Source organism: Siniperca chuatsi, linkage group LG11 (genome assembly GCF_020085105.1).
Source record: "Siniperca chuatsi isolate FFG_IHB_CAS linkage group LG11, ASM2008510v1, whole genome shotgun sequence".
NCBI lineage: Eukaryota > Metazoa > Chordata > Actinopteri > Centrarchiformes > Sinipercidae > Siniperca > Siniperca chuatsi.
In genome coordinates, this window is record NC_058052.1 from 1,082,674 (window position 1) to 1,226,852 (window position 144,179).

At 41.6% G+C, this 144,179-nt stretch overlaps 2 protein-coding genes across 5 annotated transcripts; one reads left to right on the plus strand and one right to left on the minus strand.

The window, feature by feature from the left end:
• Positions 1–25,846: 25,846 nt before the first annotated feature.
• slc2a15a (solute carrier family 2 member 15a) lies at positions 25,847–71,378 on the minus strand. Of its 4 annotated transcripts, XM_044214985.1 has the most exons (13): positions 71,023–71,061; positions 66,445–66,543; positions 62,480–62,570; positions 61,218–61,378; positions 57,335–57,459; positions 55,458–55,603; positions 54,385–54,517; positions 51,668–51,855; positions 35,600–35,710; positions 33,890–33,991; positions 32,637–32,712; positions 29,422–29,549; positions 25,847–27,827 (listed from the first exon to the last, which is right to left on the minus strand). In XM_044214985.1, the coding sequence occupies exons 3-13, from the start codon at positions 62,534–62,536 to the stop codon at positions 27,573–27,575; spliced, it is 1,482 nt and encodes a 493-aa protein (XP_044070920.1). In that variant the 5' UTR covers positions 62,537–62,570; positions 66,445–66,543; positions 71,023–71,061; the 3' UTR covers positions 25,847–27,572. The 4 variants fall into 4 exon arrangements, with proteins under 4 accessions (XP_044070920.1, XP_044070919.1, XP_044070921.1 ...); XM_044214984.1 differs by lacking the exon at positions 62,480–62,570 and having other exon boundaries at positions 71,023–71,378; XM_044214986.1 differs by lacking the exons at positions 66,445–66,543; positions 71,023–71,061 and adding an exon at positions 65,774–66,008.
• A 15,428-nt stretch (positions 71,379–86,806) lies between these two features.
• On the plus strand, positions 86,807–88,202 carry LOC122884535. Its single transcript, XM_044214563.1, has 2 exons — positions 86,807–87,128; positions 87,424–88,202. The coding sequence occupies exons 1-2, from the start codon at positions 86,888–86,890 to the stop codon at positions 88,107–88,109; spliced, it is 927 nt and encodes a 308-aa protein (XP_044070498.1). The 5' UTR covers positions 86,807–86,887; the 3' UTR covers positions 88,110–88,202.
• The last annotated feature ends 55,977 nt before the right edge of the window (positions 88,203–144,179 follow it).

Genomic DNA, 144,179 nt, shown 5'->3' on the forward strand with positions numbered 1-144,179 from the left:
TCTAGTCAATAACCAGTAACTAGCCATTTTAAGGGGTCACAAGCCATAAATGTTTGGAAATACTTATCCAAATTTTTCATGATCAAATGATAATGACTTGAAATGTATTTGTTTTGGGGAATGAAAGCAGCTCTAATGAAATATTTTTAATTTAGGCAGAAAACAGTGACTATGGCCGCTTCTGTCCAGTTCCAGCTTTGTTCCAGTAAATCTGTAGGAGCAAAAGAAACTGGCCCAATGTAAAGTGTTCCATAGCGATGCTGTTTTGTAGCACATACCCTTGTAACCCAAACGGGAAGTGAACTGATCCGTGTGACCTGTGAGGAAAAACTTTGAGTATCAGTGTTAATGTAGAAAGGTGCTGAGACAGAAAGTGAGAGCAGAATCCAGAGGCAGGTTAGGGTTAAGTGGAATGAGTGAGAGACTGAGAGGGAGGGAGGGATCAGGCAGCGAGCAAGAGGGGAAATAAATTGAAAAAGCAGAGTAATACGGGGCTAGCAGGAATTTCTTCGAAGAGGAAAAGAAAAAAATGGGCTGGTGGAAAAGGGAGACGCGGCATCGTGTTCAGAGCTGCGCTGTTTCTTTCGGTCCCACTCTTCAAAGGGACGCTGGCCCTGATGGCTTTACCATACGCTGCTCTGGGGGTTAGAGCCGGAGCATGGGACTGCACCGTACCTGCAGGACTGGAGCTGCAGGGAGCGGGGCTCGTGAAGGCCCGGACGGGGCTTAGAAGGCAGCTTCAGCATGGCACTCCAGGTGAACCTGCACATGTACAGCACGGACTGTGAGGACTTGAAATTCACAGCTCAGACTGGTTAACTGTCCCTGGAGGCATTGGATGCAACGGAACCCCCCTCAGCACAGTTTACACTCTGTTTTGAGTGGTAAAATAACATTTCTTCTGAATGTATTGGTTGTTATCTGTCATATAACTTTTTTTTTTCTTGACATGGCATGACAGGACATAGACCTATATGCACATGCAGCATGCATTGAATTCTTCTCACTTTTGTGTGAGGAAATATAAACTATAATTATATTAGTGCTGTTATGTGTATTTTCTATTTTTCACATGAAGATAAAACTATTTTTGTACATATTTGTGAAAACAGCATCAAGTCTCTGAGTGGGTGTTTCCCACGGCAACAGTTGAGTGACAACTGAACGCAGGACCAACATGCTGTTAAGTTTGCATTCAGCTCAGAAAGCAGAAGCTAGCTAGCCTAGCTTGCTAACGTTAGCACTGAATCCCACCAGACGGAACTTTTCCTTAATGTTATATGAAGACCTGCTGAGTACGGTGGCCGACAAGGGCAAAGGCACTGCAACTTCAGAAAACACAAGCAAATTAAGAAAACATCTTCATTCATTTGACAGCACATGTGCAGCATTTAGAAAACACGCTGCAAATACACACCACACAACCAAATACACATGCGCTGCAAATGCACACAACGACAACGGAAGTGTTTCCAGAGGACAGTAAAAAGGTTTGTGACTCATGAAGTCGGGTCCGTGTCATCCGTTCATTGTTTCTGTTTTGTACTTTCTCCACTTTGCGCATGCGCAATCTGATCTGCAGCATGCTCGCCTCGCGGGAGCTCGCAGATTCAAAGAAAAAGTTTGTAAAGCATTTTTGAAACTGAAAATTACAGTAAATTTGAAGGAATTTCAAAATATTTTGGAAAACTACTGTTAATCAGAGATAATAACCAGGTTCAACAGTGATGACAGACGGACTGTCTAATGTATTTCTGGTCTAATAATGCCTATATGATTATCATGCAGGCGACATGTCAACACTGGTGGTAGGATAGTGAAGGTTAACACTAAATCTCCTCACAAATCATTAAAATTACTGATAGAATTCCACTTTTGGCTCTGTAAGGTCTTACGAGGCACATGCCACTTTCAGCGCGTGCACAGAGTAGAGCAGGGGCAGAAGTCTGAAACCCTGTGGCCTCAAGTGACACTTAAAGGATAATGGAACATTGAATTGCCTTTCATCTCTTCTGTCAGTTGCCATAAAGATATCATCATTTGGCAATCTGACAGACAGTGGGTGGAATGGGACCACAAGCAGGAAAAAACAAAAACGTATCCTGATGAGGTACGCTGTTTTAATTTCTGGTTTTGTAATAAAACCACTGACATGTTTATCTGTTAAAGGCTAAAATGTAGTTTTACTGTAGCACAAGTAGAGAAGAGTCATGAAGTCAGTGAACTGATTCAGTACTGGATTCAGTTTCTATCCAAAGTTAGCTAACATTAGCCATAAACTACTGATACTCATGACAAACCAAGTACAGCTGTAGCAGCAAAACCAGTGCATTGAATTGAACAAGGATGTGTTTTTTTGCTTATGAATTCAACTTTTCATTTCTAGGTAGAATGTGTTATTTATTATTTCAAAACTTATGTAGTTTCACTTAAATGTTTTAATTGTAATTGAACATTAGAATTATGTGTCAGTATCCTACACAACCTTGACCTTTGACCCCTGCATAGGGGTGTGACCCACAGGAAACTGAGGTGTAACTTTGGTCTTAAATCCATCAGAAGGACCTCTCTGTCTCCTTTCTACTACAGGCATATTTTAAATCATTTTCATCTCACCTTTGATGCCCTATTCGGTCACCAGTCCGTATTTAGGCAGCACTAGAGCCACAGTGGAATGCTCTGTGGTGGGACTGGGATGCCTGATGGGTGTGGGAGGTTCGCGGGGCAGTACGGCTACAGTTTAGTGGGGAAAGACAAGGCTGTCAATCGGATGCATTATCTCCACTCAGCCCTGTTGGCGGGCCTATCACCTCTGGGTGGCGACAGAGAAGGTCGCTCATATCTGAGAAAGGCTGATAACCCCGAGGACCCACAGAGCAGAGACCCTTACTGTCCAGCTAGACAGACTGACAGCACATTCACTCCTCCATACACACCTTCTCATCTTTCTCTTCTTTTCAATTTAGGAATGCTCAAACTAAATGGAAGTCTATGCCAAACTATATGGTTTTAAAAGGTTCATACAGATATTTCAGATTTTGAATGTGCGACCTCTTTCATGCTGAAACTCCAAGCACTCTGTGCTTTGCACACAATTATGTTAAGGTGGTGTAATCAATGCCAGACACAAGGTCGATATTGGACAATTCTGCAAAACTGTGGATTATGTTCAATGACATTTTTTTTTTTTACATCCAGTGGTATTGCTTTTAAAAATTTCTTTCCACAATATCTGTACATGGCAACTAGAGTATGATTACAGTTAGAGTTAGGCAACTAAAACACTTGGTTTAGAAGTCGGACATGCTACACACCCATCCACTACCTTGACTTCCACACCTAACACAGTCTCCCTGAAAAAATGAATAATGTCAGTCTGAATACAGCCTTACTGTGGTCATACCTGTCATTTCACAGATGGATATGCTTCTTTGCTGTCTCATCCAGAGCCTATTGAGACAATGTAACCTAAGGTGTGGTCAAATTACAACACATTCCATAGACCTTTGGAGCATCTCTACAGTCCTGTCCTTATAGTGAGATTACCAGTTTTGAGCATTGGCATAAAACTGCTGTGAACGACAGCATCACGAGTGGATTACTAGCTAACAATATGCAATGTGTAAACTAGACAGCTTTGGAGTTGGTGGAAGGCATATTTTTCTCTTTTGAAAGAGTTAGACTTGCAGTTTGCCCTTGCCTCCAGTTTTTTTCGGTCCACCACTTTGGTCCAGACTGAGCTATCTCGATAACAATTCTTGTACAGACATTCATGGTGCCAAGAGAGCAAATCGTAATGACATTGGTGATGCCCTGAGTTTTCCTCTAGCACCACCAGCAGGTCAAAGTTTTAACTCATCCTGTGAAATATCTCAACATCTACTTGATGGATTAGCACAACATTTGGTACAGACATTTAGGGTTCCCAGAGGATGTATCCAAATCAATTTGACTTTTCCTCTAGGTCCACGATGAGGGCCACAATGAGAACCTTGTATCAGCAATAAGTGGATGATGATGATGACGATGATGATTTATTCATGTATCTATTTTCCAGGCATTTCATTTCTTTTTTGGAATGATTATTCTGAAATGGCATGACACTTAAATTAAATTTTATTAATTCATTCCTACCTAATGTTAGCTTTGTCATTATGAGCATGTTAGCATGGCGACGTTAGCATTTAGCTCAGAGCACCACTGTGCTAAAGTCGGTAAGCGTATTGTGTCATTTCCCGTCACCGGTGTTTGTGTTTTACTAGTAGCGTATTTCTGCTGCTCTAGCTCATCACAGTTCATTTTGTTCAGTTGTTCATTATTGTGATTGTCTGCTATAAACGTACACTGGTTCTGCTCAAGCACTCATAGCTCTCTCCTTTTAACGACTTTCTCGCTAATCCCACAGTTTACACGCTATTCATTTTTGCTAGCTACCATTCTTTAGCTTAGCAGCTAGTGATGGCTTCTCTCTCTCTCTCTCCCTCTCCTGCTTTCTCTTGTTTGATGTGTCAAATGTTTAGCTATTCCTCTGCCTCCTTTAGTGATAATGGTACATGTAATAAATGTAGTTTTTTTGTAGCATTGGAGGCGAGGCTTAGTGAATTGGAAACGTGCTAACTCAATCATTAGCTGCTGTAGTTAGCCAGCCCCCAGTAGCCGGTGTGGACCGACCAGAGGTATCTCCTGTTAGCCGTCTCCCGGCAGCTCCCAAGCAGCCAGGAAACCAGGGAGGCTGGGTGACTGTCTGAAGGAAGCATAGCCCTAAGCAGAAGCCCACGGTTCACCACCAACCTGTTCACGTTTCTAACAAGTTCTCCATACTCAGTGACACACCCGCTGAGAAACCAACTCTGATTATTGGCAGCTCCATTTTGAGAAACGTGAAGTTAGCTACACCAGCGACCAGAGTCAAATTTATTCCTGGGGCCAGAGCGGGTGACATTGAATCCTATTTATAACTGCTGGCTAAGGATAAACGTAAATACAGTAAGATCGTTATTCACATCGGCGGTAACGACTCCCGATTACGCCAATTGGAGGTCACTAAAGTTAATGTTGAGTCGGTGTGTACATATGCAAAGACAATGTCGGACTCCATAGTTTTCTCTGGGCCCCTCTCAAACCTGACCAGTAATGATATGTTTAGCCGCATGTCTTTCATTCCGCCGCTGGCTGTCGAGGTGGTGTCCATCAAATGATGTGGGCTTTGTAGATAATTGGCTGACTTTTTGGGGAAGACCTGGTCTGATTAGGAGCGACGGCATTCATCCCACTTTGGATGGAGCAGCTCTCATATCTAGAAATCTGACCTAAACCATGACAACCCAGAGTTGAGACCAGGAGGCAGAGTTGAAGTCCTACACGCTTCTCTGCGCTTCCAGAGCAGTTACCCACCCAAAACTCCTTAGTGACGGTGTCTGCCCCCCGACCACTTAAATTAATAAAATCTAAAGTTAACAGAAGAAGAGTTATACATAAAAACCTAAACAAAAATGCTGAAACAACAACAACAAAATAGGAGAATGAAATGTGGACTCTTAAACATCAGATCTCCGAGGAGGTGGAGTTGCAGCCATCTTCGACTCAAGCCTATTATTCAACCCTAAACCTAAACTAAATTCTAACTCATTCAAAAGCCTTGTTCTTAGTCTGTCACACCCGACCTGGAAAACACGACAGCCAATTCTATTTGTTATAGTGTACTGCGCACCTGGTCCTTATTCTGAATTTTTATCTGAATTCTCCGAGTTTTTATCAAGTTTAGTCCTTAAAACAGATAAAGTAATTATTGTAGGTGATTTTAATATTCATGTGAACGTTGAAAATACTAGCCTTAGTACTGCGTTTATCTCAATGTTAGATTCGATTGGCTTTTGAGTGTAGCCACTCACTGTTTTAACCACACCCTCAACCTTGTACTGGTATATGGCATTAAAAGTGAGTCTTTCCACAGAATCCTTCTTTATTGGACCATTATTTAATAACTTTTGAATTGCTATTGCTGGAATACATGCCATTAGGCAAAAAGTCTTACTCTAGATGTCTATCTGATATTGCTGTAGCTAAATTTAAGGAAGCACTTCCATCTGCATACACTGAATTAACAGTGTTATGTCTCAATATAACAGAGGACTCAAATCGCAGCCCCTCCCAAATTGACCATCTTGTTGACAGTGCTGCAGGCTCACTGAGAATGACACTCGATTCTATCGCTCTAAAAAAGAAGATCATAAAACAAAGAAGGTTAGCTCCATGGTATAACCCCTAAACCCGCAAATTAAAGAAAACATCACGAAAACTTGCAAGGAAATGGCGTTCCAACAACCTGGAAGAATTTCGTTTAGTCTGGCAAGATAGTCTAAAAAATTATAGGAAGGTCCTCCATAATGCCAGAGCAGCTTACTACTCATCATTAATAGAGGAAAACCCCAGGTTTCATTTCAACACTGTAGCCCAGCTGACAGAGAATCACAGCTCTACTGAGCCATGTATTCCTATAGCCCTCAGTAGTAACAACTTCATGTGCATCGTAGCACAGAGACAGCACTGGTGAAAATAACAAATTACCTTTTAATTGCATCAGATAATCGACTTGTCTCTGTACTTGTCTTGTTAGATCTTAGTGCTGCGTTCGACACCATTGACCATCACGTCCTATTACAGAGACTGGAACATGTAATTGGCATTACAGGAACCTCACTAAGCTGGTTTAAATTTTATCTATCAGATTGATCTCAGTTTGTACATGTTAACGGTGAGTCCTCAGTGCACGCCAAAGTTAGTCACAGAGTTCCACAAGGTTCTGTGCTTGGGCCGATTATATTCACCTTCCTTGCAATATTATTAGGAAATGGGTTTGGGAGGCAGACACCATCTCCACATTTAAGAGTAGGCTAAAGACCTTCCTCTTTGTTGAAGCTTATAATTAGGGCTGGCTTGGGTGAGTCCTGAACCATCCCTTAGTTATGCTGCTATAGGCCTAGACTGCCGGGAGACTTCCCATGATGCACCTCTTTCCTCTCTCCTCCTCTCCCTCTCCATCTGTTGGCATTTTTATCCCATTACTGCATGTTACTAACTCAACATCTTCTCTCTCCCGTAGTTCTGTGCTTTCTTGTTTCTCTCCTCTCTCCTTCTGTCACTTTCAGCAGGTATTTCTGCCTCCGGAGCTGCAGAGACTGGATCTGTGGTTGTGGGCCACCTGCTGCCCCCGTGTTCGTGCTCGACAACTGCTACTACAGTTGTTGTTATTGGCTCTGTTACTAATACTGACATTATTTTTACTATAGTTGACATTCCTATTATTACTAATTTATTAATATTAACACTACAATTGCTATTCTACTATTTAAAAAAATATTCTAGGTGTATTTGCATTCTGCCTCCCTCTCCCTCTCCCCCCTCTCCCCAACCCCCTAACCCCTCTCTCCCTCTCTCTCTCTCTCTGTCTCTCTCTCTCTCTGTCAAAACCTAACACGGCAGCGGCCTCTTAAAGGAAGTTTTTGCTCATGGTGGGATTTGTTGGGTCTCTGTAAATAATATTATAAAGAGTTCGGTCTAGACCAGCTCTATAGGAAAAGTGCAATGAGATAACTTCTGTTATGAATTGGCGCTATATAAATAAAATTGAATTGAATTATAATTAAACAGTGGGCTAACAAGAGATTTGGAATGTAAGTTAAAATGATGATAGTTGAACAAGTGGGACTGAGTCTGTCTTCACCCAGCCTATTAGTTCTAATTTGGAAAGTGAGCTCTCTTCACCTTCCCAGAACATGTTGTAGGAACCACTGCATGTGTTTGTGCTTATCAGCAGACTGAAATAGCTACCAGAGTTAACATGAAGCTCATTTTGACACCTGGCCTGTCTGACCTCAGAGCTAGTGCACTGAGAGACTGGTGTGCTGAATGTTTTGGGAAAATTGATTATTTTATTGAACATATTAGCCAGCCCGTGATATGACTGAGCTAACCCCCTGATCTAAAATCATCTGGAAAACATGGCAAACATTTCATTTGTTGCACATTTTAATCACAAATTAAGCAATGTTCAACAGAGTTCCCCTCACCATGATTGGTCCCCTTGCTTGTATACAATACAGCTTGTATTGTAGGTTTATCCAAATATTCAAAGGAAAATTTGGGCGCCAGACCGGAGAATAATCAGAATCCTAAAAGATGGTGGTTAGCTACATCCCAGCAGGTCAAAGAGATAGATAGTCATAGAGATCCTTTATCCACTCTTATTCCTCTTCCTGTTCTCCTCCATGCTGCTTTTGTTAGTTTCTTCCCCCAGCTCACAGGTGGGTCTGATTTATCTCCTCACCTTCCCCACCTTCCTTTACTGTCAAGGTTGAAAATGGCTATTCTGCAATTTTTCTTTCTGCTACAAGCTGACAGCTCTAATACAGTTACAAAACTATTCGTTTTAATGGATAGCTTTAGTGTCCCATGATGGTCTAAATGCTATCTTTGTACTCTGATGAAGACGAAAGAAGATGAAAGATGAAGAAAATTTGTGGAAAAAACACTTTTTAAAGATAATGAGTATTAACACAAAACAGCTACAGCTTTAATACAAGAAATGGTATATTAACACTTAAAACTCCCATCTTCACAGTTATAAAAACATAAAGCCTGACTGGATATCCAGTGTATACACATTCTTTGTCTGTAAGTGTAAAATAAGCATTACAGTATTGATGTCCATTGGTACATTTGTTCGTTGAAGCCGCAAATAAGCAATATCCCTCAATCTGTTATGTTCAGTATCAACAGATAAGATTTCTTAAATTGGTATCATCCCCTTTGAGAAAACTGTGAGACAGACTGAAGCAGAGGTAATGGGTTGGTTAGGGGTTGGTAAACTAAATGTTTTGGCTGTTCTCTCAGTCTGTATGTATTTGTGTGTGTGTGTGTGTGTGTGTGTGTGTGTGTGTGTGTGTGTGTGTGTGTGTTGGGGAGGGAGCAGGCTGTACCAGTTGATACATCTGATGTGAGACGAGCTGGCTCTCTGACAGGAGCTGTCACTGGAATAGCAGGGGGGTCCTTATCAATCAACCCCCCCAGCCGCCAATCAAATCCCCTCACCGTGGCAACCAGGGCCCTGTTATCTACACAGCTGTCAGCTCTCTCTCTCTCGCTCTCTCTCTCTCTCTCTCTCTCCCTGAGTTTGGACCTGAAAGGGACGAAACAACCAACATGGAGAATGAAATAACAAATATGATTCAGGGTAGGATCATACTAATGTAGGTAGAAAAGCTTCAGAAAGAAAATGTAGAACATGATGGAAAACCTCCCTCTGGGCCGTGGTGAGAAACATTTCACATATATCATTTCACCACATATCAAATCTGATGAGAGACTCCTGAGACACAAGCATGAAGAATGACTAATGAGGGATGAATGAAGCTGTGTATTAATGTGTACTAAATGAGAATTCCAGCAAAATTTCTCCAGTTTTGTACCTAAATAGCTAATCGATCAAACTTCATCAAATCATAGCTGATAGACACTAACTATACCAGAGCTGATGCCAACATTAGTATATTCAAATCCTGTGTATAAACACTACAAAATAAAAAAATTACTTTACAACTGAGCAAACTCCATTCGCTGATGTCGACCATGAGATGTTATCGAAAAAATCTAGTAAGCAGACCTCGAGTTAAAATGTTCCTGTGAAGGTTGACGCTGTCACTGATACAGCATGATACAGCAGTGCGAGTAAAGGCAGACATACAGCACGCTAAAAATGGAAGTGACCAAAATGACGTGGTTACCACACTGCACAAGCACATAGGCCAAAATAGTCAATACATCCAGCATCACCTGCTGTTGGTCAGCAGCATCACAGGACATGTTATAATTTTATGTGTGTCCTTTGGATTGTGTATTATGGTTTCTGTCCTTTTTGAAGTTGTTTGTGTTTCCTCTGATGAATCAGTTCAAGACTAGATGCACTGAAGTTATCAGGAGATTTCCACATAGTCACCCTCATGATTTGCAGGCTTCAACATTAATCAAACACAACTTAGAGCCAGAAAAATAAAAATAAATTTTTATATGAACGTGGAAGGTTCATGCTACACAAATTCTGTTTCACATGTTGTATTCAAAAAATGTGTCACCTGAAACTTGCCAGCATGAGCTGCAGTTTGAAGTGTGGCAGTGGGTGCATTTCCATCCACCTGTTTTTATGCACATTTTCAATTTGTGCATAAAAGAACCTGTGTGAGTGGTAACAAAAAAGTAGAAACATCACAAAAATGTTTTTACGCTTGACTGAGGTGGAAACATTGGTGTATCAATAAAAGCAATATGCAACAAAGTGCAATGGAAAGAGACATGAAGCATGTGACTTTAACGAACTGAAGCTTCTGCTCCACTGAAGAGACAAAAAGCGGCAAACAAAAACATCCGATCTGTGTCAGCAATGAGGAGACTGTAACCTTCCACACATTATTACATGAAACAAACATGCATGCATAAATCAGCTTGCCAGTATGTAAAGTTATTGGGTTTTTATTGGCCTTGACAATAAAATGTTCAACTATCAACAGCTTCATATGACAAAACCTACAGTGAATTCCACCTAACAAGCTGATAGCCCACCTTAAAGTCTCATCATTTACTGCATGCTGGGCCAGATGCTTTTCCACACTGCCAAGAATAAATCTGGATGAATTGACAAAGAATTGATATTAAAGGATATTATGGTCCAAAATATCATCTGCAACATGAATCCACAAACATCAGGATCAAACCTTGACTGTATCTGTTTAACCAACAAATGAATGATGGAGAGAAAGACAAAAAGGTAGAGCAATATGGTCCCCTGTTTCTCTTTCCTCTTTTCTCTCATTCTTTTCTGTCATCAACACACACACACCCATACACACACTGACGTACACTGACACACTGCACTACAGTCACAGAGGGAGAAAGGCAACCTGCGGGCTTTGTTTAAAAGTAGCAGAATGAATATGTAAAGAAGAGCTCATAAATAGAGAGCTGAAAGACACCCAGCTGAGGCTGCTCTGGGCCGGCCTCCAGCCACACACACACACACACACACACACACACACTGGTCCTTTCAGGCAAAGACAAGCAGCACTCAATCAAAGGTCTGTAAGGGAAATAGTTGTTAACAGATCAATCACCTGTAGGATGAGACCAACAGAAGAACAATCCATCTATTGCTGTAGCTGTATGCTAATGAGAGGAGTCACTGCATCACTGCTAATGCACACTTCAGCTGCTGCTGCTCGGATATTTTTGTGAGAAAAGTGGGCAGGGCTTTTGGAATGATCATAACTGGAAAACGGTCACTAAGCTGATAAACATACATGTTTATTAAAAATCTGATCTTAATTGATTCTACCTTTCTTTACTATATCTGATTTATAGTATTACAATTCTTTAAAAGAGCACTCCGACATTTTAGGAAACACAATGGGCCTCATGCAAGAACCTCATGCAAATTGTACAGAGTTGTTCTTAAGTGGCACGTATGAGTGATTCAATTTGTGGCATTCAGCATTTTCTCATACTTACTTTTTTCTTAGGTATGAACAAAATTCACAAGTGGTCCAGACCTGTTGTACAAGTCATGCACAGATAGTCTGCCTTCCTTCACAGGAGGAAAAACACAAATTTGACCTGAAATCATAATGCCTTAATGTAAATGAATATGGAGTTTAAGTATGATACCAGAATTAACAAAAAAAATATATAACTAAGACAAACTTACTGCAAAATTAATATTCTGTTCACCATATCATCATCATAATAGCTTTCCAATTTACGGTGTTATTCACTGCTGGACATTTCTGCCTGTCAGCCAGGGACCACCGCTCATTGACGTTTCGCTCCTTTAACCCCAGTACATCTCCTGGTTGCTGAGCAGTGGCAAGGACGTCTCCCTACCAGTCCCTGCAGCTGCCCTACTTATTTGATGGACCCCAATTCCTGTCCTTCCTCCTCAGCCATAGCTAAAAGATGCCCTTCTCTGCTTCCTCAGCGAAGTCTTTAGTCGCGAAGTAGCTGGGGTGCTGATGTGCTGATGAAGCCCAAACAGCCTGCTTCCACTGGTTACATGATGGTGGCCCAGCCTGCCTCCCTGCACTTAGCTGCCACCCTTTCAACCCCTTGTTCATGGGTGGCCTGCACTCCCTCCTTCCAAGAGATTTTGAGCTTGATGAAAGCAGCAGACCACTATGTCTGGCTGGAGTGATGTGGTGGTGATCTCTGGAGGGAAATGCAGCTGTGTACTGAGGTCAACCCTCATGTTCCAATCCTTACCTGCCAAAGGAGTCTTGATGAGCCTTGCGAACAGGTGTCTCTGCTGCTCTCTCCAGGCCTAATGACCTGGATGAGGTGATTATCAGCTGTGGGATGATTGTTGGGGGTATCGCAGAGATGGCAGCCCTCTTCATTGCCGAACCACTGATGGAGGTTTCAGTGGCAGAGCAGGGTGTCACAGGTTGCCTTGAGAAGAAAGTTGGTGTGGAACAGATGCATAGGCATTGTTGAGGTCTAGCCACACAACGTGTAGGTCGCCTTTTTCTCGCGTGGCTCCCTGGATCTGCTCCCATATCATTGGTGAGTGTTCCATGCATCCTGGGAAGCCTGGTACTCTGCTTTCTGGCAGCTGATGTCAATGTAGCCATTTTCCATGAGGTAAGTTGTCATTCTCTCAGCTATGACTGAGAAGAAGATCTTTTCCTAAATGTTTAGCAGCGCAATGCTCCTGAACTGGCTGATATCATGAGAGTTCAGTTCTTTGGGGATGAAGACCGCCACAGATCTTTGCCTCTTTTCCTGCGCTTGCGAATGTGCTCTTCCTTTGCATGTAGGCCAACTTTTGTCTCACCTCTTCCCAAAGGGCTTTTAGGCTTGCACCAGCGATTCGATCTCCTTCCCATTTCTCTAGACTCTTTATACAGGATGTCCCCAAATAGGTTAATACTCTTATGCACTTGGTCACGTAAGGAGTGCTCAAGAAGTGTGCTGAGATCCATGTCTAGCATTTGCCAAACCTCTACCTTGTTTGCTTTGGGCCACTTGATATTATTTCTCCTTCCTGGTTCCCTCCTTTCCATTTGATGGCTTGGCTTCATGTCTGGGGGGCTGTTGGGTCCACTTTCTTCATGCTCACATACATGAGTGTCCTATGTGTCCAACAGCAAACCTTGCTCACCAGATGTTGCTCTCCCCTGGTGGATTCATATCCCCCTGAATGTGGTCACAATCCCCCATCCACACCTGCACTTCCGAAAGGTCCTTGTTTTGTTGTCTGTAGTCATTGCTGTTGTTTCCATGTAGTTCGTCCAGTCAGGCCCATCATTCATCCCACCTCTCTGAGGGCCTTTGGGTTGCATCCTCTTGTCTGTAGTTAGTGGTGGTTGTCTCCTGGCTGGGAGACTGGTGGCTTGGGTAACTAGCTGCCAACTAGCTGCCAGCTGCCTCAGGGTCTTTGTCACTGTCCAGTATCATCCTGTGTTGCATTCAACAGAGTAACATCACCTACTGTAGGCTATGATATCATCCCCTCTAATAGCCTTAGACACACATTTTTTAGCATCGAACTTCATGTTAAAGTTCAGAATCAGAAATACTTTATTGATCCCCGAGGGGAAACTCTTTTGCTACAGCAGCTCACTGTCACGTCAGTGCAGTACTTACCACTTAGTACAAGTACTAAGCCATAATTTTTTCAACTTTAAACAACAAGGGGTGCCCTGGTAGCCCCATGTACCGAGGCTGAGTCCTGTAAGCGGTTTGAATCCAGCCCGCAGCCCTTTGCTGCATGTCATCCCCTCTCTCTCTCCCCCTTTCCTGTCTATCTTCAGCTGCACTATAAATAAAGGCAAAAAATAATATAAAAATACTTTAAACAACAACGTTCTGTTCCTGTGTGACTTCTGTAATTCTACTGAGCATCCTTTGTGCAGTGTGTCACCTTAGTGGAATTGTGAATGGGTGCAAGAGTGTCTGTGAGTGTTAATGCCAGACAGTCAAAGAGAGAGAGAATGAAATAGCAGAAAGTGTGTGTGGATGAGAGTGAGAGGGAGGAGAGACACAGAGCATAGCACACATAGCTGAAATATCTGTTGACTTGTTTGTGTAGAGTCAGAAACGCTGCATAGATGTATGTATGTGTGTGTGGTCATGTGTTTGTGTTGAGGTACGGCCACTCTGTGCTGTTTGTCTCCAGTCTATGGAGCCCTGCCAGCCTCTGTGGATCTTCCTTCTTCTCTCTCCGGATTGATTCTGTTCCTCCATCCCTCCATCAACATTGGTTCTATGTATTTGAATTGCAACCATTGTGCATCAGAAAAAATTGAGGAAAATTAAACATTGTCTTTTCATATTTTTCCTTGATGTATCTATCAGAATTTTCATATTGGACAATAAAAATATCAACACTGACTACGAGTATTGGACTGTACATGAACACAGGATACTGTTGAAGGCACTTAATATGCCTACACCCATGACCTCCACACCCTAACATCACACTGCTCTGTATGAACATCATATCTGACTATATTGACAGTAAACAGTGCAATTGATGATATATCACTAAAATAGAATAGTTGCATGTGGAAAAGCTCATAGGAGACTGGACTGGCTGCTGACTCTCAGCTGTAGTTAGCATTGGCTGTCACTGGTTTCACAAAGAAAAAAAAAGTGTACTCCGGTGATTTACAACTGCACTTCCATAAAGTCGGGGCTTCACAAGAGACAGATTTGAAAAAGAATGGTCAAAACATACACAGTATAAATTCACACCACTTGGTTTTCAGTAATAATCTTTATGATTATTTGGGAGTAAAAAGAAACATATCACAGATTATGTTGGATTTGGAAACTATTGTAACAATAGAAACATGAAAAAATACAGCAACAAGCAAAGCACCGCTTACAGAATATTTTTCTCTCCTTTATCTTTCCATTCATACTCAGTCCTGCTCTCATTCCCTTCCTACCCGTCCTCCCAGCTCCCACCAGTTATTATTGTGGCCTGCTAGCCACTGTCGACACTGTAATCATCATAGCTGTGGTGGCCCGCTCATTACACAAGGGCTGTGCTGTGATTTGGACAAATTGTGATGAGATGTCTTTGCTTCTCCAAGGGTGAAAAACACTGGTTGGGACACATGGAGCTGGATCAGGAAAAAAGAACGTGGACTAGAAGTGGACAGGAAATATTCTCTGTCAGTGAAAGATGGAGAATGTGATGTCTTTTTAAACCTAAGTTCTTGTTGTTGTTGTAGAGAAGACATAAGTCATGCAAATGTGGTGGGCCATACAGGCCTTACTGAAGAGTCTGACAGAACACTGCAGTTTTGAGTATATTCATGCTGCCATTTAATGTGAGCTTCTCAAACATGTTTTAAAAGGTGCATCTGTGTGTCCTGCCACCTCTATCGCGGATTAGACAGGCATTTCTTGAAGCTAAACAACTAATCCTCTGCAAAAAATCACAATTTTAACATGCAAGTTAGCTAGCTGTAACTTGATCTGTGAAGAATAAGGTCTGGTCAATAATTATGTAGGACTACAATTATGGTCTTTGATGTTCAGTAGGCTAGCAAACTAGCTAACCAGGACAAATAGGGTCACTGGTTTGAATTTTATAGGTCAGCTAGGCTAACTGGCGTGTTAATTGCTGGCAGTTACAGCTAAATAAAATCCCATATGAAGTCTAATACAGTTTATTCAGCTAATTAAAAAGAAGCTATGATGTTTGTTTCACTTGTTAACGAACTGCCACAAATATAGTATATGTAGTGGAAAAGAGCTATCAGACTAATGCGAGAACGTTCCCAAGTGAGAATAACGAGAGGTTTTTCTACTTGACACTTTAATACAAGCACTAATAATCTTCAAATATTAACTATCTCCTTTTGCACACTTACCATTTCACTGTGCTCCAGCTAATTTTAGACAGGAAAATTGCTGATTATTCTGCTTACAATGAAACCAAAGGTGCTAAGATTTGAAGGAGCATAGTTTCTCCCTGCATTAGCATGAAAAAGAAACCATAGGTGTATTGATGAAATATCTGCATGTCTGCACTCAACAGCACTATGTTTTGTTTATTACTGAGAAGACGTGAGTGAGACTTAATTTCAGTCGTGAATACACAAGACGTCTGCAGGTGCATACTGACTCAACCAGTCTGTGGGCCGATCCTGCACTGTTCATGGATTAGGATGTTGGTACAGAAATCAGTTTGGAAAGACATTCTTCTCTTCTCTCTGCCATACTTGTACTGTATGTTTTGTCACTTGGCTGTACCTTTTGTCTTTAATTTACTTTACTTTACTGACTTTCTTTTGTATCTTCAGTGAGAACTTTGCTATGCTGTTATCATTTGCTTCACAAACTAATTAGCCAACATTGGCACTGGTAAAGATTTCCCAGATATGTTGTGGCCTTCAAAGAATATTACACCCTAGTCATCCCGACAAGGGGGTCTAAAGCTATTTCCAGGTCTGATGTCCTTAGCACTGTTTGCCACTTATTTGCATTCTGAAAGCTTGGCCTGGCGTTTGCTTTCCACAGCTGACGGTAGAGAGTGTTCAGTAAAAGGTTTAAGACAGACTCCAGGGCTAAAATTTGACCTAGGTCAGCCTCACAGATCAGAGCTGTATCTTCCGGGCCAGGTCTAGAATGTGGCCGCTGCTGAAATCACAGGTTACAGATGGTCAGTTTGTCCTGGGCTCTGTGTGGACTGAGCTCCACCCAGCAAGGTTGGACACACCTCTGACCACAGCTCCTCTGGCCAAGCACAGTCAAACCTAGGCGTTATCACCTTGGCTGTGCTCCCCTACAGACCAAATGTTACTGTGAAACATTAATTAATGCTCAAGAGTTCATATTTGACTACTGTAAACCTGCAATCTTCTTTGGAAACTTGTTATATTAACGTTTTCTATTGAACCGAATAGATACTCTAATGATTATTTGACAGGCAGTGTGTTTAAGGAGTTAAGATGTTATGAAGTGCTGCAGAAAACTGATTTGGTGCATCCACTTCCCCTCAACTTGATTGGACTACAGCTATTTCAGTTAGTGGTTTCCAATTTCCCAGTATGACTTGTATCCTGGCTCAAAACACAACACGTCTTTGTAGCTCTGATACAGTCTAGCCTAGTATTTGAACCCTTTGTGATTTTAACAACAAATAATTGGCTGTTCAAAAAAACTACAGTTCCCATGAAGTTTTGCCAATGTGGCAGTGCATGTATTACATGTCATGGTAACGCTTTCTTCCTTATCCATGATATTCACCCACACTATCTTCTCTTCCCAACGTTTCAGCTTTAATTGCTACTGCCAAAAAACGCTGTTCGAACCTCCCTGTCCATCCTCATAGCTCAGCACTTGACTTGTCTCAGTCTGTCTGGCTGCTGACCCTTAACCTTCAACGGTTTTGGGCTTTTGGGAAATTGTGTCCATTAATAGCCGCTAAACCAGAAATATTAAACAAAATTTTATATTATTTATATAATATTAGAGGTTTTCTTAGTCTTAACAAAAGTTTCAGTTTCACTTGGACTCTCTATAGGAAGAAGCTCTTCGATTGTGAGAGCTAGACTGTCAAATTATGTTTTAGCTGCGATGTAAATGTCCTGATGTGTTCTGATGTCGTCATCATGCAGCCAGTTGTCCAAAGAATTCAAAGTGGTCCCAGAACTGCTACTACATGAGCAGTAGCTGATTTTAAAGGTATTTTGTCGAATTCATTTTTCATTCAGAGTGAGACATTAAACACACACGTTAATCCTAACTACTCAGAAACCCAAGCCATCTAATCAACAAAGCATAGTTAAAACCTAGTCCATTCTGGACAATTAGCTTAAACATGCACTTCTAGTAACCTAAGCACTATTAACATCCAATCAGACTGCTATTCAGCTCTCCAAAACCCAAAGAGCTGATTGTATTTTTACGCCCTGGCTCAAGTCACAGCTACGCCTATCACAGTAGCATCTGGAGAAGCTGCTATTGTTGTGTTTTGTGTATTAGTGACCATAAAGAGCCTGTATAGGGCCCAATAGACCCACTGTGGGATCCCAGGGACCAAACACAGGGGCCACAACTGGGCAACAGTTGTATTGTTATTCGTAGAGGCAGACACTCTCCCTTTTGAGCGCTGTTGGGGGATCCACCATTACAGGTAGTTGTGAACTGTTGCTACTTGTTGAGATGAGGGCCTGGTACACAAAGACCTGCTGCAGGGTACAATGACTTCAAATAAGTTTCAAGGTAAACTGCCGCTGCACAATAGAAGGGTTTGGGCCAGTCAAGTCACAGACACTGAGGGCCACCTTGCGTATTGAGCCGTGTATTGGTGATTTGTTGTTTTCTGGGTTTTGAGAGTCGTAAATGAACAGAGCAATAACATGTCTGTGCCACGTTTGCCAGTCAAAGGACGGTGAATGGAGGATGGCCCGGGTGATGTTATTGTGACCCTGAAGAGCAATAATGTTGTGATCAAACAGGAGGAAGCTGCACGAGAGCCCGGCCCAGTCTGGACGGGCTCACAGTTTGAGTGAACTTTAAAGATGAGCTGTTATTACCACAAGTCCTACTTCCACCTGCTGATGTGTTCTAGTCCTGTATCACGAGGCAACAAGCAGCTTTGAATGCATCACTAGTGTCCTCTAGTGGCAGTTTCTGTGATGTGCAGACCAGGAAAAATCAACTTAAAAAACTCCTGTCACTGTTAATCAATATCATTATATCACTATATCTATACATATAGAATAGCATGTATATCTATACAGTATATTGCAAGGTTTGTGTTTGTGAGTACATGTGAGTGAGCATGTAAAAATTTAAGTTTAAGTGTCATTAAATAAAAAGTCTGGCATTATTCGATGTATGTTATACATATATGTATATATATATGACCCAAACCAACAATATGAATCTTAAAAGCACAAATATGTATTTTCATTTTTAAAAAGGCTCACAACTTTCACAAACAGCCGGTCTCTGCAGCTTTTAGCAAATGCTACTCAAACAGCGAGAAAACGACACAGCAAGTAATGTAACTAGCGTTAGCTAGGTTGTGGGTTAGCAAACTGTTGCTACAGTTGCTGCTGCTAAGCTAACAGCCAGAGAGGACGAGACGTCTCCCAGAGCCAGCACAGCAGCTTTATTTACAACTGAGCAGATTCTGGCCACAAATAATTGTATCATAATTTGAATGTTTTCATTATCTGTGTTTTCCATATTTTCATTTTCCGACTGTGCTTATGGCCTATTTCACCTGCTTTACCCACGGGGATGAATAAAGTGTCTTCAAATCGTTTCATCCTTTGTGTAATGTGGTGATATCAAATGAATGTACAATACAAATACTGATGTACAGGTTTGCAATTTGGTCATATTTATCCTCTCATCTGTCATTCAGAAACAACACTTGTGGTGACAAAACTTGTTAAAGTGATTATATAGGAAATCACTTTTCATTGCTAATTTAAATCTGGAACTGTCATCATGTTAACAATGTGCTACACCACATTTGCTGTTATATGAAGTCCTCCATGCTGCAGCAAAATGCCCCAAAATGTCCTCGAATGCACATCAGTTGAGTTAGGACACTAGTAAATGGTTAATCATTAACCTTTGACCCTGACAATAGCCTTACATTTGCACTTACACCACACACACACTGCTCCACATCAAAGCCAACAGGTGGAAAAAACGCCCTAACACATACACAATAAGGAATGAAAGGCTGCAATCAACATGTGACTGCCTTTAATGATGTGGGAGAATAAACATGCAAGTAGTGGAGCGGTCAGCAGAAACCAGCACAGCTCTGGAAACAGCTCAGATGCTTATTGGTCGGCCACGTTAGCATACAAGAATCTGTGGCCATGTCTGTAGCCCTGGGGCAGGGCAGTGATGATTAACATTTAAAACAGGCACAGGATCAACCCCACTACCCCCACCCTCTGCCCCACCTCTGCAAGACTGATATATACTGGGATATCAGCCAGTCCACCTCTGATATGATGACATGATAATGGTCAGATCCTTCACCAGTGGCGTCATGATAGAAGATGTGGAAGTCTTTTTACAGAATGTTTTATTCCATGACTGCTCAGTGATGTGTTTATTAGTTGCTTTTTGGTTTGGTACATTTAACCACTTCAATTCTGCCTTACTCACTGTTGTCTCCATCAATACAAATGCATGTTATGCAGCCAGGCACTGTTCACACCCACATACCTTTATTAATTACAGTGGACATCCACAAGTTTCCAAAGATACAAAACATGGCAGTTGGATTTTTAGGGAAATGCAACTATACCATAAAAACGTGTTGTCAGGGATTTGAATATTTCCCTTAATGTCATATAATATCACTAAAGATTATAAAGGTGATCCTGTAAGTGTGGAACTGGTTTTTGTTCTTTGTTGTTGAGAGAACTCAAAAACATTTTTCACATGTGGCCCTAGTCCTCTTCCGTACCCTGCACTCTTAACACAGGGCTATTTTCAGTCTGAATCCCTGCATCCTGGTGGTAGGATGTCTGTGGAAGATTTATGAAATATCTATAATAAAAAATGTTCTCATTTAATATCAGACACATCCTAATTCTTTCCCTCATTATCATTGTTATTAGATTACAAGCTGTGTGTTTCTAACATTCATTCCTCAAGACACGGGCAGATTGGACTTGTCTACACCGGCCTCCGAGTGAAAGCAGCTGCAGTCCTTCATGTTACTGAGTTCATCCATAGTACTGCTGTCACTAAAGCCACTTTCAGACATGGAACACGTAACATTGCTCGCTTCATGTATCTCTGAAAGTGATGGCTTTTTGTCATATTACACTGGTGACTTTTACAGTAATGTTCCTTATGGCTGGATTCAGACATGGCAGCATATTTATGGAAAGAACCACATGCTCACGCAATATTTGGTACCTGGAGAGAGAGAGAGAGAGAGAGAGAGAGAGAGAGAGAGAGAGAGAGAGAGAGAGACCTCCCTGAATAGTTTATCAGTCAACGTCTCAGGTTGAGCAAAACTCTCCTCCCTGAGCTCTTCCAGTCTCCAGATCCAGCACCAGCTGCCTGCTTGGTTCATATTCCACACGTATTCAACAGGCTAAATGACACGAATATTGCCTTTTACATGTACTTACATGTACAGGTGGAGTCACAAATGTGCAGCAGGGGATTCCAGTATACTCAGGGAGGGGGTCCCTGAGACGGGTCAGCTCATCAGGTCCAGCACTCAAAAAATGTTAAGAAGCATTTATCTAAGGCTACGTCTACATTAAGCCATCTAGAAAATGTTTTTCAAAGTTTTCTCGTGAAAACGACTTGCGTCCACATTAGTGTTTGCATGTTGTTTTTGTTGAGACGTCTGCCCACAGTAAAACACCGGAAGAACATGAACTGGCTAAGTCTCTTCTTCTTCGCCCTCTTTTCAGTTGGCAAACAGCAAAACTGCATCGCAGCCAACATCTGGTCAGGGGAGGACAGACAGCGGCTGATGAAATCATTATCTTTGGTCGTGTCTGACAAAATCAACATAAATCCAGGTTAATGACAGCAGCTCTGCTGTGTATTCAGCTACATTGGCATTTAAAATGAACAATCACAGAGAAAGTTAGAGGCGACTAAATGTTGTCTCAACTTTACTGCCACACAGCCCCGACCCTCCCTGAGCAGCTTACGCCATCGTTTTTGAAAAGCTCCGTTTCCCCTGTGCACACTGAAGATTTACACACTCTGCAAAGCTCTGGTTTGGGGGGAGAAAATGCTGTTTTAGTCTGGATGGAGGGGTTAAACTGAGAGAAAAAGACAAATGTAACCGTTCTTAATGTGGACGCTCCCTCAGTCACAGGTTTCCATTTTGGCACGTGACCCTTTATATACATCCATGCCCACTCGTGAACCCTCACCATGAGCTGTGAGCAGTTCAACCAAAGAGTGAGGCTTACTTGTCAGCTTGCTTCATTTGATTCATTTTCAGAGGCCTGAAGAGGTAAAACTGTACAGCATTTCACAGGAAAAAAACAAACAAAACTTTGAAACAATTTGAAAAAAGTTAAACATAATTTTGTGTAGCAAAAATATTTTTCATCTTCTTTCCGATCTTGTTAATCATCTTGCAACCTCTCAGATTTATCTTACAATATATCTTACAGAGCCGGAGTGAGAGAACAGAACAGAGGGGAACACTGCACAGTGGCAGCTGCATTAAAATGATTCACATATTTAATGAAATGAGAAGGATATATTCTATATTCTTAGACGTTGACAACATTTTTTGGGCATAAAATGATCAAGCAGAAGTTGAACTGACATCTACGAGCTGAGTGCAGCTTCACTGACTGATGATGAGATGGATGAGAGGAGCCCCAGTCTGTACGTTGGTGTATTTATGTGAGGTGGAAAACGTATGCATGGCCACAGAGCTGTCTGTGTGGCAGCACGGTGCTAAAGCATAAAGAAAAGGCCGGCCCAGTCGTCAGACACTCTCTCACAAACACTTACAGCCTGTGGCAGAGAAGTGCCACATTCATCAGCTATCTGTCAGATTATTTACACCCCCCATCAACAGCTCTGAGAGACGGGGGGAGGAGAGAGAGATGGACGACAGAGAAAAAGAGACACGCAATGAGGAACTGCAAAACTTGATTGTAAGGAGAGGAGTGATTCGTATGTGAGCCAAACTATATTATTTGAGAGTTAAGGTGGAAATCTAGAAAATGGAAGAGAGGTTTCCTTGTTTCAGAGATGAAAAGCAGTCTGTGCTCACATAAAAGAAAATGCTATGCTATGATGAAGCTGTGCTAGCTGCATCACCATACATCAACTGTAATTTTTACAAACTCCATACAGGGAGCATTCAGTGCAATTACACACTGAACAATGCTTCACATTTGGATGATGCCTCTTTCCTTTGACTGAGTGAGCAGGTCACAGTTCAGACTACATCTCAGCCAGCTAAACCTGAAAAGGCATCATTTCCCATCCAGTGTGGGCCACTGTCCACAATAAGCCAACATTTTTCACATCCAAAAATAGATCTTTCAGACACGATCCAGAGTGGGTAGATGTTTCAACACCAAACTTGCTTTTTAGTACAAGGAAAACTGGGCTTTTTAAAACAACGAGGTGCACCTGCTCAGACACGATCACAGCTGTGTGGCAATAAAGTGAAGACGACAACTTTCTGTGCACTCCAACTTTATCTGTGGTCACTCATTTTAAATGTCAGTATAGCTGTTGTCATTACAGAAAACGGTTACTTAGCTTTATTTTGTCAGGCAACTTTACAATCATAAAATAATGATTTGATTGACATCTCAGTGTAGACGCACAGGAATCACTGTTCACCTGGTTAACAGGCATTGTTTATGAGCCATAATGAAATTATTTTATGCTTGTACAGTTGTCTGACAACAGAAACAGAAATAAAAGTAAATACGAACAACTGAATTGTGAGTTTTTTTGCACAAAAACACAGTCTAGGTGATCACAGAGAGCAGGACGGGACAGAAAGCACCCCTTTCTCTGTGTTCTGGCTTTCCATCTGCACTAAGTTGGTGCTTCCCAGTAAACATGGAGTTTTTTCAAAATGGTCTTAGAATAAAGTGATATGAAAACAGCTGGCTCAATCATTCTTGACACTGTCTGTATTTCTGCTTGGTAGAGGTGAACTTTCTGTCACATCCAACTCTGTCAGAAGGCTGCATAGGTATGAGAAAGGGATTTGAGTGACGGTCCTAGTGTGCATGTCCATCAATTCTATAATATATAGCTGTTGTTAGCACATAGCAATTTTCAACAGACAATCAAATCAGCTGTCTCAAGCTCCTCCTGCAGGATGTAAGGCACAGAGCACTCTCTGAGCCTCTGCAGGATGGAATGTACCTTCTCATCCCAGATGGCGGTGATGCTGCAAATCTAAACCATTCCCCCACGGGAGGGAGCAACACTACTGCAGCATCTACATCATATTCATCATGTGTGTTTGTCTTTTTAAACCTTTTCAGACATGCAGTTTTACTTAACATGTTCTACAGCGTTACATTGTTATTTGTGATATTGTTGTATCTCAGTCTGATTTGGTTTACTGTCTTTGCCCCTCCATTCTTCCTCTCTGGTTTAATTACAGCAGCTGTGAGTGGCTGTAGTGGAGCTGTTGCAGCTGGATCATCCATCTAGTTTTATTACTCATCGACACTGTCGCAACTCTATCTGTCACCAGCCTTGTTTCATGATAACAGACATTTGTCACTGTCCTGGGCCTCTCTGCTGTACTGCCATCAGCACCAGCGACAGCCACTTGGCAAGACACACACACACACACACACACACACACACACACACACACACACACACACACACACACACACACACACACAGGCTTGTATGACCAGAGGGGAACACACTGCAATAAACATCATCAGAATGCTTATTAGGGACACAGGCACTGCCATTAATTACAGTGCTGTGATATGTGAGGTGGCATATGTGTGTGTGTGTGTGTGCGTGCATGTGAGAGAGAAAGAGAGAGCGAGAGAGAGAGCGAGAGAGAGAGAGAGAGAGAGAGAGAGAGAGAGGAGGCGACATGGTGGCATAGATAGCTTTTTTTCCTTAGTTTGTTTTTGTGCGTGAGTGAAAAGATGGCCTCATTAACCAAGTGTGTCTCAGTTAGACAGGACTAGTAGGACACTTCCCTTTTTGACCACTAAGGGTCAGAAGCGATTTAGGTTTGGTGTTGGTCAGTAAGGGACAGCGTGGTGTGTGTGTGTGTGTCAGAGAAAGAGAATTTCAGAAGTGTAATTGTGTGTATTAAATAAAGCTTCATGTCAGCTGCTTTTAATCCATAGTATCAACCTGTAGACAACACTGAGGGCTCTCCAAAGGCCCTTTCCCCAAAGACATTTTGATAGTGACAGTAGGAAAAGCACAGGTGTAAATAATAAAATAACTGATTTCTGAATTCCGTTTCAAAGTCCTGCTCTTGTCCATGCCGGCTCACTGGCACGGCTTACTGGGTCACTTGAATAGAACAAAGGCGTTGTTGATGTTATTAGTAACACCTGTGCTTTTCCTACAATGACAAGTCAAAATGTCTGCTGTGATGAAGGTCTATCATGAGTCTGACTGACAGAGAGTCTATGACATATGAAAACGAGACAAAGCATGTAATGCAGTTTTGGAGGTGCTGGCAACTGCAAGATGAACACGTATTCAGAAAAAACAAACCAAGTGTTTGTGGTAGAGGCCGCACACTCAGCCCACAGAAATCTAATCAAGGATCAGGCTTCAATCAGGCTCATGAAAATGTGCAACCTTGTTAATGTTCATAAAAGATCCTTGATTAAATGGTTACAGTTGAGTGTGCAGTCTCTATGTGGTTTGTTTTTCTGACAGATGAACTATAAATATGTTACTACTAGCCTACTATTTACTATGTGTGTGTATCAGTGTATGCTGAGGTCTACATTCTGACAGGCGGAGCCATCATTTCCACACCTCCCCTTCACTAAAAACATGACTTGAGTTCAAAGTAACTGTACATTCGTCATTCGTAAACTTTGTGGACGATCAGGCTGTCGTAGATCTGACGTGAATCACGCAAAGTAAACTTAAAACCCATGGAAATGATAAAGTCCATCATTACTCCGAGTTGTGGAGTAAACATTCCGTTTTCGAAAAGATATTTCAGGATGGCAGCTGTGCACTTCATGGTTTTCTCATTACTGTTCAGTGTTAACCTGAGCTGGATATGACACGGATGTGGAGTGCTCCTGGAGAGATGGTAAACAGTCATTAAAACACACAAAGACACAGTATTACAATATCATTTCATTTATGTAGTTATCTTTCAACAATTCAAAAAGGCTTATACATATTTTCATGTATTCTAACAAACTGGATTTTGCTGTTTGTACAAAACACATTTTAGCACACTTACCCCTAACCCTAAAATGATAATATAATGAGTGTATTAAGAGCTGGTGGAGGGATTTTAGTGAAACAAGTAATATAACTTTACAATATAAAGAAGATGACAGTCAAAACATGCATAAATATTGAAATTTCACATCATAGATTATTTTTTACTGCAATATACAAGATTAAAAAATGTATCTTTAAAAGGTTAATTTCTGTCACACATGCATACTATACACATCCAATTATTTCCCACATGCTGCTGTGTCAATAACCACAAGCTCTGATCCTTTTGGTGAGTCTACCCTAAAGTCCTTACCTGAACATGTATTTATTGTTTAATGGTTTGTGTGTTACCATGCTGACATGTGGGACACTCATGTACAACTTAAGCACAGCTAGCATTCGTGCCATAATAGACACCACAACCCCCACCCCCAATAATACTAACCCATTGTTAAGTGCCTGGTGATGAAAAGCTGCTGTTCAAAATGCCTGAATGTCACGGTGTCCTTGAAGGAAAACTGCAGTTTATTGGATTTATTTGGACTTTATTTTTGTAGTTGTGACCATCTGGTCAGCTTGTTTGGGTAGCATAATTACTATCCTGCGTCGATCTCATCCACACTTGTCACCAGTGGGCCATTTTCTGTTGCAATGTCTCATGGATGTAGCAAGCTAGCTAGCTATGTAGGAAGATGGCAACCCCATTCTTAATCCCCCCTACAACGCTCTGAGTGGTCTGATGATTGTTTTACCTGTTTGATCAGTTTAGTGATGTCTTCGTGTTTCGAGATCTCGGCAATCACTTTGGTGAGTGCAATGTTATGGGTACTGATACAACCGATGGCCAGAACTACAAAAATAGTGAGAAAGTTGTAAGAAACCATAGTTTTCCTTTCCTTCGCATGGAAAGCTTGTTTCGATAGTTTATTAAAGCATCATTCTGGATTCTTACAACTCAGGTCTTATTTTTGCATTTTCTTATAGTTTGCCCATCATTCAGTTATAATAATATTGTACTCACCAAAGTAATTGCTGAGATCTGGGAACATGGTGACATTGATACAATGAAGTTGCGCAAACAAACCAACTGTATATCCAGATTTGGATGTCAAACTGGAAGTGAGAGCACCTGAAATGTTGCTGAAATAATCCCTCATATGTGCTAAACTACATAAGTACAGTAGGTCAAACATGAAGCAGTACGCTGTGATGGATTTTCTCTCCAAAAAAGTTTGTCTAACGTCTGATGGTCTGACTGCTCGTGTTTCTTGTTCTGTCAGACTTCTTTTCAGTGATGTCACCGTGTTCCCACATCTCAGCTATTACCTTGGGAAATACAATGTTATTAGTACAGATAGGAAGAACGGCCAAACCTATGAAAATAAGTTTAAATTAACTGGAATTTTCCTTTAATGGCTCAAACAGACTGAAACATGAAATTGACAAGAAGTTGCGAATACCAGAACTGTACTGTATATTCAGCAATGATTTGAACCTGAGTGTGATCCAGTGAAAAGTCCGGCTGAGGTGGTGTTTGGTTAATACATATCAAAACAGTAGAATGGAGGGAGTAATGAATGGTTTTATAGACCCTGTGAGAACCTGAAGCTCAGTTAAGGTACAGAAGAAGAGCTGTCGAACTCCAGTGAAGCATGTTCCACACCCCCGTAGCCGTTCATCTTCTTCAGCTTCAGCTGGTCCACGTGGATCAGGCCCTGGGTCTCTGGAACTGCCTCCTTTTTAGAGAACATCCGGCTGATCTCCATGAAAGTCTTGTTTTTGGTCTCTGGAATCACAATGTAGATATAGACGGCCACGGACAGACAAATGGTGGCAAACACCAAGTAGCAGTAAGACCCTGCTGACATCTGGTGGTTGGATGTGGCAGATGGATGAAGCATCATTGGAAGGATTGAGAGATGAGGATAGAAAAATGAGATTGAGACAGAGGGTCTGAGAATTGACTAACACCATGTTTGTTCTGTAGAACTCACATCAAACTGATCAATGAATTGTCAATCCAAAGAGGAAAGAGTTATTTCTGATAAAAGCAGAGGGGCCTCAAAAAGAGACCAAAGCTGAGGGAAAGGGTTGCTGTCATAGGCTAAAAGAGAGCAGACATGATGCAGCACAAGGTTAGAAACAATCAAAATCCAAGTTGTAATTATGACTGGGAAACTTTTCTGAAAGCTCGATATATCCAACTTGGAAAGTCATACTATGGAAGTGCCTGAAAATCAAGCACATAGCACGCATCACGTCAGCCAGACTCCGTTGTTCAAGGTGATTAAACTCAAATTTAACAGATGCAGTACAGTGTCATATTGTCAGTGCACTGTATCTAGCTTTTGTTTCCACTGTTCTCTACTTGCTTTGGCGACAAGTTCCTGGAACTCAATTTGCTGATTGGGATTGGTCAAGCAGATCACAAAGAGGACAATTCCAACAAACACAACAGTAACCACAATTTTACTACTGCATCTGTATCAACCAAGACAACCAATCAAAAAAAGAGGAAGGAGAGTATCTGGTGGCCTAGTGGTTAAAGGTACAATGTTTAAAATATGGCCAGAATTTTAGTTTAAAATATATAAAAACGAACTAGCATTACCAGAAGAATGTGAAGAAGTAACACTTCTAACGTCATGTATTGTGTTGCACAGATATGTACTGACGGGGGGAGGGGGACTAGGAGGGTGGGAGGAGGTAAAATGCTGTCCCCTATTTGTTTGGAACATGCGGACAGGAATTACACATTGTACCTTGAAGACACATACCATATAACTGTAATGTCCCTGGTTGGATCAAGGCCAGGGACATGTGTTGCATGTCACAACCTTCTCTCTCTCAATAAATAGGGAAGAGGGAAAACACACACCCAGTGAGATGCTGGCTTGCAGGAGGACATAAAAAAAGGGGAAAGCTGCACGGTCATAACTCTGATGCAATTATTTATTTCAACTTCAAGTATCTATCAGTAGCTATGCAGCTAATGGAACATTATAACTTTTGAATGTCTCATAGTTTTGTCTGTCTATGCTGTAAGCCAACATGTCAGAATAAGATTTGGAGCAGTTGATTCTTACAGCACACTTTCTCGTGCAGTTTTGTGACTGCAAAATCAACAGACCTTGGTGGAACTCAGCAAGTGTGAGACCGTGTTACTGTCAGCAGGCCAGATCAATTACTGGAGTCAACATATGAGACGTATGAAAGAGATTTTAAACTGGCTGTTTGTAATATCATTTGATCTGTCAAGGTGCTCTGTGACCATTCAGAGAGAGTCACGCAGGGAAGAACAAGATCAGGATTGGAACCAGACCAAGCGGGGGGTCAGTGATCAGATTCACCAGCACTGATCACATTCAATTTGTGATCGTTAAAAAGCCTAAGCACCCCTAGCGGTATTAACATTTAGGACAGAGAAATCTGGTGCAGGGCAGCACAGAGAATAGCTTTCACCTGTAAGAAGGGGAAGACGAAGCCCACAGTGAAGTTGGACAGCCAGTTGAGTGATCCTCCTACAATGTAGGCCGCTGGGCGGTGGGACTGTTTGAACAGCTCCGCTGTGATCAAGAAGGGAACCCCCGCTGGAACAGGAGCAAAGCAAAAGATATAAAAACATCCATACAAATCACACACTTCTGTTGAATGCTGTGCTGAGTTCATGCTAGCGATTTAATATTACACTTCCATTAGGTTGGGCTGCTCATGAGAGACAGATTAAAGAGAACAATGGTCAAAATCTGTTTAGCAGAGACAGAGATATCCTAACTTTTAGGGTTTTGTATGGGTGAAGCTCCAAAAACTCTTGATCCTACATTTCCCACAATGCAACTTGATAATGCCTTTCATTACGCCTACATCTTTCAAACTCAACACCTCTAGTTTGCAGGCTTTCTGTAATACATTTGTTGTCTCCAATCCCAAACTGAGATAACCCTGATGACATCACTATGATGACATCAGGGTTATTGTCTTCCAGAAACACAGAAGAATTATACTGTACCTGTTTTCACATGCTGAGTAGTGTTAACCATGACGAGTAAACTGATCTTAATGTGGAAACTTGGTGGAGTTCCCCTTTAGTCATTTATAAATATGCACAGTAATCGAATCAAAATTGTTCATATTTGTCTTAATTTATTTATATATAATAAGTCTTCTGTTCATATTCCACCCCAACAGAGCTAGTGTTTGCTGTCACATCATATCGAATTTGATAGTACTAATTGTTGTATGTAAATGAAATATTATCTAAAAAGTCACAGTGCTTATTTTTTGTAAGACTGAACATAATTTTGCCACACATGAGGCAATTTCCTGGAGCCATGCAGAGGTAGTAGAAGGGTTTTCATTATGTTAAGTTTAAGCAGTACATTTTCTTTTCACAAATTTGTTTCTAAAAAGGAAGTGCAGGTGAGTCTACAACAGTATATGTGCAAGCAACCAGCATTTCTACTGATGAGTGGCTGTGTATGGAAAATATTATTTATGTTCATGATTTGATTATTCATGTTCATTCATCATCTGTCACACCAATAAGGCATATGAAAGGCTAATTAGAGATAAACAGAATCAGCTGATCTGGTGAGGGCCAGGCCAGCATGTGGGCGGGAGAGTCATATATCAAAGAAAGCATATGACTAATATTTTATTATTATATTCTATCATTAAAACTGCATTATTTGTCTCTCTTACAAGGGCCCATATAACATGGGTTTGTCACAACATGCATAATTGCATAGAGAAAAACAAATATTTATCACTCAAAGTAAGATGCTGTGGAAAACAGTGTTAGCTAAATTATATGGGAACATACCTTACATTTTGAAATTTACAGTATGTGATTCCTATAGCTATTAACAATTGTTTATTCATTATTAATAAACAGATGTGACAAACTCTATGTAAATATGAAGATTAATAGCTTGAGATGCTCTAGGAGTTACAATACATTTTGAATCGCTCTTCAAATTAGAGACCCCTAAAGATTTTTTAAGGTATGACCTGCAGAGGGAGCCATGTAATAACACAAAGCAACCTGAACTCTGCAGACGTATCACCTGGAAAGTGGAGCAGTCAAACAGAAAGTGCAAGATAAAGTAACCTGGATTTTAAAATACTGTTGTAAGAGATAAAATCATCCCTTCTCAGTTGCAGTCAGATCAGATTGAAATGACAAACATACATATTTCCTCACTTCCCTCTAGTGGTATGCTGTGCTTCTCGTTATGGACTACTTAATTAAGGAGTAAATAATGGCAGTGCGTCTCGCTGTCCACATTCTGAGACTCGGTGGTCAGCTGGTTGCCAAACAGCCGTCAGTCTAGATCCTGCAGGACAGAAGCCAGCGACCACTCTGTCAGGGGCCTATTCACTGGATTTCGACTAGCCATTATGCGGGCGTCTAAGCTAAGTATCTGCTGCTGTGCTGCTTGTGCTTTCATTCCTTGCTAGTGGCATTGCATGTCTTGGCTCAGTACAGTTTGTGTTTGCTTGGAAATGCCAGGAAGCTAGCTATGGTTGCATTGTTGTTGGCTATTTCTCGGTTCAGCTTCACTGCTGTAGCTCTTCTTGCTGTTCAGATTCCATTTGTGATGAGCATGAATTATTGCCCTTTATGGCTGCTGCATGCTTGCAAGTGATGTTGTACTGCTGGCTGTTCAGTTTGCTGTGCTGCTGAATCTCTGTATTCATTTGTTTTGGTATTAACCGAAAAATGAAGTTCATATGTAGATGTTGAGCTAATATCTTGTGGTGTTGTCTTGCCTTGTCCAAAGTGATCATTTGTATGTATCTGTATGGGCTGAATTAGTCTTGGGCATATTTTCCCCTGGTGGTTTGAAGTTGTTTTGGGGGGTTTCTATTAGCTCATGCATGCTATTTAGGGGATCACAGAGAATTCCTTACTCAAACTTTGGTTTATGGTTGTTCATGCCATAATGTAATCTATAACTCCTGGTCATTACTAATTTGGTTAGCTTCAAGAGAGGAGGTCTGGCTAGGAGCAACATGTGATTCTGTACAAAGGTATATACTTTGGGTTTTGGACTGTTGATCGGACAGAGCAAGACATTTGGATATGTCAACTTGAGCTTTCGGAAATTGTTATGGACATTGTTTACTAGTCTGAACATTTTATGGATCAAATAATTGACTGAATTGAGAAAATAATCAACAGATTAATAATAAAAGTTAATGTGCAAAGTGTATTTGTAGTCATAGTATAACTAGAAAGTAGACAGCGTGTTCCATGCTTCTCTTCTGTTTGTAAGGTTTTCATAATGTGTTAAACCTCTCTCTCCCAGTGAATATACAGTAGCAGCGTGCACACCTGTACTTCTCGTGACTGTTTGTCTAACTTTGCAGTTATCTGGAAGCTGTAGAAATGCTGTGTCTGTTCACAGCTCCTCTGACACCATGTGATATTACGAATAACCAGAGCGAAATTATACCCTGAACAGTTTAATGCAATGGTCACTTTAATGGTGTCTTGTTATAGCATGGCAGGATATTAGTAGTGCATAACAACACAGGGGGTTCCGCTCTCAAATGAGTCTGACTGCTGCACAGCTTGAATTAGGTCTACATCATCAAAAGAGGTGAGTGTAAAATATGTTTTTTTTGTAATTTGGCTGAACCAGTCCTTTAACATACAGTATAGAGCAACTTGCCTGGACCGATACAGAAGCCAGCGATGATGCCGACCACACAGCAAACACTGATGTAGTGCATCAACGATAAGTGAGTCTGCAGGGAGGAGAAACAGTACATGAAAAGTCAGTCTGATCACATTTAGTTATTTTCCCTAATGGGAAACTTGATTCCATCCTTTTCCAACACTGCATCACACCTCAGTCTGCTGCAACATAGTCCTGCATTTAATCCATTGTTTCACAGGACAACGCAGGAATACAGAGCGTCCTGCCAAATGAAAGTGAAACAGGCACAGCTGTTCATCCCCACACTCATTCCCCTGTTGAATATCTGGGGTGTGTTCATTTGTCTTTCCATCTGCTTGTTTCCTCTCCTCCCTCACTTCTACTTGTCTCATCCAGGAAGTAACTTGGAGAAAGTGAGGAAGGGAAGGGAGGAAAGTGACTGAAAGAAGAAGAGACAAATTCAGCTGGAGCCTTTCTGAGTGGAGATTGCATGTTCTCATGTAAGCATGGGTTTCCTCCGACAGTACAAAAACATGCAGGTTAGGAGCATTATAAACTTTACATTGCCTGTATGTGTTTGTCTGTCTGTGGTGTTCAGACCGAAAACAGCACTCCGTTAACAAATGCAAAGGTCTGTGTTGATGTTGTGTTGCTGCAGGTGCCAGTGAGAAGATGAAATAAGATGCAGGAAGGCCTGTGTGTGTGTGTAAATAGATCCATACGTTTGAAAGATTACCATGCAGACAGGTACTTGTGCGCATTCACTGCTTTATATTAAGGCCAAGTGCAGAATAACATACAATGAAGAAAAAAATGTGGTATCCACACACTGGATTAAAGCCCCCCAAGCTTAATTTGACTGAAAGTGCAACATTTTTGGAATAGGAGATATGCACAATCCTGTAGCTCCTTAAACATGCTGAGCATAATGGAAGTACACTAATATACATGGGTAAGGAGAAGGAGAAGAGACCACAAAGGGTGAATTACAATGTTTTTTAAATATGATTTTAAATATTAGAATTGCTAGAAATAACCTTATGTCATTTCGTCAGATTCAGAGTTTTGTCGTGATGTCTCTTTAAACACACACAGGGAGAATAACTACATTCCCACTGTGGCTGACAAGGACAAAGGTTCAAGGGCACATTAGCAGTTGCTGAGATGAGCGCTTGCTTGCTGTCTCTTTGCCTTTCACCCACATCTCCCTGTATTGGAAAGATTTGGGTCACAAGACATTTAGGGAAACCCAGACACACACACACCTGTAAAATGAGGGCTACTGTGATTCCAGCACTGCAGATGCCCATCATGGCAAAACCCCCAATCATGAGAGGCCTCCTGCCCAGTTTCTCTATGGTGAAACACTACAGGAGGAGACACAGAGTTCATGTCAGACACTGTTAAATGAATACACCCTGCAGATGCAAGAACATATACCTCAGTAAACTTTAATGTATCTAAAGGAATAACTCAACATTTGGGAAACACTTCATACTGAGAGTGAGATAAGAAGATGGACATCAATGTCATGTCTGTGTGTTAAGTACAGGAGCTGGAGTCAGGATGTGGTTAGCCTAGCTTAGCATAAAGACTGGAAGCAGGGAGAAACGACTACTGTAGCCTGGCTCTGTCCAAAGTTCAAATATACACCTAACAACACCTCTACAGGTCACTGATTAACATGTTGTATCTTGTTTGTTTAACAAAAAGAAATGTCAAAACCACAGTTTGTGGTTTCAGGGGGAGTTACATGCTGGAACTATTTCTTGACGAACGACAATGTACCCATCCATCCAGCACTTCTGTGCAGTGTGTTTGGCTATAGCATAGGTTGCCAGATACAGTCAGTGAGCACAGGTTTTGGTTTTGGCATGACAGTACCAAACCTGGCAATCTTACTGTGACAAGCAGAAACCAGGGGTCGCCACTTTCCACAAATAAACTGGTATTTATGGAAACAGAATGTGCAGTGAGATAGTGTGCACCTCTCGTATACTTCAGACCAGTGTGATTTTCTGGTTTTCAAGAGCCAGCTGCATGTGATGAGATGTATGGAGATAAACAATAAGGTGAGAGACGAAACCTACATAAATCATTGTTTAAGTTGTTTTTTGGTTTGTTTTTGTGCAGTCTACACAGCGATCTGAAAATGCCAATCATAGGCACATTTAAAATGAATTTTGATTAATTACTTCTGTGATCAATTTATGTTTCTTTTATCCTTTATTGTGAAGTACTTTGTAAAGTCTGTTTCAATATCAGTGCTATAAACTAAATTCTTGATTACCTTTCTGACATTTAATAATAATGATTGAAATATCACTGTTGATGATGGTTTACAGATATGTGTGATGAAGTAATGGTATGGGTGCTATAAATAGCCAGAGCCATGTGTAATGCTCATATGAAATAGCATTACTTCTTTGCTGTTCTTTTCAGACACAGGTCTAATGAGTGGTGGAGCAGGCATAAGTAAATATACGAACGGGTGATTGAGGGAGTTTCTACATCCATTTATGCCTAACTGGGGTGGAAATGAGGCTCAGTTTTACAATAAGTGATATTTATAAAACACAGCCATGTGTATGGACAGCTTTAAAAGAGAGTTTTAGTGCTGAATCTAAACAGTTTTATGCATCTGGCCTCAGGAAGCTCAGCACAGTGACTGTTGTTCATCAAGAAACACATTTTGGTTGTGTATGCATTAAACAAATGAGATAAAGTGTGTTCATTAGTGAGCTTTAGGGGTGTTGGTGGTTGTACATTTGAACTTTGGACAGAGCCAGGCTAGCCGTTTCCACTTGCTTCCAGTCTTTATGCTAAGCTAGGCTAACCATGTCCTGACTCCAGCTGTGTAATACACAGACATGAGATTGATATCCATCTTCTTATCTTATTTTATCTCAAATAAATCAATTACAAAATATCTTCTGGACACAATGCCAATCCACCTCTCTAATTTGTAAGATTACCCCAATGAGTCCAGCGACGATCTCTATAATTCCTGTTCCTGCTGTGGTATACTGGATTTCTGGTGCTGGGATACCTGCATTCTCAAAGATGTCATTGGTATAGAACCAAATCTGTGGTGGAAAAATAAGCACTACTGTAAAGATCAGTGAGGTGAAATCCATTTTCTCAGTCCTGCTGATCAGAGTTCAGAGATTAGTTTGGCAGCCAAGACCTTTCTTGGTCTGCCATGTTATGATGTCATGACATGTTGAAGATCAGTAGGCTACCTCATTTTTTAACAACTGTGGTCTCTATCTTCATGAACCCAGCAGCAAGGCACAGATCGCAGTCAAGTGCGCCCTGCCTAGTGCATTGGGGGCTTTTAATTTGGTGGCCAGGCTCATCTGGTGCACCTGTGGCACACTTGGATGCAGGGTTCATTTAAATTAAAAAAACATTATTTATCTCAGAGGGGCAATTCCTGAGGCAGGCATAGTAAAAAGAAACAAACAGGGCATATTAAGACAATACATGATAGACAAATAGTGACCTTGTGGCAGAGACAGTACAGTCCACAACAGTGATAATACATGACAAACAGCAGTGACCATGTAGCAAGAGGTAGAGTCAGATGGTCAAATGTCCAGACCAGTAGGTGTGGAGGTTAGTCATAGGAGGAGGGGACCAGGAGCAGACTGGAGTTTAGCAGGCATAGCTGCAGGGCAGTGCAAACGCCTGCCAGAGGGCAGCCATTCGAAGGCCCTGTGTTGGACATGGGTGGGGTCTTGAAGGATGGAGTGGGCTTTCCGGAGTGTTTGCTGATCATGCAGTAAGATCTGTACTCTGGAGACGCTTCTTGTTTTGGATTGTGACAGAGTGGAACCAACAGATGAATGAGAAGGTTATTATGCTTTCAATGAAGGAGTTATAAAATGTAGTGAAGATATTTCTGCTTACCCCAAAGGACATTAGCTTCCTCAAGAAATACTGACGCTGTTGATGATCACCTCTGTGCTGGCTTCAAAACGCAGTTTGTCATCAATGGCAGTGCCCAGGTATTTGCACTGGTGTACTGCTTCCACTGGTTATCTATGAATTATGGCAGCATTCCTCCCCACTCCATGCTTGGTGAAGTCCACGAATGTCTCCTTGAACTCACAAAGGACAGGACCCTGATTCTTGGGCAGAAGCTAAGAGCAGGGAAAGGATAATGGTATTGTCCACAAACTTCACCAGATGGCGATTAGGATGGAGGCTTCTGCAGTCATCTGTATACAGGATCAACAGCAGGAGGACACAGCCCTGGGGGGAGCAAGTAGATGTGTGACAGATGTCGGAGAGCCTTTTACTAACCAGCCCCTTCTGTGTTCTTAGGGTGAGGAAGTCCATGATCCACAAAATTAGCTGTTGATCCAGGTAGAAGCAGTCAGTCAATCAGTTTTTTAGCCAGGTTGTAGGTTGTTGAAGGCAGACGAGAAGTCTGCGAACAGGAGCTGAGCTGATGTGTTTGGGCCCTCTTGGTGTTTATGGACAGTGTCCAGTATGAAAAGTTTGGCATCGTCGACCCCTTTATTGGCATGATAAACAAATTGAAGAGGGTCCATCTGTGTGGCTGTGGCATTAGTGATGTGGCTTTTCACAATCCTCTTAAAGGGTCTTCATGATGAAGGAGGTGAGGGCTATAGGTCTGAGGTCATTCAGGACCTTGGGGCTGCTCTTTTGGGGATGGGGATGATTGTGGAGTGTTTCCATGCTGGTGGAAGTAGCTAGAGAGCTCTGGAGTAGCTGCTGGAGTACTCCTAGCTGCTCAGCACAGTGTTTCAGTGTATGGCCGCAGATGTTTTCTGGGCCAGGGGCTTTCTTGGCTTGTGTCCTTTTCAGGAACCTTCCCACAGTGTTGGCAGTAATAATGATTAGGTCACCTGGGGTCAGGCTGCTGATGTTGTCTGCCATTTGTGATTAGGGATCTTTCCCAAACCTTGCGTAGAAGTTGAGGTCATTGGGAAGGGATTTATCAGTACTCCCAGCCACACAGACAGGTTTCTGTGGGCTGGGGGCAGGCTCACCGAGTTAACTGCTGCCATGGTCATAATCCCCTGCCAGGCCACCTGATTAATCCTGTTTGAATTTTTGTTCAATTCTGTTTTTTATGCTACTTTAGCCTTTTTTGATGGCCTGTTTCACCTCCCTGTTGCGACTGTCAAGCCATGTTTCTGTGAATGCTATGATGCAAGCATTTCTATAGTCGTACATAGAGTCAACATTTGTTTTAAGTCTACCTTATTATACAAGGCGCAGACATTGCTGAGGATGACAGAGTGTAGCAGTCTGTATTTATTTTCCCGTTTGAGTTTAGTTTTGAGACCGGCTCTTCTACCCTGTTTCCTGGTTCATCTCCTTCGATGCGTGTCACCTTGCTCGTTGTTTGGCATTTGGGAGAGTTGCTCTGCCGGAATATTCCATACATTGTTAGTCAGGTCAGTTTGCAAAACAGTTTGTGTGCATCGATGGCTCAAGGAGTTGAAAGGGTTAATAAAAAGTAATAAAAGTATTTGAAGTCCACAGCAGCAATGTGTGTCATGTTAAAAAAAAACAGACATAAATCTTCACATCTTGAAAATATGCACCCAAATGAGCATGGTCTGATGTCCAGAATTCCACCCAAACAGCCACGTACCTATACAAGTAAGTTAGTTATGTCTCTCGTAGTATTGGTTTGCCCTCTTATGGACATAATGCACAAAAATAGATATTCGAATGGTTCTAACCCATGTACTTTTTTTAGAAGGAATAATCGAATTTTAATAATTTTGACAACGCTGCTTTAAACACAGGGTTCTCCCTGTCATTATGCACTGACAGTAAGTTGACAGTCAGTAAGATTTGACTGTTTTGCTTTCAAATTGCTAATAATCTGGGAAGTAATTGCTGTTTAATCTTCATATTGCGACATAAACGTGATCCTGGTAATGATCCACAAATAACTGAGAATTTTAAAATTGTGTTTCTGGGGAACAGCTATAGAATTTAACCTGAACAACCTCTATCACATCATGTTGATCATCACAGCCTGACAAACCTGTATTGTAATTAAAAATGCAGAGCTCTTGGCGACATTTTGGCCAAACTCGTTGTGGATGACAGAGCTGGTAAGAATAACTCTTTAAGTTTTATTCTGTCTGTCTGGCATTGATCCTGTAATCAGAATATCACAGTATTTTGTCTGTGTGATCACATGTCAGCTGGTTGAAAAACATAGAATAAAAGTGGAAAGATGAACAAAAGTTGCCTTACCCTACCCCTAACCTTAACCTAAACCTAACACTAACCTTAAACCAAGTCTTCACCCTAAAATGTAATGATTTACGTTCGAAACAGTACCGCGAAATTGACCGTCATGACCATTCCTACATTTACAGCACTGTTTATCGTATGGGACATCAGATACTCTGCTAAACTATCACTTGCCGCCAGTCTGCTGCTGCAATCCGTTATCACACCAAACGGTCCACCGTGGCAATGTCACGTTTTGTGTCACATTTTCAACATGTTCTCATTCTGCAGTCCAGTTAGACTTTCAAAATAAAGCTTGCTAAGAAACATTTCAGGTGACGGTCACAGTTTGGTTAGGTTTAGTCAACAAAACTACTTGGTTAGATTTAGGAAAAGATCATGGTTAAAATAACTGCTTCCTTAAAACAATCAAACATAAAACATTGATTAATGGTTTCACAAGGGAAACAAACCCCCTCCTGTGTGAAAGTCCTGTGTTAGTCCCATACTTCTATATTTGATCCTTAAGTACATTTAATAGCTTGAATTTTGAGATCAAGACTTCTTGAGTTGCATTCAGGCTCGAATTGATTAACCGTTGATCAATATATTAAAATTATTTTCTAAAATAATTTATTTATATAGCGACAATTCACAACAGAAGTTATCTCAATTCACTTTACCTATAGAGCAGGTCTAGACCGTATTCTTTATATTATTTACAGAGACCCAACAAATCCCACCATGAGCAAGCATTTGGCGACAGTGGCAAGAAAAAACTTCCTTTTAACAGACAGAAACCTTGGACAGAACCAGACTCAATGGTGGGAAGCCATCTGCCACTGCCGTGTTTTATTATCACTATTTTTGAAATAGTAATAATGTAATGGTAGTGGTAACATTTATATTAATAAATTAATAATAATAGAAATGACAGCTATAGGAATAATAATGACAGTATTGGTAACAGAGCCAATAACAACAACTGTAGAGCAGGAACATGGGGGCAGCAAGTGGCCCACAACCACAGATCCAGTCTCTGCAGCTGCAGCTCTGGAGGCAGAAATACCTGCTGAAAGCGACAGAAAAAGAGAGGAGAGAAACGACAAAGCACAGAACTACGGGAGAGAGAAGATGTCGAGTTAGTAACATGCAGTAATAGGATAAAAATGCATACAGATGGAGGAGGAGAGGAGGAGAGAGGAAAGAGGTGCATTATGGGAAGTCTCCCGGCAGTCTTGGCCTATAGCAGCATAACTTAGGGATGGTTCAGGACTCACCCAAACCAGCCCTAACTATAAGCTTTATCAAAGAGGAAAGTCTTAAGCCTACTCTTAAATGTGGAGATGGTGTCTGCCTCCCGAACCCAAATTGGGATCTGATTCCACAGGAGACGAGCTTGATAACTGAAGGTTCTGGCTCTCAATCTACTTTTGGAGACTCTAGGAACCACAAGTAACCCTGCATTCTGGGTGTGCAGGGTTCAAGTCAGGTAATATGGTATTATGAGCTCTTTAAGATATGATGGTGCCTGACCATTAAGAGCTTTGTAGGTGAGGAGAAGGATTTTAAATTATATTCTGGATTTTACAGGGAGCCAGTGCAGAGAAGCTAATATTGGAGAGATATGATCTCTTCTTAGTTCTTGTCAGTACACGAGCCGCAGCATTCTGGATCAACTGGAGAGTCTTAAGGGACTTATTCGGGCAGCCTGATAATAAGGAATTGCAATAGTCCAACCTAGAAGTAACAAATGCATGCACTAGTTTTTCTGCATAATTTTGAGACAGGATGTGCCTGATTTTTGCCTGATGTTACTTAGGTGAAAGAAGGCAGTCCTTGAAGTTTGTTTCATGTGGGAGTTAAAGGATAAATCCTGATCAAAGATAACTCTGAGGTTCCTTAGTTCGTTAGTTTAGCTAACTGGTTAGTTTCATCTGGCTTGATCGATAGATATAATTGGGTATCATCTGCATAACAATGAAAGTTTATGGAGTGTTTCCTAATAATATTGCCGAGAGGAAGCATATATAAGGTGAATAGAATCGGTCCAAGCACAGAACCTTGTGGAACTCCGTGACTAACTTTGGGGTGCATAGAGGACTCCCCATTAACAAATACAAACTGAGCTCTATCTGATAGATAAGATTTAAACCAGCTTAGTGCAGTTCCTGTAATACCAATTATATGTTCCAATCTCTGTAATAGGATGTGATGGTCAATGGTGTCGAATGCAGATCTAACAAGACAAGTACAGAGACAAGTCCATTGTCTGATGCAATTAAAAGGTCATTTGTAATTTTCACCAGTGCTGTCTCTGTGCTATGATGCACTCTAAATCCTGACTGAAAATCCTCAAATAAACTATTGTTATTTAGAAAGTCACACAACTGATTGATGACTGCTTTCTCAAGGATCTTAGAGAGAAAGGGAAGGTTAGATATAGGTCTATAGTTGGCTAAAACCCCTTGATCAAAATAGGGCTTTTTAAGAAGCGGTTTAATTACAGCTACTTTAAAGGATTGTGGTACATAGCCTGTTAATAAAGACAGATTGATCATATCCAGTAAAGAAGCGCTAACTAAGGGTAAAAGGTCTTTAGGCAGCCTAGTTGGAATGGCGTCTAAGAGACAGGTTGATGGCTTAGATGAATTAATCGTCGAAGTTAGCTGAAGAAGGCGGATAGGAGTAAAGCAGTCAAAATATATTAGGTTTTACAGTTGTTTCTAAGGTTCCTTTGTTTGAAGATAAATCGGTACCGGTTGATGGTAGGACGTAATGAATTTTTTCTCTAATAGTTAAAATTTTATTATTAAAGAAACTCATGAAGTCATTACTACTGAGGGCTACAGGAATACATGGTTCAATAGAGCTATGACTCTCTTTCAGCCTGGCTACAGTGCTGAAAAGAAACCTGGGGTTGTTTTTATTTTCCTCTATTAATGATGAGTAGTAGGTTGCTCTGGCATTATGGAGGGCTTTCCTATATGTTTTAAGACTATCTTGCCAGACTAAACGAGATTCTTCCATTTCCTTTCAAGTTTTCGTGATGTTTGCTTTAATTTGCGGGTTTGGGGGTTATACCATGGAGCTAACCTTCTTTGTTTTATTATCTTCTTTTTTAGAGGGGCGATTGAATCGAGTGTCGTTCGCAGTGAGCAGCACTATCAACAAGATGGTCAATTTGGGAGGGGCTGAAATTAGCATAGGAGTCCTCTGTTATATTGAAACAAAACATTGAATTAAATGCAGATGGGATCGCTTCCTTGAATTTAGCCACAGCACTATCAGATAGACATCTAGAGTAGGAGTTTTTGCCTAATTGCATGTAGTCTAGTAATAGCAGTTCAAAAGTTATTAAATAATGGTCCGATAATGAAGGATTCTGTGGAAAGATTATAAAATGTTACATTTCAATGCCATATACCAGAACAAGGTCGAGGGTGTGGTTATAACAGTGAGTGGCTTTATGTACACTCTGACAAAAGCCAATCGAATCTAATAACGAGATAAATGCAGTACTAAGGCAATCATTTTAAATGTCCACATGAATATTGAAATCACCTACAATAATTACTTTATCTGTTTTAAAGACTAAACTTGATAAAAACTTTGAGAATTCAGATAAAAATTCAGAATGAGGACCAAGAGTGCTGTACACTATAACAAATAGAATTGGCTGTTTTCCAGGTCGGGTGTGAAAGACTAACAACAAGGCTTTCGTATGAGTTATACTTTAGTTTAGGTTTAGGGTTGATTAATAGGCTTGAGTCGAAGATGGCTGAAACTCCACCTCCTCGGCCGATGCCTCGAGGAATATGAGTATTAATATGACTGGGTGGAGTGGATTCATTTAGGCTAACATATTCTTCTTGACCCAGCCAGGTTTCAGTAAGACAGAATAAGTCAATATGATACTCTGATATTAAATCTTTCACCAGTACAGCTTTAGATGACAGAGATCTAATGTTTAAGAGTCCACATTTAATTCTCCTATTTTGTTGTGCTATTTCAGAGTTTTTGTTGAGGTTTTTATGTATAACTCCTCTTCTGTTAACTTAAGGTTTTATTAATTTAAGTGGTCGGGGGGCAGACACCTTCACTAAGGAGTTTTGGGTGGGTAACTGCTCTGGAAGCGCAGAGAAGCATGTAGGACTGCAACTCTGCCTCCAGGTCTCAACTCTGAGTTGTCATGGCTTAGGTCCACTAATAAACTCTAGATTTCTAGATATGAGAGCTGCTCCATCCAAAGTGGGATGAATGCCATATCTCCTAATCAGACCAGGTCTTCCCCAAAAAGTCCGCCAATTATCTACAAAGCCCACATCATTTGATGGACACCACCTCGACAGCCAGCGGTGGAATGAAGACATGCGGCTAAACATGTCATCACTGGTCAGGTTTGAGAGGGGCCCAGAGAAAACTACGGAGTCCGACATTGTCTTTGGATATGTACACACCGACTCAACATTAACTTTAGTGACCTCCAATTGGCATATTCGGGAGTCGTTACCGCCGACATGAATAACAATCTTACTGTATTTACGTTTATTCTTAGCCAGCAGTTTTAAATAGGATTCAACGTCACCCGCTCTGGCCCCAGGAATACATTTGACTATGGATGGTGGTGAACCGTGGGCTTCTGCTTAGGGCTATGCTTCCTTCAGACAGTCACCCAGCCTCCCTGGTTTCCTGGCTGCTTGGGAGCTGCCGGGAGACGGCTAACAGGAGATACCTCTGGTCCGTCCACACCGGCTACTGGGGGCTGGCTAACTACAACAGCTAATGATTGAGTTCCCATGGTGCGGAACCACGATTCCAATTCACTAAGTCTCTCCTCCAATGCTACAAATAAAACTACATTTATTACATGTACCATTATCACTAAAGGAGGCAGAGGAATAGCTAAACATTTGACACACCGAGCAAGAGAGAGCAGGAGAGGGAGAGGGAGAGAGAGAAGCCATCACTAGCTGCTAAGTTAAAGAAGGTAACTAGCAAAAATGAATAGCGTTTAAACTGTGGGATTAGAGAGAAAGTTGTTAAAAGGAGAGAGCTACGAGTGCTTGAGCAGAACTAGTGTATGTTTAAATGTATAGCAGATAGTTGATCACTATAATGAAGAATCGAACAAAATGAACTGTCATGAGCTAGAGCAGCAAAAATACGCTACTAGTAACACACAAACACCGGTGACCAGAAATGAGACAATACGCTTACCTCACGTCAGCATGTGCTGAGGTTGTATTTAACATAATAACTTATCTCAATGAAATGTACTGAAACAAATGTATATGTGACACAAAAATGTATTATTTTGGCTGGTAAAAATATGCTTGGCCGGTGGATTTTTTCATCTACCAGTCCCATTGGCCAGTGAGTCAAAAAGCTAATTTTGGACACTGCCCACACCAGAATAGACCTCTGCATCTTTCTCTAACACATCAATCTGATTAAACCAGATTAAAGATGAATAAAAAGTTGGGATTTACAATGTTTAAAGGGGGGCACCCACTTGTGTAGGTGCAATCAATTAATTATGGAGTTCATAAGAATTATCAAAGATAATCATAAATAACTAATGAATAAAGTCCTCGGGGGCACCACTCTTCTTAAAGAAGAGAAATGATAGCTAATTAATTGATTCAGTCTCATAAAATACATTAAACTATCAATTTGGAACTCAGATTAATAATTTAATTAATAACTATAACCAGAATTACCACCAATAGCTAGTAGGTTGAAGGATTTGGAGTTCAACATAGAAGAGGTTGGCAAATTACCCACTCTTGTGTAACATTAAAGAAGCCAGCGTAATTATACACAAGCATTTATTTAAAAGATAAACAAAGCAAAACACAAAATGTGAAGTCTAACTCTAAACACTAAACTACAGAACAAAGGGTGTGTCTATGTGTCTGTGTGTGTGTGTGTGTTGTGTGTGCGCACCAAAAGGAATGTGTGTGTGTTTCTTTGTTCTGCCTCCGTATGTCTCGCGTGCACGAATGAACCCACGTGGTCAGAAACAAAGGAACATGCGCAGCGGAGTTTTAAAGTTACTCTCCACCGGGTGTGGCTGTCTTTAAGGGCCAAACTAGAGGTGTACAGATTGTGTATGATCTGTTTAGGATAACGGTGCCAAGTTAAAATGAGTTGCAAAGCATGCAAAGACTGTCTGTGTGGAGCATAACATAAACTAACATCAACTTAGGCTGCCAAATTAACTTAAGAGATAAACACGTCACAACAACAAAACCTAAAAAATCCCCACATCAGTAACGTCACTAGCTATTTACACTGTTACTCTATGCCGTGCCCAGTTGTTATGTTACCCGTCCGTGGGAGGGAAAGAGAGGTGGCTTTGGTGCTGCTGTTAGGTGGCAGTCAGTCTGTTGTAGACGAGCCAAGCTGGGAAGAATTGTGGTTCTACTGTGGAAGCATCTTTTCCTGTCCGCTTGTAGAGGTCGGAGGAAGCCGGTCGCTCCGCATGTGGTTGTCCTTACAGAGTTAACGGCTCGGCGTCAACTTTCTTCGTGCTCCTGTTAGCATGTGAAGTCAGCTGGCAGGCTTTGTGTGTGGCAGCCGTTTGTGCTAAACTTTGTTGATCAAAGACTTCGGTTCTGCTGTGTGTTTCTGCTCCGAACAGATTATATAGCGAACCCAGGAGGAGAGTTCAGGTGGGTGTCTGCTGGTGAGCAGGGAGACAGCCACGGCTGTCCGCCACAGTGAAGGATTCCAGGAGAAAGAGACAGAACCAATGATCGCAGACCTTTTTGACCTGGTGACTTCCGGGTCACAGGTCAGACTGGCCAATGCTACGTTCAATGGCTCTCAGGATTGTGGGACAAAAGAGAATGCAGTCTCCTAACAAAAGTTCAGTTAACAATCACCCAAATGAATGAATTCATCTGTGAATTCTCCAAAAAAACATATGAAGTTACTCTCAAGTTTAATTAATAAAACATACAAAATTTACATGTGAGCTTTCTACTTTCTACAAACATTGTTCAAGTGGCATGCAATGCTGTCTGCCACACCGAGTCATTTTTGAAACGACCATTGGGGGCGCAGCCGTCAGACATGCTCAAATCTAAACATGCTGTAGCAGCTTTAATCTCTCTCCACCAGCCAAGGAAGTTCCATTTAATGAACACTTCTAAATATTTAATTTTCTAAGCCATTTGGTTCTACCTGCATGGGTTTGTATGACAGGGAATGTGGCACATTCAACAGAAATGGCATATATGATGATCACATGATAAAAATAATCATATCATCACATGATATGAGAATTGTTATGGTGATAACATTTTCAGCATTATCACACAGCTGTAGATTTTGTTCAGTACTTATGTCATAACAAAAGGCCTACAAATGTAATAGTGGAAAATATAGTGGTGGTGTGAGTGTAGACCTATTCAGTAATGTTATTCTATGAGTTCAAATGAACAGTCTCGCAAATCTGTGTCCAAATGGATATTACTGTGTGGCTGAAATAATCAATGAATACAACTTCAAATATGGAATTTCAATGTGATTACTGCATTTTATTTTTTTTGGTAGAAAAATCTGACGATTCCTTGTAGCCTTCAGGCCATTCATTTTAGTGTCCCTAACCACCAGGAGTCACCAAATTCAAAAATGTTCAAATCCTGCACATAGGGACTTTAAAGATCAGATTAAATGGGCACTTGACGTTCCTGCAAACTACTATTACTACTGCCTTCAGTGATAACCTCATGCTACACTAGTGGGTGTCACTGAAAAGCCCAACCAATAAAGGAATCACAAATTTTTCAACAAGCTCGCCTTTCTTCCCATTCTATCAAACTGCCCTCCATACACATAGCCAGTTAGCTTACACTTAAGACTGACCACTCACTGACCCGTTTCAATGAGAAAGATATCACATTAAGTAAGTAATGATACCATTTCATGGGACCTTTAACCACAGCAAAACCCATACCTATCCATAACCAGCCAATCAAAGTAAAATAAAGGAAGCGCCCACATCTATTGACAAACCCACACATCCTTCATACAAAAAGTCCACCGTGTCCCAACTTTGTATTGCACACCATCTCTGTAAGTCAGTGTGGATTGTTACAATTCATAAAATGAAAGCTATCTCTTCTGAGAGAGGAAGTCTTGCTTATTGTGACAGTTTCAAATGTGAATTTGACGACGTGTCACAAAGGCACAGTTAGATTGATGACTATCTGTGCTTGCCTTTTATCATTTTATCATTTTCGCTAAAATAGCACACTATCAAGATTAGTATGTATGTACAGTAGCTAGCTAGTTACAAGTCATCTGTGAACAGTTTGGCTGAGAAGTAAAGGCAAAACATTTCTTCACATAATGTGACATATGCCTCGAGAAAAAAACCCAATGGTGTAAAAATCTAAATGAGGAGGCTGACATTTAGGACTTGCGGGCTGCACAGGTGGTACAACATTGCCACAGAGAGACAGCAGACATTTGCTGACATCCAATTCAATTCAATTTGAGGCTTTATGGGGAGCAGGACAGGAGGTGTATTAACTGGAGACAGCAGACGGTGACAGTTAGAGGACCAGGTAGATAAGTGTACACACACACACACACACACACACACACACACACACACACACACACACACACACACACACAGAGTCCTGTGGTGTACCAGGAACTATGCCAAGGCTTGCCAACTGTCACATGCACTTAGGACTAAATATCACCTCAAGCATCTGCCACACCTCAGTCTCCATTACTATCATCATCATCATCATCATCATCACATCAGTGTACTCAAGAACATCATCAACATAATCGCAATTATTGTTTGTCATCACCTTCATCATTGTCATCACTGTTACCAATATAATTCTCTTCACCATAATCATTTTTACCAGGAATGATTGTGATCATACTTGTCAGGGCTTGGGCCGATTTAACTGAGAATTGAAGATGGATTGAATCAATCGCCCATGCCTATCTAGCTGCCAATGCTCTCCAATTTTCTTTTTTGTGGTCCAGAAAACACTGCCATGGTGCATTCTAAGGTGTATGTACATGTACATACATAAATAAACCATTATTTCTCTCTTGCATGCTGTGTTTAACTTTAATTCATTCTGTCTGTAGCCTGCCACGCATTTACAATTTGATGCGTCTTCTACCTAGCAGCGCTAAGGGTCGGGCAGAACAGATCATGCTACAACAGAGCTCAGAAGTCTCCTTGTTGTAGGCTAATAAATAACCACATATGTGCGAAGCAAGTGTGTGGTTGAGTACAAGTGAAGGAGAGCGAGGAGCGAGTGAGAGAGCGCGAGCGGCAGAAAGGTGACGGTGAATGGAGCAGAGGAAAAGGTTAGCAGTAAGGTGTCAGTCTGGCTGTAAATGTACAGTGTAGCTTACAGTGTATCAGTTAATAAACGCTGCAGCTTCTCAAGACCAAGAAAAGTCTCGTCTGTTGTTTCCCAACTGCTGGAGAAGTGAAGGGGGGCTAGCCCCGAAGCCCCGGTAACAACCCAGCCTACATTTAAGAGTACTGTTAGTAAAGTGATTAAGTAATTCAATAGCACGCATACGCCCCCCCGATAGAATCGTCAACTGCCAATGGCTAGGAGGCTCAATGGGTCGATCATCATTAAATATAACCACCATCACCTCAATCACTGCCATCTTTTTCATCATCATCATCATTATTGTACTCATTACCATCATCATCATTGTTGTCGTCAAGCACAAAAATCATCTTTATCATCACCATCTGTATTGCTGTCATCGTCATCATCATGGTCAAATAAATCACCTTCCTCCTCATCATCATTAAATTATTAGAATTATTAATACTCACATTCATCATCATCCTCATCTCTGTTTTCCTCACCATCATCACCAATAAAATCATCATGATCATGATCATCATCCTCATCATCAATGGTAAATGGACTGTACTTGTATAGCGTCTTTCTAGTCTTCCAATCACTCAAAGCGCTTTACACTATACCATGTAAAGTTATACTGCCCCCCCATTCATGAATTCATGAATGATCATACTTACCATCATCATCTGTTATCACTGTCATCTTTATTATTATGGTCACCAACATCCCTTTCAACACTGTCATCATCATCGTTGGTTATATTGATTGATTCATTTGAACTGAGTTCATTATTCTGTCATTTATTTTCCTTCTCATTCTACTTTTGCTGTTTTCATCATCCCCACCGCCACCAGCAATATCCCCATAATCCTCTTCATCCTCAGTGCTGCTCTCAGTATGTGCATGTTTCAGCACTGCTCCATTTTGTTTAGGCAGAGCTAATTAGCAGCTAAAATACAGCCTGGAGGAGGGCGTGCTAATGAGTTCAGCTCCAGTGCTTACAGTGTGCACTTTCTGGCCCGGGCGCCCCGGTAATCATTTGCATAATTAATGAATCTCCGGGGCATAATTCAGAGGGGGAATTTGGCTAATCGTATCGGCAGAAAAATGATGACACCAGCTTTTGGCTTTATTCACAAGACCACGCGAGACTTATAAAACAATGAGGGATCATTTAGGCCTATTTTCATCTCAGTGTCTTTGTTTAATAAGCGAGATCAATCAGATGAGGGAGCTGTAGAAACGGGAGTGGTCGAGCTGGACAAAGGGAGTGAAAAAGCAAAAGTAGAACGATTGGAAATTATATGTTGGTGAGGGAGATAAAGTGCCAGAGCTGACTAAAACCTTCTGATGCCGTTTCATCAGAAGTTTGTGCCAGTCTGTCCTGCTCGCCACTGTAGCCTAAAGACTCCATTTACCAGACACCATTTGGCAGCCAACAGCTGATGGTATGCGAGCACAAAGAGGGGATATAGAGACAGAACTTGTTTGTTGATAGTGTTTTAAAGCAAACAACTGCTAAACCTTGGAATGCCCTCTGGACAATAACAGTACTTTATACAATTGGAGTACTTTGGGCCCCTTTTAGGGAAATGCCAGTATAATTACAGGTCACAATATGCATACCTGCCAACATTTAGGTTTCAAAATCCGTTTTTTTCAGCAGTGGCAGGGGTGGGGGTGGGTGACGGGACGCTGTCATTCCCTGACATTTTTAACAACATCTAACGTAACTTAGCTGGCCTGTCTGCCTGTGGAGAGAGAGCAGCTACACACCAATCTAAGGGCCGTGGGTTGCCAGGTTGCAGTGACAGATGGGTGGAAATTGTATGTAGTGTGTGGATTGTGTGTGTAGATAAGACGACCATAGACGATCTGGCAACAAACATCCAAAACTTGGATCTGTGTTTTCACAATAAAGTTTGAGGGCCATGCGTCAGGAGATGGCCTTGATTTAGGGGAGAAACCCAGGAAAAATGGGAGTGTTGGCAGGTATGCAATATGTAACATTAATAGTTGTGTTGGCAGAGGTGTGGTCAGTGTCAGAATCGAGTTGGACCCAAGTCATAAATCTGGTAACTTTAGATTTGGCATGACAAAATAAAAAAAGATTTGCAACTCGACACTAATGACTGGTGACTTCACTTGGACTTCAGCTTTTTGACTTGGAATGACTGTATATCTTCCCCATGCCCAAAAATGTCAAATTCTGTTTAAAAAGTGAAGAATTAAGTCTTAATTTTTCGGACAACAAATACTTCATAAATCAATTCATCAGGCATCAGCAGCATTTGTGTTGCGCTGGCAGGAGTGAAAGGTGCGTTTGTCAGCGCATGTCAGCAGGCAACATCATAGCCATAACAACTTGACAGATGTGTCATATGTCACACTAGGGTTGGGCGATGTCTACCAAACTGGCATATGACGATGTCCACAGTTAAACATCAGGATGGATGATGACATCGTTCTCATTTGAGACTATTCACAGCCTATCCTCACCTTCTAACCCGGCCTTTCTTTACCTTCCCTCCCTATTTGTTATAAGAGCAGTGTGGCTCCTTTAAGGAGCAGGGCAGTGCGTAGTGAGCGAGCGAGAGAGTGATGGTGACTGCACGCAGAGCAGTCAGGTGTGGTGGCGATCAGAGCAGAGGGAAAGGTTAGCAGTGAGGTTGTCTAGTGGCAGTAAATGTACAGAGTAGGTTACAGTTTGCCCATGAATAAACGCTGCAGCTCCTCAAGACGTTCCTGTGTCTTGCCTCCCAGCTGCTGGGTAAAAGTGAAGGCGCTTAGCCCTGAGTTTAGCATCAACTTCAGCCCTGAAGGAAAACAAAGTCTTCCCTGTGCTTTCCAACCACAGTCTGAAAGCTACAGCAGGAACATTTAACACCATGCTTAAGTTACCTCATTAAGCAGATTATATAGTTATAAAATCTTTTTTAAATACTAGTCATAGTGATAAACTACTCTAATTAGCTTTTTACTCACAACACTTTTATTACACTTTCGGTAACAAGATTTTACTCGCCAAAGGGGGGGGGGCTTTTAAATCACAATGTTACGACGGTAGAGGGCTCAGTGGTTGATGGCATCATTCATTAGGCCAACCCTATGTCAGACATCATCATTTTCTTGTATTTCATACAGCATTCATTTGCTAATCTTGTGTATTTTATTTGTCTCAATGTGCAAACATTTCAGCCTTGCCGACAGTCTTGGAACTGAAACATTGCTTGATGCATGATGCTTATGCTTGATGTGTGCTTGGACATCCAAACAGTATGGGGAATTTCCTACTTGGGAGCACCATAAACTGTGGTGAAAATTAGAAAATTCTGGATTTTTAACTAAATACTAGTAATAGTATCAAAAAAGACATTGTCGCAGACAGCACAGCATGCCAACCCCCTCTTCTTCTAAGTATACATTACTCAGTTTCCTTACAGCATCGATGCCAGACAGCTGCATGCCGATGTTGATGACCACCACACTGAGCACCTGCCAGCGGACTGTGTCATCCAGCAACAGTTTCCATACTGACAGCGTCTCCACTGATGACAGGGAGCGCTGCTCCTCCTGCATCTCTTCAATCTCAGCCTGGATGTTACACTTGGCTCTGTACCACTTCAGAGCTGAGAGACAGGGAACAGGAAGCAGCATGGTTACAACTCATCATGGAAAGATACACATTCATGGAACAGCACATCTGAAACATAAGTCATTACAGCTACACCTGTTGATGTATTTGAGGAGATTTTAACACTTGGAAAGTCAGCTTTCCAAGCAATTTTCAATTCATTGGGGCTTTATTGGCATGGGAAACGGACATTAACATTGCCAAAGCAGGTGTGAAATAAAAACATGTACATAAACAGAAGTAATGTGCTATTAAAATATATACAGATAAGTAAGATAAGATAATAATAATAATAATAATAATAATAATAATAATAATAATAATAAATAAATTGTAGACTAGCAGTTAAAAATACAAATAAGTGAAAACTACATAAATACTGCAACATTTTTTCATGAATGTGTGTGTGTGTGTGTGTGTGTGTGTGTGTGTGTCTAGGTCATTCACGGTGGAGAGTATTTTTAATTTTGAAAGGTCATTTAGCTCTTTGAAATCTGAAATTACAGAGCTTAACTTGTTAAAGTAACAGTAGAGATATATTCTGCCAATTCATAATCTCTTTTTATGGCCAGATAGCATTCTGATCTACATTGGATTTTAGTTTCTGGTGGTGTGGGGGGCAATGGGCTGGATGACACTATCAAATATTTTAAGCCAAATTTAAATTGGAATTTGGAAATTATAAAATTTTCTCTTAATTGCATTTAGAGCTCTTCATGCTATTTCTTTTAGTGCATTCACTGCCATGTTGAAACTCCCTGATGCTGCTATGGTTATACTAAAGTAGGTATAACTCATATTGTGTTCAATGATATTATGTTATGTTTATATCATATATATTATTTTTGGTAAACTGGCATCTAAGGCATTTTTGAAACATCATGACATTAGTTTTCTTCATATTTATTGCCAGGGCCCTGGTCTGACAGTACTTTTCTACTATGTCCAGCTGTTGCTGTCGTCCTTGTTCAGTAGGAGACAGTAGAACAAGGTCATCAGCGTAAAACAGAGACTTCACCTCTCTATCTGGGAGGGAGAGGCCAGGAGCAGCTCACTGATCCAGCTGTACAGCAAGTTAATTTATATACACATTGAATAAAGTCAGGCTTAAATTTCAGCCCTGACGAACACTTCTTCTCTGGGTGGATAATTTATTTTGTTTGTCTCCAATTTTAACAGCACACCTATTTTCCAAATACACTGATTTAACCAGTTCATACATTTTGCCCCCTATACCACAATGTAGATGTCCGTAATCAAGCCCTTCATGCCAAATAGAGTTGAAAGCTTTCTTGAAGTCAATAAAACAAGTGAATATCTTACCATTTTTTGTTTGGTGTACATGTTTGTTAATTAAAGTGTGAAGGGTTATTATTACAATACTACAGAATAGTTTACCTAGACAACTGCTGACACAGATGCCACTGTAGTTACCAGGGTCTGATTTGTCCCCACTCTTATGAATGGGGGAAATGAGCCCTTTGCACCAGATGTTGGGAAAACATCCTGACTGTAGTACGATATTAATCAACTTCAACAATGCACCATGCATCTCTGGGGTGCTGCATTTGAGCATTTCATTTTTAATGCTGTCCAGACCACAAGCTTTCCTTGGCTGGAGAGACGTTGTCTGTGTGGTCAATTCTTCCCAAGTAATTGGGAAATCAAGGGGGTTTTGGTTGTCTTTAATTGTTTCTTCTAATGTTTGGAGTTTTCCTTTTATACATTGATCAGAATTAATTAGAGTTATTGGTATGTCTTTGTACCGATTTTCAAAATGTGCTCTTCAGATGTCACCATTTTGGATGGGTAGTGCTTATTGTTGCTTTGTGTTGAAGTTGTTCCACATATCCCATAATTGATTTTGATTAATGGCATTTTCAATATCTTCAAGTTTCATGTGGGTATAATTTTGTTTTGCACTGGTTTATACAGGGCAGCACAACGGCCTGACTAAAATGCACATATGAAGGCACATTGTAGCAGGGCTCTCTACGACCAAGTATGGTCGCATAGCTGCAGTGGTAAACACTCCTATATCAGTTATTGCTTTTGCACATTCTGAATCTACAGTAAGAGGTTGCCTGAAGGTTGTGAGGAGGAGGACTCGCCTTCCAGTCTGTTTTTGTCATTACGCTAATTGACACATTCATGTGATGCCGTCATAAACGACATGTTGTAGTGTTTTCACAGTCAGACTTGCCTTCAGTTGAACAATGTCGGTATACAGTTTGACACTAATCATTGCCCATTTTCGCTGTACCGAACCGGAAAACGAACACTACATGAGCGTGACTAACCTGGCTAACCTGACAGAACCGCAACTCGAGACTGTGGACGTGTATATCGCGGATTTGGTTGTGGTTTCAGAACCGTTACACCCCTTGTACTGATTACAATTACACAAGTCACTCACTATTACTCTAATGTAATTGGTCTTCTTGCCCAAAATGTTAAACCCAGTGTTTCAATTCTTCCTGTAAAGCTTCTCCTTGTTGATGTGCAGCAGAGGCTCAACACTGACCTGTGATGGTGGCGTGGACATTGTGCTTCTCAATCAGCAGGTACCTGGGGCTCTCTGGGAACCATGGCAACAGCATCAACTGGATGAAGGTGGGTACCACCACCACTGAAAGAAAGAGGGGCCAGTGCTCCTCCTGTAACAGTTACAACACAGTTATACTTACACACATGCTGAGAACATTACATATATAACATCGGGTCCTTGTGAGCCTTAAAAGGTCCAGTATGTAGGATTTAATGGCATCTAGCAGTGAAATTGCAGTTTACAATCATTTGAATACAGCTCGCCTCACCCTCCCCTTCCCAGCGTGTAGGTGAAACTATGGTGGCCGCAAAACTCACGAAAAATGTGAAAGGCCCAATTTAGAGCCAGTGACTGGTTTGTTGGTTTGGTTCTGGGCTACTGTAGAACCATGGCAGGCTCCATGGAAGGGGACCCACTCCCATATAGATAAAAACAGCTCATTCTAAGATAATGAAATCACAATGATTCTTATTTTCAAGTGATTATACACTAATGAAAACATACTTATAAATATTATATTCCATTTCTGCCAATAGCTCCACCTAAATGTTACACACTGGACCTTTAAATGAGACAGCACTGATGATGTAATGACAACAATATCTCAATTTTATAGAAAAAAAAGCTATCTGCCAGTCACTGATACAAAAGTTACATGATGGATATCATGTTTTTTGGTTGATTACATTTTTATTGTACAGTTAAATACTACATTGGTTATCTATGGGAAGCACTTTATCTGAATATATTCTAATGAATGGTGGAAATCTTCAGGACGTCCCAGGTCAGGCTGAGGTCAATTTTAATCAGTCCAAGATGTGCTTTGTCATGCTACTACTACTATAGTAGTTGGTGTTTACATGACAAAAGTTAGACACATAAAATGCACAAGTTGCAAAAAATGAGAGTTTTGAGGTTTATTAAGGACTTGTGGAAGTGAAGAACTCATGAGCTGATGTAGAGCCAAGCTTTTGCTCCTCACCAAAAAAACTAATTTTGCCGCAATCCCCTCCTCACACTGGGTATTTTTAGAAAGCAGTGTTGACTACCTTTCCTAGAAGTTCATGTAAGCCGAGGATTTGGGCGGCAAAGACTCCAGTGCCAATAAAGATACTCGGCACGAGACCCAGGAAGCCTCGCAGGTTCTTAGGTGCTATCTCACCCAAGTACATTGGTACCACACTTAGAGAGATGCCTGCAGTAAAAAAAGCAGAGAGGAAGATCTAAGTAACAATGCACTGATTTACTTTGACAAAATGTTGTATAAAGATTTCATAGTATAATTCAACTATAGTGTAAAAAATATGGAGTATCTGAGCAAACAGAGCCAATAGAGAGATGTACACTACAAAAGTATGTGGACACTTGAACAAAACATGTGGATGCCTGAATGTTATACCAATATGTAATTGTTGGACGCAGCCCTGCAAACTGAAATGGGATGAAAAGGGGTTAAAATTCTGAAATCGAACCTGTGAAGAACAATTTCAACATGTGATTTGTTGTGCACTCTGAGATGAAAATTAAAGCTGCTGCTGAATACCTTGTAAAAAGTCAAAAGAACAGTGGCACAAGCCCCACCAGCCCATTCAACCTGCTGAGCAGACTTCGATTGATTGATTCAGTTCAATGCCATTACTGTATGTTTTAGTGCAACATTTTATGTGCTGAAATGATTAGTCAATTAATTGGTTAGTTGATCATCAGAAGATTAATTGCCAATAATTGTGATAAACAATGAATTGTTTTGTCATCTATTCTGCAAAAATGCCAAATATTTGCTAGTTTCACCTTCTAAAATGTGAGGATTTGAAGCTTGTTTATGAAATATTTTTGGGTTTTGGACTGTTGGTTGGACAAAACAAGTAATTGGAAGACATGGCATTAGCTTTGGGAAATTGTGGAGGGCATTGTTCACTATTATCTGACATTTTTTGGACTAACTGATTAATTGACAAAATAATCTACAGATTAAGTGACAATAAAAATGATCGTTGGTTGCAGCCTTCTGTTGGCCTGTACCAAGATTTCAAGTGCTCGTTGTCACTGTTTAACTATGTCTCTTTATTGAGACTTTCTTCCTCAACTACTTCTGTTTCTCTTTGCTGCACTTGAGGATGGCTGGCAGTGAAACGTTATCCTTTTAGATGATCAGTGATCAAATTCTGCTTTTTTGCAGAGTGTATGCACATGAAGATCCCTTCTAGTCAGATCAACTCAATTCACATGGTTGTCATATCGTCAGACAATAGCCGATGGATTCTGAGATTGCATTTTGGCCAATGTGTTCCGCAACTTTTGCTCTCCACATGGACTGTTTACCTGCATGCAATCAAAGCCTGCTCAAACGTGATTGGTCAATACTAAGCAGACTACAAACGGAAACCAGAATGCTTACGATACCAAAATCTTGTCCCTTGCCAACAGATTCTGCATTCATATGCAGATATCTGTTTATAGAGATTAGTGATCATGTGATTTCAACACCATGGTCATTAATGTGCTGCTGTAACAGCCTCCACTCTTCTGGTTTCAAGCTCTCCAGCAGATGTTTAACCTGCTGCGGGGATTTGCTCCCATTCAGCCCCCAGAGCATTAGTGAGGTCCAACACTGATGTTGGGTGATAAGGTCTGGCTCACAGTCAGTGTTCCAGTTCATCCCAAAGGTGTTGGATGGGGTTGAGATCAGGGCTCTGTGCAGGCCAGTCAAGTTCGTCTATACCAAACTGGGAAAAGCATTTCTTTATGGAGCTGTTTGTGAATGGGGACACTGTCATGTTGAAACAGGAAAGGGTCTTCCCTAAACGGGAATAGTGGTGTCCGCATACATTTGGCCATTTAGTGTACACGCCCCATTGTATACAGCAGTAAATGGGTGCCGCTCAGTGTGCAATAGATGCAGAGGTGTGTGTATGTGTGTGTGTACCTGAGTGAATTCCTGTGATGAAGCGGCCAAAGATGACCATCTCAGGTGAACCACAAATCCTGCTGAAGCCCATGAGGGAGCCAGCAATAAACACCAGCACTGTTGTGTTTACCACTGTGCCTTTCCTGAAAGCGCACACACACACACACACACACACACACACATACAATGAATATACATAAAAGCATATGACCCAGAGGTTTATGAAACAATAAGGACGGCAGCAGTATATGGCCGATAGCAGTAACCCCCTCTCCTGATATACACACAGTCATAATGATAGACGAATGTATGCCTGTATAAGTCCTGATTAGCCATAAAATGCTAACACAGCTCAAAAGGTTGGTCATAAACTGTGATTAGCCATAAAACACTGCTGTGTGAAGAAAGTGCCTGTAAATGGGATTATAAATTGCCTGCTTTTCATTTGCATTTAATTGTCCACTAAATTTCTATGAAATGGTGGAGATGAATGGAGCTTTCAGCTGATTTGCACTGAATATAAAAGAACTTTGCATTTGCACTTTGAGGACTAGTACACTTCTGAAGGGCAGAGGGGATGAGATGAGGCTGGTGCACTCTGAAGGACGACAAGGCACCAGGAGAGGGGGGTTATCAGTAGCTCTGAATATAGAGGACAGAGGCATGATTGATACAAGGCCCTGATCTAATGCCTTTTGCGCCAGCGTAAGTGTGTGTATGTGTGTGTTTCTGTCTCTGAGTGCCTTATTTCCTAATCTTGTGTTGTGCCATTAATTTCACTTTTGTAGATGAAACACTACATATACTGGGCCATGTTTATCAGTGTAATTTTCAGAAAGAGTATTGTGTAAGAGTATCCTTGGTGTGACTGTGTGTTAGCAGTGTGTGTACAGGTGTTCATGTTGGTGGCAGCACCAGATGCTGCTGAGTGTCTCTCAGGCTGGCATTGCCAACTGGCCACTATCCACTCTCATGGTTGGATGGTCTAGGGGGGTTATTGGGTAAGGTGTCAGGACAGGGCAGGCCAATGTCCAAATACAGCTCTGAGGGCTGCTGAGAACAAATATTCCCTGCTTGATGTCAAACTTTACTTGTTCCACAAAAGCAGTCTGAGGAGGCGTCATTATGATCTTCCCACTTTTTCTTTCCAGAGACTGATTCAGACACTTAAAGACCAACCTGTCGGTTGGATTTAGGACATTAGGTTTCTAGAAAATGATGCTTTAAAAAGGTGAATATATGATTTTTTATGTTTTGAAGCAGAAATTCAGAAAAAAATATATGTTTGTGGCCTGAAAAAACTATTGTTTTTAAACTTTGCATCACATGACATAATTATTATTATTAATAATAATAATAATACATTTTATTTATAAGTGCCTTTCAAGTCACCCAAGGACAGATCCAGGTAAGACAGTCAATACATAATAAAAGATAACAAGGAAATAAAATGATAACAACAACAATAACAGCAATGAAATAATATAAATAATAACACATAATATCCCAAGTAAATATATTGCCTGGGCCTTGTTCTTGCCATTGAGCTGACTTCTTAGGACTTGCCTTACTCATTGGAGGTATTTGGCAGTTGCTGTTTTCCTTGTTACCTCTTCGAGGTTGCCATTTGCCTGTGGTATTCCAAGGTACTTGTAACCATCCTCAATGTCTGCTATTGTTCCTTCTGGGAGTGAGACCCCTTCTGTGTGGACTACCTTTCCTCTCTTCGTCACCATTCAACTACACTTCTCAAGGCCGAATGTCATCCCAATGTCAGAGGTGTAGATCCTGGTGGTGTGGATCAGTTAGTCGATGTCCTGCTCGCTCTTAGCGTATAGCTTGATGTCATCCATGTAGAGGAGGTGACTGATGGTGGCCCCGTTCCTGAGTCGGTATCCATAGCCAGTCTTGTTGATTATTTGGCTGAGGGGGTTCAGACCTATGCAGAACAGCAGTGGGGACAGAGCATCTTCTTGGTTTATGCCACATTTGATGGATACTTGTGCAAGTGACTTCCCTTTGGCCTAAAGGGTGGTTTTCCACAGCCTCATCGAGTTCGCAATGAAGTCTCTTAGAGTCCTGTTGATGTTGTACATCTCTAAGCATTCAGTGATCCATGTGTGTGGCATTGAGTCATATGCTTTCTTGTAATCAATCCAGGCAATGCACAGGTTGGTGTGTCGGGTTCTGCAGTCTTGGGAGACTGTTCTGTCAACCAGGAGTTGGAGTTTGGCTCCTCTTGTTTCTTTGCTGATGCCCTTCTGTGCTTTGCTCATGTATTGATCCATGTGTCCACTTATCTTAGCGGCGATGATGCCTGACATGAGCTTCCATGTTGTGGAGAGACAGATTATTGGCCGATAGTTGGATGGGACTGTACCCTTTGTGGGATCCTTCAGGATCAGGATTGTATGCCCTTCGGTAAGCCATTCAGGGTGCGTCCCATCCCTTAGCAGCTGGTTCATTTGTGCTGCTAGGCACTCGTGGAGTGCAGTGAGCTTCTTTAGCCAGTAGGTGTGGATCCTGTCAGGGCCCGGTGCTGTCCAGTTTTTCATACCTGAGACTCTTTCTTGGATGTCTGCTGCTGTGATGGTAACTGGATTCTGTTCAGGGAAGTTGCTGTGGTCCTCTCTCAGAGCCACCAGCCACTGTGCATCGCCATTGAGTGTACACTTTCGCAGGTTGAGTTGCGAACAGCCGGTTTATTCTTCTGGCTTCATTATCTCTCGTGTGCCTCTTTAGGCGGCTGGCCAAGGCTTGTTTCGAGTGCTTCAGGTATGGGCATCTGGTTGTACCTCTTGGGTACTTGTTTTCTCATTGCACCTCTCTCGGCCTCTGTCAGTTGAGATTGATGAGATACAACACAAATGCTACGGCAAGGTCAACAGGTCAGAGGGGAGCCAACGGCGGCTCCCCAACTGGAGATTGGGTACGAAGCCCTAACAAGTGCAATCACGCTGAAGGAGGCAGCGACCGACCTGAAAGATAAGATCACGGCGAGAATGAATGCAAGGTATAAGTGAACGGCTAAGTGAAGTACCATCAGAAGCCCCAACAAGTGCAATCACGCTGAATGAGGCAGCGACTGACCTGAAAGATAAGATCACGGCGAGAATGACTGCAATGTATCACGGTGAGAATGAATGCAAGGTATAAGTGAACGGCTAAGTGAAGTACCATCAGAAAGATGTGATCCTAGATCCTAGAAGATGTGAATGCAGCATTGAGTGCGATCCCTACCACAACCATCACCGAAACCAATGAGCTGATATATACTTCAGCAGCAGTGATCCTCAATATGCTTGGCTATAAGAGCAACCATGAGAAACAGTACCCACCATAGAAACGAAGGCTGGAGGCTAAAATCAAGGAGGCACGGAGAGAAGTGAGCCAACTGACAGAGGCCGAGAGAGGTGCAATGAAATAAAATATATATATATATATATATATATATATATATATATATATATATATATATATATATATATATATATATATATAATATAAATTGTGAACATTTAAGTTCTACATAATTTTCCCACATAATAATTCACTGGGGACGCCAACCTAAAAGTTTCAGTTTAAAGTCAGGGTACTGACTGATACAGTTAAGGTTTGGTAAAGTTTAGGTATAATTTACAGATATGTATAACTGCAAGGGTGCATGTGGGTTCCTGCAGCCCAAAATCTACGACTGCAGAGACTGTACACTCCAACTGGAGGTGTGAACATGTCCACCTACGCACCTACACCCAGTGTAGTATTAACACATCAGGACCTTAAAACTGAGAGTTAGGGAAAGATTGTGGTCATAGTTAAAACAAACCAACATTGACTGTTGTAGAACTGGTCTAGAATCTAGAATCCTCTCCTGAACAATTAGTGAAAACAAATGTTTTACCTGCCAAAGCGAGTGACCAGCATGCCCACAATGAGGGAGCCCAGCAGACCTCCAATAGCGAAGACAGACACAGTGAGAGAGTACATGAGGGTCAAGGTCTCCCCACTGAGTCCTGTTCCATTACGACGCAGCACTGTCTTGTTGTAGAAGTCCTTTATGTACTAAGAGGTGAAGAGATAGTAGAAGGATGTAGGAAAAGAGTAAAAGAGTAGGAAGAGAGGTGGCAGAAACATTGAACAACCATGATGTCTAAATGAAAGATAATTCAATAATTACAGATACACCAAAGCTTTGACTTTAGTCCATAGGTTAAGGTGGTGTCATGTCCTACTATTTTTGTTACTTTCGAAAATAGTGAAAGCCACTTTGTGCAGTGACTGGCCAGGTGTGCCCAGATGTGAAAATCCACATGGTTCCAGGAGCTCTGCCAATTCTGTTCTTTTGTTGACTGTTGACCACCATTTTGTGGTGGACCAGGGACTTTTTGTTTGTTTGTTTGTTTTGACTGTACTGGGATTGAACAACAGTTGTTATATGTCAAACATACAGTATGCTCTGGGCAAAAAGCCTCTCATCCAGAAAAAATACTCTACAATCAGCTCAAGTGTGAATTATGCACCAAAAGTGCATTCGAAATAAGACGAAGCTAAATTTAGATATAAGAATGTAATGGAAATGTGTGAATGAAGGGGAAAAGATGTAGATTCACTGCGGGTGGCAAGAAATGAAGCAAAGACTTTGCTCGAGCTGAAAATGAACTACATTTTCAAGAGGGTATGGAAATATGAGAAATATGTGACATATGAGACATATGAGAAAATAAAAATAAACACGTTCTCTAAACTCAATGACAAAATACATCCTGTCTCATTGCCTTCATCAGATCAGGTGAGTTCAAGGCCATGATGAATTTGTCTCCATTGTCTTGGGCCCATCTGTAAGTAGGGTTTAATTTATACAGTTTACTGGTTTCCCTTTTTGTGTCACTTATTTGACCTGAGAGTTTAAAGAACAGATTTAATTAGTTGTGGTCTGAAAGGGGGGATTGCTGTCTGACAGTGAGTGCACTGATAGTGGAGGGGTCCATGTCAGTGACTGCATAGTCTACTATCTCCTTAAAGAGTCCCCTCTGAACCTACCATTAACTATGTACAGGCCTAAGGCCCGACAGAGATGCACTACCTCCCTGCCACTTTGGTTTATTTCAGAGTCAAGGTTGTTGTGATGGGTGATGGTTGGCATGGTAAACAGGAGAGACTGACCAAACACATGGTTGTTGCCCTGTGGGTCGACATCAGGTTCGATTCCTGTTCGTCCATTCAGATCTCCACTTAGAAGCACGTTTCCCTGGGCCTGGAAATAGGTGATTTGAGTGGAGAGTTTCAAAAATGTCTTCTTCAAACTAAGGAGAATCTACTGGGGGTATATAAATAGCACAGAGACATAGATCTCTATCAGTTATGCCCAGGCTTTGATCTAATCTTAACCAAATGTGTGATTTACCCTGTTTAACTGGTGAGATTTGATGGCAAACATCTCCTTTATACCACACCAAGATCCCCCAGATGTTCTGCCCTTGGATATATTTTTTTTAATTTTATAGAGGGTACCATGACTTCATAATATAATATCCTGGAGGACAGTGAGTGAGCAGATCATTTTGACGCCATTTTTCTGTTAACACAATTACATCAACATCTTTGATAGATTTCATTAATTCAGGGTTTCCACTCTTCAGCTCAAAGGTTGAGGAGTGGAGACCCTGAATATTCCAGCAGCAGGGGGGACAAGGGGCAGGTGTTGCCACATATCTCTGCTGCTGATGCTGTAAAGGTGGTTGGTGGGCAGGGGCTAAGGAGGGGGAAGGTAACCTCCTCTGGTTGTGCTTCAAAGTGGTGAGGTTGTGGCCACATGGTGAGTGGGAAGTCCAGGCTGAGCTGGTGGTGATAGGGAAGAGGAGGTATGGGATGGTCTCCAAAGCTCCTAGTAGAGGAGGGGTGTCTATCCTAGGCAGCATTGTGGAGACCACAATGTGGGTGTCAGGGAACTCCTTTTCTGGCCTGCTCCACCATCTTCCTCACTGCCTCAGCAGTGTCTTTACGAAGGCTGTGTAGGTCATTTGTTCCTGCGTGGATCACAGCTGGGATGGGCAGAGCTGGCTGTTGGCAGCTGGCTGTGTGGATGTATCAGCAGGTGCCAAGGGGTTGTTGGGCTGGGTGCATAGCAGAGAGGGAGGGACAGAGACAAGGCAGGGGTTTGGGACACTGACAGGGAGAGTCTGTGTCTCTGTACTTGTCATTCTGGGGACTGATGAGAGTTGGTCTGTCAGGTGTTGGACTTGCTCCTTTCTCTATTCTTAGCATCCTCCTTCACTTTGGCTAACTGAGCATGGAGCACACTGTTCTCCTGTTTGAGTGCCTCTAGACTTCCTCTGAGCTCAGATGCCAAGCCCTGGTTGTCTCTCTTTAGCTGCTGGAGCTCCTCTTTAAGCTGCTGCAGAGTGTTGTCTGGGTGGTCAGACAGGTTGGTTTGGGTCAGGTCTTTGAATTCAGCAAAATCCAGCTCCAGCAGGGCCTTACTCTCCTTCAGCTGGTTGGTGGCACTGGCAGGTGTGGGAGGAGCAGAGATGGACAAGGTGGTGGGGTTCCCTAATGGGCTCTCATCATCTTCACTGTCAGAGGGTACATTGATCCTCTTGGTGTCCACCTCAGCTCAGCCTCTTGAAAGGACTCCAGGTGTGCTTCATTCCCTTGGACCATGACCTTTCCCTTGGTGTAGTATGTGATGGTAAGCATAGGGTCATCTTTTCAGACAAGATGTTCATCTTTAATCTGCCTCCTGAACCGATGCCCTCGCTGGATACATATGGATAATTGTTGCACAGAGTATCGTTCCAGATGTAGATAGAATCAGTGAAGAATATGAGGTTGTTCTTCTTCCTTACTTCTTTTTGTTTTGTTGGGCGTAGTCCATGAAGACGACCTCTGGGTTTTTCTGGGTTTCACATTCAGCAGGGTACTGAATCTCCTTGCTCTCTACTCAGAGCTGTGCTGCCTGCTGATTGGTTTCCATGGCAGGGGAGTGAGGCTAACAATTTACTTTGCAAACTTTTCTAGCCTGCAAACACTGGCAAAAAACAAACAAACTGAACTATGCACAGTTTAGCAGATATATTAAGGATACTTAAATTTTTCTTCTTGTCTTTATAAACTCATTCTTCTGTTGGCTTCTTCAGTGCATTTTCTCCTTTGGAATGTTGGTAATAGTAGCAGGTAGCAGTTAACAGTTGCTAGCTAGCTTGACAGTTAGCCAGTTGTTTTGAATTAAATATATCGGTTACCTCTTCTTTAGAGTCCTTTCTGAAGATTATTTGAAGGTAATTTTGCAAAATGTCCCACTTTTTTAGGTCCAAGTTTGAGTTATAATCAGGAGCTCATCTTTTGGTGTAGCTACTCTAGCTCTGAACATTCCGCCCAATCTTGACACGAACAGCGGTCCTGTCATATGACGTCACTTTAGTCACGTACATAACTTAACTCATGATGTCAGGAATAAGGAGTTACTGGCAATAAAACTTGCCTTGGAAGAGTGGAGACACTGGCTGGAGGGAGCACTCTTTCATTGCGTAGACTGACCACAAAAACTTGGCATACATCCAGACCGCTAGGCGGCTAAACTCCCGCCAGGTTAGTTTGGCCCTGTTCTTTAGTCGCTTTAACCTTACCCTCACCTACCACCCAGGCTAAAAAAAATACTAAACCTGATGCTCTCTCGACAGTTTAACTCAGAAGAGGTTTCATCCAGACCAGACACCATTCTTCTACCTTCTTGTGTGGTTACCCACATCACACTGGATTTTCACACTGGCCTGCCTTTCTTTCAAGTTTGGAAATCCTTCTGTCAAGCCCTGGGAGCCTCGGTGAGTCTCTCCTCTGGTTTCCACCCCCAGATGAACGGACCATTGGAACAAGCTTACCAGGCCACTCTCCGTTGCATCACTGCCAACAACCCCGCTCTGTTTTCTGTCCAGGAGGAAGAGATTTCCGTTCCTTTAGTCAAGGCTCATCTTCGGCGCTGTCAGAAGGTCTGGAGGGATGCTCGTGCTGCTCTGCTTCGTTCCGCAGACCACAACTGCTCCCTGCACCTGCCTATCAACTAGGTCAAAAGGTTTAGCTTTCCTCCTGAGACATTCCTTTAAAAACTAACTCCAAGAAACTCTCTCCGTGGTACATTGGTCCTTTCCAGATTGAGATTGGGAGGGACTGTTATGGTTAGTACCATAACCTGAGTCTTTCCTGGTGTTTCTGGTGTATTTCCCCTTCCCTGGTGTCTGTTTTTTTACCCCTGTCTGCCTCTATCTGTTTGTCTGTGTTTGCTGTGGGTGTGGCACTCCTCTCACTCTCTCTCCCGGCTGCCTGGTTACCTGCACACCTGCAATCTTGCCTGGATTACTGACGCACCTGCCATCCATCAGCTCATCAACCCCGCAGTACTTCAATCCTGTATATTCATCCACTCATCGCCAGATCATTGTTGCTACCAGTTTGGAACATCACCTGTTTTCCCGTCTGCCAACCCGACTCTTAGCCATCCACGCCATCCACTCTGAACTCTTGCTCTGCCTGCCTGCCACCCTGCCAATGCTACCTGCTCTGTTCAGCTCCGGCATTCCCCTTTCCTTCTCCCAGTCTCCATTATTCATTGTCTGCAATAAATTCCTGTATTTAACCATCTAGTCTGTGTTCTGCTTCCTGTGTTTGACCCATCCATCCACCCTGGTGTCCTCCCTACGTGGACTTTGTCGCTCTTTATACTACCTCACCTGACTTCCTCCTTTGCTCCCGTTATAATTACTATGGCCACTAGAGGTCGCCGCCTAACAATAAATGTAATTATTGAAAATGTTCTACTGTTTCCTGTTGTACTTTTTAAATATATTGTGAGTGTATTGAGCCCTGTATCATCAATTGAACTGAACTGAATCAAACTGTGAGCTGCCTTTATCCCTACTAAGCAGTAGTTTAGATAACTTGCTGTGGATCAAAGTGTTGGATAGACCAACTGATGAACAGACAAAAGGACTTATCCTGGCTTGACCACTATTGAGGCAAAAATCAGATTTAAAATTTAACTCAAAAATATCTACCTTACTATTGGCTTTCTAGAATGCATTTCGGTCACAGAGTGTGTGTTGGTGTGTGTGTGTGTGTGTGTCTGTCTGTCTTACCACAGCAGGGGAGTTGACCACAGCCAGATTGTAGCCATAAAGCATGGAGCTCCCGAAGGAGGTAAGGAATGCCACCGCCAACAAAGAGCCGGTCAGTTGCTGTTGCAGAGGGAGAGAACGATGTGTTAGAAAGTGCAGAATACTGAAAGTAGGCTTCATTCAGAGAATGGTAGCAAAGTGATTCCTTGTTATAATGTTATAACTACAACAAATGAGCTTTTACAAGCTTTTATCTCACACCAATTGTATTGTAATGCTAATGTTTCACCAAAACAAGCTAAATTTTGTCCTCTTAAATAAATATGATAACCCTGCTGAAAGTGATGTGCATCGGCATTAATGTCTTTCACCATGTATTGTACCATAACATGCTAGAAATAGTGCATTCTCTCTGCTTTGTGCAATGAAGAAGTCAATCTGAGCCTGTATTTATCATGTGTCTCAGAGTAGTAGTAACTGGCCAAAAATTCTCAGAATTCCACAAATTTTATCTTACTAGGACTAGGAGTAAGTATTTTATCAGCTTTCCTAAATTAGGAAATCAATCCGAACCAGTGAGGCGTTTCCAGGAGATGGCTTTCAGGCAAAGACATGAGTGCACATTCCATGGGAGGAGATGTTCATCAAGCACAATTATTAAACACTTATTAAACACACACTTATTAAAAGATACAGTTTCGGCAGAAATTAAATAATTTTTGGCCGGACATTGTCCAGGATGCAAAAGTGATCACAGTCTCTCCACATAAACCGAGGTTCTCACGACCACACAGTGACAGGGAAAATATAGCTTTGAAACAGCGATTTGTTACAAACAATAATTTCAGCAATAATATATTTAAAGTTAAATAATAAGTTAACATAAGTTAACAGCAGGTGTGGCTGAAAGATGAGTTGGACAGTGGAAGAGAAGATAAATTCAGTGTTTTCAATGGAGATTGGACAGCCCTATTTGCATCACTGCTTAGTGTGCAGTATTGCACAATATATGCAAGATGGCTTGCCAGTGTTTACTTACAGCCTAATGCAAATTATTATTGGTATATATAATTATGAGATTTAAGCCTTTTATTTTAGCATCATATTATTGCATATATAACCTAATTAGCTTAGCTTACACATGAACCCTATACATAAAAAACTGGTGCTATTTTCAGTATTTTTTATTATTCCATTGTTTAATATTATAAACCACAACTGTTATTGTCTTAATTTCTACTTTGCAGCTGAGTGTGGAAAAACAGCAGCATACTCCCTCGAGAATAATCCTTCTCCTTGCCAAAAGCAAGTAAGCTTCATAAAAGACCTCTCAGTCCTGAGGTAGGAGTGTTTTTAGTCCGAGTTTAACTTTCAGCATCATTCCTAGGAGTGGAATCTAAGACGTTTGATAAATATGGGTCCAGACCTTGTCTCTTCTAGGAAAGACGTGATTTTTACATTACATTCAAGAAGTAATGGGATAACGATTTATGTTCCAATATGTTTCCAATTCAAACATGTTTAATACAAGAGGTATAAAGGTGGTGGGACCTTTAAGGCCGGGGTATGCTTGAAACAAACTAGTGTTGTCCAACCACATCTAAAGGCATAAGAGTTTCTAGCTGTTCTAAATGACCACACCAGGTCTTCATAAGGGGCAAGACATGATGAATCATACAAACAGAAATAACGGCACACCTTTTCAAGGTGTTGCACTCGGTTGTTCACATGAGAAGTGACAGAAGTAGTTGTGTAAAAAATGTAAAAACTGATTGAGAGTTCAAACCCAGCCTACTTTCACTTCTCCTCACACCTGACCAATCACAGCGTGAAGTGGGTGTTCCCGTTATAAAGATTGTTAGACGCAGACCCCATGATTCCAAAATCAGAAAGGGGGTTTCAGATGCAACAAGCACTTTGTTTGAAGCACACTGAGGCCCTTAGATTTCGATTATGAGCTCTCTGATGAGAAATCTCAGTGCTACTTTTCAGCTATCATGTTTGTTTAAATCCTGTGCTTATAGACATCTTTTAAGAGAAAATATCAGTTGTTCAGTGGAGGTCTTAATTTGCTTGTCTAAAATTTCTTGTTGGCATTGTTCACATTCCTCACTGCAACCAAACCAAAGGGCATGGCTAGCTGCCAATTCTGAAGGAGCTGAAAGGCAAAGACAAAAACCGTTTCCCCACAGTGAAGAAAGAAATATCCAGTTAAACTTTAAAATGTCAAAGTATAAACTGAGGGGAAAGCCTGCATTGGGAAAAATATGTGAATAAGGGCAAGAAAGGTGATGCAGGGCAGAGAAAGACTGGCCCAAATATTGAAAATGTATAACTAAGAGGCACATGACATGAAGTGACTAAAAGGAAATTATCAAGTTTATGGGAGGAAGGTACTCATGTTGATTACACGGGAAGTTATGAGAACACAGATATTCAAATGAACCTTGGTCCACTTTAAAATACTGTTGGACAGTAGCTCATCTCCATCCAGCTAACACTTTAGCATAGAATATGAATGAATAGCAGACTTCTGGTACATTTTTGCAACACTATTGAATGACAGCATGTCTCTATGCTAAAATGTTAATACACTATATGTAGATACTTTCTATACTAACATTTTAACATACACTTATGGCACATTGATTAGCACATCTAATACGCTTGAATTATAGTTTTCTATTATACACAAACTGCCATTGAAGATTACTTTTCATTTCACTTCAGAGCATCTGCAAGTTTGAATTTTCCAACATTTAATGTAATGCTAATGCTGCAGATATTAATTTACACACCATCATGCAGGAAATTTGATATTTAAGACTCCCATATCTGACTTGTCACCAGAACACAAAACAATGTCTCCTAACTAAAAGAGGACATTGTTTTTTCAGGCCAGTATCTCAATTATATCTAAACTGAACAATTCTGCACGTCATTATTTATGTTCAATACCAACATCCGGTGCAAATGGAGGAAGAAGTGTGTTTTTAAGTAGCAGTGCCAAATGTAAGGGTGAGGTCAGGGTGTTGGATGGGCGTGTAGTCTGTCAGAGTTTTCTGCCGGAGACCAGTTTTAGCATCCTGCACAGACCTGAAGTTAATGTTCACCTTTGTATTAAAGGAGCTGTCTCTCCTCTCTCCTTCTGTCACTTTCAGCAGGTATTTCTGCCTCCAGAGTTGCAGAGACTGGATCTGTGGTTGTGGGCCACCTGCTGCCCCCGTGTTCCTGCTCGACAACTGCTACTACAGTTGTTGTTATTGGCTCTGTTACTGATGCTGACATTATTTTTACTATAGCTGACATTCCTATTATTACTAATTTATTAATATTAACACTACAATTACTATTCTAGCCTACTATATATAAAAAAATTCTAGGTCTTTGCATTGTGCTTCCCTAACCTATCCCCTTTCAAACCCCCCTCCCTCTCTCAAAACCTCTCTCTCTCTCTCTCTCTCTCTCTCTCTCTCTGGATAGCCCACCATTGAGTCTGGTTCTGCTCGAGGTTTCTGCCTCTTAAAGGAAGTTTTTTCTTGCCACTGTGGCCAAGTGCTTGCTCATGGTGGGATTGGTTGGATCTCTGTAAATAATATTATAAAGAGTTCGGTCTAGACCTGCTCTATAGGAAAAGTGCAATGAGATAACTTCTGTTATGAACTGGCGCTTTATAAATAAAATTGAATTGAAGTGAACTGAATTAAACGGCCTACGGCGCACCAGACTCCATTGAGAAAAACAGTCATTTTACCTCACAGATCATCGTAAAACACACTTTATTCAAACTGGACAGGAACAAATTCGAGGTACTTGATTTATTATTTACATTTTATTAAAATAAAAATAAAAATACTTTACACTCCACCACATCTCAGAGGCAAAAATTGTACTTTTTACTCCACTACATTTGTCTGACAGCTTTATTTATCCCTTCCTGTCCAGTGAAAACCATGTAACTCCAAATCTGGGTAATGTGAATGTTTTTGATAAACTGAAGAAGGATTACATGTTATTTTATGGGCCGAGAAAATTCTCCTACTTCTTGAGATAAATAAACTCTTTAAACTCTCTTCACAGAGCGGAAAACAGGCTGCTTTTCTGAGTTCATGAAAAGGTGACTTTTTAGAGATACGTGGTTCTCACAGGACAGCGACGCTACAAACATGATCATGTTATAGAATATGATGCATTGCTGCAGGTTAAACTACCCAACAGTATATAAAGCAGTTAAAATGAGCTCGACCTGAAACATCTGCAGCAGTAAAATGCAACACACACATGAATGCAGCAGGAATATGAATCCAGAAACATCAGATATAATAAAACACTGACAGGAGAGTTTTACTACACAGGGACGACTCTCACTTGTAGTGGAGCATTTTCATAATGTGGTATTGTTACTTTTGCTTAAGTAATGGATCTGAATACTTCCAACACTTCAAATATCTCATTCGCTCTTATTTAGAGCAGCCACGGATCTATTTTGTCCCAAGTACGGGGCTACAAGTTTGACAGTCGGAACTGTCTAAAACAATACGGATCAGTCAGCTGGCGGCCCTGGCTCTGACCTGATTCATGCAGTCAGTCTGAACTTACCGATGTGACTTTCCCCGACGATGGAATTAAAACCTCCTCAGCCATTTAAGAAATCTGTCTCCTAGTCCCAAACAGCAAACAGCAAACAGCACAAGGGGTTCTCTTTACACTGCAGAGGCTCTCATGGCTGTAGTAGCAGACGTGATCACACAGGGTCCGGGCCAGTTCATGTGCCGTGTGCCGCGTGCCAGGCCTCTCCTCCGCCCGGCAGCAGCGCACAGGCCCCGATAACAAGCCCACAGTGTCATCACATGACGGAGAGCAGCGTGACGGACTGGAAGAAAAGCCTGCTGGAAGCAATTAACTCTAAGTGCATTTACAGAGGAGGAAGCAAGAGGGAGGACAGGAGAGGAGGGGAGGAAAGGAGGAGAGGAGAGAGGAAACAAGAGAGAGGAAAGGAGAGGAGGAGAGGAAAGGAGAGGAGGAGAGGAAAGGAGGAGAGGAGAGAGGAAACAAGAGAGAGGAGAGGAGGAGACAAGAGAGAGGAGACAAGAGGAGAGGAGAGGAGGAGATAAAAGAGTGGAGGAGGCGATAAGAGAGAGGAGAGGAGGAAACAAGAAGGAGAGGAGTGGAGAGGAGAGGAGGAGGACACAAGAGAGAGGAGAGGAGAGGAGGAGACAATAGGAGAGAAGAGGAGAGGAGGAGACAAGAGAGACAAGAGGAGGAGAGGAGAGGAGAGGAGGAGGAAACAAGGATTTGACGGTTACAGTTTGATGCACAAAAATCAATCAATAGAACTTTATTTGTATAGCACCGTTAATATGGGTCAGTGCAGTTCAAAGTGCTTTACAGATGACTGACAAGATGGCAAAGACGTCAACATTTCTGTAGCTGCCAACTCCGCAGGCTAGTGAATAATGCAGAATATTAAGTTCTTCTTCTTGTTTAATTCCCATAACTAACAGGTGGAAGAGGCTTCAATTGTGTTTAGCTGACTTGCTATATTAATGGTAATGTTAAAGGTAGAACTGCAGTTGTAGTGGTAACGTTAGCCGTAGTCAGTCAGATTATTAGACAATGACTTGGGCTAGTCTGCAGGCAATGTTAGCTGCTTAATGCTACCGCTAATTTAGTTTCTCATTGAATGATGCCAATGCGCTCCTGACTCCGGCCTGAAATGTTGCTGTTACGGTGGAGTCTAACGTTGCACTGCATTTGGTACTGTGCGTTTGCAATAAACCAACTGCACTTTTCTGTCGAAGCAATGTTCAAGGGGGACTACAGCAATGCTGCAATATCAAGGAAAGAAGAAGTACATCAAACTAAACAGAGCCTCACATATAGCATTTCTCATGGAGGGTAATGTTAATGTTTTTGCCTCATATAAACATGCATCACATGCTCATTGTCAAACAAAAGTTTGAGTTCTTAAATGTATTCCTTCATTCATTGTCTTGATAATATCACATTAGCCTTGGTCCAATTGATACAAGCTTTGGGGAAAGTTCATGAGGGACTTTTCTGGTGGAAAAGTCCAAGTCCATGTTTACAAATATTAATCTGCATAATGCAGTAGTTAGTGTAAGTAAAGCAAAAAGTAGTAGCAGTGACATTAGTCTCCTTTGCCAAGCGTTTCTGTTTAGTGTTGACGTCAAATTCATCTGTAGCAGCAGTGAATTATAAATCTAGGCCAATGATCAACTCATCAAATCCTCCTTAACTGCTCTGTATAGTTACCAGAGTGGCCACTGGCTAGCTAACTGAAAAGGGCTTGAAGACGGCTATCTTTAACCTCCTTTACACCTGGCATTAAAGTGCATTTTGGGTGATTGGATTGCAGTCAGACAGTGCTTGACCACATGGAGGTGGTCAGGGACGCATTGAACACAAGTGTAAATGCAATTGCGTTGTCAATCTACATACAACAACTACATGGGTGGAAATATGTACCGGTTGCAGTCTTCAGCAAATAAAATCAAAAGTTTGACGCGCATACAGGCAGTTAAAGAGGTTTTTTTGGTGAACAGTGAACTAAACGTTTCTGTTTGTGAATGTAAACTCACGCACTGTTGAGTTAAACTCAATATAAACTACTAAAATAACAGAACGGAGTACACGTTATGAAGAAAGGTAGCCTGCTTTTTTGTAATTGCTCAATCACATCCCTGGATACCACAGACTCCTTGAAGTGCCTATCCACTGGAGACTGGGGTTCACCTCTTCTGACTGCAGTCTTGTGTTCGTGTATTCTTATTTTCTGTTGTCTGTTTGTCTTGCCAATGTATTGGAGTTTGTGAAACACAATGTGAAACACAAAAACATTGATTGCATTATCACGTGCTGAACTGATCCTGCAAGGGAAAAAGCCAACTGTGCCATCCAAGGTTTCTGTCAGAGTATGACTTATCCATCAAAATGTGATGTACGGAGTAGTTATATTTTTGTTTATTGTTATCTTGCAGTCATGTCGCAGCCTTCAGGAGTACTCCAGCCCAGACCAGCGGAGGCAGCCCTACATCCTGGCAGTTGGGACGACAAGAAACAACATCCATGAGTACTACATTGCATTGGATGGTGAGCGCCTTCCCTGCAAGGCCAAGTCTTCCGTGTCAGCCTTTGTTGAACTTTTCAAAGCACATTATGTGTTATATTCTATGACCAGGCCTTAAATGGCATGTACACATTTGTGCAGACCACCATCTACAACACTGACGTTGGTCTTTCTCACGAAACTGAAACGAAACAAGTAAAACTGATTTTAAATAAATAAATAATAAAACTCAAGTTTTCAAGAATCTAATGTGTAGACTGATGTTGGGCCTCACCACATGTGGAGAACAAAGAGTTGGAAAAGGCAAAGACTTGAATGAAAAACAAAGGCCAAACAGTAAAATAGCACCAAATCTCCACCAGCCGTTAAGTCGCACTTGTGTGCTAGATTGAAGCTTGAATCCAAACACTTAACAATGAACTTTTATTATTTTCCTAGGAAGGTCTTAACTCGCTGGACGAGTGACAGACAGCTTTGTGTTTGCTGAGACACTTTTTGGATCCCGATTGTTATACTCCACATAACAATCTTTGCCTGCAGAAGAGACAAGGATTTACCGTTTTCTTCACGGAGAGAAGGACAGCCACTGAGCCCTGCTTTCTCCACACTAAAGTCGACTGCTGCATCCCTCCGCTGCCACCGACCGAACAGTTTCGCTGTTGGACCCGCTGACAGCGCGGACCCTGCCACGTCAGCATCCGAATCGGAGAGAACGCTGTCGGACAATCGAAACAGACTGACGTGTTAAATCGCTATCAAGAGCGATCTCAAATGTGTCTGGGCAGAGATAGATTCTAGAGCTGTGTGTTATTTCATCTAAGCTTCATTGCTGTGAACATTGCTGTGCATTATTGTGGAAAGTAACAGACTGCCGTGTCCTGTTTCTGTTGTGTGTTTTCGTGCACGTTCCATTGTGTATCGGTACCACGCTGCTGGGCCGTTTAACTGTGTTTGTTTTGTAGCCACTGTGGAAGCTAATAACTGTGCTTTATCAGACCAAACATGGCTGTTGAATGAAAGTTTACTGCGGAGTTCCTGTGTGATAAAGGGACAGTATTGTGCTCTGCCACTGCATCTGAGATTCCTTGTGTCTTACTCTGTGTGCTTTCCTTTCTCTTTCCTCTCCACTAACACACACACCTTTCCACGTACATTTCCACGCCTACACACATATCTAACAACCCAGATAGCGTGGTAGCATAACTAGCAACGCTCCACGACATCTTGAGGACAACTAATTTTATTAATATTCATGAATATCTTGCTAATAACCAAACCTGGCCTAGCTGAATCTCAACACTGTTAATTCCTGAAGTGTTGATGATTCACCCCGAAAGTGTTGAAAGTGAAAGTGAGAAAAATTAAAAAGACAGGAGTATGTGATTATTGTGTGTTTGAAATGCTGAAACATTTCAAACACACAATAATCACATAAAATGCTGAAACTACAAGGGTGTCCATCAGTGCACGTGGCACCCAGGACACCTAGGCCGGAGGTCGATGATCGACTTTGTTGTCGTATCATCTGACCTCCGCCGCGCGTGTCTTGGACACTCGGGTGAAGAGAGGGGCGGAGCTGTCAACCGATCACCACCTGGTGGTGAGTTGGATCCTCTGGCGGGGAGGAAGCCGGACAGACTTGGCAGGCCCAAGCGTATCGTGAGGGTCTGCTGGGAGCGTCTGGCGGAGCCCTCTGTCAGCAGGGTCTACAACTCACACCTCCGGGAGAGCTTCTCCCAGATCCCGGGGGAGGTTGGGGACATAGTCCGAGTGGACCGAGTGGACCATGTTTTCCACCTCCATTGTCGATGCGGCGGCTCGTAGCTGTGGTCGCAAGGTTTCTGGTGCCTGTCGCGGCAGCAATCCCCGAACACGGTGGTGGGCGCCGAAGTAAGGGATGCCGTCAGGCTGAAGAAGGAGTCCTATCGGGCCTTGTTGGCTCGTGGGACTCCCGAGGCAGCTGACAGGTACCGGCAGGCTAAGCGTGCTGCAGCCCGTGCGGTCACAGAGGCAAAAACTCAGGACTGGGAGAGGTTCGGAGAGGCCATGGAGGAGGACTATCGGTCGGCCTCAAAGAAATTCTGGCAAACCGTCCGACGGCTCAGGAGGGGGAAGCAGTGCTTCACCAACACCTTGTGCGGTGCGGGTGGAGAGCTGTTGACCTCGACTGGGGATGTTGTCGGACGGTGGAAGGAATACTTTGAGGATCTCCTCAATCCCGCTGTCACGTCTTCCGAAGAGGAAGCGGAGGCTGGGGGGACGGAGGCGGACTCATCCATCACCCTGGCCGAAGTCACTGAGGTTGTTGGCAAGCTCCTTGGTGGCAAGGCTTCGGGGGTGGATGAGATCCGTCCTGAGTATCTTAAGTCTCTGGATGTTGTAGGACTGTCTTGGCTGACACGTCTCTGCAACATCGCGTGGCGGATCTGGGACAGTGCCTCTGGACTGGCAGACCGGGGTGGTGGTCCCTCTGTATAAGAAGGGGACCGGAGGGTGTGTTCCAATCACAGAGGGATCACACTTCTCAGCCTCCCGGTAAGGTCTATTCCAGGGTACTGGAGAGGAGAATTCGTCCGATAGTCGAACCTCGGATTCAGGAGGAGCAGAGTGGTTTTCGTCCCGGTCGTGGAACACTGGACCAGCTCTATACTCTCCATCGGGTGCTCGAGGGTTCATGGGAGTTTGCCCAACCAGTCCACATGTGCTTTGTGGATCTGGAGAAGGCATTCGACCGTGTGCCCCGGGCGCTTTGTGGGGAGTGCTCTGGGAGTATGGGGTCCGGGGCCCTTTGCTAAGGGCTGTCCGGTCCCTGTATAACCGGAGCAGGAGCTGTGTTCGCATTGCCGGCAGTAAGTCAGACCTGTTCCCGGTACATGTTGGACTCCGCCAGGGCTGCCCTTTGTCACCGGTTCTGTTCATAATTTATATGGACAGAATTTCTAGGCGCAGTCAGGGGCCGGAGGGTGTCCGGTTTGGGAACCACAGGATCTCATCTCTGCTGTTTGCAGATGATGTCGTTCTGATGGCTTCTTCAAACCGGGACCTGCAGCATGCACTGGGACGGTTTGCAGCCGAGTGTGAAGCAGCTGGGATGAGAATCAGCTCTTCCAAATCTGAGGCCATGGTTCTTGACCGGAAAAAGGTGGTTTGCTCTCTTCGCGTGGGTGGGGAGTCCTTGCCCCAAGTGGAGGAGTTTAAGTATCTTGGGGTCTTGTTCACGAGTGAGGGACGGATGGAGCGTGAGATTGACAGGCGGATCGGTGCAGCGTCTGCAGTGATGCGGGCGCTGTATCGGACCGTTGTGGTAAAGAAGGAGCTGAGTCGAAAGACAAAGCTCGATTTACCGGTCAATCTACGCTCCTGCCCTCACCTATGGTCATGAGCTTTGGGTAGTGACCGAAAGGACAAGATCGCGGATACAAGCGCCGAAATGGGCTTCCTCCGCCGAGTGGCTGGGCGCTCCCCTTAGAGATAGGGTGAGGAGCTCAGTCACACGGGGGGAGCTCGGAGTAGAGCCGCTGCTCCTCCACGTCGAGAGGAGCCAGCTGAGGTGGCTAGGGCATCTGATCCGGATGCCTCCTGGACGCCTCCCTCGGGAGGTGTTCTGGGCATGTCCCACCGGGAGGCGGCCCCGGGGAAGACCCAGGACACGCTGGAGGGACTATGTCTCGGCTGGCCTGGGAACGCCTCGGGATCCCCCCGGAGGAGCTGGAGGAAGTGTCTGGGGCGAAGGAAGTCTGGGAGTCCCTGCTTAGACTGCTGCCCCCGCGACCCGGCCCCGGATAAGCGGAAGAAGATGGATGGATGGATGGATGGATGGATGAAATGCTGAAACTGTCACAAATTACCAGTGAGAGTACATTTTCAATCTCAAAGTGTTAAAAAATCAGCTCTGCAAAGTGCTACTAAAGCACTGACTTGGAGTAAATTTTTATTCAATGAGGGTTCCAGGGTTACGCTGTAGGTGTTGGAAAGTGTTGAAACCGTGTCAAAAAGTACCAGTTACAGAGTACATTTGCACTCTCATAGTGTTCAAAACTATATATTTGGAGTATATTTTACACTTTTGACAGTGTTCAGTGAGCACCGAACTCAGGTCACAAGTGATCTACTTAACAGTGTACAGTAATTTTCCTTGGATAACCTTCTATGTAATGTAACATAAAGGCAAATTTATTTTCTGTAGCTGTTGACATAACGTGGCTCTTATATGCGTAGATGCGTGACTACGTTTTGTTTACTATCACGTACGATGCTTCATTTTCTCCACGTGTTCTGCCTCTTCATGCCAACTAGCTGAAATTATGTTTGAAGAGAGTTTGAATTTGATATGTTTGAATAACGCCAGGCAACTGTAATTTAATATTTCATGGTTCTCTAATGACCGATACAAACTTTGGTTAGAAACTGAACAAGACAATGACCAACATGCGAGATGTAAGCTTTGCAAAAAGAGCTTCGATATTAGCAATATGGGGGAGGCAGCCCTCCCAAGTTATGCTAAGGGAACGAAGCACATGCAACATGAGAAGACTGTGAGAGATGGCTAACCAGTACAGGTGTTTTTCAACTCTACGAAAACCACGGCGAGACCAGCAAGTGGACCAGGGTCTGCCTCCGACCAGAGCACGGTTGCTACAGCAACGCAAAGCACTGTAAATGTAATACCAGCACCCATTGCTACCATGACTTCGGCCGCTGAGATATTTTGGTATGGCCCGTGAGGTGTGTGTGTGTTTATAGTCAAATGTATTAAGAATACACAATACAATCAGTTCAGTTTTCCCTGATGCTTGAAAGCCTGTTCCAGACTTTGTTACAAGTGCTTGTGGACACAAACTGATTTCAGACACTCCTTGCAGTCTGTCAGGGCCAAAACCTCACTTCTTTCCCCCCCATAGTACAGTATACTCATACTGTAAACTTTTGCACATTCCCATGTAAATATTTTGCACATTGCACAAACTATTATTTAAATAACATATATTGTACATATTCTTTATTATATTAAATTTATACATTATATTCTATTCTATTTTATTGTCATTTTTATATTTTATATTTATGATTCTTGACCTGCAGTACTTGCTTTATCTTTCTTTATATTTCTACTATGCTTATTGTTTTGCACCAAAATACCAAAGCAAATTCCTTGTATGTGTAAACCTACTTGGCAATAAAGCTGATTCGGATGCTGATATATGATATGAGGACAGTGGCAGTAACCTGGATGTAACGTAACATAACGTTACCCCTCAATAGAATACACTAAGTCGAAATTTCTTCTTGCAGCAGACGATAAATACACATTATGTATACAACATGTAATGCATGCATGAGCTCGCTCTTATGAAAAGCAGAGGAAAACAGGACAAAACTGAGTTTTAAGGATTTTTTACACCAACTAGCCTATCCTAATTCAACATATTGGATACAGTAGCAAATGATAGACCAGATAAACTAACAAGGCAGCTGGCTATTTTGCTAGCTTGCAATCACTAACTAATGTTAGTGTTAAGGTTGTTTTAAATAATTATTTGAGTGTTCTCTTATATTAGTCAATATTACATTTGGGGTAATGACACTGAACTTTTGCCTCGAGTTTATTCTAATGCATTCTTATTAATTATACTGCAGGGGAGAACAGGGTAAGATGAACACCTGTTTCATCAGTACCTGGTGGGGCTCTTTGCAAATGTGAGTATATATGTAAAGGTACATTTGCACTTAATAAATTAATACTTTGTACTGTATAATACAGTTCTGTTCATGTACTTATAGGTTGTGAATGGTCATGGAAATTTTATTATGGGTCTTTGAAAAGTCATGGAAAAGTTTTGAAATGTGCATGAAAATGCATGGAAACCCTGGAACTACATAATAATATGAATTATTAAAAATTATGCAAAAAGTTGCCTTAATTTTTTAAGTAGTTTTTTTAAGCATGATATTTTTATCAGGAGGAGGAAACAAGAGGAGAGGAGGAAACAAGAGAGGAGGAGAAAAGAGTGGGATCAGATTCAGACTCCAAATTAGTACACGGTAACATGTCCAGTTGGCTTCACTGACCACCACTTTGTCAGCAAAGACTTGATCATTTCGCCAGGTGAAAGGGTTAAGTTAAAACTTTGCAACTCAAACCAAAACAATCTAGATGGATGAATAGCACTACAGGTAAGTGGAAAAATATGTAATTTTGATTTTGGGGTGAACTGTCCCTTTAAGTAAACTTTTGATTGCCAGACATTCATTTCTTTAGAAATGCTATTAACCACTTACATGGAGCCTAATATTCCGATTATAATGGGTTTAAAAGCCCAAACAGAAAAAAAAAATGCTCCATATAAACTCCTCAATCAGAATAAAAAGGCCCAAACTGATTAAAATTCGGTCACAGAGGGGTAGTACAAATCTTTTCATAAACTGATCAAAAGAAAAATTGTAACATGTAAACGATTTAACCTGATTACTGTCTGGCTGTGTTCTTTCTGCGCATGGCCTCCGTCGTGACATAAATGCGTGTGGACATACACTTCTCCACTTCCAAAACATGGCAGCTTCCAAGCTTAACTGGACCTCTTTGGAGAGTCTGTTTTAACACAAACTGAAAGAACTGAACATTATTGGACTCCAAGACGATAGGAAAATTAGAAACGCTGACATATTCAAACAAGTCCATGAAACAATGAACCAATTTTCCATTTTAAGAAATCATTAATCTCATATCTTGCAGGGGGTGGGGGTTCCTCAGCATAGCTCATTAGATGCCACTCAGATTCAATCAATTGTGAGAACAAATATTGTAACATCTTGTAAAATAAAAGGAAAACACTGGCAGCTTTTGTCATCCACTACAGCCTCCTGGACAAAATCTTTGTAGCCATCTGATGGAGGGAGGATAGGAATGTGTGTGAAGTCTATCAGCATGATTTGTGGGGTAAAATGCACTGCCTCGAATCCTCTGGTGATTTTTGATGCTTCCTCTTCATTTGGCATCCAGAACACACACAAAACATATATGTGCACTTTTTTTACGGTACTTTTGTGAATGCCTAATTGATTGGAGACAAGGCGGTATTCTGCATGGCTACCAAGTCTGTACAAAACAATTCCGACACGCATAATAAAGGAGATGGGAGTTCTGACGGTGACTTCATCTGGAGCCATAATGCAAGTCCACACAACTTTGTGAATGATTGGCTCATAATCCGAACATTTTGCTTCCATTCAAGATGGGAACATTTCAAAAGTACAACTCTCTACTACCAATCTGCTGCAGACCTTATCCACTGATTTCCAGTCTTAGGAGGAGCAGTAAGGTTACGCGTCGCAATGTACCATCCCCATAAAGGCCTTCTTTTGCTCATCTTCTCTACTTTGTTGCTTCCAGTAGGAGTAAGCAGGCGTTGTTATCGTGGTGTTGCTTGATTAAGAGTAACACTGAGCTGAACAGACGATAGATATCCACCTCCATCTGATCAAACACATGCCAGGTAGTCTTTGAGGAAGATAGATGCATGAGTATTAATCACTTTTGATGTCACACAGCTGTTCCAATTAAATGTATGCATTTAAATATCAGGCCGTATTAGATCACATCCCATGTAAACAATTGACCCAAAATGGAATGTCTTCAAGCGGAATGATTTCAATCAGGATGAAAAAAAGGTCTGCATGTAACAGACCAGCTAGTGTTTACTGAGGTCAAGGATCAGAATACCACTGCACAGACATTATTAAGTGTCCAATGCAGTTTAACACGCAGACTCACAATCAAACACTCCCCTAGCAATCGTAGTGATCATGTGCTAATAATTGTGGTTGCAGTTGACAGAAGCAGGGCAGTGTTTTCTGTGACTGATCATTGGGTAACAATCACCCGCCTAGCATTACACATTTCTTAATCCTATTACTTTATCTCTACTGCTGCTGCAAGAAAGGCTGCTTTGGATCAGAATACATCTTCTACCACTGCACAGAGATAATTAATCGTCAAATACAGTTTAGCACACAGACTCTCACAATCTAACACTCCCCCAGTAATCGTAGTGATCATGTGCTAATAATTGTGGTTGCAGTTGACAGAAGCAGGGCAGTGTTTTCTGTGACTGATCATTGGGTAACAATCACCCGCCCAGCATTACACATTTCTTAATCCTATGACTGTACCTCCACTGCTGCTGCATGAAAGGCTACTTTTGTTCAGAAAATCCTGCCCTTTGGCAATATCATTCTCTCTATTAGCCTACAATTCATCACACGACACTCAGTTATTATTACAGAACTAGAAATGTATAAATTCCACCAGCTGGCCTGAGACCTGAAATACTGTATTTCACAAGTGGATACAAACACTGTCAGGCCTGATTGGTGGAGTGCTGCAGAGATGGTTGTTCTTCTGGAAGGTTCTCCTCTCTCCACAGAGAAACGCTGGAGCTCTGTCAGAGTGAGCATCGGGTTCTTGGTCACCTCCCTGACTAAGGCCCTTCTCCCCCGATCGCTCAGTTTGTCCGGGCGGCCAGCTCTAGGAAGAGTCCTAGTGGTTCTAAACTTCTTCCATTTACGGATGATGGGGGCCACTGTGCTCATTGGGACCTTCAATGCTGCAGAAATGTTTCTGTATCCTTCCCCAGATCTGTGCCTCCATACAATCTGTATGTCTTGGAGGTCTACAGACAATTCCTTGGACTTTATGGTTTGGTTTGTGCTCTGACATGCACTGTTAACTGTATAGACAGGTGTGAGCCTTTCCAAATCATGTCCAGTCAACTGAGTTTACCACAGGTGGACTCCAGTCAAGTTGTAGAAACATATCAAGTATGTTCAGTGGAAACAGGAAGCACCTGAGCTCAATTTTGAGTGTCACGGCAAAGGTTGTGAATACTTATGTACATGTGAATTTTTTTGTTTTTATTTTTAATAAACTTGCAAAAATTTCAAATAAACTTATTTCACATTGTAATTACAGGCTATTGTTTGTAGAATTTTGAGGAAAATAATGAATTTAATCCATTTTGGAATAAAGCTGTAACAAAATGTGGAAAAAGTGAAGCGCTGTGAATACTTTCCGGATGCACTGTAATATCAATTTCCATTTTTACGAAGACAATACTCAGATCTACCTAAGCTGTGACCCTGAACAATTATCAGCACACTGTCAACCTGCTGGACTGCCTTCATGACATCCACAAGTAGATGACACAAAGTTTCCGCAGCTAAATGCTGATAAGACAGAGATATTGATCATGGGTCAAGATTGCACAAATACTCAAATGTCAAAGAGTCATGGTTCTCTGTCCCATTCAATAACTCAGCATTGCAGAAATCTTGGTGTTATTTTTGATCAAAACCTCAGTTTAGACAAACATGTCAAATCAATGGTTCAATCCTTATTTTAATCATCTCAGAAATGTACTTCCTGGTGTTTCTTGTTTGTCCTCTCTCTGAGGATTTCCTCCCGATAGGAAGTCTCATCGTTAGAAATCCAGCCGATGATGGTGGTGTCATCCACAAACTTCACAACAGAGTTGTCTTCATGTCGGGGGCTGCAATCACAGGTGTACAGCGTGAACAGGAGGGGGCTGAGAACATAGCCCTGGGGGGCTCCGGTGTTCTGCACTGAGTGCAGCCGGCAGTGCAAAGAAGGTGCGCCAAAAAACACATACTACAGTACTGAATGACCAACCTATCAGGTTGGACAACAAGAAGAAGTTAAAGGTCTGGTGCTGTAGAGTTTTCTAGTAAACAAACAAAAGTTCTGTTTATGATCAGCGTCACTCACCAAAACACAATGTGTATCCTTGAGGTCTAACAAACTTTGTGGCCCTCTCATAAAACATTTGCAAAGCTGTTTTTGGAATATTTTAAATCCTGCATTGTTTACATCCATGTTTACTTGCTAGCAGTCTTGTTCACTTTTTGTTGGCACATTGCTACATTTCGTCCTTGTGCGTGTGCGCGATACAAACAAAATGGAGATCCACTAGCAGTCAACGACTCCACAGGGTACCTTTAAACCTGTATCCTTCCGTCAACGAGAGTGAGAGAGAGAGAATACCCATTATGCAATTCTAGTGCCTTTCTTGGATTGTTGTAGGTATATATCCAGACAGGAAGCATAGGGTGAAATTTTATTGTATTCCTTATCTATTCATTATTTATTATTCATTTTCTGTTCCATACATATCTCTGCTGTTGTGAGACTGAAATTTCCCCTCTGGGATAAGTAAAGAGCTACCTTACTCTATCACTTCCAGTCCAGATCCTGGGATCATGTGTGAGTGTGTGTGTGTGTGTGTGTGTGTGTGGTGACCTTACTTGTCCTTTATTCATTCCACACCCTCCTCCTTCCCATGAGTTTAGCTCCAGGTTAATCATTAGTAGTAGACAGATTGAATTGAAAGCAGTGTGGCTCTCATTAAGCTAACACGCTCAAACTGCATCCTACCATCATACCAACTTTCATTGAGTCATACTTGTTCTTAATCAGAGCTAAATATTAGTTAATGGGAAAGGTGACAACATGAGGATCAAAATACAGAGTTACATAGAATGTCTTTTCATATTGATAAATTTTTACTGCTGTTTGAAAACTACAAGACAACAGTGGATTTTCTTCTTCGGAAAGGCGACCAGCTTCTGTTTCCATCGACAGACATCGACAAACCTCTGCTTTCTCCTCCACTGCTGTGCACGAGGAATAAATCAGAAACGTGTCTTTTTGCTGACGAGCATAAGACAGCCAAGACAGTGACTTTAAAATTTGGCATTGAAAACAAAACCGGAACTGAAAAAGGAAATATTTGTATTCGAAAAAGTTGTATTGGCACTGAAACAAGTATTGGCACTGAAAAAAAGTTTCACTGAAAAATATAACACAGACATTAAATTTTATTTTGATATTATTTGCATTCTGATGTGTTTTTCAATGACAATGTTATGATTTTTTACTTTAGTTACTATTTCCCCAGCTGTTTTTTCAGCTGATTTTCAGTTTCAACATTCTGTCACTATTTTGGCGTGGATAGAGAACATCACTTCCTGAACCAGCCATCCTCTCGTCTGCTCTGAAGCCTCTTCAGTGCAAACCTGCGGCAATGGCCTCCACGAGTTCACCAGGAACTCTCAAACAGCAAGTAAGTCTGTTTCTCTCTGCTGTTGTTTTCACACATAGAACCGAGTTGGTTAAAATTAACTTTTGGCTGATGTTATGCTGGTCTGGCAGAGGTCCGCTGGAACAAGCACTAACGTTAGCTAATAGGGACAGCTAGCTAACTTAAGGCTTTATGTAAACAAACAACGGCAGTGAGAAACAGATAATTGTGGTTTCGGTTTGGGAGTTCCAGGTGAACTTGTGAAAGCCATCACCGTAGGTGTCAGAGGATTACTGCGGCCATGTCAGTAGATTACTGACTAGTGGATCTCTCTCTCTCTCTCTCTCTCTCTCTCTCTCTCTCTCTCTCTCTCATAACTTCTCTCTCTCTCTCTCTCAAAACCTAACACGGCAGCGGCAGATGGCCGCCCACCATTGAGTCTGGTTCTGTCCAAGGTTTCTGCCTCTTAAAGGAAGTTTTTCCTTGCCACTGTGGACAAATGCTTGCTCATGGTGGGATTTGTTGGGTCTCTGTAATTAATATTATAAAGAGTACAGTCTAGGACTGCTCTATAGGAAAAGTGCAATGAGATAACTTCTGTTATGAATTGGCGCTATATAAATAAAATTGAACTGAATTGAAATAATGTACATTTCCAAATAAGCATAATGTACATGTACATCACTTTATTTTAATAAATTAACAATATATACAACAACAATATAATCATACTCTTGTCAAGACTTTGTTGATCTAAAGTGTTATTATCCTATTTCACTCACTGGGGGTGTATACACAGTATGTGTGTAATATCTCAACCAAGCGGTATTTTGTCGTAATATACAAGCGCCAAAAGATGGTAGCAGCTACATTTGAAACAGTATGGGAACTGTACAAGTCACTGGATTTTCCATAACACAGTCCTGCAAATGTTTCACAATTAAAGCCTTGTTATGAAATTAAGGGATTTTGTCAACTGAAACGCTAGAGTACTTTTTAAACAGATACAGGGCTAACAATAACACGGCTTTACACTTTCAAATAGCGTGCAGATGATATGCCAAAGTCCAATTTTCCATGCATATGATACATCAATCCTTCCCATTGACTTCTATGGAGAGCAGATGCGTCCAAATGCCACGCATCACCTTGAACAGTCATGACATCACCAGCGGCGAGGCAACGTGAGCGATCAGTGTGCCTGTGCTAGCCCCTGCAGTTGAGGATGTCACAGATATGCCAGGCCTCACCAGCCTGTAATCCCCCACACCTGCTCCCAATTACACTCCTGCTACCCATTAGCTCCAATCACAGCTAGTACAAAAGCACACCACTCACCTCAGTCAGTGTCTGACCTCGTTTGAATCTAGGACTCTCTATCACGCAGTATCTTACCTATTTCCTGTGTCTCCAGTGTTTCCCTTGTCTGCCTCCAGTGATCTCTCTCCATACCCGCTATATGCAGCTGTCATCTCAATAAAACCCCTTCTGTCTCCATCTCGGTGTCCCTTGCCTGTCTATTTCCATAACACAGGACCTCCGAAGACGATTTAAATGAGGCATTTAAACTGTGATTATTTAGTCAATATGCGAAAACAATGCAGAAAAATAGTTTTAAGGTGACGTGACATGAGTCTTGACATGAGATAACCGTTTTGCAATTGCATTTGCTAGATGTTATTACATTATTTACCGATCTTTTGTAGTGCTAGCTTGAAGTGAAGTTACTGCAAAAAGGTTAGCTCGCATAGTAGGTAAGCATTAAAGTTACTAATTAGCATGTTTTTATGTGTTCGCTATGAGGTTTTCAGTGATGTTAGGTTGATGTTATTACAAAAATTCTTGTGACATTCAGTCTGACATGTTTGGTATCTTTGGAAAGCTTGGGATCTTGACTAGAATGTAAAATAAAGTTCTATTGGCTGGCTGCATTTGATCCCACATGAGGAACAAACATTACATGTTTATAGCCTGTACACTGGCTATCAATAGGAGTGGAAAGTCTGAATTATCAAACTGTGTAAAATTGTGTAACGTGTGCATGGATGTGTGTGCCTGTGTCTTTCAGAGGAGGCCGGAGGCCCTGGAAGGCTCCCCTTCCATTCCCTGGTGAAGCATGACCATAAAGGTTGCTGGACTGCCCGAAGGCCTTACCCTCAAGAAGCCATCCTTTTATAGAGTATGGGGGCGTGACGTCACGGCTCTAGCGCCGCGATGGCTGATGGGAAAAATCGCCATATTGTGAGGCCACCTGTTCTGAAGCGCCGACGAAGTTTTAGTCATGGGAAGAACCTGCTGTGTTGTTGGATGTAATGTCCGTTCACACGATCGACGTGGGAGAAAAATAGACAACGGTCTTTCTTTTTATTGTTTTCCGGCCTGGAAACAAAATGAAGGAAGTTATGTGTCTGATGTAACAAAGTGGAGACGGATGGCCTGGATATTCGCCATAAGACGTATGGACATACATTTCGCAGACATCCCAGTATCATTTAAAGTGTGTTCCAGGCATTTTCATTCAGGTAAGTGTATAAACCTCACTTAGCAAATGATTGTGTTCTCATTTTGTTCTGTTACCGAGAGGAGTAGTCATAGGTTCCTCTACATTTTGTAACTAAGCACTATTCTGTCGACATTGCGGCAAAGTGAGCAAGCTAAGTTAGGCTAGTTCAAATGAAGCACATCTTCATATTAAATAAATAAAAATAAATAATTACATTATAACATAATATGTAGTATTGTATAACATTACATATAGTATTTCCACTGTTGATTGCAATAATTAGTTTCAATGTGGATATTTTTGTCTTCCCAAAGGTAAACCAGCATATGAGATGGACGATTCTCATCCAGACCGGGCTCCAACCCTGCACCTGGGTCACTCTGAAGTCACGGCCACAGTGTCAGACCAGCATGGCCGCAGACAACATAGACACCGCTTGAGAGAATCTGAGGGAGGAGGCCAAAGTGAACAAAACAACATGAATGAAGATGAGAGAGATGGAGTCCTAGAACATGCAGAAGCTGCAGAAGAAGAGGAATATGTGGATCAAGCAGAGGCAGGAGCTGTGGAAGAGGAGGAATATAGTGAACAGACAGAAACAGACCAACCAGCAGCTAAGAGACTTAGAGTAGAATGCCAGTTCTGTGAGCAAAGCAGTGCAGAACTAACCCGTGTTTTGCAGGAAAATAGGGAGCTTAGGTCTGAGTTGAACAAGTTAAAGATGGATGAAGAATTTTTCAGAGATAATACAGAGAAGGTACGATATTATACAGGGCTTCCATATTTTGCAATTTTGTTGTCAATGTTTGCTACTGTTAAGCCCTTCCTGCCAGTTTCAAAGAAGCTGTCACAATTTCAAATGGTTTTACTTGCACTCATTCGTCTAAGGCTCAATCTTCCAATCCAGTATCTTTCACACATATTTAATGTGTCACGTAGAACTCTTTCTGCTACCTTTGCCGACACCATCGATGTGCTGTATGCACGCCTTTCTCCCTAGTTGTACTGGCCTGAGAGACACTGTTTACAAGCCACAATGCCACATCAATTTTTGGAAGCTTTTGGAAAGTGTGTTGCGATTATTCTCGACTGTTTTGAAATTCGTACAGAGAGGCCGTCAAATTTAATGGCGCGCGCACAATCCCTTTCCCACTACAAAGGTACACACACAATGAAATACTTGATCGGAATTACACCCCAAGGCCTAATTTCATTTATTTCAAAGGGATGGGGGGGACGGGCATCTGACAAGCACATAACTGAAAATTGTGGACTTCTTAACAAACTGTTGCCTGGCGATTTAGTGTTAGCGGACTGAGGCTTTGATATTAAAGACAGTGTGGGAATGATGTGCGTGGAAGTTAAAACTCCTGCATTCACTAAAAGCAGATGTCAACTCGATGCTAAGGATGTGGAAGACACACGTGCTATAGCACACCTTAGGATACACGTAGAAATAATAGGTAGCTTGCACAATAAGTACACACTATTACATAACACAGTACCAATTAGTTTGTTGCTTCCCTGTAAGGATGAAGAATTTACCCTTCTTGATAAGATTGTTAATGTTTGCTGTATTCTAGTTAACATGTGTCCAAGTGTTGTTGTAAGGCCAGATGAAACCGAAAAATGTGCATGCTGAATGGTAAAAAGACCCCAGGAGAAATGTTTGTTTTCTATTTGGTGTGTGTGAATGTGTGGTACCCTCCTGAGATTGAACATGTTTTTTTTTTTTTTTTTTTTTTGGGGGTGTACCTGCCTGCAAATTGCAATGTTTAGTTTCTTGTGGTTCTTGTGTTGAACTACTTTGAAACACTAAACTTCAAGTAACAAACTAATACTCTTTGAGTCAAGTATAACACTTAAAATAAAACTCTTAACTGAGTAGGCCTAAGGGCAATTCTTTCATAAACAACAGCCACTTCTTTACTACTGCTCTTTTTCATTGGGAACATGAGGCTGCATGTTCTTTGAGTAATGTTTTGCCACAAGTTCTGGGACGCACACTTTCTTGAAGAATTCTTGTGCTTTTTTTAGACAAGGTTCCCAGAAATCCTGGTCTGGAAAGATCCGCACCACAGTGAAATCACTTTCAGTCCAAACAACGAGATCACAGTGATTTGATTGGGTGACATAAATCTGTGTCTGGATCTGTGTGTAGAAGCGGTGGTCTCTTTTCAACTGAAGGTTGTTTGAGGACAACTGGAGACAAAAGTCTTTGTTCTTCATGGCCAATGCCTGTTGGATGCTGCAGGACCGATACTTGTAAGGACATTTAACCTCCAGGCAGCCCTTTCCACAGCATTCACACATAGTCAGGCCATCCGGTGATGCTCCGATTTCAGGGAAGCTGCTGTTAATTATGAAGCCACACGGTTTGATTTTGAAGTGTGTGTGAGATGCAGCTGTGGATTCAGTGTAGGCCTTTCTAGCATCACCCTCATGACTGATACCCCACCTGGTTTGGACAGTTGATATTGTGTGCTGTGCGTGTGGGTAACACACCTGCTTCAAAACTGTGTGGGATGGCCTCTCCAGAGAGGTGGCATATGCAGCATGCATTTTTGACGCTGTAATTCTTCCGCTTCTGTAATCATACCACACAGACAGATGTTGTTGCCTGGTGTACTGTTCTATAGCTGCTGCCTGCTCGTCCGTCACACATGCAGCATTCATGTTCTTCTCACAGGCCAGCAGGACAGCAGACAGGTCACTGGCATCTATGCTTTCATCATACAGGGATTTTGCCAGGCATGGAGGTAAAGCAGAGGATGGTGCAGCAGCTGTGTGTTGTGTGTATTGTGCATAGTTCTTCTCCATCCCTGACAAACCAACGGCCTTGCTATGGTGCAGTAACGTATCAAGAAGTGGTGATAAATCTTCAAGATTACCTGGAGGAGTTTTCCGTTTCTGTGCCCGACTCCTTATGGCTGGTGCTGTGGACTATATTTATTCACTGGTCTAATGTCTTCCTTTGTGCAACTGAGGAGGTGTAGTCGATCCTATATCCCACTTCTGGGTGAATCTTGCACAAGTTACTAGGCAAAACCCAGTATGCTGGCACATCAGTGACCGTCTTTGTGCTGCGCATTCGAACTGTTGCCTCCAACTTAAACAAGAGAGCACCAACATGAGTACAGGTCTCAGCTACCCCTGCCATGCAGGTACAATGGGCACACTCCGCCTTGCCGGCACTGCTCACAATGACCCAGGGCTTTAGAGGAGGCTCATTTAATCTCTGTGAGTGCATAACCTGTGTACATACAGAACAACAGAAAATGAAAAGAACAGGTGTGTGTGTGTGTGTGTGTATGTATGTACACACACACACACACACACACGCACACACACACACACACATTATCCTCCTGACTACCAGGATAAAATGGATGAATTTAGTATTTTGTCAGGTCATTACATTGTTTAGGGCATAAGAAAAATTTAGAAAAATTATATTTTATTCATATGTTATGTCATATCCTGTCATATGTAGAGGACATTTGGACTTTAAAAAGTCCTGTTTTTAAAAAAAATAATAGCACAAAATATTATCATATTTCCAAAAGGGTGTTACACTTGATCACTAAATTAATGTCATCCATTTTTAAAGACCAAGGAGAGGGAGTGGCCATGGTGAAACATCCAATCATTTGTTATCTCTGAAAAGCCCTGAACACGCTCTGTACAGGACATCCAGACTTAAAACTGTAATGTCTCAGAGAAATCGCTAAAACATAATGTCCATAAAACACCATAGCTGGTTATCAGGAGGATATTATAAAAATCTGATTAAATATTGTGTAAAGATGCATGTTTCACTAATCACAGGTAGGTAAGAAAGATGATCCACACCTTTGTGTGAACGACGGTGTTTTCACAGCTCGGCGGTTTGTAGGCATCCAAGTCATGGACCCAGCCATTTTTAAATTGAACGTGGGCTTCCATAGATTTAAAATTACAAAACTGAGCCTCGGTATAAGCACTCACACCACAGACTAAATATACAAATATATCTGCAAATGTCAGAGGAGGTAAATTGTCGGGGTCTCGACTACATTCTCTTGCAGGCGCCTCATACGGATCCAGATTTCCGATCAATGCCATCTTTTCCAGGTACCGTTTTCTTGCGTCCGGTAGAAGTTTGTCTCTGTATAGTACATTTCGTTCTTTTAATTAACTTTTCAACATATCTTTACAGATATGTATTATACCTCAACAGGCTGAACGTGATGATGTAGCACTGAGCTGTAGTTCATGGTCTGAGACTGCGTACACTAAGGCAAAGAAGAGAGACCACCAACCTGATTATTCTTGGGGTTTGCGACTCAAAAAGGTTGAGAACTACTGGCCTAGAACATACTTGGAGTCCTGCACCCATGTAGTCTTTTGTGAGACTGAGGACTCTCTTCAGACAAGGACCTGATAAGTGGAATGTAAGAACCATAGCATGCACTCATCCATACAGACATATCACGCTCACAGTTATACTAAATAGATTCATTAGATTCTTCTAATTGTATTAGCACTATGTAGTATTAACTGTTGGTGTCTTCTTGAGTTTGGTGTTTTAAACTCTGTTACAGCTAGCAGTCTTTCTTACAGAATGCCTACTATAAGCAACTAAAATTAAACCTTTATGGAAACATCTAGAATTATACAGTTGCATGCAAAATGATTATTGATTTTTGAAAATAAAAATAACAACTTCTTAGTGAACCATGTCAAGTATCACCTTTGCCTTTACTGTATGTGCAATGTGAGCATGATGATAGAGAAACAAGCTTCTCTCTGTATCAGTCCCGCCCCCACATGCTCTATATGAATGTGTGTGTGTGCACTCAGCTGAGAGGTTGTGTCCTGCTGAGTAGAGAGTTGTCTCCAGTGTTTGACACTTATTAGCAAAATAATTGTTGACAAAACACATTAAGAACTGCATTGATTGGATTGACAGGGGACATTCTCATTAGATGGGCTACTTTGGAAAACACCTGTGGCAGCGACTTGATGATTGCGCAGTAAGCATTTAAAGGACTCTGAGAGCACTGCATTTTCCACATATGCCACACAGACATTCATGGGTTTAATGAATGAATTAGTCCACCAATTGGGAGGTCGGCGGTTCGATCCCAGCTTCCCACAGCCCACATGTTGAAGTGGCCTTGGGCAAGACACTGAACCCCAAATTGCTCCCGAGGGCTGTGCCTTCAGTGTGTGAATGGTTAGTTACTTTGATGAGCAGTTCTGCCATTGGTGTATGAATGTACAATTTCATACACCAAAATGAGGAATAGGCCTCAGCCTCACTGTAATTTTACAGGTTAAAATGTCCTAGAACATTAAACAATACACTAACCATCATTGTGGCATGTCTTGATAAACCTTACAGTGAAGAAAGACATTGTAAAAAAAATCAATCAACCTGTTGCTGTGCATTTATGAAGGCTGTATGAGTATGAATGTGGAACCTTGTTTTTCTATCAACATTTGTTTTAAGAATTTGTAACTACATTATTTTTCCCTGCTTGTTGCTGACCTAAACCCTTTTTTGTAGCGCCAGATACAAAACCAGAATTACTCTAAATGTTTGTGGCTGAAAAGGATGTACAGGAATGCCTGCTATCACATGCTGGCGGCTCCAAGCCTCACCAGGTTAGTCATAGTTGCAGAATACTGAGAAAACTGAGTCCATGAAATGTTAGTTAACTCATAGAAAAGGAGCATTATTCCTCTCATAATTATCTACATTTTTCTTAAATCTTTAGGAGTGTAGTAACTTTGAGGCTGGCAACATGTTGAGGTCACAGCGTTTGGAGTCTCTTGACTTTTGGCCGAGTTTTCCATTTGATTGTCCTTCTTCATAAAATGCTTAGAATAGCAAGACCCTAACATAAGCCATACATTTTCACTCACCAGATATGGACCTCATGGAATATGTTTACCACCATTCTACAACCTTCACTATTATTATTATATTACCCATTATCGATGGGTTTGGGCTCATAGATGGGGGAAGGAATGACTGACTGATGCCCTTCTGCACTATGGATGGAGGAAATCAACTGACCTACGTTTGTCCACTGCTGTATAACCTGTCAAAATTCAGTGATGGTAGTTCAATGTAACCACTGTGCTTAGTTGTTTCATTTTATAAAATAAATAAAAATAAAATGCATGTCATCAAAATGCATTTTAATGCCAAAATTGTCTTAAAATATTGCATTTTCCTCTGAGAATAAAAGGAATGTCCGCTAGCAGTCACGTGACGTGGATGCAGGACAATAGAAAAGAATAAGACAAAACAAAACTTTATTTGATGAAATCATTAAAACTGATAGCCATAACGTCACTACAGAGTAACACAAGGACCTTTGATGTACCTGCCGTCCTACATGATTTGCCTTTTGGATGATGGATTATAATATTTTATTGGCAGCAAAAGCACCTTGCTGAAAATATTGAAAATTGAATACTGAAGTTTAATATGTAGCACTACAGTGAATCTGTGGTGCAATGAATAAGGTGGTGCATGCATCCTCTAGCAATATCATAGTCTCAACACATCACATCAACATTATCCCAAAACTAAGCTTTCCTGTTTCTTTACCATGACCTTAGGCTTACCATTACAATTTTAGTCTTCAACTGTATACTAAAGTTTAAGTATCACTACTGCTCTGACAAAATCCACTTAGCCAAATACCAACCAGTGACAATCCAGCCAGGACATTCTAACAGTCTGAACAGTGGGACTGTGTGAAAAAGAAGTTATGTTGTTGTTGTTTATATTACAAAGATTTGTGTCTCAGAAATAAACAGAATTCTGCACAGTTAGATTTTTTTTTCATTGAAGTTTTATTTATTACATTGCTTTATGTTTGTACTGAATCATGAACCTCATATTGCGTATCTTATCGTAATGTGAGATAAGCAGATCGTCCCATTCCTACTGAATAGGAAATTGTGATGACTGTAATTCCTTACCTTTAAGAAAATCTAAATTTAACATAAGAGAACTAAGACACTAAGACAACAGTAGATATAGGTTGTAGTTGTGATAAAGCTTTTTCACTGTAGGCAAAAACAGACGCCCCATGTGGCGATGTCTCAGTCCATCCTAATCAAGCGGCCCGTCTGATTTCCCAAAAGGAGGTGAAGCCACTTAGGTGAAATCATATTCAAAGCAATGTCTCAAAGGCAGCTTATTCAGTTATAACTTATTTAACAAGGTAAAATCAGCAGCAAGTGTAAAATTGTCAGCAAGATCTGAGACAGTAGGTGCCAGGCCTCTGTAATCTGATGTGGAATACTACAGTTTAGATAGATGCCTTCATCTGCAGTCATCACGACGGCTACATTAGTGTCTGTTTCTGAGGACTCTTCTTCCATCTGCTGTGCACCTAAAGTACATAAAACAAAAAACAATAACATCTTTCTTAATACAAATTTTGAATCCTAATTACAAATTTTTAATATAATTTGTCAGCATTTATACTGTCAATGGTTATAGTAAATGACTGATCAGAAATGGCTACAATAGCATTATTGGAATCTAAATCTCAACAGCCAATTCAAAGTGTAAAATGATCAGAATACAAAGTTTATAAAAGCTTTAATGTCACTTTGATATCATTTGTAATTTTCAAACAAGTGAGCTTCTCTCTCTGTGTCCGAAGTCAATGGCAGACTCTCAGAACAGAAGTTTTACTTCTAGTTAAAATCGACTGGTTTTGAAAATATTTCTGGGGTTATGACGGTTTGTTGCAATGATGTTGGAGAAATAGGAGGACCTGGCTTCTGTTACTGATTTTTGATAGGTAGACATTAGTTTTTTAATACTTTCATATGATTAACCATCAGCCGGTCCTTTTTCCATTTCCTCTCTGCTTGTCTGCATTTTTGCTTTAATTCTCTGGTGTTGTTATTGTCCATGGCATGCTGTGAGTTGCTTTGACGTCTGGATTTTTACAGGTGCTATGGAGTCAAGTACAGCTTTACATGTATTGCATCAATTAATTGTCTTTGGTCCCTTACCTGTGAGGGGTAATGATGAGATGTACAGTAGGTTGACTTCACTGAACCGCTGGCTGGCTCAATACTGTAGTGAACAGATCTTTGGTTTTGTGGATAACTGGCCTTCTTTCTGGGGCCGCCCATACCTGCTGAGAGTGGACGGCCTTCATCCTACTGGAATAGGCGTTTTATCCAGGAATACAGACAGGTGTCTAAAGCAAGTTTGACAGTAGTTACTTAGCACTCTGCAGGTTACAGGTGATTAGAGAGCCTGCTATGTTTACAGTTAGTGCAGATTTGGAGTGCACTAGCTTGGTGAATATGTCCTGCAAGGGAAATCTTCATAGTGCAGACTGATAGCCCAGTTAATAGCATTGAGACTGTTTTGTAACTGTTTTAACTGAAGAACTTCAAATGACCTTCAGTCAGTTAGAAGAAGACAATATGGCAAGAAAAAGATTTTAAGCAGTGTTGGGCAGTAGCGGCACTATAAGTAGCAGTGTTACAAGTTTAACTAGATTTTTCAGTAGTGTGCTGTCTTCTGAAAGAGATAAGAAACAATAGGCTTCAGGGATGCATTTCACGCTGTCAAGTAATACTAAATTTAAGCAATGTGCATTGCAGTGAACATAAAAAGCTAATGGGGCCTCTGATTTAATGCATGATTGCACACCTGTTGTCACAGATACGCCAGGCTCCACCATCCACTAATCACCCACACCTGCTCCCATTTACACTCCTGCTCCCCATTAGTCCCAATCACAGCCAGTATAAAAGACCTGCACTCACCTCAGTATGTGTCCGACCTTGTTCAAACTTAGGACTCTCCATGCCATTCGGCATAACACTTTGTTTCTCCAGTCTCCAGTGTTCCTCCAGTCTCCAGTGTTCCTCCATTCCCATCATATCTGGCTGTCATTCAATAAAGAACATTCTGGTCCATCTCGGTGTCCCCTGCCTGTCTGTACTGTAACAGAAGGTCGGACCTAACCGTAAGGATGACAGATTCCCCGATGACCCCTTCCCGGACCTGGAGGACGTTATCCAGCGACATCTCCTGACCCATCCACCACCAGTCATTCCCACCAGCGCCTCCTCAGACACTCCTTCAACCCCTCTGGCTTTCAGAATGATTGAGTAACTGCAGACCTTCTACGGCTCAGCAGATGACTGCGAGGAATTTTTGTTGCGGTGTTCCCTGATCATCGGCCTATACCCACACCAGTACCCCACCGAGCGATCCAGGGTGGCCTTCTTGTCGTGGCTCCACGGACCGGCGCGCCGCTGGCTGGTAGACATTTGGTCGAGAGGTGAGGGTGTCACACAATCCTTTGGCCACTTCATATTGCTCCTCAGGAAGGAGTTTGGCCAGCCAAACGTCAAGTCGTCAGCCAGTCCTTTTCCCACACCTCTACTGACCACTCTCCCGTCTACCAACCCACTACCTGCCCTCACCAAAGCTCCACCTCCCATCTGCTTGCCTGCTCCGTCGCCACCACCTCCAGTCCCAGCGCCGCCTCCTCCTCCACTCCCAGTGCCGCGGCCGTCGCCTCCTCCAGTCCCTGCTGGATCGCAGCAGCCTCCCGCTCCCAGTCCTGAGGCCCAGACGCCGGTTTCCAGTCCTGAGGCCCAGACGCCGGTTTCCAGTCCTGATGTCCCGACGGCGCCTCCCTGTCCTGCTGTCCCGTCGCCGGCCCCCTGTCTGGTCGACAAGCCTCCAGGGGGTCCCCGCCTTCGCCGCAGACCTCCAGAGGGTCTCAGGCCTATTGTTTTCTGACTGCACCTCTCTCATCAGGCTTGATTACGGATTACTGGGCCATCATGGAAACAATTAGGTCAGTTTCAGGTGAAACTAGGCAGAATAATCAGCAGATACTCAGGAAGACTCCTTCCTGAGGGCAGGGCTTAAGTAACACAGAGTAGCTTAAATTTCCCGGTCCATTTTTCACAATTGAGAATGACTTCCGGATGGGAGCCGAAACGTCTTGATTCTGAGAACAGTGTCCAGATGACTACGACTGAAACCTTTCCTACGATAGAACACTCCTGGACAAATGAGGGACTACACCGTCTTATTCTAATAATAATAATAATAATAACAATAATAACATGAGTAGCTAGCCCCTCTCCACAGTAATTACAGATTACATTTGTAATATCGGCCTATAGACAATTCTATTTAGACTATTCAAACTCAACTACCAATAAGCATAAATCAGAAGACTTTATGTGATTATGTCATGATTCATAATTCAATGTAGACACGCTATAACCATACATTTATCCAGATAACATTACTCTCTAGCCATCAATTTCATTATCAGGGGCACACCATTAGGTTTGGGTACCGAACTCTGTACTTTTAAGGGTACCGACCAAATTACATCGGTACTAGTGAGTACCAATTAAATCAATTGGTGCCAAATTTAAGTGTAAAGTACCGAAAAAAAGGTACCGTTGGGTACTGGTACCTATACCAGCCCATAACGTCAGCTAGCTAGACACTGTCAAAAAACAATTCACTGAATACATACATTTTTTACTGTAAGTATGACTTAACTTTCTTACCTGTTAGCAGTCTGGTGGTCTCGACTCAACTCTGCAGGCAGACTGCCAGCTGGAGCTTCGGTCTGATGATGCCAGTGTTGCCACCAGAGCTGAGGCTGAGCTCAGCTGCTGTTGTCCCTGTCCATGAGCATGAGGCAGACTGTGTACTGTGCTGCAGCAGGCAAGGGGAGGGGTGTGAGCAGTGATGGACGGTCAAAAGCGACTGGCTGAGTATGCATTTGTTATGGGGGGCCAGCGGTGGGGCCAGCGATTGTATCAGGGTGGCCCTTGACCCCCTTGGGGGTGCCATTGGGCGTGAGGTGAGGCAGCAAGGTGAAGAAGAAGTGGTTTAAACTGTGAGTTGATTTTGGTATTGCACACTGCCTCTCAGTGATCCTAACAGGAATGAATGAATTAGTGGGGGAAAGAGATACGCAACCAGCACCAGCAGGACCCGAACTGTCAGGGATATGGCTATTAAATACTTTTTTATATCTTTTTCTTACCATATGGAGAGCTGAGCGTTTGGTCCAGCCGGCCTAGCTCTTTTCTTCCAGGTGGAAGTCTGCAGAACGCCAATGTTAAGCGCTGCAAATTCTTTTTTGCAGTTACACAGCTGGTCTGCCCAATTAACTGGAGTTTCTGATTAACTGGTGATACTTGCAGATGTGTCGCAGGTATGGCTTTTGAGCACACATTGTCTAACCAGGACATAAACATTTTGATTACTTTGCCTCGATCACATTCATTTGTGTCTTTTGAAACATAAGACATAACACAATAGAAATGGTTTGCTGGAACATTAATTTTGGTTTCAACAAAAATACATGAAATATTAGCCTCCGTCATTCCAAAAATATAATTTGTTGTGTGGCCACATAAAAATAACAACGACAACAACAATTACTGGTGCTGGAATTGAACCACTAGTGTTGAATGTTACAACGTGTCAATACTGATGCCTTTCAAAGTAATGTTATGCCACGGAAACATCGAGGAAAGGGGGAACAGGAGAACAGGAGTCCTAGTGCTAATCTTGTAACATCAATTCAAATTCCACCTAGAATTTTAAAATAGTAATAATGTAATGGTAGTGGTAATATTAATATTAATAAAGTAATAATAATAGGAATGATAGTGATAGGAATAATAATGACAATAATAATAAGACTAATAATAAGAATTGTAGTAGCAGTTGTGGGCCACAATCAAAGATCCAGTCACTGCAGCTCCGGAGGCAGAAATACCTGCTGAAAGGATGGTTCAGGACTCACCCAAGCCAGCCCTAACTACAAGCTTTATTAAAGAGGAAAGTCTAAAGCCTACTCTTAAATGTGGAGATGGTGTCTGCCTCCCAAACCCAAACTGGGACCTGATTCCACAGGAGAGGAGCTTGATAACTGAAGGCTCTGGCTCCCATTCTATATTGTTTGTTGTGTTTTGTTTAATGCTGTTCATTTTCTCTATTCACTCTATTTCTATCTTGAGTATTTTGGAATATTTATATGGTTTTATTATAGATACCAGACCTTCAGTCATCATTCATTCATTTTCCTTATCTTTTTCTCATCTTCTCTGTTTCTTTGATGTTTTGCTTCCCTCTCCCCAATTTATCTCCCTTACTGCTGCCTGACTCTGAACTGGAGGGACTTCCTAACTGAGTCTGTTGAAACCGTCTGCTAGGGTTAAATCATGGAGGCCCCCTGGTGGTCATGATATTGACCTCTGTCACAGAGAGGCTGCGTGTCCTCTGTGAAATAGAAGAGTTTAATAAAGACAGCTGGCTGAAGACTGATGGGGCTGTGGAGAATATCCATACATCCATCACACTTCTAAATAAGACCTGTGCAAGAGGAAAGCGCTCAAGCAACAGCAGTAGCAGTACTGTTGTTTGTGGTAGCAGTAGTCCAAACAAAACTTAAATTAAAAAGTAAACAACAGCATTATGGAGATTTACATACATACATACATACAACTACTGTTACTGTTGTAATATTGTAATAGTATTGGCAGCATTACTTTGGTAACCCTCATAAGTAGCAGTAGGAATTGTATAGTAGTAGTCGTAGTAATAGTTGTAGCAACAGTAGTAGTGGTAGTAGAAGTGGTACTATTAAGTAGCAGTAGTCATAGCAGTAGTAATTGCTTTTGTAAATAGTAACAGTAATACTAGTACTAGTAGTCCCAAGTAGCAATAGCAGTTTGCTCTGTATCAGGGCTGATGAAGGCATATTTTAATGCATCATCATCGACTAAAATAAACCTTATCAGTGTGAATATGAAAAATGATTTGGGTGCACCAATGTGAATGACACCCAGATTAAAAACACACACAGATTTGCTAAGCTCTGATGCTATCTCTCTCCTTCTCATTAGCACAGAGCAGTGTACAAAACACTCAGGTAGCATTTTCTCAGTCAGTGCTGTCATTTGTGAGGGAAAAAACTCTGCAACACCACTGTACAATCACGTCATGTCAACTTCAGGAGTCACATTCTCCAAACTTAAACTTACATTCATTGCATATCAGTAATTTAAGTTTATCATTTTTTTAAAGCCAAATTTAGTAGGTTTCATCTGTTATTTCAATGTGCCAGATACATATTTAATCAACATTGCATATCTTCTCAGCAGTAGCAGTAGTAGTACTAATAGTATTAGTAAGTAGCAGTAGCAGCAGTAGTAGTAATTGTGGTAGTTGGTAATATATGTAGTAACAGTAGTAGCAGCAGTAATGTTACTAGGCAGTAGCAGTAGTAGGAGTAATTGTGGTAGTTGGTAATATATGTAGTAACAGTAGTAGCAGCAGTAATGTTACTAGGCAGTAGCAGTAGTAGGAGTAATGGTGGTAGTTGTAGCAGTAGTGGTAGTAGTAATGGTAGTAGTTGTAGCAGTAGCAGCAGTAGTAGTAAAGGTAGTTGTAGTAGTAGTAGTAGTAGTTGTAGCAGTAGTAGTAGTAATGGTAGTAGTTGCAGCAGTAGCAGCAGTAGTATTAATGGTAGTTGTTGTACCAGTAGTAGTAGTAATCGTAATAGTAGTAGTGGTAGTTGTATGACTTTCTACATAATAGTTTATTTGAGGATTTTCAGTCAGGATTTAGAGTGCATCATAGCACAGAGACAGCACTAGTGACAATTACAAATGATCTAGTTGCATCAGACAAAGGACATTCACTTGTACTTGTCTTGTTAGTGCTGCATTCAACACCATTGACCATCACATCCTATTACAGAGACTGCAACATTGACATTAAAGGAATGAATCCTCCATGCATGCCAAAGTTAGTCAAGGTTCTGTGCTTGGACTAATTCTATTCACCTTATATATGTTTCCTTTAGCCATTATTATTTGGAAACACTCCATAAACTTTCATTGTTATGTGGATGATACCCAATTATATCGATCTATCAAGCAAGATGAACCCAGTCAGTTAGCTAAACTTCAAGCATGCCATAAGGACATAAAGACCTGGATGACCTGCAATTTGTGATGTTACACTCAGACAAAACTGTTGTAATTCAGCCACATTGGAGGGTTTTCGAGCATGAACTGCCTTTTTAAGGTCATACCACAGCATCACAATAGGATTCAGGTCAGGACTTTGACTAGGCCACTCCAAAGTCTTCATTTTGTTCTTCTTCAGCCATTCAGAGGTGGACTTGCTGGTGTGTTTTGGATCATTGTCCTGCTGTAGAACCCAAGTTCGCTTCAGCTTGAGGTCACGAACAGATGGCCGGACATTCTCCTTCAGGAGTTTTTGGTAGACAGCAGAATTCATTGTTCCATTTATCACAGCAAGTCCTGAATCAGCAAAACAGCCCCAGACCATCACACTACCACCACCATATTTTACTGTTGGTATGATGTTCTTTTTCTGAAATGCGGTGTTACTTTTACACCAGATGTGACTAGACGAGACGGTGACTAGACTAGTAGTTGTTGACTGAAGTTATTGATTGTTAATCAGTGCTATAAAATAATGCTATTGTATTTCTTAAAGAGCAGTTGCCTGTGGTTATTGTGTGTACATGTTGTGTTAACAGCTGGTTGCGACGGTCAGTGCTCAGATCTCACCCTTTACTGTCCCCATTATTAATCTAAGATAGTACTCTAAATATCAGCATTTTTTTTTAGGTGGACAGCCACTTTTGAGACTGTTTTTCACGTTTGGTTATTGGTGCCCTGTAATTATTAATCTATATATTAAAGGTACACTTCTTATACCAGAACAGTGGGTGGTGGTTTACAGGTTTCATCATCTATAGATGAGATAAAGAAAGAGACTGTCTCCATTCCAAGTTATCAGTATAAGAAGAACAGAGACTTCTGTGACACTTCTATCTTATGTTAGGAACATCTAGTGCCCCATAACCCAAACCAACATAATCACAGATAACATAATCAACACATAACATCAACATAATCCTTTGTGAAACCATACTTTAGTTTCATAAATTCTATTACACCTATAAACCCCTTACTCACCCCAAACGTTTCTCCCACAGTGGGTTAGTGAAGAGAGAGAAAAATCTCAAAGATCTCAAATGCTGTGGTAAGACACCATAGCTGTAGCTTTATCCAGCCTCAAGTGGCCATTCAAGGAACTGGAGTTTTCAGCACTTCCGCACTGGCTTAATTTTTCAGCCCAGGAGGTGGCCACTAGTAGTAGTCATAGCAGTTGCAGTAGAAGTTGTTGTGACTAGTTGTAGTAGTAGCAGTAGAAGTACTAGTAATGGTGGTAGGTGTAGTTGTGGCAGTAGCAGTTGTACCAGCGGTCATAGTAATAGTAGCAGTTTTTACGACAGTAGTTGTAGTAGTAACAGTAGAAGTAGTAGAAGGAGTAGTATTAGTGATAACGCTATAATGAGCTAATGTCAGTGCTATGTTTCCATGTTGTATTTCACTTGTTCCATACCCTCACCCCTCCCTAAACTTTCCTTATCCTCTGCCCTCAGTGTTGCTGTTCTATTGGCTGATGCCCTCCCAATGGGTTGCCAGCCGGTCATTAGGGGGAGGGGCTCGAAGATGGATTACTAGGTGCCATATTGGCCATCAGGACCAATCAGCTGCCAGGAAGGAAATGGATGGCTCTCATTTGTTCTCATTATTATCCTAACAGCCATAATGCTCAGACAGACACACCCGCCTCTTGCTGTCACCACCATGAAACATTCCCATTAGTTATGCTGGGAGACTTCCTCTAAGTGTGTGTGTGTGTGTGTGTGTGTTTTAATCAGGAGGCTCCCAGGCCTCTCAGTGCAGTGATATAGCATCTCATTATTCCTGCAGTACGGAGAGTTAGAGTGAAAGAGCATTCATTTATTTGAGGTGCTTCACAGAAAGATTGGCTTCTTCACTCACACAGAACAAGAGACTTGATGAATGCTGACACATGGTTTGAGTCTAAAAGCCTTGGGCTTGGTCAACTTGCTGAAAGGCATGCTGAGTGGGATACATAGTAGAGTTAGACTGATATATGGAGAACATCAGAATCAGAAATACTTTATTGATACATAGAGTCCTTCTATTAAAGTCAGATGTGGCCCACCTCTGATAGAATAGATATGATACAGTTTGATTCAACGCATATTTACTGTGCTGATAGTTTCCCATGATGGTGCAAGTGCTATTTCAGAGGCTTCATCCCTGACAAAAATTTAATAAAAGAAATTTATTTAAGTAATAATAAGGTAACTATAAAAGTAGAAAACAAAAAACTAGTAAAAACTCAAGAATATTTACAGATAAACAGTTTATATTGATTCAGACAAACATAGGAACAAGCAAGGAAGAAACAAGTCGGGCATCTAAGGGCCCTTTTTTCCTGAAAGTGGGCACAAAGTCCAGGTGCATTGGCGTGACCAACTAATTATGGCACTAACAGCTGTATTTTGATGGACATTTCAATCAGTAGTACATAAAAAAATTTAGCGAAAAGTAAAAGAGGCAAAACTCAACATATACGGAAGGTGCCATGAAAATTGCCATGAGTGGAAACAAGCGCCATTTCATGCCAAAATGCACTGCGCTGCCTTATCTGAATAAACACAGCCAAAAACAGCTGAAACTTTATAGAGTGTGAAGAACTAATGGAGGGAGGAGGGAAATTCGATACTCTTGGGGGAACTTCTAAGAAAGCCATAGCATTTACTCTTTAGGACAAACAGGATTCTGATCAGAGGAGCAGTAACATTTATTTAAGTGGTTTTAGTTGCCTAACCTTAACTACGCATTGTTTGCAATGTGTGAATATATGTAGGAGAGATACCTGACAAATGTTGACAGAAATGTTACTTTTCCCTCAAGTACATGACTTAATCTATGTTGCTAATGAAACACAGCTTCATATGAATATAATTAATAAGAGATAAGGTTGTAAATATTTAAATTCCTGTGCTGTTTTGCCAAGGGATTACAGAGATTCCTGAGTTTCCTGACTAAAGCCACTGACTCAAGTGAAAAAAAATTAGGAGGAAGTTGATTAAAGTACAGCACTCAAACGAGGGCTGTTCTTAAGTCCTGTCTTGAGTTTTTTTCCTATTATTTCAGACTTGTCTCAGTCTCAGCCACTGGTCTCTCCTATTACACTCTTTGGTTTTGCTTGTCTTGGCTGGGGAGGTTGCTCTGCTGTCAGTCAGCTGTCAGTTCCCCATAGAGACAAAATTATTTAAGTAACTGAACAGCACGTTGAACGGCAGTGTTTCTCTGCCCTCTATGCTTCAAAGTTGTTGTTTACAAGGATAGATAATGCTTGTTTTTCAGTGTATATTTCCCATGTAACAACCAAGCAACCTCATTTTTGAGACTGTTGTAAACACAATTTTAGCATATAATGTAACATGTAGAGAGGTCTTCATATACAGTAAATCACCTCAATTTATTACTTAAATCCTTACTGCCCAGGTTCGAATACAGCTGTTTCTGTCAAAAATAAAGGCATAAAAAGCCTGAAAAATGGCTCATCCATATCTTAGGTACAAACACACCACTAACTACAGGACACCAGTAGAACTGAGTGTATTTCCAAAATAAGAAAATTACACGTATCGTAGAAAAGGTTTCATTTTTAACAATTGAGAATGACTTCCGGATTGGAGCTGAAACGTCTTGATTCTGAAAACAGTGTCCAGATGACTACGACTGAAACCTTTTCTACGATAGAACACTCCTGGATGAATGAGGGACTACACCGTCCTACACCTTGAGTTGTTTTTCTTTTTTCACTTGATTGACAGCTCAGACGGGTGAGTCCACTCTCTGCTCCTATCCAGGCTATAAATGTCACACAGTCAGCAGGGGAAGGCCTGCAGGCCTTAATAAACTATAGGTTGTATGAGGTGTGTGTGTGTGTGTGTATGTGTATGGGTGAGGATCAAGTTCAGTTTGTACAAGCGTAGTGAGATCATTTCTACATTGTGAGGACATTTAGCCAGTCCTCACTACTTCAAAGGACTGTTTGAAGGTTCAGACTTGGTATTAAGGTTCAAATTAGGATCAGGTTTAAGTTAGGGTTAGGGTAAGGGTTGTGATTAAGTATTCAGATTGATGGTTAAAGTTAGGTTTAGGGGCTAGGGAATGCACTATGTCAATGAGGATCCTAACAGGTATAGAAAGACAAACGTGTGTCTGTGTGTGTGTCCGTGTGTAGCCTCCAGGGTCTCAGTCAAGGCTGTTTTCTTAAATGAAAACACGATTAGATTAGAGCATTGAATTCAATGCAAGTACACAGTTCATTCACATACACACACAAAAACACATGCACACACAGCTTAGAATCCAGAGAGTAAAACCCGTCAATGTTACCTAGAATGAAATACCTTACATAGCACTGATACACTTCTCTCTCATAGTACAATTTTATGTTATAGATTCAAACAAACACTCACCTGCCCTTTTAATGCACCACAATAATGTTTTTAAGCAATAATAAAGCGGCCACACAAGTCATTTGTTATTGTTTTATCAATTAACCCAAAATATACACAAATTTTAACAGAATTTCTAGAAAATTGGCAAAAGAAAATGTAAATTAATGTTTGTTTCCATCCACTACTTATTAGTAATTAGTTCAGGGAAATAAACAGCTGGTGGAGCTAATTTTCCAGTCGATGCCATTAAACCATCGCAGAAGAAGAGGACACAACAAGATGACATCATTAAAAGAGCTCCAGACAAAGCTCAAACAATTGAAAGCCATGTGGAAAACATGATGGAAATATGACATTTCTGTTAGTTTCATGTATTAATGTGAGGAAGGCAGTGTTGTATGTAGTAACCATGACAACTCAGAGTTGAGACCAGGAGGCAGAGTTGCAGTCCTACACGCTTCTCTGCGCTTCCAGAGCAGTTACCCACCCAAAACTCCTTAGTGACGGTGTCTGCCCCCCGACCACTTAAATTAATAAAACCTTAAGTTAACAGAAGAGGAGTTATACATAAAAACCTCAACAAAAACTCTGAAATAGCACAACAAAATAGGAGAATTAAATGTGAACACTTAAACATCAGATCTCAGTAAAGCTGTACTGGTGAACGATTTAATATCAGAGTATCATATTAACTTATTTTGTCTTACTGAAACCTAGCTGGGTCATGGTTATGGCTCCTAGTCCTTATTCTGAATTTTTATCTGAATTCTCAATTCTCTGAGTTGTTGTCAAGTTTAGTCCTTAAAACAGATAAAGTTTTGGTTCGATATTGTTCTGGTATATGGCATTGAAATTGAACATTTAATAGTCTTTCTACAGAATCCTTCTTTATCGGACCATTATTTAATAACTTTTGAACTGCTATTGCTGGACTACACGCCGTTAGGCAAAAATTCTTACTCTAGATGTCTATCTGATAGTGCTGTAGCTAAATTTAAGGAAGCACTTCCATCTGCATTTAATTCAATGTTATGTCTCAATATAACAGAGGACTCCTATGAAAATTGCAGCCCCTCCCACCTTGAAAAAAGCTGTAGAGCCTGATGTGTGTTTTGGCTGCTTTGCTCCTGTCGATCTTCTTCAGCTGACTTCGCCTATTAATTCATCTAAGCCATCAACCTGTCTCTTAGACCCCAGTCCAACTAGACTGCTTAAAGATATTTTAATCTTAGTTAGCACTTCTTTACCGGATATGATCAATCTGTCTTTATTGACAGGCTATGCACCACAATCCTTTATTTCAGGATTTTCAGTTAGGATTTAGAGTGCATCATAGCACAGAGACAGCACTAGTGAAAATGACAAATTACCTTTTAATTGCATCAGTCAATGGACTTGTCTCTGTACTTGTCTTGTTAGATCTTAGTGCTGCATTCGACACCATTGACCATCACATCCTATTACAGAGACTGGAACATGTAAATGGCATTAAAGGAGCCGCACTAAGCTGGTTTAAATCCTATCTATCAGATCGATCTCAGTTTGAACATGTTAACGGTGAGTCCTTGGTGCACGCCAAAGTTAGTCAAGGAGTTCCACAAGGTTCTGTGCTTGGACCGATTCTATTCACCTTATATATGCTTCCTCTCGGCAATATTATTAGGAAACACTCCATAAACTTTCATTGTTATACAGATGATACCCAATTATATCTATCGATCAAGCCAGATGAAATTAACCAGTTAACTAAACTTCAAGCATGCCTTAAGGACATAAAGACCTGGATGACCTGCAACTTTCTGGTGTTAAACACCGACAAAACTGAAGTTTTCTTTCCATTTCATTCTATAAAATGATTTTACACCTGTTTTTAAAAACTATCACGCATCATACTGGTACTTTTAGCTCTCACACACTGAAGTGATTTAGATCCAAAAGTGCCATATATTTGACTTTTGACTGAATTTTGACTATGACTAGTATAATTCCATGCTGGTCCCAAACACCTGTGAATACAATTATAATCAAAGATATAACATATCAATTTATTTTGTTGTGTTTTGTATACAAATAACAGTTATAGTAGAGAGAGTTCAGATTGTGTTTAACTCAAAATGATTGCTCATATAGTTAATACTCAATAAGAAAAAATAGATTGGTACTTGGAGGCCAGTTTCTGTTGCTGGTTCTTCAGCAGGTTTGTTTGATCAAATAAGCAAACATTTAGCTATATTAAGCAGTTTCTCTAACCAACTTACAGAAAAAGCACATACAGAACAATAAAAAACACAGACAATATTACAATGAAAATACCATAAAAAATGTATTAAAAGCACCAGATCATTCATGACTACGTGGCTGATCCCTCTTTAAAGTTACAATCCTTAAGACTTTCATGGAATCAAACCCTGTTTTACTATTTATAGTCCACATTTTTTTCAGCAATTGCCATTCACTGTATTTGCTTTTATTAATTACATTTTGTAGTTTTCTTTGTTAGTGGTGGAGTCCGCCCGTTGAGATATCGGATATTGGTATTGTGTAAAGTAACCTCAATTTGGCTTGACATGACTTCTTCCAGCACAAACTAAAGCCTTTTGAGCTTCGGCAATGGCAAACAGTGGAAGAAAGAAAAGTCCAGTAAAAAAGTCACTTGCAACATTTTATCCTTTTTAATAAAAATAAATCTTCCATGGAGGTAAATGAACATTTAATTTAGAAAAACACAGCAGCAAACAATGTCATTAATGTGAGAGACAGAGGCTGACTTTGATCTCTAACACACTCTTTTTTGTTTTGAATCATTACACAAATCAGTCAAAATTCATTAGAGAATATTGGACGGAGAGAAGTGCATTATTAGTAGCAGCACATGTCTGTACACTCATAAAATACAATGGTGTGGTTATGGTAGTCATGACAATTATGATGTGTGTGCTGTGGGTTTCTGCCAGCCCATTCACCTAATTCTGTGAACAGCACATACTCCATTCAGTCAGATCATATGAAAAAATCTGACAAAGAATATGCTCCTGGGATGTGGTCATGCTCCCTGCTGTATTCAGATATTACATGAGTGCACACAAGGTCATGTATGTTAAGAGGTGGTAATAGAAGTTTATTTAAGCTTGTACCAATTAACATCAGGATGATGAATGAAGTGGCTCGGTGTGTGTGTGTGTGTGTGTGTGTTTACAGACTCAGCTGCTCATCAGGGACGGCACTGGCCAAATGCTGGATCCTCCCACCATTAATGATAAACTCTGCACACACACAGTGAACACACACATTGGAGCTGTCAAGCTGTGATCAGTCAAAGCTGGCCCAGACAAAAGAATCATACGTTCTGGACAATAAACTGCTGCATTTGCATAGAAACTGTGTAGAGGCTGACAGAGGACAGCTGCCTGGGACTGATCTATTAAGAGGGCTACTAGACCCACAATCGCACACACACACACACACTACCACACACACTACCACACACAGAAAGTGGTGAACTCTCCCAGTGCTTTTTATAAAGCGTGTAACTCCATAAATATGTGAAAGTTAAAGAATGTGAATATGTTTAAGAGCATTTAGCCTATAATTTTACAATTTATTTACGTGGATGCCTGGCTAGTAGATGCCTACTTGAAAAAGCCGGGAAAAGCTTTAAGGATATTTTCAGTTTATCACAACTTGGATACTATTTTTGTAGGTTTATCGATCATTCCTATCAGTAATACTAACTTTGTGCTAAAATAGGGCACATAACTCCCCTTGAAATAATTGTCATTTTAGATTTGTGTTTGCGGAATAGTTCAAGAGACGAGATTAAAAGTTTGACAAAAAACGCTAAACTCAAGGTCCATTTACTATTATTGCCGTGTTTTGCAGAATCTTACAATATCTTTGTTATTGTCTGGTGATAGGGTTGAGATGGAGTTAACACCATCCACTGAGGTGTGAAAAGCTCCAAAAAAGCTAGTAAAACGACTTCACATTAAGAGGTTGTTGTTTTATTCTTAACTCTCAAGAATTAACTTTCATGCTCCAGGTATGTGTTAATTAGTGAGCTTTAGAGGTGATGGTAATGTATGTTTTTTTTTTAAATCTTTGTTCAGAGCCAGGCTAGCTGATTCCCTCTGCTTCCACTCTTTAGGCTAAGCTACCAACTTGCTAGCAACTAAAGCATGAACAATGTTTTTATGGTTCTGTTTGGCAACTCAAAGCACTTGGTTAAAGTTTGGGAAAGATGGCAATTTTGGTTAGATATTAAAAACTCAATGGTGGCTGGAAGCATGAGACAGGATGTGTTAAGCCTTTCAGTATTTAACAAAAACCACCATCTTTCCTGAACCAAATGTTTTAGTTGTTTAAACAACACAGGGTGCAGGACATGAACCAGGTGTCCAGAACCAAATTCCTGTGTTTTTTACCTCTACCATGACCTCCACCCTGACCACCTCCACAGTTTGTGTGTGGTACAAAAACAACACACTTCCTTGACTATAAAAAAGGACTGAAGATTTTGAGAATTTGCGTTTGTGGATATGAAATTTAACTATCAAAATGTAAAAATCAACAATGTACTGAAAATAATTATTCAATTAATGTCAATCAATCAATTAAAGTAATTAATGAAACTGAAATGGGTTGCAAACTCCAGCCAAAAAGTCTGATATCATAAAATTGTGGTGGTTTGTTAGTCATGCGATGACATCACCATACAAAGATTTGCTAACTCTGCAATGTAGGTTTAATAACCCTAATTCATAAATCCGGAGATAAATATGACCAAAATGACTATCTGTGTACCACTAATAACCTGGGAAAAATATTGTGCAGCATTATCAAATTAATCATCAATTTTCTTAATAACCACAATGTTTTGCACAAATGCCAAATTAGATTCTTGCCAAATTACAGCACAACAGACTATATATTTACCTTCCACACTGTAATTGATCAATTGAACATAAAGAAAAGAAAGGTCTATGCCTTTTGTTCATTTCAGAAAAGTCTTCTATTCCATCTGGCAAATTCAATTATATAGGCTAATCGAAAATGGCATTGGGGGAAAAAAACATGATTTGATTAAAGGGCACCTATTAAAGAGTTAAAGATTAAAGAGTTTCCCCTCGGGGATCAATAAAGTATTTCTGATTCTGATTCTATTATGCTAATTTAATTAATTTTTATTCTGGGATTCCACTACAGTAACTTTGCATGATTCACAGTTAAAAAAAAATCCTTATTTATCTTATACTGGCCCTTTATGCAGCCCCTCAGTTCATCTTCTGTCTGAAACAAGTCGTTTTAGCTCCTGTCACTTTAAGGCCCCCCTCCCTAAAAGCCCACTTTCTTCTGATTGGCCAACTTCCGGGAAGCCTGCCGAGAGGCCATAAATTATCTGGTTTATTAAAACCTGACTAATATTATTTAAGTTTGTAAATAATTTAATGATTACGTTTTTCTCTTATAACCAGGTTATATATATGTTGCTATATATAATTTAGTTAATTCTGTAAATAAATTATTTGATCATTTTGAATAATTACTTGCTCTTATACTGATACTTACTGCGTGATGGAGGGTCTAATGTAGGAGCTAAATACACAACCTCAAAGACTCTCCATAGTCCAGGTACTGACAAACACACACGCACACACACAAACACCACCACCACCAACAACACACACACACTCATTAACAACATCAACACACACTTCCACAGTCTGTCATAAACACACAGAGCAAATGTTTGTTGTTTTTTTTCTATTTTCATGATTTTTTTAATTGTTTTATTGTTTTATTTTTTGTTTGGTTCAGAGAGATACACTGCAGGTTGCATGCATATCAATATAATGTATACCTACAGTTTGTAGGTGTGTGTACACAGACACCTGTGGGGTGATATGTGTCATCCTCAAGCTTGGCTCCTCTACCAGAGGCCTGGGACTTTGAGGGTTCTGCAATATCTTAGCTATTCCTAGGACTGCACTCTTCTGGACAGAGACTCCAGATGTTGTACCTGGAATATGCTGGAGCCACTCTCCCAGTTTGGGGGTCACAGCCCCAGTGCTCCCAATACCACTGGCACCACCGTTGCTTTTACTCTCCACATCTTTTCTGGCTTTTCTTTCAGCCCTTGATATTTTTCTAGCTTGTTCCTTCTTCTTGATGTTGCAGTCGCTTGGGATTGCTGCATCTATCACCACTGCCTTCTTCTGCTGTTTGTCGATCAACACGATGTCTGGTTGGTTAGCTATCACCATCTGATTTCCTGATATCAGCCACTTCTTCTGTCTGTCGGTGGTACATGCCGTGCAGGGGCTTGTCTCTCCATGATGGTTCATCCTCCTCCGCTTTGTTAGGGGGAGGAGGAGGATGAACCATCATAGAGAGACAAGCCTCTGCACGGCACGTACCACCGACAGACAGAAGAAGTGGCTGATATCGAGAAATCCTGCCATATTTCTATCCATATATCTATCCATATATACACGATATGCATACACACACACACACACGGCCTGAAATCTATTTTAGTGTGTATGTGTGTGCATGCAGCCGGTCAGGTCTCAGCAGTGGGAGCTAGCTGCCACTGTAATCCAATTACAGGAGCAAAAGCGATATGTTAGACACTTCTCATAATGTAGCAGTTTCCCAATAAACTGTGCCTTTAATAACTGCAGTGAGCTGGAGCATAAATCTGACAGGTTTGGGAAATTCGAGTGTGGGTGTACTTGTGACAGAGTCACCTTCTCAATTACAGACAGTGGTCTGGTAGCATCCCTGTCCACTATGACAGTTGATTAGTGTTATATCTTCATACAGTTTAGTTTAAATTCCAATGCTTTTTAAGGTGTATACTGTAACTTTACTGATATTGGAACATCATATGGCTGTGCACTCTATAGACAATCTAGATGACCTGTATTAAATGTTGAGTATGTTGACATTTTGTATTAGTGTCTACACCAGGGGCCTGCAACACAAAGCAATATAAGAGTGTTATCCAGTTAGCTTTATGCTTAACTCAGGCTTTCTGGTATCATGAAGCTGACTCACTTTTAACCAGAGCACATTACCATAACAGACGGTAACACGTAACAGATGCTACACGGCTAATTTGCTCCTGAGCATGATCAGATCAAAATGTGTCACCACGCCGACTACTGACCAATTGGCTCACTGGAAATATGCAGTCATAATTCCTACAGGATCCTGACGTGGAAAACACAACTGACTTTACATTAAACTATGACAAGACATGACAAGTAATAAAGAGCAAAAGAGACATGTTTATACATTAGTAGAATCACTTTTCCTGCTGTTATAATTATGTCAGAGATTTAAGATAGCATTTGTCCATTCATAGTTTTCATAGACACCTGTTACGGACAGAACAACCGGAGACAAAGGTGAGGAGACTGAGAGAGTTTATTATTACAAGGAGGTAATATGGAATGGATATGAGTGGAAATGATACCGTCCCTTATTTCGCTGAAGGTAGAAGGGTTTGGGAACTGGAGCGACACACACAGGAGACTGAAGACAGACGGGAGCCGGAGCTGGAGCGACACACTCAGGAGACTGGAGATTACTGGAGTCGGGATTCGGTGATCGGGGTTCAAAGTGGCGATAGCCTTGACGTAACGTCGTGGATGAGTCCGTGGAGTGTTCGAAGGTAGGTAGCGTAGCTCTGTCCTTCATATGAACGAGACCGGACCCAGACTGAGGTGAGGAGTGGGAATTTATAGAGGGGTAGAGTGGCTGATGACGTTCAGGTGTGTGATGGGTGACAGGTGCTGGGAATCAATATGCAGGTGAGGGAGTGCAGAGTGAAGGGGAGTGGTTGGAGAGAACATGACAGACTGTGACAACACCATTCCTGACTGTGTCAATGCTTCCACATTCATATTCCATCACCGCAGCTCAGGGCAATATGAGTAGACTTTGTGAGTATTTAATCATTTTAGAGTCAATCAGATCATAATTGTAAAAAAGTATGTTTAATGTTTCCTTTTATTAGAAAAAGAAAATCCACTCACTGTTGGCTATTATAAATGCAACATTTTAGTCAGTCCTTTTTTTTTTGCACAGACAATCTGTATTTTTCCTCTGCTTTGGCATCCTTTCTGTACTTTTATCTGTAAGCGTATCACATTAAGAGTTGAATCAGGTTTGGCCCTTGATGTTATACATTGCTATATATACACACACAATATTTGATCTGTTATTTTTTTGTTTTTGTTTGACTCTTGCAGCTGCAGTCATGAAGTGGGATGGTGAAGCAACAGAGGCTGCCATCAAATGTCATGCAGGCGAACACCTGAAACATGCCCCAGGAAGGAAGGGAGGAGGGGAACACAAAGGGCAGCTGTAGCAGCTAATGTTGTCACGTCACAGACAGGCAGGAACACCGAGATGGAGACAGAAGGAGTTTATTTGAGATGACAGCCGGAGTTAGCGGGTATGGAGAGAGGGATAGTCTGCTCGCTGGAGGCAAGCAGGGAGATCACGGGAGAAAGGCAGGGTGGAGATCACGGGAGACAGACAGGCTGGGACCGGAGGAGGCTGCTGCAGCCGCGGAGCTGGGACCGGAGGAGGTGAGCAGCTGGGAGGCGGAGCAGGTGAGCCGCTGGGGGGCGGAGCAGGCGAGCAGCTGGGGGGCGGAAGCGTGGGATGAGGACTGGCTAACGACCTTATGCCCGGCGGGCCAAACTCCTTGCCCAGCAGTGTTAAGAACTGGCCCAAAGAGTTGAGGACTGCCTCGTCCCGCACTCCTAGGGATCCCGCCCAGCTCAGTGCCAGGCCGACTAGCCGGAGCACTACGAAGGCCTTAGACCATTCAGTCGGGAACTGGGATGGATATAGGTGGAAGACCAGGTAGCACTTCACCAGAAATTCCTCGCACTCCCCCACTGAGCCCTGGGGAGAGGGATAGTCTGTAGGAGGGAGAGCGCTGGAGGCAAGCAGGGAGATCACGGGAGAAAGGCAAACTGGAGCTCACTGGAGATCACTGGAGACAGACAGGCTAGAGATCACGGGAGATAGACATGCTGGAGATCACGGGAGACAGACGAAATTAGCAATATGTCGCGTGACATAAGGAGTCCTTGATACCAACGAGGTCTGACACTGACTGAGGTGAGTGGTGTGTTTTTGTACAGGCTGTGATTGGGACTGATGGGGAGCAGGAGTGTGATTGGGAGCAGGTGTGGGTGATTACTGGCTGGTGAGGCCTGGCATATCTGTGACAAATGTAACCTGGAGCCTCTAACCTGCAGCTGAGATGAGGAGCGGGCTGCAGAGGTCTGGTAAGCTCCCTTCTTTCTAACTCTGCACCCCCAGATTTTTTTCATTTTCAAACTTGTAGTCTTGAGCCACAACCAACACTGACTCAAGTGACATCACTTGAGGACATTTTCAGTCTTCACACAGCTTCCTCTGGAGACTATAAAGGCTTTTTTTCACATATGCAGTAGTAATCCCCAGGACGTGATGTGTAAAATAGGTTGAGTTCCCCTAATACATCATACCAAGGTTTTTTTTGTATTGGTTTGTTTGTTTTCACTAAACTTTATCTTGGGTTGTTTGTTATTAAATAATTTTCTACATGTTCAATAAACTGGTTTGCAAGTAAAGACTGTGTGACATTTGTTTACATGTGTGTACAAATGGCCAACATTGATTATGGTAAAAGATGTCTTTTGGACGTCTATAGTGAACCTTTGCAAGACATCTAAAAAAAGACATCATAGGAACTTTGAATCAGGACCTACTTTGGACATGTTTATATCGTAAGAAAAACTTTCATTTAGAACCCTTTGTCGATGTCTGATGGATGTTTAGAAGACTTCCTAAAAAGATGTTGCAAAAACTTTCATTCTGGCTACTCAGGGGACACCTTTTGAACTTTTGACATAGACGTTAAATGGACGTTTTTGGAATGCTTTGTTTAGTGAGCAATAGCTTGTTCATCATGAGACGCACAACCACAAATGTTACAATGGACAATTAATAGATAATCCATTTATTTTCCATACTCACCACAGACATGTTGAAAATTCTAACCATATAAAAAGATCTAGGTAATAGGTTTTTCCAGCAGTAGCCATTCAATGCATTTATATTGTGTAATTACTTGTCTATACTTGTCATTGTTGATGACAGACTCCACCATTCCTGCACTGGATTCACAGAAATGAGGCAGGAATGTCAGCCTCACTGTTTATTGTTCACTCTTCTACAGCCATATCAGAGATGTAGAAGAGTGAAAATAGCATTAGCTTAAGTTATTGCTAATGCTAACTCAACATTTCCTACTGCATTGGGTGGCTTTTAGTGTGAAGCAGTCCAAAGAAACACAATGTATTTGTCACCAAGGTTAAAACTGACCACAATTGTTCATCAACAATGTGCCTACAAAACAATCATTTTTGTCAATTTCATCATTTATAATTTTTCCAGGGAGTGATGGAAGAGTGAGGAGCAAGCACAGTGAGCTGTTAGATGAAGAGCTGCAGGCTGCACACATCTAACTCCTCAGCAACATAACCAACTCATTTTACTGTGCTGTGTGGAAACTACTGCCTGTCTATGGAGCAAGAAATCAGATTCAGTTCAATTCAATTAAATTTTATTTATTTTGCGCCAATTCATAACAGAAGTTCTCTCATTGCACTTGTAGATAGAGCAGGTCTAGACAGTACTCTTTATAATATTATTTACAGAGACCCAACAATTTCCACCAAGAGCAAGCACTTTGGCAACAGTGGCAAGGAAAACTTAATTTTAAGAGGCAAAAACATTGAGCAGAACCAGACTCAGGGTGAGAGAGAGAGCGAGAGAGCGAGCAAGAAAGAGAGAGAGCATACAGTAGCACAATGTAAATTCCACCTAGAATTTTAAAATAATAATAATGTAATGGTAGTTGAGGCTGAGGGCAGGACGTGATGAATTTTGCCTTTAATAATTAGAATTTTATCATTAAAGAAGCTCATGAAGTCGGTACTACTGAGGGCTACAGGAATACATGGCTCAATAGAGCTGTGACTCTCTGTCAGCCTGGCTACAGTGCTAAAAGGAACCTGGGGTTCTTATTTTCCTCTATAACAATGAGTATTAGGCTGCTCTGGCATTACAGAGGGCTTTCCTATATTTTTTAAGACTATCTTGCCAGGCAAGACATTCTTCCAGACTGTTGGAACGCCATTTCCTTTCAAGTTTTCGCGATGTTTGATTATTGTCTTCTTTTTTTGAGGGGTGATAGAATCGAGTGTCGTTCGCAGTGAGCCTGCGGCACTATCAACAAGATGATCAATTTGGGAGGGACTGAAATTAACATAGGAGTCCTTATATTAAGACATGGCATTAAATTAAATGCAGATGGAATCACTTCCTTAAATTTTGCTGCAGCACTATCAGATAGACATTTAGTGTAGGAGTATTTGCCTAATGGCGTGTAGTCCAGTAATAGCAGTTATTACTATTTATCGGACCATTATTTAATAATGGTCAATCAAATCTAATAAAGAAATAAACGTAGTACTAGGGCTATCATTATCAACGTCCACATGAATATTAAAATCACCTACAATAATTACTTTATCTGTTTTAAGGACTAAATTCATTGGATTCATTTAGGCTAACACATTCTTCATGACCCAACCAGGTTTCAGTAAGACAAAATAAGTCAATATGATAATCTGATATTAAATCATTCACTAGTACAGATGACAGAGATCTAATGTTTAAGAGTCCACATTTAATTCTTCTATTTTGTTGTGCTATTTTATTAATTTAAGCGGTCGGGGGCAGTCACCGTCACTAAGGAGTTTTGGGTGGGTAACTGCTCTGGAAGCGCCGAGAAGTGTGTATGACTGCAACTCTGCCTCCTGGTCTCAACTCTAGGTTGTCATGGTTTAGGTACAATAAGAAACTCAGTTAGATTTCTAGATATGAGAGCTGCTCCATCCAAAGTGCGACAAATGCCGTCTCTCCTAATCAGACCAGGTCTTTCCGAGAAAGTCAGCCAATTATCTACAAAGCCCACATCGTTTGCTGGACACCACCTTGAGAGCCAGGGGCAGAATGAAAACATGAAGGTAAACATGTCATAACTGGTCAGACTTGGCAGGGGCCCAGAGAAAACTATGGAGTCCGACATTGTCTGTGTATATGTACACACCGACTCAACATTCATTTTAGTGACCTCCTATTGGCGTAATCGGGGGTCGTTACCGCCGACATGAATAACAATTTTATAAAATTTTTGACTATGGTCGCTGGTGTCGCTAACTTCACGTTTCTCAAAATGGAGCTGCCAACAGATGGAGGCTATAATTATTATTTACTGACTTCTTTAATAAAATAACTTTGCTCGGCTGTAAAAAGATACACTAGCTGTTCTTCTGTTGGACTTCTGACAAAGTAGCTGCTCAAGGAATTTTTGCTGTAGTGTTACCCACATTTGCTTGATGCCAGCAGTAACCACAGTTGTTACCAATTCAATTAGGACTAAAATGTTAAGGATCATAACTTTAAATGCAATATACAGTATTTACAGTAGGAAGAGTGTAATTTATTGGGTCTCCACTGTGATGCTGTGACACAACAACAACAAGTAGTTCCTGCAAGTTTATAATCCAGAATGGAAAGTGCTGCCACATTATCCCAGGGAGTAGCACTTATGAGAGGAAATACTGACTGACATGAAGGGTTGCCGATATCCCCAACCACTCATCCTCAGATATTGACCACCTGTTGTGTGTTGACCCCTGCTGTGTCATCTTGTGTTTGCTGTGTGATTCACCTGTTTCTCTGCTCACTCTACAGGTGGATAGCTAGGGTAACCTGGAACACCTGAGGGCCCCGGTGTGTTCCCAGGTTATTTAAGCCTGCCGCAGTGTTTGCGGTTTTCCCTGTCAGGCATTAGTGGTGTATTATTACGTTGTATTATTATACCATACATACTTATCATTGACCGATAAATCCACTTTGTACTTTACACTTATTTTAATTTTATACTTATACTCACTTGGTACTTAATTTATCTGACCTATATTATAGTGTATTATATTTTTTGCTTAGTACTTCTATTCCTGTGTGCATGGATGTGATAGTGAGCTGCTGTAACAAAAGAGTTTCCCCTTGGGGATCAATAAAGTATTTCTGATTCTGATTCTGATTTCCCCTTTGGGTTGCATCAGTATTTTTAAATTTTTCTTTTCTTTTCCTCTTCTGGTAGTGTTGTGGTGACATGATAAGTGTCAATCGTCTTCAGACAATTGTCTCAGGAGCACATCTGTGAGAATTTGTGGGGTTGCCTGCTTGCAGGTTGCCTTTCAAACCTACTGGTTTACTGTGAGTAAAAACCTGCCACAAGCCGCATGAAGACTAGGGCTGAGTTGTTAATTAGATTTGGCTAGGCAGTTAGTGGTAAAACCTCATGTGTGCGTTTTGGGGTGGTTAACACTGTACATTCTGTTGGGTCCATTGTTTGTCTTATTTTGTATGTGCCTGTGCTGTCAATGCTGTGCTCTCCTCGGTTCCTTTGTTTAACCCAGTTGCTGTTATGGCCTCAATCTCAGATTTTGTTGATACTCTATCATGGGGCTGATATTGGTGGCCGCAGCCATAAGACTGGCATTAAGGCTGTTTTGGCAACAGGTTTGGTGATTAAAACAGTTTTGATTGCAGAGCCTAGCTCTGGTTCCGGGTCCAGTGGAGACTCCTGGGATGAGTGCTGGGCTTACTTTTGAGCAGCAAAGAGAGTTACTTTTGCTGCAGTTGGAGAGTGAGAAAGGTAAGCAGATTGCTTTGGAAATGGTGAGACAAGAATATGAAACTGAACAGGGAAAAAATGAGACGGGGACTAAAAAAAATTAAATAAAATTTTCAGCAGCAAAAATTGGTTTTGGTAAACCAGGTTGTACTTATGGGAAATGTTTCAGAAATACTTTAATGATCCTCAAGGGGACACTCTTTTGTTACAGCAGCTCACTATGACGTCCATGCACACAGGAATAGAAGTACTAAGCAAAAAATATAATACACTATAATACAGGCAAGATAAATTAAGTACCAAGTGGGTATAAGTATAAAATAAAAATAAGTGTCGTCCTCAACTCCCAGCCGGGGCTGGTAGGCAAACTGAAGGGGGTCCAGGAGGGGTCTGACCATGGGTCACAGCTGTTCCAGCACCAGTCTCTCCAGGGTCTTCATTATGTGGGAGGTCAGTGCCCCCGGTCTGTAGTCCTTGGAGCCACCGGGCACTGGCGTCTTCGGAACAGGAATGAGGCAAGATGTCTTCTACAGAATTGAACACTCAGGCTCAGGTTGAAGACATGCTGAAGGACTCCACATAGCTGGGGGGCACAGGCTTTTAGAACCCCGGGGCAAACACCATCAGGGCCTGCAGCCTTGTTTGAGTGTAGTTTCATCAGCTGGTCAGTAGTCAGGCACACAGCAGAGGTTACAGGCGGGGGAGGCGGGGAGTCATCAGTCATGAGAGGGCCTGAGAGCCAGTTGAGGGGGGAGTAGGGCTCTCCCAGGAAGATGGAGGAGGGGGGAGCAGTGGACTCAGAGGAGTCTGAGGGCCGACAGCAGCTGAGTTAGAGGGGGGATGTGCAGGAGCCAGTATGTCGAATCTGTTAAAGAAAAGATTAAGTTGGTTGGCCCTGTCCAAGCTACCTTCAACTCATCTGCTGCCAGTTGGTCTGAAGCCAGTGATGCTCTTCGTGCCGCTCTGCAGACCTCTCTCATGTTGTTCTGCTGAAGTTTCCCCTCCAGCTTCCTCCTGTACTTCTCCTTGGCCTCCCTGATCTTCACCTTCAAGTCAGCCTGGATTGCCCTCACCTCGTCCCTATTGCCATCAGTCTTTGATGTCCTCTGTTACCCACTGTTTGTTATTTGGATAACAATGGACCATCTTAGTTGGGACATTGCAGTCCACACAGAAGTTAATGTAGCCAGTGATGCACTCAGTAAGCCCGTCAATGTCCTCTCCATGAGGCTCACAGAGTGCATCCCAGTTTGTTATTTCAAAACATTCCTGCAGTGTCTCATAGGCCTCCTCTGACCATCTCCTCACTGTCTTTGTGGTCGCAGGCTGCCTTTTAACCAGAGGCACATAGCACTTCACTGGAGGAAGTGTAAGTTTGATATCAGCAGAGGGTATCAAACAGAGTAGTTTGCGTCTGATGCCTGTATTTAATGAGAGAGATCTTGACACATTTTTCTCTCAATTTGAGCGGGCGGCTGATGTAAGGGGTTGGCCGGATTCGGAGTGCACTTTGTTGCTCCAGTGCATGTTAAACGGTAAGGCCCAGGCCGCCTATTCTGTGCTGTGTGCAGCTGACAGTTTGAGTTATGTAAAAGTGCAAACTGCAAACTGCTGTCTCGAAAGTCTATGAGTTGGTCCCCAAAGTGTAGCGCCAGCGCTTCGATTCTGGAAACGGGGAGATAAACAAGCTAATGTTGAATTTGCTCGGGACTCGTCTCATTTCAATCATTGGTGTTCTGCTGCAGGAGTGTAGTGCATTGGTTGACCTGAACAAATATCCCTTTTTGTTTGGGGATACACCGTCTCACACTCAATTGCTGAAAGATAATTTTTACAGAATGTCATCTGAAAAAAGGAGAATTATACTTCCCCCACCACGAAAAAAGAGTTGATGTGGTTTCGTGGCCTTGTTGACTATTACCGTAGCTTTTGCAAGAATTTTTCTACTGTGGTTGCACAGTTTAACTTTTAACAACCACACACACACATCCACTACTCATACACACTTAACACCACTGACTGACATCCACACCTCACATCTTAATAATTCTTAATTGGCACTTATTTGATTTGGTTCAATTTGGTGTCTCTCCTGTTTGTTGTAGCCTAATAGCTGGGTCATAACAGTTGTGACTGGCTGAATAAAATAAAAATCTTTTTTTATACGCTAGGCTTTGTGGGAGCAATGCTGCAGTCACATGGGAATAACTGTCAAAACAATGTAATGGTTGAAACAATCATCTTCAACGCGTTCACACATAAATCCATTTGAAGCTGTTGGACTTAAGTTGGTTCTAATAATTTTTTCAACGTATAACATACATGCCTTTGAGTGTGTCCACGCTTTGACACCACACTTTATAGCAAATAAGCATTGTAGTGTTAAACCTTCTGAGCCTAGATCCATCATAGTACATATCACAGTCCTGCATCACTGTGTCTGGAAACTTGCAAAAATGGCAACAAGCACGGATGTGATTGATGCAGCTGTAGAGGTTGTTGTAAGTTCACTTTCAGGAAAATATCAACTTTTGAATCTACATTTAATTTTGATAGTTGTAACAAAAAAGCTACCCCCACTCCCAGCAAGAAATCGACTAACAGTAACACAGTCTGGTTGTGAAGCAAAATGGCAATTCAGTCTGATAATCAGGCTATTGTTATTACCTGACGTAGTTTATTATAAACAAACTGTACTTATACGAAAGAAGATGCATTGAATGCAGAGTTATTAATTGGAATAAACTAAGTGGACTCAAAAGGCTCAAGACACAAGAAGTGCTGACAAATGGCAGTCTAACTATTTTATCAGCATAGCTAAATCATCAGCCAGTTTTTACACTGCTTCTACACGCATATTTAACAGAATGAGGGCTAGAGATCATCTAATATGATCAGATGTGCCCTGTCTAAAACCCATCAGAAGGTGATTTATCAATGTATTCATCAAGCACTGTGCGTCGATGGGTTCATTACCATCAAATTAGTGCTAGGAATCATTGCAAAGCCTTGAAATCATGTGGAAAGACAGCACTGAGGAAATTAATGATAATACTTACCCATGTGCTAGCATAGTGCCAGGGTAATTGATGGTGTTGGCATAAGCCACATGCTAGCATGATAGATGGGTGACATCTTAGCTACGTTGTGTTAGCAACATGAGCAAAACAAACTGATCTTCATAAAGTGATCACACACTTATTTTTCTTTTTCAAAGGTAGATAGAGCTTTACAATGTACCACAATGAAATTAAAAGCATTTTGTCTTTTAAATAGGAAATGTTTCTTAAAATACGACTTGGTCTCTTCCTCTTAGAAACACATCAGATCAGAAAGGCTCAAACCCAGCATGATAAGAGCTGTAAAGCAGCATTTACTGCCAAATAGCAGTTCATTGCTGTCATGGGGAAGAGAAGAATGAAACATTAACAGAGACTCTCTGCCTCATGTAGTGAGAGGAGCTGCCCCGGGCCTTGTACATCTGCCACCAAGATGGATCCAGTGAAATCAAGGAGAAGGAGGGGTGGAACGCCAATGGTGACAGAACAGAGAGAGAGGATTCACAAATGTACATGGATGGAGATGATTGGGGCTTTGGATGGGGGAACACAAAATATTAAGACACACATACTACTCTGTTTGCCTATCTCTACCAGGGCATTTGCAAAATAGTGACACGTTTCAAGCAATTGTTTCATTACACATTTTGTCTTCATAGAAACTACTTTTAAAGGTGGTCCCTGGAATTAGTTGTTACTGGGCCTTGCACCACAAACATTTTGACCATAGCCAGCCTCTTTAACGAAGTGTCCAAATACCCCACTGTGGAATAAAATCCAGGCTATGTCCCACAGTCTTTTAAAATAGCTGCAATTAAACCTCTTCTTAAATGGCCCACTCTTGATCCAGGGGTTTTAGACAACTATAGACCTATATCTAACCTTCCTTTTCTCTTTAAGATCCTTGAGAAAGCAGTCGCCGGTTGTGTGACTTTCTAAATAACAATAGTTTGTGTGAGGATTTTCAGTCAGGATTTAGGGTGCATCGTAGCACAGAGACAGCACTGGTGAAAATTACAAATGACCTTTTAATTGCATCAGACAACGGACTTGTCTTAGAATCATAGTGCTGCATTCGACACCATTGACCATCACATCCTATTACAGAGACTGGAACATTTAATTGGCATTTAAGGAACTGCACTAAGCTGGTTTGAATCCTATCTATCTGTGGTAGTCAGCCACCTTATCCTCCCCAGCCCTGTGTTCTCTGTTGTACTCTCCTTCCCTGGTGTGTCTTGTATGTCCCCAACTCGTTTCTGGATTTGTGTGTGTGTATATGTGTGTATGTCTTCTGGTCTGGCTCCGTGGTTTCCCGCTCTGCTGCTGATCACCGGCACACCTGTCTCCAATCATCCGTCAGTCTCCACAGCTTAAATACCAGGCTCTCTCACAACACCAACGCCAGATTGTCCCCATACACTTGTATGACCACTACGTCAAGGCTCCTAAAACTTACAAGTTAAGTACTATTTGCTAGTGTGTTTTGTTACCTCATTTTTTGATCCTGTTTTGCTCTGCCTCAGGATTATCCTGTGCCGGAGATCACAGTTTTCTGCTTCCGTCTGGATTCCTGTCAGCCTGTCTACCTGCCTCTCCAGCCACTCCACCTTGCCTAAATCCAACAACTCCACCACAGAGCCAGACCCTTTGGATCCGACCTGCTCTATGCTCTTGGTTCCGCTGACGGTCAGTCTCCACATCTCACTGCCAACTCCACCTCGCGGCCAGTCCAGGTCTACACTGCACCACCTGCTCCTCGCCTCACGGACCTGTCTGCGTGTCCAGATCCACGCGGCATCTAACCAGAGTCAGACAGGTGACCGCTGCTTCAGTCTCCACTCTGGAATCAATGCTACTTTCCCTGAGTTACCGAGTACGACGGCGAAAGCTTCACTCCGAAGAACTACACCCCTTCCCTCTGAAACCACATAAATTCAAATAAAGTGACTTATTCTGCAAATGTTTCTAGTGTGTTCTGCATCTATGGATTAGAGTAATCGTATATTACGACACTATCAGATCAATCTCAGTTTGTACATGTTAACGGTGCATGGCAAGGTTACTCAAAGGTTCTGTGCTTGGACTAATTCTATTCACCTTATATATGTTACTTTAGGCAGTATTAGGAAACACTCCATAAACTTTCATTGTTATGCGGATGATACCCAATTATATTTATCGATTAAGCCAGATGAAACTAATCAGTTAGCTAAACTTCAAGCATGCCTTAAGGACATAAAAACCTGGATGACCTGCAATTTACTGATGTTAAGCTCTGACAAAACTGAAGTTATTGTACTTGGCCCCAAACACCTCTGAGACACATTATCTAAAGATCTAAAGCATTTGTTACTTCTAGGCTGCATTATTGCAATTTCCTTATCAGGCTGCCCGAATAAGTCCCTTAAGACTCTCCAGTTGATCCACAATGCTGCGGCACATGTACTGAGAAGAACCAGGAAGAGATCATATTAAAGAGTTTCCCTACGGGGATCAATAAAGTATTTCTGATTCTCCAATATTAGCTTCTCTTCACTGGCTCCCTGTAAAATGCAGAATATAATTAAAAATCCTTCTCCTCACCTACAAAGCTCTTAATAATACCTTATTACCCCACTAGAACACTGCGCTCCCAGAATGCAGGGTTACTTGTGGTTCCTAGAGTCTCCAAAAGTAGAATGGGAGCCAGAGCCTTCAGTTGTCAAGCTCCTCTCCTGTGGAATCAGGTCCCAGTTTGGGTTTGGGAGGCAGACACCATCTCCACATTTAAGAGTAGGCTTAACACTTTCCTTTTTGATAAAGCTTATAGTTAGGGCTGGCTTGGGTGAGTCCTGAAGCATCCCTTAGGTATGCTGTTATAGGCCTAGACTGCTGGGAGACTTCTCATGATGCACCTTTTTCCTCTCTCCTTCTCTCCTTCTCTGTCTGTATGCATTTTTATCCCATTAATGCATGTTACTAACTCGACATCTTCTCTCTCCTGTAGTTTTGTGCTTTCTTGTCTCTCTCCTTGCTTTCAACAGGTATTTCTAGCTCCGGAGCTGCAGAGTCTGGATCTTTGGCTGTGGCCCACCTGCTGCCCCCGTGTTCCTGCTTGACAACTGCTACTAAAGTTGTTGTTATTGGCTCTGTTACTATTATTGTCATTATTATTCCTATGACTATCATTCCTATTATTATTACTTTTTTAATATTAATATTACCACTACCATTAGTATTTTAAATTTCTAAGTAGAATTTCCATTGTGCTCCCACCCTCTCAAAATGTCTCTCTCTCTCTAAACCTCATTCTCAAAATCTCTCTCTCAAAACCTAAAATGGCAGTGGCGGATCGCTGCCCACCATTGAGTCTGGTTCTGCCGAAGGTTTCTGCCTGTTTTTTCTTGCCACTGTTGTCAAGTGCTTGCTCATGGTGGGATTTGTTGGGTCTCTGTAAATATTATAAACAGTACTGTCTAGACCTGCTTTTTAGGAAAAGTGCAATGAGATGACTTCTGTTATGAATTGGCGCTATATAAATAAAACTGAATTGAATTGAATTACACTCACTACTGCGCAGGCTTGATCTTTTCATTCATCTCTTCACAAACTCCCTGTAATTTATATGTGTTAACTGGATGTGCATCAGTGAACATACAAAGGAAGATTAACTAAGCCATTTAACTCCCTGACTACCTGCGTTTTCCTGTTTCAAACAGTTATCAGATCACCTAATCAAGATGGAATCCTTAGTATCCCCAGAGTGTGTTCTTAACCAGGAAATCTCTTGTGATACATTATCTCTTGCATCAGTGAGTTACTTCAATGGAGTGGGGGTGATTTCCATTTAACTTAATGCAATCGATGTGAAAATCAAAGTTGGCTGAATTTCTTTATATCCCAATGTAGACACTTGTTAGAGCTGCTGATTGCACAGATTCAGGTATGCATTAATATCTGATATGTGAAGATGTTTCATGGGTTTGTAAGTATAGTAGACAATGCATTTGCAATTTTCTTCTTATAGTGGCCAGGTCTCCATCCTCTTCCTTGTTCTCTGTGGGATATTAAGGATTCACTTGTATCTTTGCTATTTAGTGGCATCTTGCGGTGAATTTGCAGTTTACAACCATTTTAATACCATTCACCTCACCCTCTCCTTCCAAGCGTGTAGGAGAAACTATGGTTGCCATGAAACTTGCGAAAAACGCGAACGGCCCTATCTAGAGTGAGTGATTGGTTTGTCCATTTTGGGCTACTGTAGAAACATGGTAGTGCAACATGCTGGCCTCCATGGAAGGGGACCTGCTCCCTATGAAGATAAAGACGGCTTATTCTAAAGTAACGAAAACACAATAATTCTTATTTTCAGGCGATTATACATGAATGTATGAAAACATACTTAATATTATAGTCCATTTCTGCCAATAGCTCCTCCTAAATATTACATACTGGACCTTTAAGAGCCATCTGCATTACTGCTTATGGAGGTCCTGTTTCAGCATATTGGTATGGACCTCATCTGGCCATTTCACCGGAGTGCACGCTGATAACGCTTTTGGCACTGGCACTGTTTCAGCCCAACTCAGCCCAAGATCCTGACTGACCCGGACACAGCTCGTTTTTTCACGACACTGGATTGGACCAAGGGCTACTGGCAGAGTACCTTGTCTCCAGAGTCTAAGGAAAAAATGACCTTCTCCACTTTGTAAGGTTTATACCAATTCGTCACACTTCCACTAAGCTGTCTTTATCTTCATCATCACACCTGTTTTAGCCCCTTTACATTGGCTCCCTGTTTGTTTTAGGATTGATTTTAAGATCCTGCTGATTACTTTTAAGGCTCTTAATGGCCTGGCTCCAGACTATATTTTAGACCTTGTAATACCATATGAACCTTCACGTAGTTTGAGCTCTTCGGGCAAGGGTATTCTGTCTGTTCCTGAGTCCAGGATGAAAACTAAGGGGAAAAGAGCTTTTGCTATCAGGACCCCGAGGCTCTGGAACAACTTGCCCGAAGAAATTAGGTTGTCTGAGTCAGTGTCTTCGTTTAAGTCTCTTCTCAAAACACATTTTTATTGGAAAGCATATCCTGATTTTACCTGAACTGGCTGTTTATTTTATTGCTTTCGTGTATTTTATGTATTTTATTTCTATTGTAGTTTGAGGTTTTGTCACTTCCTATTTTATTTTGTAGTGTGTTCCTCTTCTTGTGTGTCTTGTGGATTAACTTCCTGTCTTTGTTTGCTTTCCCTCCAGTTTTGATTGTTGGCCCTTCCTTGATTGTTTGCACCTGTGTCTCGTTGTCTCACCTCCCTTTGGGTATTTAGTCCAGGTATTTTCCTTTGTTCAGTGTCGGATCATTGTTATTCCTGTCTGGTGTTGTTCCTGACTTGCGTGTGTTCCTGACATTTGTGTGTGTCGCCGTTTGGTGCACGTTTCATTGTTCCTGGTTCCCGTGCCCAGTTCCCCGACATTCTTACCATGAGTTCTGTTTTGGATTCGTTGTCTTCTTTGGACCGTGTCTGGATTCTAGATTTTGAACTTTGCCTGCTCCCTATTGGACTTGGTTAGCCTCATTTGGACTCACTTCCCTGTTTCCACCACTGCCAGCCGGTAACACATTTCCCTGTACCTGGACCTATCTGCCTATTTTCCTGTTACCTGTTTGATACCTGTCTGCCTACCGGTGTGTCTGCCTGTACCTGCCTGTAAACCACATCACCCCCAATAAACACTGTAGCCATCCAGCTACTTCACCCTCATACATGGCATTCATTCCTGGTCATCTGCATTTGGGTCCACATACCACTACACAGCACATGACAATTTCTTTATATTTCATCATTCACTGTGGTATTTTATTTCTCTGAAGCACTTTGTACTTTGTTTTGATAAGAGCTTTATAAATAAAGTTGTATTACTTGTTCGGGGCCCTGGCCAAGTTTCAACACCTCATGGACCGGGTGCTGCGTCCACACACTGCATATGCTGCTTCCTACTTGGATGATGTCATCATCCACAGTAATTGCTGAGCGTAGCATGTGCGGCGGGTGGACGCGGTGCTTAAGTCACTGAGGCAGGCCGCCAACCGCCTACCCGAAGAAGTGTGCAGTTGGACAGAGGGAGGTACGGTATCTGGGGTAACACTTGGGCGGAAGATAGGTGAGAGCGAGGTGGGGCAGTGGCTCAGGTGAGCAGTGTCAGGGAGAGCTAATTGTCACAGCTATGTCGTGTTGACTAATTATGCTCTCCCTTTTATATGCAGTAGCGTGCTGGACTCACACAGACTGCACCAGGCAGCCAGGTGGCTGTGAATCTCTGCATTTGTTCATTTTGTGTACCCTGAGAATTAATTTCAATTTAATTTATTTATTTATATAGTACCAATTCATAACAGAAGTTATCTCATTGCACTTTTCCTATAGAGCAGGTCTAGGCCGTACTCTTTATAATTATTTACAGAGACCCAACAAATCCCACCATGAGCAAGCACTTGGCAACAGTGGCAAGGAAAAACTTCTTTTTAAGAGGCAGAAACCTCGGGTAGAAACAGATTCAATGGTGGGCGGCCTTTCGCCGGTGCCGTGTTAAGTTTTGAGAGATAGAGAAAGAGGTTTTTGAGAGAGAGGTTTAGAGCGAGAGAGAGAAGGGGGTTGGGGGGGCAGCATGATGCAAATACCACCTAGAATTATAGAATAATAATAATATAATGGTAGTGGTAATATTAATAAAATAATAATTCAGTAATGACAGTCATAGGAATAATAATGACAATAATAGTAACATCAACTGTGGTAGCAGTTGTCGAGCAGGAACACGGGGGGCAGCAGGTGGCCACAGATCCAGTCTCTGCAGCTCCGGAGGTAGAAATACCTGCTGAAAGCGACAGAAGGAGAGAGGAGAGAAACGAGAAAGCATAAAACTATATGAGAGAGAATATGTTGAGTTAGTAACATGCAGTAATGGGATAAAAATGCATACAGATGGAGAGGGAGAGACGAGAGAGGTGCATCATGGGAAGTCTCAAGGCAGTCACACAACTGATTGGTGACTGCTTTCTCAAGGATCTTAGAGAGAAAGGGAAGGTTAGACATAGGTCTATAGTTGGCTGAAACCCCTGGATCAAGAGTGTTTTTTTTTAAGAAGAGGTTAATAAAGACAGATTGATCATATCCAGTAAAGAAGTGCTAACTATGGGTAAAACGTCTTTAAGAAGCCTAGTTGGAATGGGGTCTAAGAGACAGGTTGATGGCGTAGATGATTTAATCCTCGAAAAAGGTTGATAGGAGCAAAGCAGTCAAAATATATATCTGTCACAGATACGCCAAGCTCCACCATCCACTATTCACCCACACCTGCTCCCAATTACACTCCTGCTCCCCATTAGTTCCAATCACAGCCAGTATAAAAGACCTGCACTCACCTCAGTATTGGTCCGACCTCGTTCAAGTCTAGGACTCTCCATGCCACTCGGCATAACACTTCGTTTCTCCTGTCTCCCTTCAGCGATCTCCCTGCCTGCCTCCTGCGATCTCCCTCCTACAAACTTCCCTCTCTCCACACTCACTATATCTGGCTGTCATTCAATAAAGAACATTCTGGTCCATCTCGGTGTCCCCTGCCTGTCTGTACTGTAACAGAAGGTCGGACCTAACCGTAAGGATGACGGTCAACTACAGACCTTCTCCAGCTCAGCAGATGACTGCGAGAGATTTTTGTTGCGGTGCTCCCTGGTCATCGGCCTATATCCACCGAGTACCCCACCGAGTGATCCAGGGTGGCTTTCTTGGTGTCCTGGCTCGACGGACCGGCGCTCCGCTGGGCTGCAGACACCTGGTCGAGAGGTGAGGCTGTCACACAATCCTTTAGCCACTTCATATCGCTCCTCAGGAAGGAGTTTGGTCGCCAAACATCAAGTCGTCAGCCAGTCCTCATCCCACACCTCTACCGACCACTCTCCCGTCTACCAACCCACTACCTGCCCGCACCGAAGCTCCGCCTCCCAGCTGCTCGCTTGCTCCGTCGCCGCCGCCTCCAGTCCCAGCGCCGCGGCAGCCACCGCCTCCAGTCCCAGCTCCAGTCCCTGCTGGATCACAGCAGCTCCCCGCTCCCAGTCCTGCCGACCAGACGCCGGTTTCCAGTCCTGCTGTCCCTTCGCTGGCTCCCAGTCCTGAGGTCCCGTCGCCAGCCCCCTGTCCGGTCAACAAGCCTCCAGGGGGTCCCCGCTTTCACCGCAGACCTCCAGGGGGTCCCAACCTTGGTCTACGCCACAGACCTCCAGAGGGTTCCCGCCTTCGCCGCCAGGTCCCTGAGGGGTTCCGCCTTCGCCGGCGACATCCAGAGGGTCGCAGCCTTCGTCTTCGCCGGCAGCCTCCAGAGGGTCCCAGCCTTCGTCTTCGCCGCCGGCCTCCGGTGACCACCCACCTGTACCACAAGCATTCCACTAGGCCTCCAGATGGGGTTGAACTTAATCACAAGGCGCATTATTTCAGTGCCGACCCTATCAAGTCCCGGACCGTCTGCCTGAGGTCCCCAGCTCCTCGCCTATCCGACCCCCCCGGGCCGTCCGCCCGATGTCCCCAGCCCCACGCCGGTCCAAGCTCCTGATCGTCAGCCCAAGACTCCCCGATCCACACCGATCCAAGCTCCTGGTCGTCCATCCAAGGCCTCCCAGCTCCACACCTGCCCAGGCTCTGGCCGGTCGCCCGGATCAGCCCGCTCCCCGTGGTGGACGTCGACCACCACGTCGGTGGGGTTTTTTCGGGGGGGGGGGGGTACTATCACAGATACGCCAGACTCCACCATCCACTAATCACCCACACCTGCTCCCAATTACACTCCTGCTCCCCATTAGTTCCAATCACAGCCAGTATAAAAGACCTGCACTCACCTCAGTATGAGTCCGACCTTGTTCAAGTTTAGGACTCTCCATGCCACTCGGCATAACACTTCGTTTCTCCTGTCTCCAGCGTTTCTCCTGTCTCCCTCCAGCGATCTCCCTGCCTGCCTCCGGTGTAATCCCTCCTACAAACTTCCCTCTCTCCACACACACTATATCTAGCTGTCATTCAATAAAGAACATTCTGGTCCATCTCGGTGTCCCCTGCCTGTCTGTACTGTAACAATATCAGTTTTTACAGTTGTTTCTAAGGTTCCTGTGTTTGAAGATAAATCCATACCAGTTGAGTATCAATTCTTTCGCCCCTTTTTTAGAGGGGCGATAGAATTGAGTGTCGTTCGCAGTGAGTCTACAGCACTATCAACAAGATGGTCAATTTGGGAGGGACTGAAATTAGCATAGGAGTCCTCTGTTATATTGAGACATGGCATTGAATTAAATGCAGAGAAGTAGTGGGTTTTGACCTGCGCGACCAGCCGGGCAAGATGCGACGCAGGGTATAGAATTTTGAGTTCTGGTGTAACTTTGTGTGTGTGAGCAGCTGAGAAGAATAAAGTACGTTGCCTGTGAACTGTGCCTCTGAGTTTGTGCCTTTGGAACCCACCAGTAGCAACAGACAACGCTACAGTGATGTTTTCCCCCACTGTTCATTACCATTTCAAGTTGTCTGTCAAGTTGTGTAATGACATTCTCAATGTTAATCAACATAGAAACACGATAGGTTTATGCTATAGTCATAAGTTTTAATTATTTCCACTTTGTTTCTGAGAATTTGTATTTTAGATTATTCTACTACAATACCCATGAGCCTCAGCTGCCATTGATATAGAAGAAGTCAGTTTAGAGGCACAAATCAAAGCGGTAGCAATTTCCAAATGCTTATTATCTATCCTTATAATTCTTATCTTTTTTCAACAAAAACTACTTTAGTTTCAGTTTATCAGTTAGAGGTGCACACAGCAGAATTTTTAGCTTGGTGATTGAATTTTTATTAGAGATATGCTCTTTGAGAATTGTAGTTGACTTCTCTCCTTTTTTTTTATTTACACAGGATGTACTTTCTGACATATATATTGATTATTCAACTCATCCAAGCCTTGGAAGTTCTCCAACTGGCAGTCACCTAACATTTTCTATGCAGGTACTAAACAGAACTTTCAACCCTGACTGCCTTTAATAACTCCTCTGACATCATAACTGTTGATGACATTAAGAGTTAAAGATTTCGAGACTGTATAAATTCAGCTGTTAACTTTATTAAAGCAAAAGCGTGTCATGTCTAAGGAGGAGTTTAAGAGAAGTTTTGTAACAGATGCTTTGGTCCTAAGTGGTAAAGTTTGGTGTTGCTGCAAATAGTGTGCACAGTAATTATAGTTGAGGTTCTGGTGAAATCACAGGAGCAGCAGGAGGGTGATAGCCTCTCTGCCTTCATCTCTTTCTATTTCCCAGCCAGAGCTGACATACCTCACCACACAGGCACACAGGCGAGAAATTAAGAGCAAGGAGACGCTGATAGCTCTTGCTAATGTTACAGGCCAAGAGGTTACTGACAACACACACACATGCCCTTTGCACATACTACTAGTACATTCTTGCAACAATGCAGTACATATGGATTTGAGAGCTCCTTTGGGAGCTATGTTCTTCATAAATCTCAATGTGTCACAAATGAAAGCATGCAGACACACACTACCAACGGGCCAGCAGAAGCAGCACAGCTTGTACAGGGAGAAGTGGAGGGCAAGTGTGGGCCCTTTAGCAGAGTGGATGTCATCAGTGTATATGGTCAGTCGTTGTGACACTGTCTCTGGACCATTGAGTTCTGTGGTCAGATTCAATTTCAGCCAGCATGACTGTGGGCTGCTCTGCCATTAGCTGACAGCTACATCTCGCCGCTGCAGACTTTGGGGGTCTGGCCAAATTTTAAGGCCAATTGACTTTTAATATGAATCACGCCGGGAAGCCAAGGACTCATCCCATCGCTGGAAATTAACACCCTGGAGCACACAAACACTTACAAATGGGCACATGTGATGCACATACACACACACACACATGTACTGACTCGCAAACAGTTATTAATGGCTTGACTGAGTACTGTGATTGTTTTCCCTGCAACTAGACAAGCATCATGTGGTGCAGCCACATGACACTTGTGGTGTAGTGTACAGTAAAGGCAGGCCTTTCCATTTAAGGCTGTCAGCCCTGCAGACTACACAGCTCTAGCCTCTGGCTTCACCCTCCTGCTCTTTTGTTTTTAATTGCATCCCTGCCAATTCTTCCCCATCAGCATTATTAACCTTTTGTTGCACCATTTTGGTTCCTTCTCTTCTTCATCTCACTTGCCAGTTCTTGTTCTCTCATCTTGCTCTCCCTTCTTTAATCACCTACTGACTCACACAGAGTATTCTTTAACTGATCCCTTCACTCAGCAGTGGTAGAGAAGCTACTCTGAAAATGTAGTTAACTAGGCTCTCAATAACTCTACACCAAGAACAATGTCTGCAGCAATTTGTAAAGGTGGTTGAAGATGATTTGAATAATTTTTGTAGGTGTAAACATGGACATAATGAGAAAAATGGAGAATTTGGTAGTTGCTAAACATTATACTTTTCAGTCTTGGATGTCACACCTTATCACTTGAACACACTACCATACCCACACTATATTACCAAAACAAAGTAACATAACCTTTACAAAAAATAAAATCAAGATTTGTGTTTACTATGATGGATATATCCAATTCTGTCTCCTAAAATAAGTTTTGAGGGAAACATGATGCTGTCCGGATTACGTTTTCTATGAACATAATGAGGAAATGTTGTTAATAATAATATCAATAAAAAAACAATAAAATATCCACAGGTAGTGACTACAGCATTACTAAACTTTGTTATGACAATGTATAGGCACTGGCAGCACTTGATTAAGGTTAAAGAAAGATCATGGTCTTGTGTAATCCAGAAAAAGTCCACAGTGACATGAAGCCTGAAACATATTGGGATTATTAACATTAAACGAATCTTTCACTAACCTTAACCAAAGTACTTTTGTTGCCTAAACCCAACAACAGATGGGAGTCTGGATGTATCCTGGAGTCAAAGTCCTGTCCTTTGTTCGCCTGTCATCCACCTCCCTGTGACTGCCGTGAGGTACATAAATGTAATGCTTTAACATTGCCTGAACATAAGCCAGGCAGTGATTATGTTTGTCACCTCAATATAATTGAGAAAACAATTTACTAATATATAAATGTAATTTCTAGGAGACAGGGTTGATCTATCATACCGAATTGTTCAATAACCTGCAAACCTGGCAAGATAGTCTTAAAACATATAGGAAGGCCCTCCGTAATGCCAGAGCAGCTTACTACTCATCATTAATAGAGGAAAATAAAAACAACCCCAGGTTTCTTTTCAGCACTGTAGCCAGGCTGACAGCTCTATTGAGCCATGTATTTCTATAGACCTCAGTAGTAATGACTTCATGAGCTTCTTTAATAATACAATTATCTTGCCAGACTAAACGAGACTCTTCCAGGTTGTTGGAATGCCATTTCCTTCCAAGTTTTCATGATGTTTGCTTTAATTTGCGGGTTTGGGGGTTATACCATGGAGCTAACCGTTTTATTATCTTCTTTTTTAGAGGGGTGATAGAACTGAGTGTCGTTCGCAGTGAGCCTGCAGCACTATCAACAAGATCGTCAAATTGGGAGGGGCTGAAATTAGCACAGGAGTCCTCTGTTAAATTGAGACGTAACACTGAATTAAATGCAGATGGGATTGCTTCCTTGAATTTAGCCACAGCACTATCAGATAGACATCTAGAGTAGGAGTTTTTAAATAATGGTCCGATAATGAAGGATTCTGTGGAAAGACTTTTAAATGTTCAATTTCAATGCCATATACCAGAACAAGGTCGAGGGTGTGGTTACAACAGTGAGTTAGTTTATGTACACTCTGACAAAAGCCAATCTAATCTAATAATGGGATAAACGCAGTACTAAGGCTATCATTTTCAGCATCCACATGAATGTTGAAATCACCTACAATAATTACTTTATGTTTTAAGGACTAAACTTGATAAAAACAAGAATTCAGATAAAAATTCAGAATGAGGACCAGGAGCGTGGTACACTATAACAAATAGAATTGGCTGTCGTGTTTTCCAGGTCGGGTGTGAAAGACTAAGATCAAGGCCCTCGAAAGATCCATAATTTAGTTTAGGTTTAGGGTTGATCAATAGGCTTGAACTGAAGATGGCTGCAACTCCACCTCCTCGGCCAGTGCCTCGAGAATTTTAAGTATTAACATGACTGGGCGGAGTGGATTCATTTAGGGTAACATATTCTTCATGACTAAGCCAGGTTTCAGTAAGACAAAATAAGTCAATATGATAATCTGATATTAAATCATTCACTAGTACAGCTTTAGATGACAGAGATCTGATGTTTAAGAGTCCACATTTAATTCCACTATTTTGTTGTGCTATTTCAGAGTTTTTGTTTAGGTTTTTATGTATAACTCCTCTTCTGTTAACTTTTGGTTTTATTAATTTAAGTGGTCGGGTGGCAGACACCGTCACTAAGGATTTTTGGGTGGGTAACTGCTCTGGAAGCGCAGAGAAATGTCTAGGACTGCAACTCTGCCTCCTGGTCTCTGAGTTGTCATGGCTTAGGTCCACAAATAAAATCAGTCAGATTTCTGGATATGAGAGCTGCTCCATCCAAAGTAGGATGAATACGGTCTCTCCTAATCCAACCAGGTCTTCTCCAAAAACTCTGCCAATTATCTACAAAGCCCACATTGTTTGCTGGACACCACCTCAACAGCCAGCGGCGGAATGAAGACATGCGGCTAAACATGTCATCACTGGTCAGGTTAGGTAGGGGCCCAGAGAAAACTACGGAGTCCTACATTGTCTTTGCATGTGTACACACCAACTCAACATTAACTTTAGTGACCTTCGATTGGCGTAATTGGGAGTCGTTACCGCCAATGTGAATAACAATCTTACTGTTAACGGTGAGTCCTCCATGCATGCTAAAGGTATTCAAAGGTTCACCAAATCTATTCACCTTATATATGCTTCCTTTAGGCAATATTATTAGGAAACACTCCATAAACTTTCATTGTTATGCAGATGATACCCAATTATATCTAATGATCAAGCCAGATTAAACTAACCACTTAGCTAAACTTCAAGCATACCTTAAGGACATAAAAACCTGGATGACCTGCAATTTTCTGATGTTAAACTCAGACAAAAACTGTTATTTTACTTGGCCCCAAACACCTCTGAGACACATTATCTAAAGATATAGTTACTCTAGATGGTATTGCCCTGGTCTCCAGCAGCACTGTAAGGAACCTCGGACTTATCTTTGATTAGGATTTATCCTTTAACTTCCACATGAAACAAACTTCAAGGATTGCCCTGGTTTCACCTACGCAACATTGCAAAAATCAGGCACATCCTGTCTCAAAATGATGCTGAAAAACTAGTCCATGCATTTGTTACTTCAAGGTTGGACTATTGCAGTTCCTTATTATCAGGCTGCCCGAATAAGTCCCTTAAGTGTCGCCAGTTGATCCAGAATGCTGCAGCACGTGTACTGACAAGAACTAGGAAGAGAGATCATATTTCTCCAATATTAGTTTCTCTGCACTGGCTCCCTATAAAATCCAGAATAGAATTTAAAATCCTTCTCCTCACCTTGTGGGCCACCTCCTGCCCCCTGCTCAACAACTGCTATTACAGTTATTGTTATTGGCTCTGTTACTATTATTGTCATTATTATTCCTATGACTGTCATTCCTATTATTATTAATTCATTAATATTAAAATTACCAGTACCATTACATTTTTACTATTTTAAAATTCTAGGTGGTATTTGCATTGTGCGGCTCATTTTCCAGGTAAGCCCAGTTCAGAACCGGACTGTCCTTCATCCTCACTCTCTAAACACCATCAGCCTATTTCTTGTAGATGTTGTTATAACCCTAATCATTTAATAATCATAAAACCCAAACCCCAAACAAGCTCCAGGTTGCCATTTTCGTATAAGCCCCTCCGGTGACTCTGGCCAGGTATTATTTAACCCATATGTTTTCAGATCCAGAAATGGCCTGGGATTGATGCATTTAAATATCAGAAGTCTGTGTAATCAATTCAAATTAGATCAGCTGAAAATTCTTGTATCAGACTGACCCCAATATCCTGGTTCTGACAGAAACCTGGCTTAAACAGAGTATACACAATTCTGAGATTTCCCTGCATAACTATAACATGTACAGAATAGACAGAGTTGGAAGGGGGAGTGGTGTGGCTGTATATGTGAAGTCATGTTTATCTGTTAGTAGTTTAAATGCTGTCATTATACCTCATTCCTTTGAATTCTCTCTTTATGAAAATCATCTCAGAATTGATTTATTTTTTTCACATGCAATTGAGTGTTTCAGGAGTTGATATTTGGATTTAAACATAATCTGACACCTGGTCCGGTGTTAACCCTCTATACATACCACTCAGATACTGTCACGTTACAATAGCTACAGTGATCTGTGCCTCCAGCAAGCTGGAGCCGCTGCAGACAGGGAACTTTTATCCCATCCTGTGTGCATGGAACAGGTGCAGGATTTTGGCATCGATGGTTCAGCTTAGCACTTAACAGCCGAGAGAGGTCGGAAAATAACATTTTTATTGCACATGCAAGGAAAAGATCTGGGTTCTGAGAAAGTCTGAGGAATGTCGAGAGCGTTTTCCAGTGTTTACTTGTAGGTGTTAGCCAGTGGTACTGTGGAGGGTAAACCTATCTTAACTCAGTTTTGCCACTTTTGTAGGTTTTACACGAATAAATAAATAATAAATGATTGAATGCTTTTTGAAAACAGAACTTATTTTTCTTTATGTTAATGGTGGTGTCATAATCACCTACTTTAGGTCATAGCTCACTCACTAGTCTATTTACAACTACAACTCCTTCCACATGCCTAACAAGTACATTTACTGCTGTGCAACTGCTGTCATCAAGAACACAACATCATTACAGTCAATTAAGTCCAACAACATTTGACTCAAGCGTCTTTCAACACATAACACAAAGGGTACTTCTCTCATTTGCTTGTGTCACAAAGGCTTGAAGTTAGAATGAGCCAACTGCATTGTCAGCACATTAACCTCAGGCCATTTGGTTCTGGAACATTTGTTTGGTGTCATTCACGTCCAAACATTTCTCTGCTGTCACTCCATTTTACGAGCAGGGATTAAAAGTTGTTGGCTAGAGATTCCAGTGCCTTCCAATGACCATTTCCCTGCGGCTCGGCCTCTGAACAGCAACATGGGAACGTGCGGAAACTGTGAGAAGGCCACACACGTCTTGTTTCACTGCCAAGATATGTAGTTCACACATCAGTAACACACATGTGTGTGTGTATGTGTGTGTGTGTGTGTGTGTGTGTGGGGTGCACTGTGGGATGAACTGACATTAATTAGGCATATTGTGTCATATTGTGTTAATGCACAAATTGCAATTACCAAGTCACCCTGAACCAAGTCACACCTGCGGTCCTGATACACAAAGGGTACAAGACCACACACATAAACACATTTAAACACGTATAGTAACCCATTTACACTTGGCTTTGAGGAACAAATCAAGAATCTATGAGTTCTGAGTTCATGTAGATCCTGGATATCAATGAGATGAGAATGTATTTTAAATTCCTTTGTTTTTTCTAATAAACCTAAGACTTGAGACATAATTGTGACTTTGAGAACAATGGCTTTGTCCAAAGTCTAGCAAGAGCTCATTTCATATGTCTCTTCACAGGACCAGTGTGATAGAAGGATCAGCTCAAAATTGTTCCCACAGATGCCATGCAGGTGCCCAGGATTGCTGAGTAAGTACAACCAAAACACTACTATGTCAAATACACATCCGACCTAATTAATAGTCTGTGTGTGTGTGTGTGCGCGTGTGTGTGTGTGTGTGTGTGTGTGTGTATGGGGGAGGTTTAGTGTGTATGCAAATATATTAATCTAAATTCATGTTATGACAATTTGCAGGTGCACAGTCAACACTGCACTGGATATATTCCCCATTTTGTGTATTCAGTAGGGAACTAGTCCAAGGCGACTGTTGCCGGGATCTGAATATAGAAAAAGATATTTGTGTGGAAATCGGTGTGTACAGATTGCTAAACTGTGTCCCACCCCAAGGAAGTGCTACCTTTTTGTACACACCCAAAGTCTTAAGGAGGTGGTCGGGATGGATGGTGGGTATAAAGTGTAGGACTTTGACACTGGAGACTAGGGTTCGAATCCTGAGTCCCATGTGCAGGTTTAAGAAAGAAAATCACTTTGGTTCAAGTTAGGGAAAGATCATGGTTTGAGTTAAATGTTCCTTCCAAATCAAAAATGTCTGTTGTTCATTCAGTGTGATATTTGAGCGTGATGTGGAAACTTTAAGTCTCCAGTTCACACTGAGATTGGATTGCTGAGTGAAGTATCTTGTCTTATCTTTATCTTGTGTTCAGTAGTTAAACTTTTTTTGTGGAATGCCTTATTAGACACAAATAATTATTCAAGGCAGAGTAGTTATATATGTCTTAAAACATGTCTGGAGGGGATCTTTAATAAAGGAAACACTTTGTGTCTCATGCTTCAAGTCATTACATACTTTTTTCTCTATGAAACGAAGACCACAATCTTTCCCTTAACTTAACCAAAGTGCTGTAGGTTTCTAAACAGAACCATACAAAGTTTAATGATGCGGTAGACACTATGAGCAGATATTGTATTGCTTGAGCAGATACATTTGTTATTGTTGGATAAAAAACATAATTCAGATAGCATTACTTTTCTCTCAATGTATTTGCTGTGGCAAATTAGTGGTATAAATGCAATTTCTAGAGCACAAGGGTGCAGACTTATCAACACACGACATAGTTTGTTCACCTGTGCGCTTGGTTTAGCAAGTCGTATGCTTTGTTCATCAATCTGTGAGCACAGATTTCCACATAATTATTCAATCATTCAGTCTGAACTCTGTCTGCTGGACAAACTGACCCAAAAGTGCTCACTTCTAAAGAGGTCATCAGCAATATGTTTGTGGTTACATAATGAAAGTAACCCCACAGACTAATTCAGCAGTCAGGTCTTTTATAGATACAGGCTGGTACTAATAATCCAGAGGACCAGAACCATGTTCAGCATGATCTCATGACTCTACAAGCCTTTGGATGGAAGCGCCCACTGAGGGGTATCTGACATCCATTTGGATCCATTTGTACACGTGAAATGGATTTTGCACATTTGTGGATTTTTATCCAATTCGTACCGCACCTGAATGCGCCATCCAGTTAATTGTCTGTGTCATTCTTTGAGCAGCGTGGCGTCAACTTTCTTGACTTCTGGACTTTGAATTTATTGTGATACACTTTTAAGTACAAATTTGAATAATCTTAAAGTCATGCTCTCAAATTAAAATAACACACTCTTGAATAAAGATAGGAAAAAATATCCCATACTCTGGCTGGTCTCCAATCTCCGCCCTGGTCCCTCCAGCCAGGGAGCTGCACCACTGGATCCATCGAGCCTGTACAGAGCAGATGGTGTGCACCCTAATAGAAAGGAAACAAAGCAGTTGACTACTAATTTTATTCAGTTTTTAGCATTTAACTTGTTCTGATACGCACCACAACAAGACTCAATCCAGACCTTTGTGGCACCCAATATTACATCTAGTTCTAACAGTGTGGGTCCTGCCACTGTGTGCTCTGACTCTCAAACAGTTTCTGAATAACTCTAGCCATCCTAGGCCTGACTCTGCCACAGTTGACAATTCTGCTTATTCTGCAAGCTCCTTAAAGAACTGATTGAAGCTTCACCATCTAATTTTTCATTTTCACACTGTGCCAGGTCTAACAAGAAGGGTGTTGCCACTATTTTTTTCAGATATTTTACCATGTAAAAACACCTCATTTGGTTCTTACTCTACTTTTGAGTATTTAGCTCCGGTTATCAGTCCTGTATATCCCTGTCTAGTTCACAGCTCACAGTGTACCACCCTCCAAGGCTTATAAAAGGTTTTTTATCTGAATTTGGTGAGCTTTTATTGAAAATTACTGTTGAATATGACTCAATCCTTATCTCTGGTGATTTTAACATTCATATTGATAACACTACAGACTGTTTTGCTCTCCAGTCTCTGTGGCGCAGGAACTGGTGTCAGCCAGGCAGGACTGCTGATGGCTCTGGGAAGTTGTGCAGCGGTAAGGAATGACATCGGCGGGAGCCATGCTTCCTTCTGGGGGGTTTCCCAGAAGGTGCCAAGACAGCAACAGGCTGAGGTGCAGACTGGAGGCTAGCACGCAGGAGGTAGACATGCAGGGATATCTGCTGATGACTGGCAGGCTGAGGTGCAGGCTGATGACTGGCAGGCTGGCTGCTAGCATGTTGGTTGCTAACTGGCCGGGAATCAGGCTGGTTGCTAGCAGACTGGGAATCCAAGTATGACTGCAAACTTTGCTTCAGATTGGAGATCATCGTTAATAACCAGAAGGTTTGAAAGTCTGGGTCTTGATAAAATTGTTTTCTCCATTAAGGAGTATAAAAAGTCTGCGCCTAATTTCCATGGACTTTTCAATGGATAAGTTTAATTTCTCCAGAACTGAGAACACCTCTTTTAACTCTCCCACGAAAGATTTGACATCTGCTGGGTCCATGTTAGGGTCAGTTCGTACTGTTGTATGGGTGTCACACAGGGAAACAGGTAACACAAGGGAATATGACCCAAATGCAGACTTAGAGGCAAAGCAAATGCAGTTCAGTAATTTATTACAAGGGAAAGGCTTACACAGATAGGTAGGCAGGCAGAGATCCAAATTGGGAAAGCAGTCCAAGACAGGCAAACAACTCTGACAAGGTCAAAAAGGAACAGAAGAAAAGTCCAAGCTGAACATGTGGGGAAACCACGTGTATTACAAATACAAATACAAATACAAATGCAAATGACGAACTGACACTGAACAAAGGAAAAACTCAGACGAAATACATTTAGGTAGGGGAGACAATGAGACACAGGTGCAATTAATTAGGGCGGGGAAAACAATCAAAAACAGGAGGGAAAAGCAAACAAAGACAGGAAGTAAAACAACAAGACACACGAGGAGAACACTTCAAAATAAAACAGGAAACAGGACAAAAACCCAAAACCATGACATTAAGCCCACCACCAAAACACAAGATTGGAACTCTTTAAAATATGTATGTGGATGTGCCAAATGCATATGATCAAAAGAAAAGAATACCAATTGACCCATTTAAAACTAGAAAGCACTCAGACAGCATACTTCCAACTAAGGTGTACAATCCTCAATATTTTATTAATAGAAAATGTTTTAATTAGCATCTTGCTCTACATCAAAATACATTCACAGACCATTTTTCAACTGAGTACAATAAGCGCAAGTAAACAGTGGAAATGTTCAAAATACTCCTTTGGACCAATCCTTGGGCCGTGGCCTAATTGTTTACGAGATTTCATCAAAATCTCTCTTACCTGAGGGGTGTTTTACGAAACATAGAGAAGTGAAGTCCTTCCTCTTCACCTGCCACATGCACCAGGCACTAAAGCTAGCTAATGTTAGCTAGCAAGCTTTTTCTGTTTAGAAACAGCAGACTCAATGTCGCAACAGGCGGAGTTTGTGAAATCTGCCAAGCAAACAATAATTCTACATGATGTAAAACGGTGAAGTGTAATGTAAAACTACCTCAAAAAGACTGACTCACTAAATTACAGCCACTTACACTCACTACCAGCTACTACCGCACATTGAACTGAGGCCGTCAGTGGGGCGATGTAGGAAAAAAAACATTTTTAGGAGCTTTGCTCAAAATGGTCACTTTTTCCTATGAATGTGTGCCCTTTTAAACTGTTTAAAATCCTGCATTTACTTTTTAAATGGTCATTTTCAGACATGGTTAAGTATACATTTTGTGAAAAAATTAACCTGCAAGTTTCTCTTTAACTTTAGTAATTTCATGCACAGACTGTTGATTAGGAATAACAGTTTTCCTGTTTTAAAAAAAACACATTGTCTTTAGAAAGAAATTCTTATATATCTACCCCGCACAAATGGACTGTCCCATATCCCAATCATATGAAATGTACCCACTAGCAAGAGCCCACATGACCATATTGTAGGCATACGTACAGCCATATGCAGCTCCTACATCAAAAAAGGGCGGTGATGTTTACACCAACCAATAGCATGGAAGCCTTATTTGTCCAAACATCTTAAGACGTAATTGACGTATTAACATGGTATTTTCTGTCATCTTATGCGGTACAAGTATGACATATTAAGGTGGACATTGTGAGAATCAAAAACTTAAATGAAGGTTGCTTGCCTATTATATTAATACCATGTTGAAACTTTTGTACACACATACACACACACAGGGCATGAGGCTTAACAATTGAAAGTGTTGTCCTGCTGACTTGCTGACAGGGAAAAGTTGATTAGCTGTTGCAAACAGGCTTACATTTATACAAAGAAACAGGGATATCAGAAAGAACATCATGGACTGAGGACAGTATGTATTGTAAAGGCCATGAGAGGAGAAGTATCAGTTGTGGGGAACAAAGCAGAGACTTTAGCAACTTACAAACAGAGTAAGTGTAGGAGTCCTCCACTAGGGCGCTGTCTCCACACGAAGGGTGGAATCGTGTGCCAACAGGCTGGGACCGGCCTGTGCACCAACGAAGGGAGAGCTAAGTCTAAACCACAGCTCCTCCCCACCATCAGATAATTGCACATTCTCATTTAAAACTCTGTGTAATGTTAAGAAGAGCACTCTTTCCTATGATGTTGACTACAGATTAACAGCTTGTTGACTGTGGTATTCTGAATAGAAAAGA

Excerpts from the sequence above, each read along its gene's own strand:
- slc2a15a (XM_044214984.1), bottom strand. The coding sequence starts at position 71,067 with ATGGCTGAGGAGGTTTTAATTCCATCGTCGGGGAAAGTCACATCG. Across the intron at positions 55,604-57,334 it reads CATCACAGGAATTCACTCAG|GCATCTCTCTAAGTGTGGTA; the intron begins GTACACACACAC and ends TTTTTACTGCAG. Across the intron at positions 35,711-51,667 it reads AGCTGTCTGGCATCGATGCT|ATTTGGTTCTATACCAATGA; the intron begins GTAAGGAAACTG and ends TTTCCACCACAG.
- LOC122884535 (XM_044214563.1), top strand. The coding sequence starts at position 86,888 with ATGGGAAGAACCTGCTGTGTTGTTGGATGTAATGTCCGTTCACACGAT. Across the intron at positions 87,129-87,423 it reads TTCCAGGCATTTTCATTCAG|GTAAACCAGCATATGAGATG; the intron begins GTAAGTGTATAA and ends GTCTTCCCAAAG.